This window comes from Schistocerca cancellata, unplaced genomic scaffold, assembly GCF_023864275.1.
Source record: "Schistocerca cancellata isolate TAMUIC-IGC-003103 unplaced genomic scaffold, iqSchCanc2.1 HiC_scaffold_1132, whole genome shotgun sequence".
In the NCBI taxonomy this organism is placed as follows: Eukaryota; Metazoa; Arthropoda; class Insecta; order Orthoptera; family Acrididae; genus Schistocerca; species Schistocerca cancellata.
In genome coordinates this window covers 87,710-231,888 of record NW_026047131.1, presented here as the reverse complement: position 1 = coordinate 231,888, position 144,179 = coordinate 87,710, and the positions used below count along the sequence as shown (strand labels likewise).

The window sequence follows — 144,179 nt, the reverse complement described above, 5'->3', positions numbered from 1 at the left end:
CAGCAGCTATACCTTTGGGCATGTAACCAGCAGGGACTGTATACCCTGAGATGACAAGTCATGGCATACCATCTAATATTGTGTCAGACCATCTTTTGCCTGGCATAGTGCAGCAACTTGACTTGGCATAGACTCAACCACTCATTGGAAGCCCCTGCAGAAATACTGAGTCATGCTGCCTCTACAGATTCCCATAATTGTGGAAGTGTTGTTGGTGCAGGATTTTGTACACGAACTGATGTCTTGATAGTGTCCCATAAATGTTTGGTGGGTGGCCAAATCATTTGCTTGAACTATCGAGAATGTTCTTCAAAACAATCGTGAACAATTGTACCCAGAAACATGGTGCATTGCTGTCCATAAAAATTCCCTTGTTTCCAGAATGAGATTTTCACTCCGCAGCGGAGTGTGCGCTGATATGAAACTTCCTGGCAGAATAAAACTGTGTGCCCGACCGAGACTCCAACTCAGGACCTTTGCCTTTCGCGGGCAAGTGCTCTACCAACTGAGCTACCGAAGCACGACTCACGCCCGGTACTCACAGCTTTACTGCTACCAGTACCTCGTCTCCTACCTTCCAAACTTTACAGAAGCTCTCCTGCGAACCTTGCAGAACTAGCACTCCTGAAAGAAAGGATATTGCGGAGACATGGCTTAGCCACAGCCTAGGGGATGTTTCCAGAATGAGATTTTCACTCTGCAGCGGAGTGTGTGCTGATATGAAACTTCCTGGCAGATTAAAACTGTGTGCCCGACCGAGACTCGAGCTCGGGACCTTTGCCTTTCGCGCGCAAGTGCTCTACCATCTGAGCTACCGAAGCACGACTCACGCCCAGTACTCACAGCTTTGGAAGGTAGGAGACGAGGTACTGGCAGAAGTAAAGCTGTGAGTACCGGGCTTGAGTCGTGCTTCGGTAGCTCAGATGGTAGAGCACTTGCGCGCGAAAGGCAAAGGTCCCGAGCTCGAGTCTCAGTCGGGCACACAGTTTTAATCTGCCAGGAAGTTTCGTATCAGCGCACACTCCGCTGCAGAGTGAAAATCTCATTCTGGATTTCATACTTTGCTTTACAACATCTGTAACATCAAACCAGTAGATATTTGCAGGCATGGAATGGAAAAACTACAGGCACTTTGGACTATTCTGCATGACAAAATATTCTGTTGGTGGTTAATTTCCATATTCTGTTCAATTAAGTAATGAAAAATGTTTTAAAACATGCACTGTTCGCATATAAATTAATCACAAATTATCATGACAAATTTACAACGAATTTTAATAAAACCAAGTTATTCTTAATAATAACCAAACTTAAACCAGTAAGATGTTACACTATTTTGGCTTTAATATGGTATCCAGATGAAATACTATGTCACTTTTGAGTAGCATTTGAGGACAATTCCTAGCATTGCCAGTAAAATGCTGTCACAATATTTTCACATTAAGTTTTTTTAGAAGATGACCAGTATGAAAATGGTTAATGTATAAAATAACTGTAAGAGAATGAATAAAACAAGAATAAACTACAGGGTAATCTAAACATTAAGGTAATCATGCTAACCAACAACAAGTTTTATACTAGCTACCCATATTCACTTGGTGTTGTACTTATATGTTGATATTTCAGAACCACACATATAAATACTCACATATCTTTGGAGTGTCAAAAGGATACAAATCTCTGGAGTTCTTTTGTGAAGGTTTATAGCCATATTTCTGTAAGTGGCTTTCTATCTCCTCTACTTGCTGGATCAGTGAATTCTTTGTTGCAGACAACCATTCATTGAATTTTTTCTGAGCTTCTAGGCTATTTTTTGTTTCTTCAATCACTTTTTTGAGGTTTTCCTTAAAAGAAAGGACTTGTAAATTAGTTATAACATCATCAGCTACTGAAAACTGGGAAAATTTTGAGGTACATCCAAGAATTAGAAATTATGCAAATCCATTCCAATTTTCACTAACTATACAGTACGTATCCTCACAGCTTTAAACAGAAGTACAGAGTTCCAAATAAAGACTATATCATGGTATATCAACAAGGAATGACAACTACCTTAATTGGACATCCTCGAACTTTCACATTGTAATGAACAAATACTAACACAGACAACAGAATGAAATTGACTAGCTCTGAGAGGTATACTGTTCAAAGATTATGGTTACAATAGATTATCATATAGACACAAAAGAAAATCATTTCAAGTCTTCTTGTACACCATTGTGAAATGTATGGCAGCGGATACTTAACATTGTGGGACATGTTAGAGTTCCTTATTGCTCCAGTTGTGTATGGCACACAGGAAAAATGACTGCTTAAATGCCTGTGTGTGCACTGTAATTGGTGTAAGCTTGCCTTTGAGGAACTGCTGTGTATGGGGCCGAAGAATATTTCTAGATTTTTCACTTACGGTAATACTGGTTCTCGAAACTTTGTAAGTATGGTTTTGCGTGATAACTAATGTACATCTTTAAACATCTGATAGTTCAGATTATTTATTATTTCTGTGATACTTTCCTATGAGTAAAACAAACCTGCCCTTTTTAATGGATGTTCAGTATCCCCTGGTAGTTCCATCTGTTATGGACCCCACACACTCCAGCAATATTCTGTAGGACACAGAAGTGTTTTGTTAAGCAGTCTCTTTTTGTGGACTGACTGAAGTTTCTTCATTACCTTACCCAAGAGCTGAGGCCTATCTCCTGCTTTACCTTTAGCAGTGAAGGCCAGGTTCTTATCCCCTACCTGTCTTAAGTACACTGAAGACTGAGAGGTAATTGTCAGATGCAGACATTTGAGCAAAGTTTGCCATGCCCCAAAGTATTGTGTGATAATAACATGATCAGAATGAACAGTGCACTGTGGTTGCTGGGTGAAAACTATAGATACAATGCAACAAGCTATGCTTCATTTCTGTCTGTCTTACTATTCAGCATAAGAGTATGAATGTACACAGTACACGAGATGCACATTCTTTGCTGTTGCCTCACTCGAGTTTGTTAGGCAAACAGGATTTAAATGAGGTAAGAGCTAACTTGAAAGTATGCACGGTGCACTGTTTACATTCATTCATATTATGACAAAGAGCATACCGATTCAGGATTCACAGGAACCGTCTCTTGTCACTGGTAGGAAAACATCCGAGACATAGCGTTGGCCATATTGACAAAAACTTAACACAGGCTTACCAATCGGCTTTTCATAGCACAATTTTCGTGAGGACTTCAAATGTATGAAAAGCAAAAGTTACAAAATAAGAATGAAAATTACTTAGAAATTAAAAGTGGAAATATAAAATAAAATTTTTTTTAGATTTATAATAAAAACTTTATGAAACGTTTAAAATATCAATTAGATAATTCTGAACCACTTTCACTCGAGTGCTTGCTGCTCAGTTCTTTGTAAAGAGCATAATACTCCATAACACCTAGTGCATTTGATATCGAACATTTTTTAAGCGACCGATTTGGAACACATTTCACGCATCACCACTCCGACGGCACACTTACAACAAAACCTGCACGTTTTATACATCCTGCTGGTGTCACTTGTATGTCATTTTTCAAAAGCCAGTCCGTGTGCATGCATTTAAGTTTGTCCTTAAATGGTTTTCTCAAATAGACATCAAGTTGTTGCAGAATTGACGTCATTCCGCCTGGAATTACTGCCAAGTCCATTTTGCTTTCTAATAATTTTTGTTTCACTGCGGGTACTCGCCGGACCAAAACACGGTCTCTGTGACTGATGCCTCACAGTAAGGCCTCGACACAGTCCCAGTGCACCCATATGCCAACAAGCCCTGAACAACCTGTTCCTTTCACCTCCAAATCTTTCACTCCAGCCCAGCGGCATTACTCTCAGATGGAAAAAGAGGCTCTTGCCGTGGTCTATGCTCCCCAGACATTTTATGTTTTTTGTATGGCTTCAAGTTTCACCTTACTGCATACCATAACCCCTTGGTTTTCTTGTTTAACCATCACACTTCCTTGCCTGACAAGGCAGCACACCATCTACAATTCTGGGCAATGTTCTTGTCTCAATTACTAAATCCATTTTCGACCGAGTCTAGACGTGCAAATGTGAATGCCTTATCCCACCTTCCTGTGGCTTCCGAACCTGACCATCTCGAGTAATTGCTTTGATTCCATCTCGATACTGAAACGTACGCTGCGGTCGAGGGTTTCCCAAATACAAGCTCGTGCATATCAATCGGTGTTACCGTCAACCCCATTCTCTGCCAGGTGGTTCGGTTTGTTCGACAGGGCTGAACTACCAGTCTTTGGACCCCCTGTGCAACTAGTTTTCCTTACAGTACTGCCTCTCTGTTTTTGGCAGTGTTTTGCTGTTGTCCATGGGAAACATCTCTCCCAGAGCAGTCATTCTGCCGCATTGTGATGAGAGGTTCTACCCCTTCTCCACCAGGGCCAGTGGGGAGTTTTGTGTACTAATCTGTTAGCTAGGAGGCATGTTTCTTGGTCAGGGATTGAAAGCAAAATTGTCTGTTTTGTTGTGGCTTGTGAGCAGTGTGCCTGACAAGACAACCCCAGGGCATCTCTGTCCCCCTGGCCCACATTGTGCCAGCTACAGGAGTGCATTCACGTACACTTTGCACATCCCTTCTTCAATTCCTATAGGCTCTCGGTTGTGGATGCATTTTCCCAGTTTCTTTACATTCTCTGGTGTGTGTCGACATTGGCTGAGGTCACAACCCGTATGCTTTTGAGGCCTTTTTCTACTGATGGGTTGCCTTGTATCTTAGTTTCCCAAAATGGGCCCCAATTCACTTCTCACACCTTTCAACTGTTTTGTTTCCTTCACGGTACTCATCATGTTATGGCTCCGCCATACCACCCCCAATCAATAGAGGAGGCAGAATGACTAGTGCATACATTCAAGTCCAAAATGAAAATGGTCGTTGTCAATTCTTCGCCAGACAATGCCATTCTCCGTTTTATGAGCATCTAGTATCTATCGCTTCCCACCACTGGAGCCATGGTGCGAGAGTGGGGGGGGGGGGGGGGGGGAGGGGGCACGACCCAGCAGAGTTGCTTCACGACTGGCAGCCTCAGACACTCCTCCACCTTCTGCGACCAGCACTGCAGCTGCCAAGGTCACGTTCGTCTGGCCATTTCGTGCTGCGATCGCCAGCCCAAGTTGATACCAGCCACAGCTGACTGCCACCAGGGATACTACCTTCGTTACATCCGCATGACCGACATGCTGGTGATGCACTGCTTTGACCAGTTGCGCCTCAGCTCGCCACCAGATGCTACTGATTCGCAGGTGGGGCACTCATCACCACAGCTAATTGTGCCACTCTCTGCCTCGAGCCCATCATTGCCTCTTGTGCAGGTACCCCTATCCTTCTCCACGTGCAGCACCGGGTGCTGGTCAATCACTGGTCTCGGGTCCATTGTCATAGCCTGCTGCTCCAGTCGGGCCGCCTCCACCAGCCCCCTCGTCATCATCACCTCAGCCATAATCACTGGTGAGTCCAGCCCCATCTTCTCTGCACTGGGACATGCCTCCTGATGACAATGCAAAGATGGCAATGGCACTCTCCAGCCCGGTGCTGTTGTCGTGTGACACACAGGCCTACCATCCTCAGACACGCTCGCGTCTCCGCATATTCCGACCCTGTGCACCGGGCCCCACCTGGCACGTCATCCCACTTCTGCCATCAGCTACTGCCGCTCTGCATTCGACGCACGTGTCTCTCGTCAAGTCGAGGGCATCTCCTCTGTCACCTAGGTGCCCACTTCACACGAGGGGGAGGTGTGCTTATCCTGCTACTATTGCACGTGATCACACGAGTGCGCCAACTGTAGTGTCGCTGCACACGTGTACTTAAATAAATTGGCAACTGTATCGGTGCAGGCTGGGCACTAGAGGCTACCTGTAGGAAGTGTGCACACGGCACGGTCTCTGCCACACCACCTACTGGCAACTCACATTTATATACATTCGGAACAATGCTGACTCACTCTCACTACGTTCTTTTAGTTTGTACCGTTTGCATCAGTCGTTCTGTGTATCACTCGTGTTGCACCTCTGTGTAATTCTTTTGTCTTGTTACATGTGAAGTCATGAGAGGCTTATTTCCATTGTTGTCCAGAGGTTTATGAATAAAAGCCATATTCTTATTTCTTGGATCAGTTTTGTGTGCTACTTGGTTACTACACATTACATGAGGTCTTTATGACATTCTGGATCATGTTGTTCTTATGAAAGGTGACTGTAATGGGGATTTCATCACAGTTTTTCACCACTGCAGCTACTACCCTGCAAGGAAACCATTGCTTGGTGTCCCTGCACCCTAAAGTAAACAAGCAGGCACATACTCCTTGGCTTACATGAGGAGTTTGTAGCTTGGGCACCAAAAATGCTTTCCCTTCATCATTATGGGGCTAAAACTGTACAGGTTCCTCACAGTTCCCCTACAGTGGAATGGTTACCATGCTAGGTTTTGGGCTACTAGCACATTAGCTGATAAAGTGTTGGGAAGTTTCTGTAAGTAGCATCAATCAGTATCCATGAGAAAACCCAGGTTGTCAGTTTGGAAGCCATCCTATGTATCAAGTCAAAGATGAAGGGCATTTTCTTTCCTTTCCTGCGTGCTCCCCACACACATACCCCCAAGAGTTGTAAGCTCCCAAGGAGAGGATAGCCAGTGCTAGACTCAAAAGTACATAAAAAAGATTTACCACACGGATTCGGGTTCCCATGTTCACGAATCACAGAAACTGCGGTGCTGCAGACAATATAGGAAATAATTTACTGTTTTTTCAACCCTTTCCTTGACATATAATTGTTGCAAATCTCATTACTAGCATACCAGTTCATTTCATTTATATGAGCCATACCGAGGCAAGTGTAAATACTGACTGTCACATTCATATTGTTGGATGTTTCATCACCAGGCCAAGCCAGGCCAGGGCCATAGCCTCGGGCATTAGGCTTTGCTACAGGCACCCAAAGGCCTAAGACTCTGTCGAGGTCACCAGCGGCCTTGTGGCAGCCGACATGTTACGTATACCACCAGCACTGATAGCAAACTGTGGTGATATGCCTACATAGTCTTGGAAAATTGTCAGCTGTAGTTGACTGTTTCTCTTTAATCTTCAGTACTTCTTAAGGGCATCCAAGTCTTGCTCATGTTTATGGTCACTCAAGAATAACAACCACATTCACAATGTGAGGAATAAAACAACTTCTAAAATGACTCATTACCTGACACATCACTAGCACTGAAACCTGGGTTGTATGTATCTGTCATGTATTATTTTCATCCCAGCCTCTTAAAACAAATATCCATGATTTCTATCAGCTTACTGTTCATTATTTTTAACTGCATACACAGTTGTGAAAGAATGACATAAGCAACACTATATTTGTAACTTTGTAACTGTTAAAATGATACCTTGATATCAATAACCTCCTCAATGCGCTGGTCTACAAATTCCTCTGATGCTGTAGCCTTCAGGGGATCTCCAAAGAGGTTAGGGCAAAGCAGCGCTCTCTCTAAGTGTACTATTTTTTTGTCTATATTCCGTGCACACTCCTTCAGAACCTTGAATGAATCACACTCCTTAGCACTCATACTGTAACAGATTGTAAACCAAGTTAACTGTTTTAATATACAGATACACAAAGGAAAAAATACAGTTTAATTATAATGCCATGAAATAATAAAAGTTATAATTGTTAGCAATAATGATGACAGCAGCCTCACAGAGAAAGTAACCAAGCAGAAAAGCACACTAACTGTCTCAAATTATAGACCGTTTTAACAGTAGTTCCAGAGGTTACAAGTGCAAGCATTAGAATCTTACATAAAAGTTTGTGAATTATGGTTTACCAAATTGCAAAGCCTATCATAAATCAGTATTGGAAACAACATGAGAATCCTGCTTTGTTGTTTTAAGTGAGCTCTTGATAAGGATAGTCAATGCAGTCTCCAAACTTATGTCAGGTGTTTGTGCATACCTTTGTGCATGCACATACAGTACTGCATGAAAACTATGCTCATTAATTGTGGAATTGTGGATTTTATTGTTTATTTTTAGACGGGTACAACTACTACATTGCTGATCTTTTATGCTGAGGATTTCTCATTCATTTGGATGTTGACTGTTTCCTGAAAGATGGTGTTATATCTCTATAAGACAGAGAAATGTTTACCAGCATGTGCCTTAATTTAAAAGCAACAGGATGATACAAGGAAGGATTTCAAGGCTGGTGTTTATGTCTTTGGTGAATTTTATTTTATGCACATTAGGCTGTGATTTAAAGCATACACCCGAGTAATGTTTCACCTCCTGAAGTTGGAGGCATATCAGAAGCAATAAAGGCTTGGACAGCTGTTTCAAACTTAAATAAGTTCTGTAAACCAAAATGTTTATATTTATCCATGTAACTGTCAGTTTGTGAAAAGTATTACCTGAGATTGTGAATTCATGCCGAGCTGGGTTGTGGAAATTGTAATGGGGAAGAGTTTAGCAGTAAGGAGTACAACTGGTCTAAATCCAATCTTCCTTATCTATTCGAGTTATTTTTGTGATTTAGAATTTTGATGGCCTCTGTAAATTCCTACGTAGTAATGACTGGGTCTTGACAAATCCACAATATTAGAGAAATGAATTTGGTGGTTGCCTCGCCCCAGTGAGTAATCTGGATCTGCTGATGTAGCCTTATTTCCCAGATGACAATCACTAGGGTTCCTCGTGCCAACTTTTCCCAACTAAAAGCTCCAAAACATACGTGGATTCACAATCTGAGGCAGCAGTCTGTTGATGTCTCAATCCAACCACTGCACAGATATGTATAAACAGTTGGGCTTGCTGATCTTGTTCTAGTTTTAAGCTGCCACCTGATTCTTTATAGCCTCTGTTGATGTTCACAGCAATGGAGATAAAATACTAGGCAAGTAAGCCATAGATCACAACTAACACACATAAAACAAAATTCACCAAAGCAACATGACTGTGGCCTACTGTGACTATTGTTTATCATCCAAAGATTTTGCTACTCATACTGCCTGGGATCCCATGACTCCTACAATTGCAATCAGTGGATTCTTGAGGACCATATTCACCAAGGAGCACCATACCAACAGTACCACATGACTAACATCCAAGAGGACACATACTGTTCATCAGACAGTATTTTATAACCACATCACATTCATTGCATTGAGAAATAGACTTAATCGCATGCTACCAGTTATTCTGTAAGTTGTTAACATTTTCTGCACAATTTTCTGACAACTGAACAAGCCTGCAATTTTGCTGACATGTATACTTACTGCCTGGATCCCAACCAGACTGAACTATTGTTGGTCTCATGCTGCTCTTTATAGACAAGTACGATTCCCAATATAAACTATGACGTGTGATGCCCTTGGTTTTCAGACACAACAGTTACATTCTGTAAAATAAATTCTCTGTGTTTCCCAGCTCTGGTGGATGTGATGGCCAGCAAGATCTTTAACCGAGTGTCAGACCCCAAGCCTTATTTCCCCCCTGCGGGTTCGGGGGTTAGAATAGGCCCGCGGTATTCCTGCCTGTCGTAAGAGGCGACTAAAAGGAGTCTCACATTTTTGGCCTTATGTGATGGTCCCCTCTCGGGTTTGACCTCCATCTTTCTAAATTATTCCGAAGAGCGAGCCAATTGGGGAAGGGCGCCTTACATGGTGCACTGTATCCGTCGTGCAATTAGACCTTTAGCCGGCTTTCACGTCGTTGCAATGGTGTCCCGCTCGTTTTCGATCTTTAGGGCGGGGATACGTCCCTGGGTGCGATTACCACGCTGCCCTCTGCAGTGTTTCTTTTAACTGCGACGACGACCTTGGACAGTTTTGCACCTAAGATCCAGCACGGTAGCCAGTCCGTTGTGGTGGGGCCGCCATGTACCCTCTTGGTTGTAGCCCCCTGACAACACAGGGATCGCTCTACTGATGCCTGCGCCGTTAACTCCCCACGTATGCCAAGGAGTAGACGCCTATCCTCTTGGGGTATCAGGACTCCCGGCAACGGCCATCCTGCCAGGTGGCCTTTGCTGTGGCTGGGTGGCGCCCGTGGGGAGGGCCCTTGGTCGGAGTAGGTGGCATCAGGGCGGATGACCCGCAATGAAGCGTGGTACATCATCTCTCGCTGGCGGCCAGCCGCCAGCAGTCTCTAAGCGTTCTCGGGCTCAATTTAATGCTCAGAAGTACGATCCGAAAACGTTCCCCTCCCTGGCCACGCCATGGGAAGAGCGTAAGTCCCAGGATGGAGGTAACAGTTATTCGCCCCGATTCTTAGTTTGCACGAGAGCTGATGGGGAGTCTTTTCTCTCCACAAAGCCTCAGTTCTTCGTCGAGCATTTAGAGGACAAGTTTGGGGAGGTGGAGGGCTTGTCTAAAATGCGCTCTGGCTCAGTACTGATACAAACGGCATCCTCCGCCCAGTCACGCAGGTTACTTGCTTGTGACAAGTTGGGGGATGTTAACGTTACTATTACTCCACATAAGAGTTTAAATATGGTCCAGGGTGTTATTTTCCATAGGGACCTCCTTTTGCAGTCTGATGACGAGCTGCGCGCCAACTTAGAACGTAGAGGTGTTCATTCCGTCCGGCGCGTTCATCGGGGTCCGAGGGACAATCAGGTTGCTACCGGTGCCTTCATCTTGGCCTTCGAGGGTGATACGTTACCGGAAAAGGTCAAGGTGATGGTCTACCGATGTGACGTCAAGCCCTATATCCCTCCCCCGATGCGGTGCTTCAAGTGCTGGAAGTTCGGCCATATGTCTTCCCGCTGCACTTCCAGCCTCACATGTCGAGATTGCGGACGCCCATCTCATCCCGATACTCCATGTGCCCCGCCTCCCATCTGCGTCAACTGCGGGGAGCACCATTCACCTTGCTCGCCAGACTGCAGAATATTCCAGAAAGAGCGCAAAATCATGGAATATAAGACCCTGGACCGACTGACTTATACTGAGGCCAAACGGAAATACGACCGATTACATCCAGTGCGAATGACAACTTCCTACGCCGCTGCTACAACACCTGTGCTAGCCCCATCAGTTTCGCGCCTTCCGGCCGGATCGACGAGTGGTACAACTCCTCCTGCACCCTTGCCAGTGGGGGGCTCTACCCACCGGGTTGCTCCTGTGCCACCTACCTCAGGAGCAACACCATCCCCCCCATCGGGGACGTCGGTCCCCGCTTCTAAGCCGGAGAAGTGTCCAACTTCTTCGGCTTCTCACGCTCGCAAGGGGTCCCTTGGGTCCCTCCCTTCCCAGGTTTCCACCGGCGGGAAGGCTGACGATCGACAGTGGCGTAAGTGCCCACAATCTGCAGGTCGAAGGGCTTCCCGATCCTCCTCAGTCCCGGAGACTGAATCGGTGAAGCCCTCCCAGCCAGTTAAACCCAAGGAGCAGCGTGAGAAATCAAAGAAGAGCAGCTCTAAGCCCAAGGAACGCGCGGTGGTAGCCACCCCATCGCTACCTTCTAGCTTTGCGTCTGAGGACGAGGTGGAGATTCTGGCGTCCGCTGAGGACCTCGATCTCGCCGGTCCCTCAGATGCCGTGAATAGCAATAGCACTAGCACGGGTGCTCAATCGGAGGCAGCAGGTGACCCAGCGGCGTAATCTGCCGTCCCAGTCCCGGCACGCCTTTCTCAGCCATGGACAAAACCATCCTCCAGTGGAACTGCAGCGGTTTCTTCCACCATCTAGCTGAGCTCCGCCAACTTATCAGCCTTCACCCTTTCCTCTGCATTGCTCTGCAGGAAACTTGGTTTCCAGCAATGCGCACCCCCGCCCTCCGTGGCTATCGGGGTTATTCTAAGAACCGAGCAGCTTATGAAAGGGTGTCTGGTGGCGTCTGCATCTATGTCCTTAACTCTCTTCACAGCGAGTCTGTCCCTCTACAAACAGCTTTAGAGGCTGTCGCTGTTAGGGTGTGGACGCCGCAGGCTCTTACCGTCTGCAGTCTTTACCTTCCACCGGAGGGTGATGTCGCGCAGCATGTCCTGGCTGCGCTGATAGCCCAATTGCCGCCACCTTTCTTATTACTGGGCGACTTTAACGCCCATAACCCTCTGTGGGGTGGGTCAGTGGCAACAGGTCGAGGCGCCACCGTTGAGCATTTATTGTCGCAGCTCGATCTCTCGATTTTGAATGATGGTGCCTCCACACACTTCAGTGTGGCGCATGGCACCTACTCCGCCATTGACCTTTCAATCTGTAGCCCTAGCCTCTTACCATCTGTCCACTGGAGTGTGCATGACGACCTGTGTGGTAGTGACCACTTTCCGATTTTTCTGTCACTACCACAGCGTCACTCTTCTGGGCGCCCTAGCAGATGGGCTATGAATAAGGCTGACTGGGACTTGTTCTCCTCCACTGCCGCTATTGAGCCTCTCTCAACTGATGCCATTGATGCGGTGGTTACATCGGTCACCGCCGGCATCGTCACTGCCGCCGAGTCTGCCATTCCCCGTTCTTCTGGGTCCCCTCGACGGAGGGCTGTGCCTTGGTGGTCGCCTGAGATCGCCGAAGCGATTAAAGATCGCCGGCGGGCGCTCCAGCGTCACAAGCGACATCCCTCCATGGACCACCTTATCGCCTTCAAACGGCTGCGTGCGCGGGCCCGCCTCCTAATCCGCCAAGGCAAGAAGGAGTGCTGGGAGCGATATGTGTCCACCATTGGACTCCATGTCACTCCATCGCAGGTCTGGGCCAAGATTCGACGGGTCTTCGGCTATTGGACCCCTGCCAGCGTCCCTGCGCTCTCACTGAATGGAGCAGTTTGTACTGACTCCGACGTCATTGCAAACCGCTTAGCAGAGCATTTTGCTATGAGTTCCGCTTCTGCGAATTACCCCCAGGCCTCCCGCTCCATTAAAGAGCGGATGGAACGTCGGAGCCTTTCTTTTCGCACCAACGCTTCTGAACCCTACAACGCTCCATTCAGTGAGTGGGAATTTCAGAGTGCCCTTGCCGCTTGCCCTGATACCGCTCCCGGGCCAGATCTCATCCACTGTCAGATGCTGAAACACCTTTCAGTGGACTGCAAGCGACGCCTCCTCGACCTTTACAACCGTCTCTGGGTCGAGGGTGAGTTTCCGTCGCAATGGCTGGAAAGTATTGTCATCCCCATTTTGAAACCTGGAAAGAACCCTCTGGAGGTGGACAGCTACCGTCCCATTAGTCTCACCAACGTTCTTTGCAAGTTGCTTGAACGGATGGTGAGCCGGCGTTTAAATTGGGTGCTGGAGTCTCGGGGCCTTCTGGCTCCGTCTCAGGGTGGGTTCCGTAAAGGCCGCTCCGCCACCGACAATCTGGTGAGCCTTGAGTCGGCCATCCGTACAGCCTTTGCCCGCCGTCAGCACCTGGTCGCTGTCTTTTTCGACATGCGGAAGGCGTACGATACGACATGGCGTCATCACATCCTTTCTACGCTTCATGGATGGGGTCTTCGGGGCCCTCTGCCGATCTTTATCAGAAATTTTCTGTCGTATCGTACCTTCCGCGTGCAAGTCGCGGCCTCGTATAGTTTCTCCCTCATCCAGGAGAACGGGGTACCCCAGGGCTCTGTCCTCAGTGTCTGCCTGTTTTTAATTGCAATAAACGGTCTCGCTGCGGCAGTAGGAAATTCTGTCTCCGCTTCCCTGTATGCTGACGACTTCTGTCTTTACTATAGTTCTATTAGCATTGCAGCAGCTGAACGTCAGCTACAGGGCGCAATCCGCAAGGCGCAGTCTTGGGCTGTAGCGCGTGGTTTTCAGTTTTCGGCTGCCAAGACCCGCGTTATGCATTTCTGCCGGCGCCGAACGGTCCATCCTGAGCCGCGGCTTTATCTTGCCGACGAACTTCTTGCTGTGGTGGAGACCCACAGGTTTTTGGGTGTCCTTTTTGATGCCCGGTTGACTTGGCTGCCTCATATCCGACAGCTTAAACAAGCGTGTTGGCGGCATCTCAACGCCCTGCGTTGTTTGAGCCACACCCACTGGGGCGCCGACCGATCTACCCTGTTGCGGCTCTACCAGGCGTTAATCCAGTCTCGCCTGGATTATGGGTGCCTAGCTTATGGCTCAGCCTCCCCATCTGCGTTGCGGGTGCTGGACCCAATTCTCCACAGCGGGATACGCCTTGCCACTGGTGCTTTCCGCACCAGCCCTGTGGACAGCGTCCTAGTGGAGGCAGGTGTACCTCCACTGCGGTTCCGACGCCAACGTTTGCTGGCCGCTTATGCTGCCCATGTTTTTAGCTTGCCGGGGCATCCAAATTATCGTGTCCTGTTCCCGCAGTCAGTCGTCCATCTGCCAGACCGTCGGCCCCGGTCGGGTTGTCCGATCGCCGTACGCATCAAGGAGCTTCTCTGCGGGCTTGGGTTTTTCCCAGTTCCACCTCCTTTCCGGGCGCCTCTGCGTACACCCCCGTGGTGTGTTCCTCGCCCTTGCCTTCGGCTCGACTTGGCACAGGGCTCGAAGGACTCGGTCCCTCCAGAGGCCTTCCGCCGCCGCTTTTATTCCATCCTGGCCACGTATCAGGGCTCTGGAATTGTTTACACCGACGGTTCGATGGTTGCTGGTCTTGTCGGGTATGCACTAACTCTAGGGGACCATTCCGAACAACGGTCCTTGGCGGCTGGCTGCAGCGTTTACACTGCTGAGCTAGTCGCCATCTTTCGTGCCCTAGAGTATATCCGCTCCTGCTCAGGTGAGTCCTTCATTATCTGTAGCGATTCCCTGAGCAGTTTACGAGCTCTCGACCAGTGTTTTCCTCGTTCTCGTCTGGTGATGGCTATCCATGAGTCCCTGCATACTCTTGCGCGTTGCGGCCGCTCTGTGGTCTTTGTGTGGACCCCCGGTCATGTCGGTATCCCGGGCAATGAACATGTTGACCGCCTGGCGAAAGAGGCCACGAGTAAACAGTCTCTGGACGTTGGCCTCCCAGAGACTGATTTGCGGGCAGTCCTCTGCCGAAAAGTTTTTGTGCTTTGGGACGCTGAATGGCGCAATCGGATCATGCCCAATAAACTCCGTGCCATCAAGGAGACGACGACTGTGTGGCGGTCATCCCTACGAGCCAACCGCAGGGACTCTGTCGTCCTTTGTCGGCTCCGCATTGGCCACTCCCACCTGACACACAGTTATTTACTGCGCCGGGAGGACCCTCCTGCATGTCACTGCGGGGCGGCTTTGACAGTGGCCCACATTTTGTTGGCCTGCCCCCTTTTAGCTGTGGTCAGGCAGACATTTGCGCTGCCTGATACGCTCCCTGCCCTCTTATGTGATGACCCTGGTATGGCTGATTTAGTTTTCCGTTTTATTCGGGCAGGGGGTTTTTATTATTTACTCTGAGTGTTTGTTCTGTTCTTTTGTGTTGATTCTGGCCATTGGCCTACGATTTTACGCTGAGTTTTTAATGTGTTCTCGGTGGTTGGCTTTTCCTTTTTATCTCTATGGTCGGCCAACCACTGTCACACTCTGTGTGATTTTAATTTGTTTCGTCTGATCTCTGTAGGAGTATTTCTTGTCCTGTGTCGTCTGACGTCTTTCCTGTTGTTCGTTTTTTATTCTCTTTGGGTGGTTTTACTTTTTTTGGAAAAAGGGACCGATGACCGTCGCAGTCCGGTCCCTTTAATCCCCTCCCAAACCAACCAACCAACCAAGCCTTATTTAACATGTTGACTACGTAGCAGGCTGAAACCTCCATCCCTATATATTAGGTTTCCTGATGCCATTTCAATAGACTCTTTAATTATGCAGTCTCAGAAACCCACCACAAGACTAGTCTTATAGCATTTCATTTCATGATTATATTCTTGGTGGTACAGTAGAATCTCGTTAATCTAATCTCGGATGGTCCAACTAACCACTTAGTCTGACTATCCCATTTCCAGTGTTTGTTCACCTACACAGGCCACTGCTACAGTCAGTACTGGACTTGGTGATGGCTAATTGTCTGCAATATGGATCTATAGACAGTTGACAGCTGCTATGTGCGATAGTTCCAACACTTTTAGTATGAATTAACTTTTTTCTAGCTAGTTACTGTCCACACATTTTTTTATAAATCAGTGATAATATACTTCTTTCATATTAAAGTGTGTAAAACTAAATTATGACACCAACTAAATGTAAACATGTGTTGCTATCTTAACAAGCAAACATTGGGCCCAGTGTCGTAAGTGACTATCAGTATAGCTGATGCTGACTGCGCAACAGAAGCAGAATTAACTGACTACCAACTCTGACACTGTAACTTGAACAACCAATGATAATGAGGAAGACAATGAACCTATGGCTTGGGTATCATTGCTACAAATGCATTTGATATGGCCCTTTAATACACCGAACAAAGTTCTAGGTCTACCACAACAGACATTTTGTGGATTAGGAAATGGTAGAATATAGCAGCAAAATCAAAGCTGTCGTCTCCTAAGCAAACGGACATTACAGGCTTTTTTGTCCTTCTTTAGACCGGAACAACTGTTTTTACAGTGTTTATTTGTTCACTGTCCTGTAACACATCTCACCAGCTAAAATGCAGCCCCACTTTGAGTGCTGCTCTCAAAGAATGAACTGGTTGACATTCATTAGCAGCTGGTAATGTCCATGATTACAGTCAAACAATTAACAGCTGCTGTGAGTCATTGTGCTGGAAGATCTCTTGAGAGTTGTGTATCTGTGGTACCAGTACCAAAGCTACCTGAAGTAATATCCACTTCTGTGGATCCTGTGTCCTCTGCAAGAAGTATTACTCACCCACTTGACTGCGAGTGGCATTTCAATGGTAGAGCTAGGCATCCTGTACAAGGTGGATGGTGAGGGAGGACTCAGGGTGTTGTATTGATCCCCCTAGCCGACAAGTCTGAGGTGCTGTCTTTTACTGAAAGTGAAACTGAGCATGAGCCAGTGGAACACGTTTCATCAGTTTTGTACAGTGCCAAAAGGAAGCAAATGCAAAAAGGTAGAGATATATTATCATCAGCAGTCCATACATAAGACGAATTGTGGTAACCCTTAGGGAAATGGCAACAGTAGGCAGGAAAGAACACCACATGCACTCATTCTGGTACATCTAAGGGCATCATTCAACATGTTGAAGAGGCTATTCTGGTAGCCATTAAGGAAACTAAGTGCAAACAATTGCAGAGTATGGTACACGTTCAAACAAATGATAGCTGTTATCTGGTGTCCGAGGTCATACTAAGGTCAATCGAGTGACTGGCAGAGAAAGTTGAGAAGACCAGCTATGCGCAAGGAATTTCAATAAAGCTCAAAATTTGCAGCATTGTCCCAAAAACTGATCGTGGCACTTTGGTTCTGAGCTGAATGGAAGGACTGAACCAGCAACTTCAAAGATACTGTGGCAAGCTAGGCTGCAACTCCCTGGACTTGTGCCTTAGAGAACTGCAGGGTCCCTCTAAACATGTCAGCAGGTCTAAGGTGTGCACTAGGCCTCCACATCAGATGCTGCTACTCTGGTAGCTGACTGTGTGGGGTGTACACAAGGTTTTTTTTAGATTAAGTGACTCTCCATCCAATCCAGATAACAATAGCTGTACAAGACTCAGAAGTATCAGTGTAAGGTTGAAAGAAAGGCCTCTCACAGATGAGAGCATTAAAATCCTAACGGTTAACTGCTGAAGCATTCACTAAAAAGTGGCAGAGTTCAAATTGCTTACGAAAATCAGTGAAGCTCTCGTAACACTACGTACAGAAATCTGCTCGAAACCTGAAATTGATAGTAGTGAGATTTTTGTGGAAAATCTAAGTGTATATCAAAAGGAAAGGCAAATGCAATTTGTTGCAGCAGACAAGAAACTCAAATCCACTGAGATAGAAATTGAAGCTGCATCTGACACTGTTTGGGCAAGACTCAGTATCAGGTGTGGGCATAAAATGATAATTTGAGCCTTCTATCATCCAACTGACTCATCTCCTGATGTAACTGAAAACTTTGGAGAGAACCTCAGTTCATTTGCACGTAAGTTCCTCGGCCATAATGTAATCGTTGGTGGAGACCTTAATAATCTGCTAATCAATTGGGAAAATTGCAGTTTTGTTAGTGATCTGTGTGATAAAACATCCTGTGAAACATTACTGAAACCTGCCTAGAACAGATAGTTCAGAACTCTACTCACGTTGTAAATATATTAGAAATATTGGTAACAAATAGACCTGACCTCTTCGAGGATGCCCACATGGAAACCAGTGTCGGTGACCGTGACACAGTTGTGGCAACAATGATTACGTAAGTACAAAGGACTACTAAAAAAAGGAAAGATATATGTGTGTTCAATAAAATAGATAAGAAATCAGTAGTATCATATCTTAGTGAGGAACTTGAAACTTTCAGCACAGGGCATGAGCATGGCTCAAGTTTAAAAAGAATAATTGACCATGGACTGGTTAGATATGTACCTAGTAGAACATTTCATAATGAGAGAGACTCTCCTTGGTACTCAAAAGGGAACCTCCCAATTGCACCCCCCTCAGATTTAGTTATAAGTTGGCACAGTGGATAGGCCTTGAAAAACTGAACACAGATCAATCGAGAAAACAGAAGTAGTTGTGTGGAACTATGAAAAAAAATAAGCAAAATATACAAACTGAGTAGCCGTGCGCAAGATAGGCAACATTAAGGATAGTGTGAGTTCAGGAGCGCTGTGGTCCCGTGGTTAGCACGAGCAGCTGCGGATAGAGAGGTCCTCGGTTCAAGTCTTCCATCGAATGAAAAGTTTAATTTTTTATTTTCAGTTTATGTGTTTTCATCACTTTTTTTTGGGAGTGATTATCACATCCACAAAAAAACCTAAATTGGGCAAGGTAGAAGAATCTTTTTACCCATTCGCCAAGTGTACAAGTTAGGTGGGTCGATAACATATTCCTGTCATGTGACGCACATGCCGTCACAAGTGTCGTATAGAAAATATCGGGTTCCCATTGGAGACGCACGTCCTTCCGTCTATTAATCACATGGTTTTGCAGTGTGAACTTATTACAGTGAACAGAGATGTCAATGAATGAACGGACAGATCATAACTTTGCGAAAATGGTTTTGCGGTGCGGTCGCAAAACACAGACACTAAACTTATTACAGTGAACATAGACGTCAATGAATGAACGGACAGATCGTAACTTTGCGAAAATATAGAAAGTAAACTTTTCACTCGAGGGAAGACTTGAACCGAGGACCTCTCTATCCGCAGCTGCTCACGTTAACCACAGGACCACGGGACTCCTGAGCTCACACTATCCTTGATGTTGCCTATCTTGGACATGGACTACTCAGTTTGTATATTTTGCTTATTTTTTCATAGTTCCATACAACTTCTTCCTGTTTCCTCGATTGATCTGTGTTCAGTTTTTCAAAGCCTATCCACTGTGCCAACTTATAACTAAATCTGAGGGGGCGTGCGATGGGGAGGTTCCCTTGTCAGTCATTCTAAAGAAACAGAGATAACTGAATAATAGCTGTAAAAACAAAGCATAGGTTTATACAGTGCTTTTTTTCTAAAAAAAAAAAGTTTGAGGGTACTCCGACATTGGATATAATGCAGCAAAAATTACTTGTAACTGAAGCATGGGATACCACTCGTCTGCTTTTAGCCGTGACGTCATCAACATGTCGAACTACAAAAAAATGGTATCAGACTTGTTCCAAAGTCCAACACTCTGGACGATCATTTAATTTTCTATCATGCACTAGTTCGTTCACTGCATTTTCCACGTAGGTTCAATGCTCAGGTTTACAGTTTCACTTTCGTCATCCACTGATGAACTTCCTAGCTTTTCACTCGCACACGAATTATTGACAGTTTTTGGTTTTTTAGACGCAGAACAAGTAAAATAGTTTGTTAGTTTTCTGATTGAAACAGTCAATGGCATCGCTTTTCCCACCAAAAACTGCACTGGTATCATTCCTATTGCAATTACCAACACGAAAAATGAAATAAAAAATTTACACCTGTGAAATAAATCTTTGGCACTCTTCCAAGTTCTCAATATCGTAAAAAAATTACTTTGTTGACGAAAAAGTTTAGGGTTAGGCATCGCCCAGCGTTCCCCCACAAAAACAGCATTGGGTTTATAGATACAGAGCTGCTGAATGAAGCAGGTTTGGCTGTCAAGAGGACAATGGTTTAAGTCTTCAATGACTACCATAGCTGAACTGTGTCAAACAATTGTTCATAAAACCCAAAGAAATTACGGTCCTATGTAAAGGCTGTTAGTGGCCCCAAAGTTAGTGTCCAAACCCTAATGAATGAAACAGGAACTGAAATTCAGAGTAGCAAAGCAAAAGCTGAAATGCCTAACTCTATTTTCAAATGTTCCTTTACCAAGGAAAACCCAGGAGAATTGCCCTGTTTTTAATCCTCTTACCATTGGAAAGATGTGTCAGTGGTGTTGAGAAAGGGAAGAAATCCTTAAAATTGAACAAAACTGTAGGACCCGATGGAATCTCTGTCAGGTTCTATACTGAATTTGTGGCCAACATAGCCCCTCTTTCAACTATACTCTCTTGTAGACCCTTCAAACAAAAAACCTTGCCCAGTTCAGGGAGAAAAGCACAGGTCAAACCCATCTACAATGAGGCTAGAAGAAGTGATCCACAAAACTACCGTCCAATATCCTCGACATCAATTTGTTGTAGAATCTTAGAACTTATTCTGAGCTCCAACATAACGAGGTATCTTGAACAGAATAACCTCCTCAATGCCAACCAGTATGGAGTCCAAAGAGTCAATCATGTGAAGCCCAACTTGCACTTTTCTCACATAACATACTGAAAGATTTGGATCAGACTGTCAGGTAGATGCATTATTTCTTGATTTCTGGTAAGTGTTTAACTCAGTACCATACCTACACTTACTGTCAAAAGTACGATCATACGAGGTATTAAGTGAAATTTGTGGCTGGACTGGAACTTTTAGGCAGGGAAGACACAGCATGCTATCTTGCACAGAGAGTCATTATCAGATGTAGAAACAACATCAGGCATGCCCCAGGGAAGTTGCTGGGACTCTTGCTGTTCATGATGTCTATCAATGAACTTTCACACAATATTAAGACTTTTTATAGATGACACAATTATCTGTGCTGAATGAAGCTGCATAGATATTCAGTCGAATCTTCATGAGATTTCAAAGTGGTGCAAAGATTGGCAACTTGCTCTCAATGTTCAGAAACAAAAAATTGTGCACTTTACAAGAAGAAAAAACAAACATAGTATCCTACAACTGTAGTATCAATGAGTCACTGTTGGAATCAGCCAACTCATACAAATACTTGGATGTAACACTTTGTGGTGATATGAAATGGAATGCTCACAAGGTCTCAGTTGAGGGTAAAACAGATTTCGGTTTGTTGGTAGAATACTGGGGAAGTGCAATCAGTCTATAAAGGATATTGTTTACAAATGACTCGTGTGACCAGTTCTGGAGTATTGCACAAGTGTGTAGGACCTGTACTAAAGAGGACTAACAGGGGATATTGAACACATACAGAGTAAGGCAGCAAGAATGAGCACCAGTGTGGGAGAGTGCTACAGTGTTGCTGAAGAAATTGAACTAGCAGATTGCTGAAGATAAATGTGAACTATCCTGAGAAAATCTACTAACAAAGTTTCAAGAACCAGCTTTAATTATTACTCTAGGAATAAACTTCAATTCGCTATGTATCACACACATATGGATTGTGAGGGTGAGATTAAAAAAATTACAGTGTGCAAAGAGGCATTCAAACAATCATTCCTTCCACACACCATACGTGAATGAAATGGGAAGAAATCCTAATAAGCACTTCATGATGGTTTGCAGAGTACAGGTATAGGTGTAGATGTAATTGTAGATTTCTCGTATTTTGAAGAGTTAAGTGTAAATCAATTGCATGTTAATGCAGTACTGTAAAAAGGTATGAACCGATGTTCAGCTGCCATTCACAGAGACAATATATTACTGTACGATACAGACATATTTTACAACACACGCACCACTAAACATTACAATTTTTTGTAAGATTTTTGATTGTGTGAATGTTTTCATTTTGTTGCTGTTTTAATATGGAACAATATTTCATATAGTATTTCCAGTTGAACATTGAAGTTGTGCTGTACTTTATTATGATGATGTGGGTCAATAAAAGTGTTGTTCTGATAATCCAGCCTTTTTGTGGTCTGACCATGCTTCTGGTCCTGTAGGATGTGGATAGTGGGGTTCTGCTATACTTGGCAACATCAATTCGCTTGGTTGTGTTGGTCTAGTATATCACTGATGTTACTCACATCTCTCTTTGATTGTTATGATAGTCAGCCTTGTAGTACACAACAGACTTACAGAGGCCTAAATCATCTTTAATATTACAAAAGTGCTTTCTATCTTAGTTGAAAGGAGTGAAATACAACAGATACCATGTTCTCACTGGACTCCACCAATCTTTCCAGATATTTGGTCAGCGTAAGCCAGACAAGCAATTCTTAGTTCCTGTTCTTCTTTCTCAGTCTCAACCTCTATCTCACATATTCTTTATTTTGATTTCATATGATAATGAGTACCCATTCCTTCAGAACATTATTCGTAAGTGTTTTAAATTTTTCAGCAAGGGTCTTCTTGTCTGAAAGTGTTTGAGCTCCAAGTGTAACAAAGCGAGATGGGATATTTTTAATTCCCCTCTTATTTTGCCATCTGTCTACTTAAATTTGTTTTTTTTTTCATTTTTGAACTAATTACCAGTAACATACATGAGTATAATCTGTATTTTCATAATACAGAAAGGTTGGCCCTCAGTTTTAAAGAATATAACACCAGATCTAATTTTGTGCTTAGTTTTATATGTGTAATTGACTTTCTAATTTATTTTGACTATTATTAGTTAGTATCTTTCATTATAGGGTGAAATCAGTAATTGTTTCTTAACTTAAATTCTACTGTTGACATATAAACAAATATAAATTCTGTAATAATTGTAAAGATTTGGAAGACAAAATACTAGTAATCTTAAAGTATCTATTTGGCTCTATTCAAAAACATGTTAGCAAAGCCAGCCTTTAATTAATTTCAAAGTAATTAACAGTTTTGTCCAAAGTATTGTTTGTGTACTTATATTTGTTAATTTCATGATTTAAACAAATAATTCGGCCTACATCTCGTAGTAGAAGAAACTGTTAAAAAGAACCAATTTTTTGATGTATTCAGTTAATTTAATGAGTTAAGTTTTAATTGTAATTTCTGTAGATTAAACATTGAACAATGTGTAGTTTCAGGGCCTACTATTCTGATGATATACAACGGCCCACTTTTTGGTCATGAGTCAGTCAGTCAGTCCACGTCCGAATTTCAGATGAGAAATCTGTGTTGGTTAGAACAACAACAATACTTCAACTTAACTGTGGAATAAGTGTTAAACAATTAGGCCACGTGTCAAACCAATGACAGTGTCTGCTCCATATGTACCTTGCTATTCTTCAAGAACTGTGAACTTTGTGGTTAGGTTTTTACTGCTCGTAGATGTTCAACAGTAAACTATTGTAGCAGTATTTGAAGCTCTGCCTGCAAACTATTAAAAAGACTGTGCACTGGGCAAATAACTGTGTATTATTAGCGGGTTGTGAACAGTGAAATTAAAGTACTGTGAAGCGCAACTGTGCACCTGTCGGCTACATTATTTACAGTAGTCAGTGTTGGAATCCACAACTCATTTTTCAGCCAGTGTAGCAATGCAGTACGTCATCACCGAGGACAACAAATGAAGAAACAAAGCAGACGGAACCACTACACATGGACCATTCTTTAGCATCAAATTCCTTTGTGATGGATGGCAATGGCTTTATTCTTGGAGATATATGTCAGTATACGTAGACTTTCTACATACACTGTGACCTAGGGTTGGTTGGTTGGTTTAGGGGAAGAGACCAAACAGCAAGGTCATCGGTCTCATCGGATTAGGGAAGGACGGAGAAGGAAGTCGGCCGTGCCCTTTCAATGGAACCATCCCGGCATTTGCCTGGAGTGATTTAGGGAAATCACAGAAAACCTAAATCAGGATGGCCGGACGCGGGATTGAACTGTCGTCCTCCCGAATGCGAGTCCAGTGTGCTAGCCACTGCGCCACCTCGCTTGGTGTGACCTAGAGATCCATTGTGATTCTTCTCATAACTAACACATCAATGAAAGGTAGCTTGATCTCTCTCTCAGTTCCATCACAAATTTTGTATTATGATGGACAGAGTTTAAAGGTTCCAGTAACTCTTCAGCTCTTCTGTTCCAAGTGCTAACACCCCATAAATGTATCATATACCAACAGAAACAAATTAGCGAAATTAGGGTCTTTGCATAGGCTGATACTGAATAATGGACTACCCACTACCACATCATTAGTTTGTTCATAATAGTTACCAAAGAACAGGAGATAAACTTATGTCACAATGTGCATAAAAACGTCTGTGAAACAACTGTCTGGCTTCAGCGTATTCCGAGAGCCTTCATCATGTTGCATGACGAGCCTTGAGTCATTGAGAAGGGTCAGACTTCCTTTTGATTTTACTTGTAGGGTCGACATTTATTTGTCTGTATGCTACATAATTGAAAAGGTGAAAAATCTTATTTTAGTCCTTGTGACATTAGGATTGTAGGATCGCCTTATTGGCAGGTAGGACTATAATTTCCTTGTCCCCTTGCAGATTTCTCAGTGTTGCTTGCTCTTCCTTGGAGATGCTGGATCTTAGTATAGGCACTGTGATAAGTGCTCTAAAGGTTTTACAACAAACCACCTCTTCTGCTTCCGGTGGTAGAGAAGCTGCAACATATTCCATGGAGCTGATGTAATCTACTACTGGTATAATTTTTGGAGCGTGTATGAAATCGAGCGCTTTAGCAAGGATCTTCACTGTATTCTCATCTACATGATTGTCGGTGAGATTAATGACAGTATGTTTCCCTGTACCTTGTCTTGGCTTTTTGTGCTAATGATTGAATTTTGTTTTCTGGTGCGAAGTAATTTTCAACTGCACTGATTCTGTTTGTGACAAGGCCGTATTGTCACCCCATTCCCAAGAATTCCAGAGTGTGTAGCTGACATGTAAAGATGGAGATGAAGAATTTTTTTAAGTGATCTCTGGCATTCTTCGGATTTCATGAATTCTCTCTCTTACTAGGGCCAAGTTTGCAAGGCTGGTGTGTTAATGTGATGTTCGATGTATGCAGATGTAGGTACGGCTTTTTCATCCTGACACCTTGTCGAATAGATCTGTGTACTGAGAAGTCTACCTTTCACCTGGCACAGCTTCTCCAACTGATATGCATTGTGAAATGTTTACTCCCTGTTGAATGAAGTGAGGTGATTTCTCAGGCTTTCCAAGTGTGGTTGGTTAATGGTGTGTTGTGCTGAGTCCTCCCCCCCCCCCCCCCCCCCCCAAGCCAACTGCGGAAGCGGAATATTGATATTATGGTCAGTTTCAGTGGTATTGCCCTCTTACCTGGTTCCACTTTGACACCTTGGAACTAATCATGGAAAACATTGAAGATTGTATCACAGAAAGTTTTGTGTGTTTTCTGAAGTTTTCAAAGGAAAATATGATGACCAAACCCCTGATGGCAAACCTATTCATGGAACCCAATTAAACAAAGGTACTAAAATCCTCCAAGCTGAAACATGTTTCTATTGGCACATGGACGGCACTTGTCTTTTGGTCACATCAAGCAGAAAAACTTGAGCTTCTGGAACACGTAAACTCTTTGTAACATAAAACCCATGATGCAACTTTGAAAAGAGAACTAGCTACCTTTCCTTGACATGATATGAGAACACGTTGACACCTTTGTCACAATGCATAAGGCAAACCTATATGCACTGACCTATCTCCATGCCTCAAGTCATCATCAGCTAACAAAAATTTGTTGCTACAAAATCTGGTCGATACTTCCAGACAAGGAGAGCATCATTGAAGAATTACAAGCAATGCTCCAAAGGAGTGGGTACTCAGATTGTCAAAATCAAGAATGAATGAGAAAAAGATTAAGTCTGAGAAGGAAGAAGAGAAGCAAACAACTGCTTACATATCTAATGCTGGCCAAATATTCAAAAAGATCAGTAGACTCCTATAGAAATATGGCACACAGTGCATTTCACTCCTTTCAACTAAGATAAAAAGTAGTCTTTACAGTGTTAAAGACAATATGTCACCTTGAGGTTGAAGCTCTTCTGTCCACCTTTGCTTACAAATAGATTTGATTTTGGAGAGGGTCCACCTCGAGCAAAACACAATTTTATTTTTTCCTCTATCTTCCAGACATGTTTCACTGAAGTTCCAACATCATCAGTGGGGCTTTATTTTTGTCCTTGTTACAAAATGCTATCGTTTTCCCATGTTTTTGTATTTCTTATTATAATTGTTTTTTTCACAGTTTGTCATTTTTTGTGGTTTCACCACTATCTCCGCTGTGAAGACCTGCACTATGTAACATTCACTATAACTGTTTACAAATTATGTCTCCAAAAGTCTGGCGTATATCAAATGCCATTAGAACATAGCACGTCTTACGTGGGGGCAGACTATTGGGACATTCGAGGAGAGGTGAAAGCACACCAGTGACACATCCGACTGTAACAACCAGGCAAACCAGCTATCGCTAAGTACTGCCTCGAATATAATTATGAAATGAAATATAATGTGAACAGCCTTGTAGTGGAAATATCAGGTTTCTGGGACAGCATAATTAAGGAGCCAACTGCAATAAGTATGTTAGAAAACCTAACAAACAAGGACAAAGGCTTGATTTTCAATGAGGCTTGAGGCCCTGCACTCATTTTGTTCTCTCTGGCCATTATATTCACCAGAGCTGGGACACAGAATTTGCATTTCATGGAATTTCAGCTTGAGCTCTGAAAAACAAGCACATCAAAGGGCAAAGTAGGTGTCTGGAATCCAACTCAGCTAGAAATAGCAGCATGACACCAATAATAACAGTCAAGTCTTTCGGAGTGCATGCATCGAGTACACACAGCAGCAAACTTTGCAGCACTTTAGGAAGACAGTTGGGCTAGTAATCAACATGTTGTGCATAAAATGGAAACAACTCAGCAAAATAACTGGAAGAACACAATCTGTCACACCGATAAAACCTGAGAGATGGCAAGAAACTGGCTACTTTGCAGTAACACGAGTATCCACATGGTCAGTGGGACGAAGTCTGGAGCACTATCTACTGTCAGTATGTTTGTCACTGTGGTGACATCCACTAATACAGTGGCAGTGAGAAGAACACCGGTGGAAAGAGGCACAACCACAGCGGTGTGCGCAACAAAAACATTGTATTTAATACTGACGAGACAAATTCTGTTTAGATGAGTCCCAGCTCTGCATACACTATTGTGATGGATGTAATCATGTGCGGTAGCTCTGAGTATAAACATTGTCATATGAGCCCAGCACCTAGTGTGATGATATGGGGGCACTACCAAGTTCACAAGTTCTAAGGTAACATATCACTTTAACAAGCAGAGGTGTTGCACAACATTTACCAAACCAACGAATGATGATTGCAACAACAAAAATTTAAGTAATGAGTTAGTATAGCATGCTGTTTGGAAATTTGTTTTCTTTCTGTGTGTTTAAGTTGAATGGACACAGCATATCTGCTAGTCAGGATGACAACAGGAATCTTACTAAGCTTCATAGTACCTGTTGGTTTTGCATTGTCTGCTCCTACCTTGGAGATATGGTACAATCCACAGGAGGAGGACGTCTGTGACAGTCGTGATGATGTCCCCAATATCTGGAGAGTCTTTGAGATCGTTCAGTTAGCTGTCATCCAAGAGAGAGTAAAGGTCAATTACTGTCATATGTAATTGTATTGAGCAAATCTAATGATACTGCTCCTTGGTCATAAAGGAATGTATGACATGTTTGACTGTTGTAATTAATAGATCAATGTATTCATATTAACAAAGAACGTTTCTACATTATTTATTGGAAATTTGAGATTTGTAAGAGATCTGTTCAACTTCCAGCACAGAAGTTGCAGAAGGAAATAAAGTCCACAGTAACGAAGACTGCACAGCTAGTCCGATCTAGGTATGAATAATTCTATAATGGCAAACAGAAATTTATACACGGGTATATTACATTACATAAAACATGATACAACACCTCAACACAATCACTTCTGGTTCCAACAGATATTAATACAGACAGCATAATTTGCATTTCTGGCAAGTGGCTTAGCCGAGATGAGTCTCCGAAGTCACTGTGACAATCTGTGAACGAGGCAACTTAATATCACATGTCACCATTGCTGTCCTGACCTACCCACCTAGATACAGTGATTGTTCTGCTACTGCTCTGGCCAATATGTTTTCCAGAACTTCGACCAACTGAAAACACCTGGCCATTTGCTGAGAGACTGGCACGCCAACAACCAACAGCTGCTATGACTGATGAACTCTGCCATAAGGCTGAAGCAGAATAGAATGCCAGAATGAAATTTTCGCTTTGTGGTGGAGTGTGGACTGATATGAAACTACCTGACATACTAAATGTGTGTGCTGGATCAAAAGTTGAAGTGTGGACCTTTGCCTTCTTCGGGCCCATACTCTACCGGCTGAGGTCGCCAAGCACGACTCGTGAACAGCCCTCAAAGTCTTACTTCCATAATTATCTGGTCTTCTACCTTCCAAACTTCACAGAGGCGTATTTTTGGGTAGCTCAGTCAGTAGAGCACTTGCCACGGAAAAATCAAAGGTCCTCAGTTCACGTCTTGATCTGGTACACGGTTTTAGAATAGAACGAATTACCCATACCTAAAGTCAAATCTCAGTTCAACCCAATGCTCAGCCTGGTCGGAGCCATTGTTGCGGCTACAGTTGGCAGCTTTGTGTACGTTTCACATCCTGTATACTCCACAACCACATACAAACAAAATTGTGTATTCTTCTTACTATACAGCACAGTGAGGTGACAGAAGTCTTGGGATACCTCCTACTATCATGTTGGACTTTCTTCTGCTTGGCGTAGTGCAGAAACTCGATGTGGCACGGACTCAATGGATGTCCCGTGCAGAAATATTGAGCCATGGTGTCTCTATAGCCATCCATAACTGCAAATAGTGTTACTGGTGCAGGATTTTGTGCACAAACTAACCTCTCATTTATGTCCTATAAATGTTTGATGGGATTTATGTCGGGGAATCTGGTGGCCCAATAATTCGTGCAAATTGTCCAGAATGTTCTTCAAACCAACAGCAAAGAACTGTGACCTTCCACAATTGTTTGGGAAGTTGAAATCCATGAATGGCTGCAAATGGTCTTCAAGCTGCTGAACATAACCATTTCCTGTCAATGATTGGTACGGTTGGACCACAGAACCTGGTCCATTTCATGTAAACAAAGCCCACATTATCTGAAATCTAAACTCATCTGAACAGGCCATAGTTTCCAAGTCATCTAGTGTCCATGCAATATGGTCACAAGCCAGGAGAATTACTGCAGATGATGTTATGCTGTTAGCAGAGGCACTTGCAACAGTTATCTGCTGCCATAGCTCATTAACACAAATTTCGTTGGACTGTCCTAATGGATACGTTCATCATATGTTCCACATCGAATTCTATGGTCATTGCATGCACTGTTGCTTGTCTGTTAACACTGACAACTCTACACAAATGCCACCTCTCTGTCATCAAGTGAAGGTCACTGGCCACCACTTCACTCATGGTGAGAAGTAATGCCTGAAATTTGCTATTTTCGGCACACTTTTGACACTGAAGATCACGGAATATTGAATTCCCTAATGATTTCTTAAATGGAATGTCACATTAGTCTAGCTTCAACTACCACTCCACATTCAGAGACTTAATTCCCACTGTGCAGCCACAACCATGCTGGAAACTTTTTCACATGACTCACCTGAGTACAAATTACAGCCCCGCCAATGCACTGCCCTCTCATACCTTGTGTACACAATACTACCACCATCTATATATGTGCACATTGTTATCCCATGACTTGTCACTTCATTGTACATGCACAATAAGTAAGATTCCATTATTTGCTTTTTTTCTGTGTGTTGATGTCAAGCACTGCCTTAATCAAACAGACTTTCCATAGGTGGAGTACCGATACTGAAAATGTGTGGAATAAAAAGAAATATTTTTTTTTGTTTTTAGTTTGAGAAATCTTGGTGTTTTTTGGTACAAAGTGGATGCCTTGGAAGGTGTGTGTGTGTGTGTGTGTGTGTGTGTGTGTGTGTGTGTGTGTGTGTGTGTGTGTGTGTGTGTGTAGAATAGTGAAGGACTGGCCCTGCTGGGAGGGGAGAGACATACAGGACAATAAGGGGGCAGGAAATAACGGGACATTAGGAAAGCATATGGAAATAGTCTTTTGGTGACACAGGAAGAAATAATGCAAGTTCAGTACAGAACAACAACAATATGAAAAATGATAGATTGCTACTCATCGAATAGGAGGAGGCATTGAGTTGCAGACAGACACAATGAAAAGACTGCTTATCTTTTAGCAAAAATTTCATTGTAGTTTTACTGAAAGCTTAGCTGTTTTCCATTTTGTGTGTGTGTGTATGTGTGTGTGTGTGTGTGTGTGTGTGTGTGTGTGTGTGTGTGTGTGTGTGTGTGAAAGAGAGAGAGAGAGAGAGAGAGAGAGAGAGAGAGAGAGACTGACTCAATGTCTCCTACATGTGGTGGGCAGCCTTCTCTCTTCTTCATATTACTGAGAGACTGAATATGTTTCTTAACTATTTGGGCAGATTACTTCCAGTCTCATTGTTTTGGCAGGATTATAGACATATTGCACTACCCCACCTTGCAATACAGCCAGTCATAACCTATAATTAAAACACGGCACACCTGAATTTTCAGACTGTGGTTTCTATATATGCATTCTCATTGCTCTAACAAAAAACTGTGGGCTAAGCATGACCAAGTCTGAGATGAAGGTAATAATCATTTACAATTGTTACAAAAACATTAGTCTGATGAGAAATGAACATCAAACTTAAGATGAACAGTGAAATTTAAAACCACAGTACTAAAATTGAAAATGTTACAGTTTCAGAATGTAGTTTTATATTCTTGTGCAAAAGTAACAGGCTGCCAGTAAAAACCAGAGAGGAGATTTGAAATCTCTAGCTTTTCAAAAATTAAATACAAGAGCATCTTATCGCTTACTGAGTATTAAGATTCAACAGTCTAAGTTTCAGTACATGCCTAACAAGATTTCAACTTTTCAGTATACAGACAGCCAGTATCGCTATCTGAAATCAATAGAGACACCCTGATGTGAGAAATAATGAAAGGTAAAGTGTCTTCTAAGACACAGCAATTAGCTGACTTGGCGGCTCTCTGGCTACAAATCCAAAGGTCTGGGGTTCAGCACTACAGTGGCCCTAATACTTTTCTGTAAATTACCAAGTGATCATCAGTTCATGTGAAAAATTACAAGCTGTGTAATGATTCTGAGTCAACATTAAAACGTATGTCTCTCCTATAATTGGTTGGTAAATCAGTTCTAAGCTCAAACAAAGAACCCTGCTACTGAACTACTGTAGTGTCCAAACCAACCTTCAGTTCGAGGACAACTTTACATACATAATACCATTATTTATAACACATTACAAAATAATCTAGAAGCAATTCCCATAACTAACAATGTGACAGTTGTAATTTGTGGTTAGTATATTTCACAGAAGTTGCCTGCAATGACTCTTTTGCTCGCTAATACACAACTTGACTCACTCCATATCCCTAAATACTCATTTGCAGGATGCAATTTATTGAACACGATGTGTAACTGAATATGGTGTTACAAATGCTGGATAAAATAAAGATTGCACTTTTATTTTTCAACCATTATGAAGCTGACACACAAACAGAAAGACAGAGTGAAGTATGTGCACTTTCATAGTACATTTTACAGGACTGTGGGTTTTGGAAATTATCTACAGAGTCAAGGAGAATAATTCTGAAAAATACAAACAGTTGATATGCCAATGCTTCCACTATATGTTTGTTTCATTAGCATTTCAAAGATTTTATATAAATTATGAAAAGAATAGATTGCTACTCGCCACTTGGAGGAGACATTGAGTCACAGACAGACACAACATAAAGACTGCTAGACACACAAGCTTTACGCAAAATGGCCTTCTCCTGAGATACAAAACACTCACACTCACACACAATACTTATACTACTTCTATATATTGTATTCCACGAGAAACAAAGTAAAGAAATAATTTGTCAAGTAATTTTTAAAAAATAATTTTCTCATTAATAAGTTTATAATCAAACATTGCATTTATGCATGAAATTACAAAGGAGAACAGTGCTTAAAATGTAATATTGGAAGGTCATTAACATACAACATGAACAGAAAGGGTCTTGACACACTTGCCTGGGGCACACCTTAAGTTACTTCCACATCTGACAATGACTCCATCCAAGATAAACTACTGTGTCCTTACTATCAACAAGTCTTCAATCCAGTCACAAATTTCACTCAATAACACATATGATCGAACTTTTGATGATAAGCAAAGGTATTGTACCGAGTCAAATGCTTTCCGGAAATCAAGAAATAATGCATCCACCTGACTGCCTTGATATATAGCTTCCCGTATGTCATGTGAGAAAAGTGCTAGTTGGGTTTCACATTATCATGTTTTCAGAATCCATGCTTCCAACCTAATATTTTGGGCAGGAAAAATATATGGTGTATGTGATGGGGTTGCAATCCTAAGAGTAGAATCCTATCACATCAAAGCATTGACCCATCAAACCTTCCAATGCTTAAAACACATCAAAGAAATTTCTTCTATTATGATCTAGTGCTATCAATCATCATATTGCACTTTGTCTACTCTCCTTTCAAAATGGGTTTTTTCAAAGGCATCTTCATTTAAAAAACAGCAATAAGTCACAATACATGATGTCTGGAGAGGAAGACTGGCAAACAACTGAAATTTAATTTTCGGACAAACGGTTCAGTTGTGATCAGATGGGCATCATAGCGATGCAACTTGTCTTCCACTGACCTGGGCTCTTGCCCTGAAATACCTCACAAAAACTGTACAGAATTACTTGACTACTAGCTTGTTACTTCTTAACCTTTTAGTGCCTTTTCATTTAGTAGCTGTTATAGGTAACACCCACTGACTTACAGTTAGTTCCTCCAATGCTCAGTACCAAATAAGGCAGCAAGAATCCTCCAGTGAACCATCAGCTGCCAGGTTTTCAGCTTCCTCCCAGGTCATGTCCATGCACTGATGATCCTTTGCAGAAGTTTATTTCTTTGTGCTACAAGATCTTGCTGTATCCATCTGTTTATTTCAACAGAAATGTTGATTTGGGGTTGTTCCATCTTTCATGCAGAGAACATGCCCCACAAGCTTCAGCCTTCTTTCAGCAATGACTGTGCAGGCTGGATAGACCTCTTCTCAGCACTTCTTCATTTGAAATGTGGTGGTGATAACTGACCTTCAGAACTTTCCTGAAGAATTGTTGGTATAAAACATTGAGCTTGTGTATCAATTTTACTGATATTTTCCACATCTAACATGCATATATGGCCATCGGAAGGATGATAATAGTACGACCAAAGCTTTGTGGACACACCCTTTGAATATATGTTGGAAGATTGTAGAAGCTCTCCCAATTCTGCTGCTGTTGTCCACATCTATGTCCCCATTATTACAGATAAGGTTGTTGGGGTCAACAGAACCGTCCGATCCCACGCGTCGGTTTTGACCCGTGACATAAGGGTGTTATGGTGTGTGATGTCATGACGGCACGGAGTTTGGTGTGGCGTGTTTGTAGATGTCATCGTGTTGTGGTTTGTTGTGCCCTCTGGTGGTATGTTCAGGGTTTTCATTTGTTTGGCGTTTTGGGCTCAGTTAGCTGTTGCTCAGTGTCAAGTATTGTTCGAGTGTGTTTGAAGTGGAATTCGTTTCAGTGGTTAATGATTTTGTGGTTTTGTGTGAAGGTTAATATAGTGGTGATCGCTGTACGTCGTGTGGTATTTTTATTAAATTTAATCGGTTGTTGTTTTTTGATCAGGAATGGATATGACAGATAAGATTAATAGTTCCCGTTTGAGGGCTATGATGGGGAACACCCCTTTAGAGCTCATTAAGTTTCTGCAGCTTTTTGGCTTAATTGCCAAGGTGGTCAAATGCAGTGTTTGCCGTGAAGAAATGAAGTTGGCTAAAGTTCCGGCCTCTCAGACCAGGGTCGGTTATATGTGGCGCTGTAGGAAAGACGACATTTGGCGTTCCATACGGCGCGGTACCTGGTTCGAGAAGTCTAGGTTGGGCATGTGCGAGATAGTACTGGTTACTTATTACTTTTGTTATAGATCCCCACACAGTTTTTGCATGCATGAGACTGGTGAGAGTGAGAGGAGTGTGCTTGATTGGTTTTCTTTTTGTTGTGAAGTGTGTTCAGAGTTTACTAAGTACAGGGGTAAGCTGGGGGGGGGGGGGGGAGAGGGGGGGGGGGCATGGGGTTGTTGTGGAGGTGGACGAGTCGCAGTTTAGGAAAAGGAAGTATGGGAGGGGTAAGTCTGTGGCTGGTCTCTGGGTGTGGGGGGCTGTTGTTCCAGGGGGTGGGTGTTCCGAATGTGTTTTTAGGGTTGTGGAAGGGAGGTCTAAGGCTGAATTAGTAGGGTTAATTGAGGAATATATAGAGCCAGGGTCCACAGTAGTTTCTGATGCTTTTTCTTCATATAGGGGGTTGGGTGAGAGGGGATTTCATCATTTAGTAGTGAATCATAGCTTAGAGTTCAAGAATTATGAGATGGGGGCTTCTACCAATACAATAGAGGGGATGTGGGGGGTGGTTAAGGCAGTTCTTGGGAGGGGGAAGAGGCGCTGTTCTAACCTTCAGTCTCATTTAGATGAGTACTGTTGGCAGAAGAGTATCCCTGAGGGCTATTGTGTTGTTCGGGTTTTCTTAAGGGCTGTGAGTAAAATGTATAGGCCGAAAGTAGTTGGTTAGGGTGGTCTGGGTAGGTAGGTGGGTGGGTGGGTGACTGGCTGGCTGCAGCTCAGGGTGGGGTGGGTGGTTTATTTTGTGTTAGAGTGTTTGCGAGGGTGGGGGGGGGGGGGGGGGGAAGAGTGTTTGTTCGTGTTTTAGTTGTGGAGGATCTATTTTGCTGAAGTTTTTGTTGAGTTGTAGTGTGTGATTGAGATTTTTTTATGTTGCATTTGGTTTTGTTTGTGAGATTTTTATTTGGGGTTGAGGGGGGAGGTTGGGTTGGTTGGAGGGGGTTGAGGTGTGGGTGGGTCGGGTTTTTCTTTTGGTTGAGTATTTTTTCGTTGGTGTGTGTGTGTGTGTGTGTGTGTGTGTGTGTGTGTGTGTGTGAGAGAGAGAGAGAGAGAGAGAGAGAGAGAGAGAGAGAGAGAGAGAGAGAGAGAGAGAGAGAGAGAGAGAGAGGAACCATGGACCTTGCCTTTGGTGGGGAGGCTTCCGTGCCTCAGCGATACAGATGGCCGTACCGTAGATGCAAGCACAATGGAGGGGTATCTGTTGAGAGGCCAGACAAACGTGTGGTTCCTGAAGAGGGGCAGCAGCCTTTTCAGTAGTTGCAGGGGCAACACTCTGGATGATTGACTGACCTGGCCTTGCAACATGAACCAAAACGGCCTTGCTGTGCTGGGGCTGCGACCGGCTGAAAGCAAGGGGAAACTACGGTCATAATTTTTCCCGAGGGCATGCAGCTTTACTGTATGGATAAATGATGATGGCGTCCTCTTGGGTAAAATATTCCACAGGTAAAATAGTCCCCCATTCGGATCTCCGGGCGGAGACTACTCAGGAGGATGTCGTTATCAGGAAAAAGAAAACTGGAGTTCTACGGATCAGAGCATGGAATGTCAGATCCCTTAACCGGGCAGGTAGATTAGAAAATTTAAAAAGGGAAATGGATAGGTTAAAGTTAGATATAGTGGGATTTAGTGAAGTTCGGTGGCAGGAGGAACAAGAGTTTTGGTCAGGTGAATACAGGGTTGTAAACACAAAATCAAATAGGGGTAGTGCAGGAGTAGGTTTAATAATGAATAAAAAAAAATAGGAGTGCGGGTAAGCTACTACAAACAGCACAGTGAACACATTATTGTGGCCAAGATAGATACGAAGCCCATGCATACTACGGTAGTACAAGTTTATAAGCCAACTAGCTCTACAGATGATGAAGAAATTGAAGAAATGTATGATGAAATAAAAGAAATTATTCAGGTAGTGAAGGGAGACGAAAATTTAATAGTCATGGGTGACTGGAATTCGAGAGTAGGAAAATGGAGAGAAGGAAACATAGTAGGTGAATACGGATTGGGGATAAGAAATGAAAGAGGAAGCCGCCTGGTAGAGTTTTGCACAGAGCATAACTTAATTATAGCTAACACTTGGTTCAAGAACCATGAAAGAAGGTTGCATACATGGAAGAATCCTGGAGATACTAGAAGGTATCAGATAGATTATATAATGGTAAGACAGCGATTTAGGACCCAGGTTTTAAATTGTAAGACATTTCCAGGGGCAGATGTGGACTCTGAACGCAATCTATTGGTAATGAACTGGAGATTAAAATTGAAGAATCTGCAAAAAGGTGGGAATTTAAGGAGATGGGACCTGGATAAACTGAAAGAACCAGAGGTTGTCCAGAGTTTCAGGGAGAGCATAAGGGAACAATTGACAGGAATGGGGGAAAGAAATACAGTAGAAGAAGAATGGGTAGCTCTGAGGGATGAAGTAGTGAAGGCAGCAGAAGATCAAGTAGGTAAAAAGACGAGGGCTAGTAGAACTCCTTGGGTAACAGAAGAAATATTGAACTTAATTGATGAAAGGAGAAAACATAAAAATGCAGTAAATGAAGCAGGCAAAAAGGAATACAGACGTCTCAAAATGGCTAAGCACGGACGGCTAGAGGACAAATGTGAGGATGTACAGGCTTATCTCACTAGGGGTAAGATAGATACTGCCTACAGGAAAATTAAAGAGACCTTTGGAGAAAAGAGAGCCACTTGTATGAATATCAAGAGCTCAGATGGAAATCCAGTTCTAAGCAAAGAAGGGAAAGCAGAAAGGTGGAAGGAGTATATAGAGGGTCTATACAAGGGCGATGTACTTGGGGACAGTGTTATGGAAGAGGATGTAGATGAAGATGAAATGGGAGATACAATACTGCGTGAAGAGTCTGACAGAGCACTGAAAGACCTGAGTCAAAACAAGGCCTCGGGAGTAGACAACATTCCATTAGAACTACTGATGGCCTTGGGAGAGGCAGTCCTGACAAAACTCTACCATCTGGTGAGCAAGATGTATGAGACAGGTGAAATACCCTCGGACTTAAAGAAGAATATAATAACTCCAATCCCGAAGAAAGCAGGTGTTGACAGATGTGAAAATTACCGAACTAACAGTTTAGTAAGTCACAGCTGCAAAATACTAACGCGAATTCTTTACAGACGAATGGAAAAACTGGTAGAAGTCGACCTTGGGGAAGATCAGTTTGGATTCCGCAGAAATATTGGAAACGTGAGGCAATACTGACCTTACGACTTATCTTAGAAGAAAGATTAAGGAAAGGTAAACCTACGTTTCAAGCATTTGTAGACTTAGAGAAAGCTTTTGACAATGTTGACTGGAATACTCTCTTTCAAATTCTAAAGGTGGCTGGGGTAAAATACAGGGAGCAAAAGGCTTTTACAATTTGTGCAGAAACCAGATGGCAGTTATAAGAGTCGAGGGGCATGAAAGGGAAGCAGTGGTTGGGAAGGGAGTGAGACAGGGTTGTAGCCTCTCCCCGATGCTATTCAATCTGTATATTGAGCAAGCAGTAAAGGAAACAAAAGAAAAGTTCGGAGTAGGTATTAAAATCCATGGAGAAGAAATAAAAACTTTGAGGTTCGCCGATGACATTGTAATTCTATCAGAAACAGCAAAGGATTTGGAAGAGCAGTTGAACGGAATGCACAGTGTCTTGAAAGGAGGGTATAAGATGAACATCAACAAAAGCGAAACGAGAATAATGGAATGTAGTCTAATTAAGTCGGGTGATGCTGAGGGAATTAGATTAGGAAATGAGACAATTAAAGTAGTTTTCCTATTTGGGGAGCAAAATAACTGATGATGGTCGAAGTAGAGAAGATATAAAATGTAGGCTGGCAACGGCAAGGAAAGCGTTTCTGAAGAAGAGAAATTTGTTAACATCGAGTATAGATTTAAGTGTCAGGAAGTCGCTTCTGAAAGTATTTGTATGGAATGTAGCCTTGTATGTAAGTGAAACATGGATGATGAATAGTTTGGACAAGAAGAGAATAGAAGCTTTCGAAATGTGGTGCTACAGAAGAATGCTGAAGATTAGATGGGTAGATCACATAACTAATGAGGAGGTATTGAATAGAATTGGGGAGAAGAGGAGTATGTGGCACAACTTGACAGAAAGAAGAGACCGGTTAGTAGGACATGTTCTGAGGCATCAAGGGATCACCAATTTAGCATTGGAGGGCAGCGTGGAGGGTAAAAATCATAGAGGGAGACCAAGAGATGAATACACTAAGCAGATTAACAAGGATGTGGGTTGCAGTAAGTACTGGGAGATGAAGAAGCTTGCACAGGATAGGGTAGCAAGGAGAGCTGCATCAAACCAGTCTCAGGACTGAAGACCACAACAACAACAAGGTAAAGAGAAGTGTTCGATCCTAACTTATGGGGTTGGGAGCTGCTTTTGAGCTACATACGTCGAGGGAAGTATCCGATTCCAGATGGTATTGTGTTTATTGGTATTTGGGGAGTTTTGTGACGTCGATTTTTTTCGTCGTTTTGCGTGGTTTTGTATGGGAGTGAGTGTCTAAATTTGTTTATATTTAGTTTGACCCCACCCAAAAACCCCCAATTTCCCGCATTTGTACCATTAGTGTCATTAGGCTTCTTGTGGAACATGTGTGTGTATGTGTTTCGATGTATTTTCATCTTCATAATGTGTATGTAACGACTTTATATGCACCATATTGGAATTGTCGTTTATGGTCGTTTCCGCCAGATTTGTGACGTCATCAGTCAAAGCAGACAGGTGGGATCGGACGCTTCCGTATTTCCGGTTGTTGAGACATAGAAATTGGTCACCATCTTGTAGTCCTTTTTGTTCCACTATAATCTGGGTAGACACATTTACACTTTACACATTGTGTTTCTCTCGTCACCATTTATTTTTAGCACTACAGAACTGACCTGACACAATATCATTATAATTTTCTATTTCACATGGCATACGTGTTTTCAGTAATTGGGAAGAATGCTTCCAACACATTGTCCATGCTGTTTTCACATTGTATCCACACACCTATTACCCATCTCTGGCTGCAATGTTGTTGAATCAGAATCCCTCTTGAAGGTTTTAGTATTTGCAGCAGGCATGACAACGCCGCTACTCCACACGGTCATTACAGGTACTACAAACACCAATGATGACTTTGTAACAACTGGGTAACAGAATCCCGTGAGTGGAACAAATTACTCATGCGAATTGAACTATAGGAAGCACAACTTTTGAACCCACGTAGATAAGCACCTGACAATGTATTCGAGCACACAGTTGGTTTGCACAGCCAATAACTGAGCACATGACAACTCTTGGCACGAGGGCAAAGCTATGACTAAGACTAAACTCAGTGGCCAGAGACAGTGGTCACTTGTGTGTTAGTTGCACTTGCACGAATGCACGTATGTTCGCTAGATTAAATGGAGGCCTTTTGGCTGCAAGTTCACATGTGCAGCAGTCTTTTTGTCGCACGTCTGCCATTCGACATCTCTTTTATATGGTGAGTAGCAATCTATCCTTCCCATAGTATTGTCGAATTTTTGAGGAGTTTGAAAGGGACTAAACATTGAGGTCATCACCTCCCATTAATTTCTTTAATAATCTACGCCAAAAACTTTCTGGAAGAAGGAAAGTAGAGACTGCCAATTTACTCTTTTCTTTGTGGCGTCACCTGAGACAGGGAGCGAGGTGAAAAACAGGAGGAGGAAAATAAACATCAAAAAGTAAGGAACTGCAATGAAATAGGAGATGTAGGCGATCTGAAGCAGCCAGAGTCACAACTGCTCCACCTCCCCTGCTCCTCTCACGCACCTAGTTTTTACCTGAATGTCAACTTCCTCATCTGATAACAGCTCTTTATTCATTGCAGAATAGTGGCAGAATGCTCGCATCACAGAATGGGGAAAAATAAGATGAGACCATGGTGACACACTTTAAATGAATACAAAAACTCTCTCTAAAGTTTAAAAACCATGTCCACAGCTTGGACATCACCTACCGAGACCAGAATTGTGAAGCACCAGTGTTCATCACAGGGCAGTGAAGTTGGGGGCACTAGCATAATGTGGGGCACCAACAAGGGGCTTCACAATGGCAATACGATGGGTCCCCTTGCCTGATAATATGACAATGAGCCAACTAGACATAGCTATAATGTAATCAACATAGAATAGTAGATATCCTGTGAGAAGTGTGAAGGGAAGATGATCATGTGATCGTCAACCTCCAAAATGGTTTCCTTTTATGTTGTTCATTCTGGAACAGCCAGCCATAAGATGGACAATGCATTATTTTATGCCAACTGATTTGGTAATGACTACATCTACACAGTATACCTTACCATGGATGAATGCCTCTTCAATGAAAGAGGAATCTATCATCAAAGAGCCTCCATATCAGCATGATTCAATAAATACTTGGTGCCTATCTATTCCCCTTACACGTAAGAACAACTATCATCTTAATATTCCCGTATTGTTGGGGCCAAACAGATAACTAGCCTAGATCTGTCAGTTTCAAAACATCATTTGCTAAGGCACTTCAAGTTCAGTGGCTTTGGGCTTCTAACTGGACTCCTTAAGACTTGACAATCAAGAGGGAGTTTATAAAATTTAGAACTTTTTTCCTTCATTCAATTCCCTGTGTGAAATGCCTTCGAGTCCTGTTGGAAAACAAGTTAAACTGGAGACAACATATTGATAAACAAATCTAAATGATCAGTTCTGCATGTTTTGCTAGGAGCATCTCTCATTGTGGTGGTTTGTTTCACATGTTTTCACTCCTCATTGCCTTCTGGAATTATCTTCTGGAGTGTGTACCTAAAGAAATGACCAGAAGAAGTGACCAGTAAGAATAGCATGTTAAGTAGAAAACTGCTCATCTTGCAGACGCCTTTTTAAAAACCTAAATTCTTGCATTTACTTCCCAATATATTTACAATGTTGCTGACAAAAATAAATTGAAGCTGAACTGTTTTTTCTCCCCTTCCCCCCCCCCCCCCCCCCATGCAATGTATTCTACCTGGTGCAAAAGTATTCTACTTCCCATCAGACAAAGCAAAAAATGGGTAATCACAACCAGTTCAGAAGAAAACTTAAAAACTATCTCATTAGTCATTCTTTCTACAAATTAACTGAATATCTAGACTCAAAGATTTAAAAGGTATGTTAGCTATATGGCAAGTAGCAGCGTGTTGTGAGGCTTCGTGACAACTGCAACCATGGCTGAATATTTACACATGTAGGAAACCATTGTCTCTTAAAAAAGAAACCAGTCTAATTGTTTGTCTGTCTACAACTCAACACCAGCAATCCATCCTTTTCATGATACTCTAATTTTTCCATCCTAGATTTTCCATTGTTGAAATATTATGTTGTGTGTAAAAGCTGTTTGATAAAAAGTTTTTCAAAGTAGCAGCTTTATTCCTTACTTGGTTCGATTTAGCTGCTACTTACAACCATACTCTGCAAACCACTGAACAGCATGGTAGGGAATGTCCCACTGCACCCATCATTTTATTAGGGCTCCTTCCCATTCCACTTACATATAGAGATGCAGAAAAAAATTCTGTTGAAATGTGTCTGTGCAGACTGTAATTACTCTAATCTTACCCTCACAATCCCTACAGGAGATGCTGTATATTCCTAGACCCATCATTTAGAGCTGGTTCTTGAAATTTTGTAGTAAGTTTTCTAGGGACAATCTACATATATCTTCAAGTGTCTGCCAGTTCAGTTTCTTCGGTATCTCTGTGACACACTGAGAAGTCGAACAAACCTCTGACCATTCATGCTGTCCTCTTCTGAATATGTTCAATGTCCCCCATTAGTCCTATTTTGCATGCATCGCACTAACTTGAGCAATAGTCTCGCATAGGTCAGATGAGTGATTTTTAAGGAATCGCTCTTGTAGACTGACCACATCTCCCTAATATTCTATCAGCGAACCACAGTCTGCCACCAGCTTTGCCTACAGCTGAACCAAAGTGATCCATTACACATTCCTACAAAGAGTTGGCCTGCAGCCAAGTAAATGTCAAGTTGACAGATTCCAACTGAGACCGTTTGATACCATGGTTCTTTCATTTTGTGAAAGTGGACAATTTTACTTTTCTGAAGACTTCAAGCAAGTTGCTAATCTGCATCACTTTGAAACCTTATCAAGATATGACTGAATATTTGTATTTAATTATTTTCAGACAGTACTTCATTATAGGTAACAGCATCATCTGAAAAGATTCTGAGGTTGCTATTAATATTGTCTGCAAGATCATTAATACACAAGATCAACAGCAAAGATCCCCACACACTTCCCTGGCGCTCATCTGAAATTACTTCTGCATCAAGGACTCTCCATCCGAGGTAAAGAAATCCACTACCCATTCACAAATTTCTCTCAATATTCCACACAATCATAGTTCTGACAATACACACAGGTGTTTTATTCAGTGAAATACTTTCTGTAAATCAAAAAATACTGCATCTCCCTGACTGCCTCGATCTATGGCTTTCAGGACATCATGTAAGGAAAGTGAGAGCTGGGTTTCACAAGTTTGATGTTTTTGGAGTTCATGCTGGTTGGCATGGAGTGTGTCATTCTGTTTGAGATCTCTCATTACATTTGAGCTCACGATATGTTCCAAGATTCTGCAACAAAAGGATGTCAAGGCTACTGAACAGTAGTTTGGTGGATCATTCTGCTACCCTGAGTGATCGGTGCTTTTCTCAGCTACTGGGCACAGTTTTCCATTCAGTAGTTAAGTGTGAGTGGCACTAATTTATTGTAACAGTATTGTGAAAAGGTTAGTTACAATTCACCATATAGCGGAGATGTTGAGTTACAGATAGGCACAACAAAAAGGCTGTCCCAAAATGAGCTTCTGGCCAACAAGGACTTTGTCTCTGACAGCTGAAGCCAGACTACTTGGCTTCAGCTGTGAGGGACTGTGGTTGTGTTCATGTGTCTTTTTTTGACAAAGGCTTTGTTGGCCAAAAGCTTGTTTTCTTTTTGTTGTGCCTATCTGTGACTTGGAACCTCTGCTGTATAGTGATTAAGAACTATCCTTTTCACAATATCGTTACATTTCAACCTGGATTTTTCACTGTTTGCACTAATTTATTGTTAATATGTCATACAGATTTTTCTATTATTTGCTTATCTTCAGTTAATGTACACAATGTCTCACTCCAGCATCCACAAAGTTGGTTCTAGATGGGATCTACACAATGTAGTAAATAACTGAACGAATACTTAATTCGTTTTTGTAGCTGCACTGCCCCAAAGGATAACTGTTTAGGGTAAAAGTGGCTGAAACTATGAAAATAAGCCAGCACTCTGTCTTCAAGTGAACAGTCAGAAATTAGGTAGGTACAAAAACAGTGATCTGAGCTTTGTTATTTAATCTGTTTTGACTAATTTTGCTATCTAGCTAAATGCCAAGGAATTTCACACACAGGGTTTAACTTACTGTATGATCCTAAGGTATGTTTATGGTACCAGCAAGTCATTTTAAGGTTCTTGGGATGTGATTCGTCTAATGCAACTAAATAAAAGACTTTTTATTGTACTATAAGTGGTTTACGTATTATTTGTGAAGCGTCTTCTGTGGAATTTTGAGTTGTTATTTGTGTGTATATGCCACCGGGAGATGTTATTGGGCAGTTTGCATATCAAGGATATCTGAATTTCGGCATTTAATAAACTCATTTCGACTTAGCAACTCGTTTTCGTTCTACATCGTGTTTTGCTCGTAAGTTTGGCAGAAATGCAAAATTAAACTGGCTAGAATTGCACGTTAATTGCGTACATAGCACTGTACAAAAACGGCAAGTGAACTGACGTTTAGCTGTGGTGCATTTCAACAGACAGTTCGCATATTTTGCTGAGATTTCCGACTGGAGCAAATAGAATCCAAGGTATTAAGTGACACCTAACAAGTCGCTACAGTCTACACACACAAAACAATTTTTCCACGCAAAATTAAAATTTTTGATAAAATAAGTGAATTTTATTGACAGTTGAAACAAATCGGATGGAACATTTTCAAGCTGAAGATCACTGAAATCAGAAACGAAGGGCTGAAGCTGTAATGTGATTAATATCATTGTCCCCCACGTCCTTGAATATGTAAAATTTTAGATCAAATATGATCACCAAAACATTACCAGTATAAAACGAATTTAGAATAATCTACCAGTGTTGTGCATAATTATAATACTCAAATAATGCAGTGGAGTTACTAAAAGCATTTTACTTTCTGTGGGGTTTTAAAATTGCAATTTTATTTTTGTCACCATGTTTCATTTGAGTATCTGTCATTCCACACGTGAACACCGCAGGTTCTCGTTTAGTATCGTTTATTTGCATTCAAATATGCACCGTATGCACAAATTCTAAAGTTTTCAAGGAATCCTAATAAAACTGGTTTAATTTACACATGAGACTGCAAAGAATGTGTCGTGACACAGTCTTTAATATAGGGCGCTTTCCGCAGTTATATTTACATTCTAGCAAATATCCGTATATTCATACTGCGGTCCAATACGTAGTTTTTGGTTCGAATGCGTTAATAGGCATACATATCCAAAAACCCCTAATCCTTCACTTGTTCCCAAACTAAAAACCGGAGCTATTTACCCAACAATACACTTAAAAGGCGTTAGCTCATTCCCTCTTGACTACAATTACGTATCACGAGCTTCTCTTTCAAAACACGTACAACCCAACAAAATACACAATCACAAACCAACGCTATGCAATTATCTTTCAAACTTACGAAGCAGCTGTAATATCCAAATTCGCGCGGACTGAAAACATATTACTTCCGATCAGTCATTCGAAATGGGAAGCCTAACAGACACAATCAGCATTCATATGGTGACAGAGGTCCCGCGAAAATCATACGAAGCGTTCATAGATCTACCTACAAGCAGCTACGTCTCATTGGCTCTTACCGCCAACCAATGAGATATCGGTGCCAGTTGAAATAGCTACGTATAATTCCTCGTGGATTTACAGCCCAAGACAATAAAGGAAAAAACTGCGATGAATTCAAGGTAAACGAGTCTAAAACCTCAGTTAACTTTAATCGCGATTAATTCCTCATTTAACTTAAAACGAGGGTGGTGTATTACAATTTTTGAAAGGCCTATTTTTTCGGCTAACTTTTAATCGACCTTGATGTAATCGACAACAAGTGTCGATAATCGAATTGTACACTGTTGATGTTTAAAAGAGTGCGCGACTGCGCGAGTTGAAAGAGGCACCAGATGATGAAACATTGCGAAGGTTTGAGCTATTCAATTAAATCCGCTTTCCCTGACAGCCACCTGTAACCATAGTGCTATTTTCTCGCTGGATTACTGCTGAATACTTAATTTCATTATTGTAACGAAAACCTACTGTAATATAATAATTATCACGTTTGGGACCTACTTGACCATGCCATGTACAACTAGGGCCATTTTATGGTTTAGTTTTACCTTTTCTTATTGTTTGTATTACGTTGTCTTACAGAATAGCTCCTTTTTGTGCCAGGAAGAGTACCCTGAAGCGCAATTTCTGCCCGTTCAATTTCTATGTACAGTATTTTCATTCGTAAATGCGATTTCAAACTGAAAATGTTATTTTCGTTTTTCACATTGGATTTCTTCAGTGCCTTCAGTCCCATATAGATAGACTTGTTTTGTGGCTGTATTGTCGTGCCTCAGTTTTGTGTATTTTGATATGCATTTTTTTTGTCACGGATGTCACTTGTTAGCCAGAAAGCTGTCTCTGAATAGTTTAACATATATATTTGGGTTGAGAATCACTCTTGAATTTGATTGGTTCATCAATTTTAAACTGTAATTTCAGTTTTCGCCACTTTCGGATTACTTTTTCTCATAAGCTTTCTTAAAATCTATAAAGATACTTTCGTATTATAAATGTTTTGATGTGAGAATTAGTTTCATAGCTAAAATTTGTTTCAGGCAAGATCCGTTTGGTCTGGAATTTTCCTGATGTTCACCGAATTTGAATTCAGAAATGCTTATTTTTAACCTCTTGTTCAGCAATTTCACCTTCATTTGATGCTTGTGAATCTGAATTGGTTTTTAGAATTTCTGATAGAAATCTTTCTTTGGGTTTAGGGCAGTTTGGAAGTTTTTTAAATTTTCTATTTCTTGGTTATGTGCCAAGTGGGCACTTTCTTTCATGAAACAGTTTTTGGGGCTGGTATCCATTTAGATTTGTTTTAAGTGTTTCATATAAGAACCCTTGTTTTTTATAAGCCTGAAGATGACGTCTCATAATGTCGTTTTGTTCAATTTTCAAGCTGCTTGGAATTGCTTGGCACTTTTTTTTTCAATTTATTATTTGATGATTTGAATGCTCTTTGTCAAGATTTTACTGCTTGCGCAGTCTGTTCCACCATGGATGTCTCTTTCAATCTTTGTAGAGGAATTTGAGTTTATGTAGTTTCGATAAGTTTCTATTGAGATTTCTTTGGAGTTTTGTGCTTGTGTTTTGAGTTCATTTGCTAATAGCATTGCTTGGAGTTAATCAGTATCATGTTCGGTATTACCTGTATCTGTTTGCTGAACTTTTGAGGCTTTAAATTTAGTTTCACTGTGGTTAGGTAGTGATCTGTAAATATCTGGACATTTGTGTACTTCTACATATTTAAAATCCCCTTGTGATGTGGCTATGAGATTGTGATATGATCAGTACGGATTTCGCCTAAATTCTTGTCAGGTGTTTTTTGTTTTGTTTGAAATGTGTTGACAGTTTTGTGGTTACAATTTCTACACAGTTAGACAAGTATCCATTTTGCTTGTTCCATTTGTGCGCAAGGAAGTCACAAATTATTTCCTTGCATTTTCTCTTGCACTAACTGATCATTAAAATACTGTCAAAATTTTCCCATGATTTTGTGGAATTTTAGAGATTAATTTTTCTATCACCCCCCATCGCATGTTTACTTTTCTGTTCCCCCTCCCCTTGGCTGATTAACATTAATTACTGTTTAAATTTTATTTGCACATTCAAAGTAAATTGTCATTAATTTTGTTCTTCACTTTGATTATGGATCTCTGAATGTCTTATGAAACTGTTCATACAATCTACCACATGGGGTATATTTATTGGTGTTATTTTGCCTTTTTTGCTTTTTGAATAGTCTGTAATTTCCAAAATCTGTGCTACGTGGTGGCATTCTCACTTTGCAATCTTGTTTCTAGCATGGTTAAAATTTTTTCTTAACTATTTCTCCTAATTTGTAGAGCTTTCTTGGATTTAGGAGTGAAGTAATGTTGACTGTACCAAACAAAGTTTTGAATTTGGCCTGAGCAGACCCGAGAATTCAGATGTCTTCTGAATTGGGAACCTGATGGTTGACTATTCTAGACTACTGTATATTTATCCACGTGTAGACAATGTAAGTTGTATGTATGTCACAAATATGTGCCCAAGTACACACAGTTACATAAATAGGTCTGAAATATTTGCTCTGTTACATGTTTGTACAGCATTTTTCACTATTAAATTGAATGTATTGCAAAAGCCCCTCAGTCATAGTAGTTACAATAGTACAGTTGTCTATATAATTTACATATTTCAGGTAATCCAGAGGTTTCAAAACTGCTATTTAATGAATAATTTTGAGTGTATATTTCATGTTTGTCTTAAATCACTTAATTGCATAACTCTATTTTGTTATACAGCACAAGATTTTATTTTCTTTCCTGCTGAGGTGTAACTGGTGGCTGCATCTGTTTCCATGTTCATGTAAAGACTTATTTCTTTGGTGCTTGTCCATCTCTTTATGTAGGACATTGTTTGCAAACTATTCACTTGGAACAGTAAAGATTCCTTCGTGTATAAACAATTCAGTACAGTGAGTCCTCTTTCCACTTTGTTGTAATGTCTATAGCCTCTTACTGCAGCTTAGATGTTACTATATTCAGTACATTTGTTTCCTGGAATATTTTCCATATATAAAGACAGAATTGATAATCCAATATCTGTTTTAATGTGTAAGCTACTGCTCACTTGAATTATTATTACTGAAACTGCATAGCATACTGATGTTAGTTGCTTCAGAGGACTGTAAATTGATCCCACACGTCGGCTTTGACCCATGACGTAAGGGTGTTGTGGTGAGTCACGTCATGACGGTGTGGAGTTTGGTTTGCGAGTGTGGTGTGTTTGTAGATGTCGTCGTGTTGTGGTTTGTTGTGCCCTCTGGTGGTATGTTCTGGGCTTTCGTTTGTGTGATGTAATGGGCTCAGTTTGCTCTTGCTCATTATACAGAATTGTTAGTGTTGGCTGTGTTTGTAGTGGAATTCGTTTCAGTGAGTTAACGATTTAGTGATTTTGTGTGAAGGTTAATTTAGTGTTGTTCACTGTAGGTCTTGTGGTAATTTGAGTAAATTAATTGGTTGTTGTTTTTGTTCAGGAATAGATATGACGGATAAAATTAATAGTGCGCATCTGAGGGAAATGATGGGAAACACTGCTTTGGAACTGATAGTTTTTGCAGCTGTTTGGTTTAATTGCCAGGGTTGTCAAGTGCTCTATTTGTAGCGAAGAAATGAAGTTGGCTAAAGTTCTGGTATCTCGGACCAGGGATGGTTAAATGTGGCGCTGTCGAAAGGATGACATTTGGCGTTCCATACGGCGTGGTTCCTGGTTCGAGAACTGTAGGTTGGGCAATCGCGAGGTTGTACTGGTGACTTATTATTTTTGTTATAGATCCTCACACAGTTTTTGCGCGCATGAGACTTTTGTGAGTGAGAGGAGTGTGCTTGATTGGTTTTCTTTTTGCCGTGAAGTGTGTTCAGAGTTTATTAAGTACAGGGGTTAGCTTGGGGGAGAGGGGCGGCATGGGGTTGATGTGGAGGTGGACGAGTTGCAGTTTAGGAAAAGGAAGTATGGGAGGGGTAAGTCTGTGGCTGGTCTCTGGGTGTGGGGGGCTGTTGTTCCAGGGGGTGAGTGTTCCGAATGTGTTTTTAGGGTTGTGGAAGGGAGGTCTAAGGTGGAATTAGTGGGGTTAATTGAGGGGTACATAGAACTGGGGTCCACAGTAGTTTCAGATGCATTTTCTTCATACAGTGGGTTGGGTGAGAGGGGATTCAATTAAGTCAGTTCTTGTGGGGGGGGGGGGGGGGAGAAGAGGTGCTCTTCCAACCTTCAGTCTCATTTAGATGAGTACTGTTGGCAAAAGTGTCCCTGAGGGCTATTGTGTTTTTTGGGTTTTTTAAAGGGCTGTTAGTAAAATGTATAGGCCTAAAGTGGTTGGTTAGGGTGGTTTGGGTAGGTAGGTAGGTGGGTGGGTGGGTGGCTGCGGCTCAGTGTGGGGTGGATGGTGTTAGTGTTTGTGAGGGGGGAGGGGAGGGGAATTGTGTTGGTTTGTGTTTTAGTTGTGGTCGCATCCGTGTGTGACGACATCGTGGTGAACGCACATTTGTCATTGCCATACTGGCATATCACCCGGCGTGATTGTATGGGGTGCCATTGGTTACACGTCTCGGTCACCTCTTGTGCGCATTGACGGCACTTTGAACAGTGGAAGTTACATTTCAGATGTGTTAAGACCTGTGGCTCTACCCTTCATTCGATCCCTGTGAAACCTTACATTTCAGCAGGGTAATGCATGACCACATGTTGCAGGTCCTGTACGGACCTTTCTGGATACAGAAAATGTTCAACTGCTGCCCTGGCCAGCACATTCTCCAGATCTCTCGCCAACTGAAAATGTGTGGTCAATGGTGGCCGAGCAACTGGCTCTTCACAATACGCCAGTCACTGCTCGTGATGAACTATGGTATCATGTTGAAGCTGCATGGGCAGCTGTACCAGTACACCCCTTTCAAGCTCTGTTTGACTCAGTGCCCAGGTGTATCAAGGCTGTTATTGTGGCCTGAGGTGGTTGTTCTGGGTACTGATTTCTCAGAATCTATGCACCCAAACTGCTTGAAAATGTAATCACATGTCAGTTGTAGTATAATATATCTGTCCAATGAATACCTGTTTATCATCTGCATTTCGTCTTGGTGTAACAATTTTAATGGCCAGTAGTGTAAAAATTTGTAACATCTAATATATCATCCTTGTAGCATGATATTTTATGACGTGCTGTCTATCTGGCTTTTGTTTTTGGTTCTTCAGCTGATTTAGGATTCATAATTTTTCTGATGTTTTACCAGTAAAAGTGGCTGGCATTGTCAAAGCTTCATCCTCCATTGCTGGTGGCGGAGTGTAGTGGAGTTGAGCTAGCAGCCGTAGATTTTATGTACCTTGTGTGCTGATGTCCAAGGGCCTCTTTCCATAGTCAATTCCGGTGTGGTTCTTAGCTTGCTATGTGCAGCAGTCGTTCTGCAGCATGGGAATTCAGGATCCATTCACCTTGAGGTGTTTCTCATTCTTGTTAGTGCCGTGTTTGTGTATTTCTGTAGCTGCTCTGATGAAGCAGGTGTGATAGCTTTTGTCTACAGCAGTAACTTCCATTTTGATGAATTTTACTGTGCTCAGTCACACACAATGCGTACTATGTGGAAAAGTTTGTATTGGAATGACAGGATGATCAATGAACACCAGGACCACGTAAAATAAGCGGCATTGCAGGTTGGGGCAGGTGTAGAAATTTGTCTGGCAGAGCATGAGACCAGCCACATAGTAAAATTTGCTGACACAGAAGTTACTTGTGTAGAGATGAGCTATCACACCACCTTGTTCAGAGACGCCATAGAAATACGCAACATGACACTAGCTTCAACAAGAAAGAAGAAAGCTTAAAGGTGAACAGACCCTGGATTCCCTTGCAGCAGTGAATGACTGTTGCAGATAGTAACGAGAGAACTGCACCGGAAATAACTACACCAAACCCAGCAGTCTGTGTGCCGGCAGTAGTCTGTTTGTGTGCCGGCAGTAGTCTGTTTGTGTGTCAGCAGTCTGTCACGAAACCTTCAACTACTTTCTACCATTTTCTGTAATGGACATGCAATTCTGTTCTTTTAATTTGAGTTAGTTTTTATGATGGAATTAGCTGAAATAGCATTATAAATAAATATATTAAGTGATGCTGACGTTTTTATTTGTGGAATATTCACAATGATCATGGACTTGTACAGGAAATTTATTTCCTGTATTGTCACTTCCAAATTGTTTCATGAGAATCTCTATCTTGAAGCTTTAACATGACAATACATGTAATCATTTGTCATTGCAATAGTAAGATGGCATGTCTGCTTAATGATGGGACATATGTGGTGCACTTGTGGTCTAGGGGTAGTACCTGTGAGTACTACTCAAACTGTCCATGGTCCCAGGTTCGAAACATGCCACCACTTAAATTTGATTAATAATCGTGATTGTCAGCCAAAGACTTCCGGCATAACAAGCCACCCTCATTCTTTCAATGGTCGGCCTTCTCAAAAGGATGAGGAGTGGACAGGGGTTCAGAGCAACTGGGGTGGGTAACTGCCCTTAAAGGCAGAAAAATCAGCAATGATAAACAGCATGAGGATGCAGAAGGCAAAGGAAACCACTGCATTAGAGGCACATAACTTGTATCCTCAGGACATGTGACCTGTAAGTGAGAGTGTCATGATGACCTATCCATTGGCAAAAGATTCTGGACTAGTCCCCTGTTCAGATCTCTGGGAGGGGATTGCCGTAGGGGAAGGTGACCGTGAGAAAAAGATTCAATAATCAATGAAAGGATAACATTCTAAGAGTTTGGCCATTGAATTTCAGAAGTTCAAATGTGGCATGGAAGCTAGAAAATACTGAAAAGGGAAATGCAGAGGCTCAATCTAAATATAGTAGTAGTAGTGGTGAGTGAAGGGAAATGAAAAAGACAAAGATTTTTGGTCAGATGAGTATATGGTAATACCAACAACAGCAGAAAATGGTATAACATAAGAATAATTTATTATGAATAGTGTGTGCCCCCTTGTAGGTCCGGGGGCTAGAATAGGTCAAAGGTATTACTGCCTGTCATAAGAGGCAACTAAAAGGAGTCCCATGCTTTTTGGCATTTGTGATGGTCCTCTGTAGGGTTTGACCTCCATTTTTCAAAATTTTCCTGACGAGCAAGCCAGTTGGGTAAGGGCACCTTACATGGTGCTTCGTGTCCATCGTGCATCGAGATATATAGCCAACTTCCTTGTTCTGGCATTGCAGTCCCACTCATCGTCCATCTCTTGGGTGAGGACACCTTTGTGATTGTTTTCCTCCACCCACTATGCAGTGTAGTTTTCTGCACCGATGATGACCATGGAATTCTTTGCATCTCATATCCAGCACTGTAGCATGTCCGTTGTGGTGGGGCTGCCATGTACCCTGTCAGTTGATGCCTCCACCGTTAACTCCCCACGTGTGCCAAGGAGTAGATGCCACTCACCCTGGGGCATCAGGACTCCCGGCAATGGCCATCATGCCAGGTGGCCTTTGCTGCGGCCGGGAGGTGCCCGTGCTCCCACACCACCTACTTCGGGTGCAACAACCCCCCCCGCCCTCCCTCCCCAACCATCAGGGATTTCAGTCTCCACTTCTGATCCAGAGAAGCGTAAGGCCTCTTCGGCTCCTCTCACCAGGAAGGGGTCCCTTTGGTCACTTTCTTCCAGGTTTCTGCTAGTGGGAAAGGTGACACCTGCCAGTGGCTGAAGAGCCCAAAAGCAGCTGGTTGTAGGGCTTCACACTCATCCTCAGTCCCAGAGACTAAATCAGTGAAGTCCTCCCAGCCAGGGAAACCCTAGGAACAGTGCGAGAAATCAGAAAAGAAGACCCCCAAGAACAAGGAACTTGTGGTGCCCACACCACTGCTTCCTAAAAGCTCTGCTGGACCCTCACACACAATGGATATAGACTGCTCAGGCAAAAAGTCGGTGGCAGCAGGTGACCCTGAGGCATAAACTGCCTCATTGAACGTTCCAAGCCTTCCCAGTCGCACGCTGATGTCATCCTCCAGTGGAATTGCGGCAGTTTTTTGCACCGCCTGGCTGAGCTATGGCAACTGTTAAGCTTTACACCTGCTTTCTGCATTGCCCTCCAGGAAACCTGGTTCCCGGCAATGCAGACCCCTGCCCTCTGCAACTATAAGGGATATTACATGAACCGTAGCTATTATAATAGTATCGGGTGGAGTTCACATTTATGTCGTAAACTCGGTCTGTAGTGAAAATGTGTGCCTTCAAACCCCTCTTGAAGCTGTGGCTGTCAGAATATGGATGACACTGGAAATAACTGTCTGCAACGTATATCTCCCTCCAGATGGTGCAGTACCCCTGAATGTATTAGATGCACTGATTTATCAACTCCCTAAACCTTTCCTACTTTTGGGAGATTTTAATGCCCATAACCCCTTGTGGGGTGGCACCGTGGTTACTGGCCGAGGCAGAGCTGTTGAAACTTTACTGACGCAATTCGATCTCTGCCTCCTAAATAGTGGGCCCACCACATATTTGAGTGTGGTTAGTTACTTGCGAATTGATTTATCAATTCGCAGCCCAGGACGTTTCCCATCTATCCACTGGAGATCACGTGACGACCTTTGTGGTAGTGACCACTTCCCCATCTTCCTGTCACTGCCCCTGCGTCAGGCCCACAGATGCCTGCCCAGATGGGCTTTAAACAAGGTGGATTGGGAAACTTTAACTTAAACTCTCCCTGACATGGTAACATCGATGTGACGGTTGAACAGGTGATCCCTCGCTCTTTAGGGGGCCCCCCCACCCCCTCCCCCTCCCCCCGCCGAGAAACAGTCCCTTGGTGGTCGCCGGAAATTACTGAGGCAACTAGTTGGCAAGCTCTACAGTGACATGAGCGGCACTCTTTACAGTATCTGATAGCCTTTAAGCGGCTCCGTACCCGTGTATGCCAGCTTGTAAAACGACGGAAACAGGAGTGTTGGTAGAGGTAGGTGTCGACCATTGGGTGCCATGTCACCTTCCCATGTCTGGACAAAGATCAGGTGTCTTTTTGGGTACCAGACCCCAACAGGTGTTCCTGGTGTTACCGTCAATGGCGTGCTCTGTACCGACGCAAACGCGAATGCCGAGCACTATGTTTGAAGCTCTGCGTTGGAGAACTACACCCCAGCCTTTTGCACCCTGAAACGGTGAGTGGAAAGGAAAGTCCTCTCATTCACTACACGCCACAGTGAACCCTTTAACGCTCCATTTATGGAGTGGGAGCTCCTCAGCGCACTTGCACATTGACCCGGCACAGCTCGTGGGCCGGATTGGATCCACATTCAGATGATCTCTCTTCTGACTAAAAGTGCCATTTCCTCATCATCTTCAACTAGATCTGGTGTGATGGCCTCTTTTCATCGCAAGGCGGGAGAACACTGTCGTTCCGCTGCTCAAACCCAGTAAAAACCCCCTTGATGCGGATAGTAATCGGCCCATCGGCCCTACCGACGTTCTTTATAAGCTGCTGGAACATATTGTGTGTTGGTTGTTGGGTTGGGAGATGGAGTCACATGGCCTACTAGCTCCATGTCAGGGCGGTTTCTGCCAGGGTCGCTCTACCACTGATAATCTTGTGTCCCTCAAGTCTGCCATCCAAACAGCCTTTTTCAGACACCAACATCTGGTTGCTGTCTTTTTTGACATACGTAAAGCATTTGACACGACCTGGTGACATCATATCCTTGCCACATTGTATAAGTGGGGTCTCCACTTATCCAAAACTTCCTCTAGCTCCGTACTCTGTGTCCAGGTTGGTCCCTCCCATAATCCACCCCCCCCCCCCCCCCTCCCTCATATTCAGGAGAATGACATTCCTCGGGGCTCCGTATTGTGTGTATCTCAATTTTGTAGTGCCAATCAACGGCTTAGCAGCAGCTGTAGGGCTGTCGGTCTCCCCTTGTCTGTATGCAGATGGCTTCTACATTTTGTACTGCTCCTCCAGTACTGGTGTTGCTGAGCAGCACCTGCAGGATGCCATTCACAAGGCACAGTCATGGGCGCTAGCCCACAGCTTCCAGTTTTTTGCCGCAAAGTTGTGTGTCGTGCACTTCTGTCAGCGTCGTACCATTCGTCCGGAACCTGAACTTTATCTTATTGATGATCCACTCACTGTAGTGGGGATATAGTGATTCTTAGGACATCCAGAAGCTCAATTGACTTAGTCAGCGTAAGCAGAAGTGCTGGCAGCATCTCAGTGCCCTCCGCTCCCTGAGCAACACCAACTAGGGTGCAGATCGCTCTGCGCTGCTGCAGCTCTAAAGAGCCCTTGTTCAATCCTGCCTTCACTATGGGAGTCCAGTTTACGGCTCGGTGGTGCCCTCAGCATTGCATTTAGTCAACCCAGTGCACCACTGTGGCATTTGCCTAGCGACAGGAGCTTTTAGAAAGAGTCGTTTGACCAGTGTCCTGGTGGAGGCCGGAGTCCCTCGATTGTGGATCTGATGTGCACAACTGCTTGACAGTTTTGTTGCACACATTCGTAGCTCCTCTGAGCATCTGAATTACTGTCTTCTTTTCCCGCATGCAGCAGTTTACCTCCCGCATCAGCGGCCAACATTAGGGCTCACGATTTCGGTTCGCGTGTGATCCCTTCTCTCTGAACTGGAGTCCTTCTCTTTACCATCTCTGCTTGAGGTCCATTCACATACAACTCCACGGTGTATACCTCGGCCGAAACGTTGTCTGGACCTTTTGCACGGCCCTAAGGACCATTTTAACACCGACGCTCTCCGCTGTCGCTTCCTCTCAATTCTTGACGTGTACTGGGACTCTGAAGTTGTTTACTCGATGGCTGATGGTAATGTTAGCTTCGCCTATGTTCAGAGACCATATTGAACAGCATTCCTTGCCTGCCAGCTGCAGTGTATTTACTGCAGAGCTGGTGGCCATATCTCATCCACTTTAGTACATTCGTTCCTGTTCTGGTAAGCAGTTTCCTCTGTTCTGACTCCCTGAGCAGCTTACGAGCTACCGACCAGTGCTACCCTCACCATCCTTTAGTAGCAAACATGCAGGAGGCCACGTCTGCCTGGGAACGGTCCACTTGTTCAGTGGTGTTTGTGTGGACCCCAGGACATGTTGAAATCCCAGGTAACGAACTTGTTGACAGGCTATGCGGAAACCTCCCCTGGAGATGGATATCTCTAATGAAACTGCCCTGCGTTCTGTCTTATGTCGCAAGGTTTTTCAGCTTTGGGAGACGGAGTGACATAACAGTATGCACAACAAACTGTGTGTCATTAAGGAGACTGCGAATATGTGGAAGTCTTCCCTGCGAGCCTCTTGCATAGAATCAGTTGTTTGTCGACTCAGTATCGGCCGTACGTGGCTCACACCTAGTTACCTCCTCCGTCATGAGGACCCACCTCAATATCGGTGTGGCTTCCAAATTACACTTGTCCACCTCTTGCTGGACTGCCCACTTTTTGCTGCTCTGTGGCGGACTTTTAAATTTCCCAGCACCCTACCTTCGGTGTTAGGCGACAATGCTCCAACAGTAGCTCTAGTTCTATGTTCTATTTGTGAGGGTGTGTTTTATCATTTGATATGAGTTTTAGGGTATGTCCTTTGTCCCTCTGTGTCCTCCACTGTACGGCTTTTAGGGTGGTGGTTTTAATGTAATACAGAGTGGTTTGCTTCTCCTTTCTATTCTCATGATCAGCCAGCCATGGTAATCTGCATTCTAGTTTCTAATTTATTTTTTCTACTTCAGTAATTATCGTAAACCTCTTTCGGTCTCACTTTGACTCGGACACACAAACAAGTGATCATTACTTAGTTTCTGGAATATGACAGTTTTGTCTCCTGTTAGGATTTTGTATCGACATCTTGCTTCCCGTTGATAGAATTTTTTAAGCATTTCCTTACAGTAATTGACACTAAAGTTTTGTGGCATTTGTTGGGAACAGATCTTTTTCATAGCTAGATGTTAATGCAAAATCAAATACATTGCAGTCTCATCGTGCCTTGGGATGTATCACAATAAGTCGTGTGCCAGTCCTTTCGGATCTCATCTTAACATAATTTACTTCTCACAGAATCATGTTTGTGATGAATTGTAAACAGCCATCTGTGAAGGTGATTATCAAAAGTTGAACAATAGGATTTGAGGCACGGTTGTTGATTTTGGCCATTACAAAAATTGTAAAGTCGTATAACAAATCTCTCACACACAATTTCCATTTTTCGCAAGTTTCCTTAAATGCAAGCTGAAAAACCTTAGCCAGTTTCTGGTGAGCTGCTAGAATGAGTACGATACAACTGGTGTCGTGCTGAAGTGGGGTTGATTGGTTGTGATGACACAGTTCTGTAGCAGTAGCCTGAAGTCTAGTTTAGGGTGAAAGGTGATAACTTGGTCGAGTTGATGAAAGCAATGAAAGTGAATGCTAAGTAAAGGTTGTTGTAAGACTGGCATCTAGTATAGTCTAGGTTCATATTTGTTTGTATTTAAACAGTTCACTACAGCCGAACACTGGTTGTGCTGTTGTCATTCTAGTTGTTCGTCTGTTTCTGAGCTGTTTTTTCTAACAGTAACAAATGAAAAACTTTAAAACAGTGGTAACTGTGCATTTCACTAGGTGACACTACTGTGCTGTGTAATTTGCTAAATATTTGTAAATACCCTGATATTTTCTGATGTCTTGTAACTTTTGTATTTATATTATTTCTTTGACTATTAACTTTTATTTTTAACACGGCAAACCAATCGTAACAGCATGTTGTACTATCCAGTGTGTGTAATCCACAAATACGACCAATCATAGAAGAGATGATGATGCGCATCCGTCCAGAAGAGGAGGTGAAGATGATACGGAGACGTGTGGCTATGAGTGAAATGAAAAAGAAGTCTGAATCTGATGAAAAAAATGTAAGTTTGCACTATTTTAAAAAAGTCTCTGTGGTGATTATTTGCTGTTATATATTGTTAGAGGTCTAGTCGTAACAGATCTTCCTATCCATTCTTTTTGCATTAGCGTTACCATTACTGATACAGCTGTGATTTTCATCTGTACTTTATCATTCATAGACTACTTGAGCAGATAGCATCAGACCAGATCTATCTTATTCTCTTTTATGTATGTGCTTATTTAACCCAGAAATTGTCATGATGGTGTAAGATGTCTCACCATAACACTATGAATACAAGTAGCTCCAGTACACATGCACACAGAATGTTTTATGAGGCTAGGACAGTTGGTTAGCTGTGGTCTTGTTGAAGGCACATATCTGGTATTTGCCTGAAGTGATTTAGGAAAATGACAAAAAGCCAAAATCTGGGCGACAGGACAGAGCAAACTATTCCCGAAGATGAAGTCGGTGTCTGTACAACTGCAATGCTTCATTCAGTTGGTTCCAGTTGTTCATTGTTCTTATGTTAATTACATAACCTGCATGTACTCCCTCGATGGTAATATAGGTGAGCCATAATGGTGTGGTTAAAATTTGGGAAATCCAAGAATCTTGGGTTGTTGCCAGATTGTAATCAGTCACTTTCTGCTGCAAGCCTCGGTTCCACTTCAGTGTTCGGTGTGGCAGTGAAATGTTACATGTCTCAGTGATTGGGTATTTTTCATAAGTCTGTATGCCATGTTCTGAGTGAGCAGACTATTATTTCAATAGCTCTGTCTGCAACAAATTTCAGCTGGTAATAGCGAATATACTGTTAATGATTTATTAGAGGAGGAGATGCACTTGGATCGTAAGAAGAGATTCCAAAATCGGATATTGGGTTTTAAGGCATACCCAGATGCAGATACTCGGATCACGATTGAGTATTGAAGAGTAGAGAGAAGTGTAAGATAATCTTCTGGAAGAATCAAAGTGGAAGGAGTTGGATACTGAAGCACTGAGGATGGGCGAGATGTGTTTGAGGTTATCTAAGGCTGTAGATGCTGTGACAAAAAATTCACAGTAGGCAGTTCAGTTGAAGAGGAATGAACTTTCGAAAAAAGGGCAGTCACTTAAGTTGGACAGACATAAAGGCAACGAAAGTGACTGTAAAGAAATGTTGGGTTACAGAAGAAATACAGGGTGAGCGCAAAGTCTTGCCCTGATCATAAAAAATTATAACAGAATAACCATTTGTCATAATAAGTTACATTTGATGCTGTTACATAGGCTAGTGTTACTAGTTGTTGCGACCAGTAGATGGTGCTAGTGCTCCACAACACCAATGCGGTCTGTTAGGTCACGTTAATTGCTGGAGAAATGGCATCAGAGCAGGTGAAAGAGCAATGTGTGCTTTCTTTTCACAAAACGAAATCACCAGTCGGTGTTCGGCGTAAATTTCGGGCTTCCTATGGACGCAGCCCTCCTGACTTTAAATCGGTAAAGCGAGGTATGCAAAGTTTAACGAAACGGGCAGTGTTGAAGATCGTCCTCGAAGTGGCAGGCCTTGTGTAAGTGATGCAACTGTTGATAGTGTTAGACAATCATTTTGACAGAGTCCGTCTAAATCGACTCGTCGAGCTTCTTGTGAACTTCAAATATCGCAAGCAAGTGTGGTGAAGATTCTTCATGAAAGGCTTAGGTTGTGTGCTTACAAAGTGCAAATCTTGCAGGCCTTGCAACCGAATGATTTGCTGACACATGCTGAATTTGCAGCTGAGATTCTAAACAGGATTGATGGTGCTAATGATTACTTAAATCGCATATTCTTTACTGATGTATCCACCTTTCGTGTCAGTGGAATGGTAAAGAGGCATAATGTCCATACAAGGGGTTCAGAGTCTCTACATGCTACTGTACAGTTACTGTGAAACAGTGAAAAAATGAATGTTTGGTGTGGCCTCATGCATAACAAGGTTTTTGGTCTGTTTTTCATCACGGAAAAATCCATTACCGCTAACATTTACTTCCATGTTTGGCAACAGTTCATTGCCACACAGTTAGAAGAATATAGACCGTGGATACTTTTCCAGCAAGATGGAGCACCCCCCATTGGGCTTTGATAGTGCGTGATTTCCTGGATGAAACATTTCCGGATCGGTGGCTTGCAAAGAACGGTCCAACACCCTGGCCACCCTGCTCTCCAGATATTACGCCCCTTCACCTTTTTTTCTGGGGCTATATCGAGGACAGTCTTCGTCACACCAGTTGCTGACATTGATGAACTGAAGGCTAGGATACAAGTTGCTGTGGATACCGTGACAGAATACATGTTACGAAACACCTGGTGGGAACGTGAATACCACCTCAACATTCTCCAAGCTACCGAGGGAGCACACATTGAGGTTTACTAACATAAGTGGTCTAAAAAACACTAGTAACTACGTAACTGCATCAAATGTAAATTATGATGTACTTTCAACATAGCAGCACAGTCAGCAATTGTGATAATCTAATATATAAGACACTATCAGCCTCGATTGTGGTAATGAAACAAACCTTTACCTAGGTTTCAGCCCAAATAATTGAGCCTTCTTCAGAAGATATACCTGAATCTATAATTTGTCTACGAGGGCATGGTCTAGAAATAAGACATGCCCTCTTAGACAAATTATAGATTCAGGTATATATTCTGAAGACGGGTCAATTATTTGGGCTGAAACCTAGGTAAAGATTGGTTTCATTACCGCAATCAAGGCTGATAGTTTCTTATATATTAGTAAATTATTATGTCAAATGGTTATTCTGTAATAAATTGTTTTAATCATAGCTGCACTAGTTGGAACACTCTCCCATAACCTCCAGGCCTCGATCTTCCCTAATTGCTGTCCTCCATCTGCCTCTGCCCACTTCTCTTCTCCCCCTCTGTAGCACTGCACACCAGTGTGCATGGGTCAGTGAAGTGGTGAAATGCACCTATTCGAAACTCGCCAAATTACTTGTGCTCGAGCTACAGAAAGTGGTAGTAGTTGGGGTAATTCACTGACAACTTCAGGGAATTGCTTCCGATGTATGAACACATAGGCTAAGAAGTGCACTGTCCAGTGAAGGAGGTTATGTAGAGTAACATAGTGCTTTTTAATTTCATTTATCTTCAGTAAAATTTGTAAGCAAATGTGGTGCCATATTATGTCTGAATTACCTTCATTCAAATATTTCTTGGAATAGTCTTTCGCCAGCCGGAGTGGCCGTGCGGTTCTAGGCGCTACAGTCTGGAGTCGAGCGACCGCTACAGTCGCAGGTTCGAATCCTGTCTCAGGCATGGATGTGTAGGATGTCCTTAGGTTAGTTAGGTTCAATTAGTTCTAAGTTCTAGGTGACTGATGGCCTCAGAAGGTAAGTCACATAGTGCTTAGAGCCTTTTGAATCAATAGTCTTTCATTGTGACATTCTCAACCATTTTGTTTCAAATACTACTTCCAAATCAGTTTAAAGCTGATGTGACATTCTTTTGGTTTTGGCTGACACTATTTTTGAATACTGAGGCGAGTATTTTTTGTACTGTAGAACAATAAAAATTCATTAGTAAATTTGTTGTGTGCTACTTTACCTTTCCTTCATACTGTGTTCTAATAACTTTTCTCAGTATGAATAAAATATATAGTAAATTATTACATATTCCTGTTGTTACAGAGTATTAATATTGAACATGCTATTCATATTGAACATTATACTGGGTGTACATAAAGTCCAGGAACACTTTAAATTATTTATTGCACACGAACTAAATATTGTACAGATGTCATGCATATTGCATTTTGAAGAGAAACTCTGAAAGGTGCGTTTTTTTTGCAAGCATTCAGTATGCAAACCGTGAGTGACTCGGCAGATGTCAATATGGTAATAGAATTCTTGCCATGCCCGTACCAGTGTGGCAGTCACTTCTTGTATTCTCCCGGAGCTCTTCTACGTTGAGTGGTAGAAGCAGTACGTACACCAGATCATTAATTTGTCCCCATAGAAAAAAAAGGCTCTCACAGTGCGATTTGGCGATTGGGGTAGCCATTTCATGAAGCAGCTGTCCCCTTCTGTAACACGGCCGTGTTTTGGCTAGCACTGACTATTGGCAAATTGCCAAACTACGCTATGGCTGTATATATGTGGGGGGGGGGGGGGGGGGGAGATACTTGAAGAGTTTCTCTTCAAAATGACATATGTATGATATCTGTACAGTGTTTGGTTCTTGTGCAGTAAATAATTGAAAGTGTTCCCGGTCTTGATGCACACCCTGTATTCATATTTCTTAGCAAACTTGTTTACAATGCTAGCTCAATGTGTAATAACCACCATTAAATCAAGTGGCAACTAAAAGTGTTTAATTAGCAGCCATGGAAGTTAGATAAATAAAACTTGCTCTCACATACAACAAAAAATTACTTCTGGAAAATTTGGAATTTCAACCTGGAAATCTCAGAAATTGTATGATGAGTCATCACCTTGAGCTTTTTTGCATGTTGATTGTTTTCCATATTTCTCAGCACTGACAGACAGTTTACTAAATTTATTGAAAATATTTATATAGTATGTCTGTCTTCCATAAACAGCTATCTGATGACTGACACTGGTCTATCAGTCCAGTTGTCATTACATTCAAGCCAAACCCACAAAAATAACAACTAATTATTAATAATGCTGCATTTTATTTCTTGCAGTCAAAGGAAGAAGAAAGGTTAGCATTGCTAAGAGAATACAGAGCATTAAAAATGGAAGTCCAGGAAAAGAAAGCAAAGGAATTAGCACAAAAGGAGAGGATAGAATCTCTTAAAAGAGAGATCAAAGAAAAACGTACGTCTTTTCCAATGTTGGTTAGTTAATGCCTTGTAATATGCAATAGTTGATTTTAATTATTGTTAATATTACTATTACTCGTAGTGTTTCAATATTTATACCACCATACTGCTGAAATTCAGTCCCAGTAGTGATCATTCAAATGGTGTCATAAACTGTTTTTGAGAGTGTGCTACAGAAAGTGCTAAAGTTGGAGAAAAATGTATGAGAATTCAGGCAAAGGAATTGCTAAAAGTATATAGACATGGGCACCATTAAAAGGATAGACTGCTTAAATACTACTTTGATGGTTGCTAGAAAGTTTTTCCTTTACTGCAGTGTAATTGATGTGCTGCTACTCTGTCAGAAGATTATAGGCATCTCTGCAATCATCCAATATCTTTCTTAGAAGCAGAGCCACATGACATCATCTGAAAATCTTTTTGGAAGGTTTCACATCGACATATATGCATTATTCCATCCAGGAATTTCCAGTGTTATGCATTCCCACATGTTGCATGATGTTGAAGAAAGAGCGGGGAGGAGGGGGGGGGGGGGGGTTGAGAGAGAGAGAGAGAGAGAGAGAGAGAGAGAGAGAGAGAGAGAGAGAGAGAGAGAGACTGAAGGTCATCAGTAAAGAACATGTAACTAACATTTCACAATTTGTTGTGATCAACCATAAAGGAACTAGTAGTACATTGGTAATAAAAAAATACATGCATAATAAATATACTCATTTCAAAGATGTTTCCTTTTCAGTGTATTATACTTGAACTATTTTCTCTACCGTGATCAATTCGATGAGATGATAGGAGTTATACAGTTGCTCTCAGATCCGCAGCACTGTAGCAGATGTGATTTCATGTCAACATCTAGATAGTTCTTTGCTCCAGGAATGCATCATTGTTTCACTTTTTGTCTTCATTTTACAACTCCTTTTAGACACATTCATTGTGATCAACCATTCTTCAGAGACCTTTAATGTGTGACAAAATTAGTGTTGCTTGCAAATGTCAAATTTTTGAATTGTTCTCCTTGCATTTTGATTCCTTTGTCAAATTTTTCTGTTGTCCTCCACTGCTTGTTCAGTCTACCTATTGAATAGCATTGGGGATAGGCTACAAACCTGATTCACTCCATTCTTGATCACTGCTTCCCTTTCGTGTCCTCAAACTCACAGCTGCATTCTGGTTTTTATAAAAGTTGTAAATAGTCTTTTGCTCCCTTTTTTAATTATACAACTTTCAGTATTTCAAATAGTGTATTCCAGTCAAATTTGTCAAAAGAATTTATGTAAATCTACAAATGCTATAAACACTGATTTGCCTTTCTTTAACCAATCTTCTAAGATAAATGGCAGGATCAGTATTGCCTCATATGGTCCTACATTTCTCCAGGGAGATGTGATTATTCAGAAGTAATGACAAGGATGGGCTTTCTGTAAGTTCTGGTAGAAGTCTTGTCTGTATGTAGCCACTTTGTCAGTGACATTGTTGTCAAGGTTATGCAGTGCACACAGCCAAAGAAAGTGTCAGGACTGTTTGACTGGTGAAATGAAAGCTTTGAAAAAACTTGACTAATGCCAAATGAAAAGGCAGAGTAACAGGCGGAATATAATGCCCAATTAAGTCCCACCTCCAAGGTGTCATTGAGGCAAACAGTATCACTTTTGTGAGGAGTGCCAAAGACAATCACACAGTTGGCTATGGTGCTGAGTCTTCTCCCCACCCCACCCCCCACCCCCTCCCCTTTTCCCCACAGCATGACACAGCAGGTAATGTCTGTTTGCCATGGGAATTAAAGGTGACAATGTCAGCTTGTCCTCAGGAAATGTAATCTGTCATTTTTGTATTGGCCTTGTCTGCAATTTCGTAGACACAGCCTTTGATCCCATAAAAGCATTATAACTGCCATATTTTGAAGGTAAAAACAGTCATACTCGGCAATCTACACATTGTGATTTCACTATTTCTTGGTTGACATTGCGTGATGGGCTAACAGCTTGAAAGTAAGGAAATTATTCAGTATTATGTGAATGAAAAGGTGTATACAGGGTTGTCCATTGATCGTGACTAGGCCAAATATCTCATGAAATGAGCGTCAAACGAAAAAACTACAAAGAACGAAACTTGTTTAGCTTGAATGGGGAAACCAGACGGCACTATGGTTGGCTCGCTAGATGGCGCTGCCATAGGTCAAACAGATATCAACTGTGTTTTTTTAAATAGGAACCCCCATTTTTATTACATATTCGTGTAGTATGTACAGAAATATGAATGTTTTAGTTGGACCACTTTTTTCGCTTTGTAATAGATGGCGCTGTAATAGTCACAAACGTATAAGTATGTGGTATCACGTAACTTTCCGCCAGTGCGAATGGTATTTGCTTCGGGATGCATTACCTGTGTTAAAAGGGACTGTTCACAAATTGCGGAAAAGGTTGATATCGTGTTGACGTATGGCTATTGTGATCAAAATGCCCAATGGGCGTGTGCTATGTATGCTGCTCAGTATCCTGTACGACATCATCCAAGTGTCCAGACCGTTCGCCAGATAGTTACCTTATTTAAGGAAACAGTTAGTGTTCAGCCACATGTGAAACGTCAACCACGACCTGCAACAAATGATGATGCCCAAGTAGGTGTTTTAGCTGCTGTTGTGGTTAATCTGCACATCAGTAGCAGACAAATTGAGCGAGAATCGGGTAGCAGACAAATTGAGCGAGAATTGGGAATCTCAAAAACATCTGTGTTGAGAATGCTACAACAACATCAGTTGCACCCGTACCATATTTCTGTGCACCAGGAATTACATGGCAACGACTTTGAACGTCGTATACAGCTCTGCCACTGGGCACAAGAGAAATTACGGGATGATGACAGATTTTTGCACGCGTTCTATTTTACGACGAAGCGTCATTCACCAACAGCGGTAACGTAAACCGGCATAATGTGCACTATTGGGCAACGGAAAATCCACAGAGGCTCTGAAAAGTGGTACATCAGCGACCTTGGTGGGTTAATGTATGGTGTGGCATTATGGGAGCAAGGATAATTGGCCCCCATTTTATCGATGGCAATCTGAATGGCGCAATGTATGCTGATTTCCTACGTAATGTTCTACCGATGTTACTACAAGATGTTTCACTGCATGACAGAATGGCAATGTACTTCCAACATGATGGATGTCCAGCACATAGCTGGCGTGCGGTTGAAGCGGTATTGAATAGCATATTTCATGACAGGTGGATTGGTCGTCGAAGCACCATACCGTGGCCCGCACGTTCACCAGATCTGACGTCTCCGGATTTATGTCTGTGGGGGAAGTTGTAGGATATTTGCTATCGTGATCCACCGACAACGCCTGACAACATGCGTCAGCGCATTGTCAATGCATGTGCGAACATTACGGAAGGCGAACTACTTGCTGTTGAGAGGAATGTTGTTACAGGTATTGCCAAATGCATTGAGGTTGACTGACATCATTTTGAGCATTTATTGCATTAATGTGGTATTTACAGGTAATCATGCTGTAACAGCATGCATTCTCAGAAATAAGTTCACAAAGGTACATGTATCACATTGGAGCAACTGAAATAAAATGTTCAAATGTACCTACGTTCTGTATTTTAATATAAAAAACCTACCGGTTACCAACTGTTCGTCTAAAATTGAGCCATGTGTTTGTGACTATTACAGCACCATCTATCACAAAGTGGTCCAACTAAAACATTCATATTTCTTTACGTACTGCACAAATATGTAATAAAAAGTGGGGGTTCCTATTTAAAAAAATGCAGTTGATATCTATTTGACCTATGGTAGTGCCGTCTAGCGGGCCAACCATAGCGCCATCTGCTTTCCCCCTTCAAGCTAGACAAGTTTCGTTCTTTGTAGTTCTTTTGTTTGATGCTTATTTCGAGAGATATTTGGCCCAGTCATGATCAATGGACCTCCCTGTATAGTTGAAGCTTACATTTGTACTGGCTCATAAAATTGTTCAAACAGTGCCTAAATATTTAGCACTCTATGAAAGATTAATATTCAGAAGTTGGTAACAAAATGGTGATGCAGCGGTGTCTTATTCTGATTGTAACTGTAAGTCTTCTGTTAGCAATATGGAGCTGGTTGTTTAATAGGACCGTACCAAGACATTAGTTTTCAGGACAATGAAAAACATGAAACACTGCATAAAAATTGTCAACATATAATTTGAAGATTGGTTTGCTGTAGCACCAACTGATATTTGTTTTTTATATTCTGTCATATTTGCTGGGCATCTACTTTCCACTAACTTCTAGTGATAAACCAGCAGAATCACAGAGGACAATAGTAACATTTCAAAACAATGTCAACGACATATAAAGAAACACAATTAGTTATTTCAGGCAGTTCCATAACGGAGATGATGATGACTTTTGATTTCATTTCCGTGAAACAGATGCATTGTAAGAGTTATTAGCACATGCCGACTTCATCACTCATAGCTTTCTTCATAACCAGTTTGTGGTTCATACTCTCCCAAGTTCCAAAAGCTTGTCACTTGACAGTAACATTAGATAGATGTTAGTCAGACAAATGTCCCAGTGCTCAAAACTATGAATTCCTCTAGTGAGACAGTCTAGTGTTTGGTTATGTTGGAAAAAAGGTGAGAAGAGATTAGAGAGACATCACCAAGAACTGCAGTTGGAGAGAACAGAATATGTGGATGAAGAAAGGTGAGTACTCAAGGAATGTGAACTTTAAAATTTTCCTGGCGAATTGACTGTTCAATCAAATCTCGGGCTTGCAGCTGGTCATCATTCAATACTTCGCACGATATTTCAACTGGGCACCTGCCGGTCATCTTCAGGTGAGCCGTCGCAAACTGGTGAAAATGTCCTCCGTTCCGCAATATATATAGCGTACTGTAACTATTCTGCGCATACGTCGAAAACTTGATAGATGAACCACACTGGCCCGCCGGCAGCGCCCTCCCTGGTGGAATAGTGGAACTCAGTCGCCGTCTGCATTGCTGTTTGCCACGGCCGTTGACGCACTCTGTCTTCGATTTGAGCAAATCGTGGAGATGATGGGATACTGTGCACTGTCCAGCTGGTAGCCGCTGTCACGGTTTAACAGATTTTCCACCAGTTGTATTTCTACGGATTCTTTAATAATGGAGTCCCAGAAAGATTTTGCTGTGGACAAAATCATTGTTTTCTCATACTCCATTGAATGTCCAATAGAAATACAATGTTCAGCAATAGCGAACTTGCTTGGCTGCAAAAGGCGGGTGTAACGTTGATGTTCAGTGCAGCATTCTTTCACGGTGCGTGTGGTTTCACCTATGTAAGCCATACCACATTGGCACGGTATCTTGTAAATTCCGGCCTTTCGTAGTAACAGACTGTCCTTAACTGATCCCCCAAGGTCCGCAATCTTCGATGGTGGTCGGAAAACCACTTTTACCTGAAATTTTCGGAGGATTCTTTATTGTTAGTGCCCTGTTACCTTGTGGTGTTTAGAAGGCTAGAGGTATGGTCTGCTAAGTGACTCTACCTATAGGAGGATTGATTACGATCCTACAGGACGTGTGCAATGGAAAACTTCAGCACTATTAAATTCCTCCTCCTTACCGCAAGAGACCATCAAGAGGTTAAGACCACATGGTTGTGTACCTCCGAGACTGTATGGCCTTCCAAAGATTCATAAAGAGGGTCTTCCACTGTGTCCAATAGTGAGCAACATTGGAGCTCCTACATATGATTTAGCTAAACATCTCACTTCCTTACTGAGACCTTTCGTAGGCAAGTGCTCACGTCACATATTTTATCAGTAGACTGGGGGCTCTTCGTCTTAGCAGTGTAGACCTTCTAGTAAGTTTTTATGTGGTCTCACTTTTTACAAAAGTTCCTCTTGCAGATTCTTTGACACTGATTGGTAACATGTTTCCTGTTGATATCACTGCTTTGTTCAGGCACGCTCTTTCTGCAAATTATTTTATGTTTAATCAAGATTATTTTGAACAGACTGATGGTGTCGCCATGGGTAGCCTCCTGTCTCTTTCGTGGCCAACCTTTTTATGGAGGATTTTGAAGAGAGCCCTTGAATCAGCTACTCTGAAACCAACAGTATTTTGGTGGTATGTGGATGACACTTTCATAGTGTGGCCTCATGGAGAAGATAAATTAATAGAGTTTCTACATCACCTCAACTCCATTTATAGCAACAACCGGTTCACCATGGAAATAGAGAAATATTGTTGTTTGCCTTTCTTGGATGCCCTGGTTCGAAGGAAGAATGATGGTTCTCTAGGGCATTCAGTTTACCGGAATCCCACTCGTACTGATTTGTACCTGCAAGCATCGAGTTGCCATCACCCATTGCAAACCATGAGTTTGCTTAAAACACTTGTTCATAGAGCTCATACTGTCTCAGATCTAGATAGCTTACCTCAAGAACTCACCCATCTAAAGACAGTATTCAGTGAAAATGGATATCCCATCCAGCAGATTAACAGGGCACTAACAGTTAAAACTAAGAAGCAGGAAGTGAATAAAGAAGAGAACAAGCCGGAACAATCTTTAGCTTTTCTTCCTTTCGTTGGCAACACTTCGTTTAAAATAGAAAGAATCCTCCGAAAATTTCAGGTAAAAGTGGTTTTCCGCCCACCATCAAAGATTGCGGACCTTGTGGGATCAGTTAAGGACAGTCTGTTACTACGAAAGGCCGGAATTTACAAGATACCGTGCCAATGTGGAATGGCTTACATAGGTCAAACCACACACACCGTGAAAGAACGCTGCACTGAACATCAACGTTACACCTGCCTTTTGCAGCCAAGCAAGTCCGCTATTGCTCAACGTTGTATTTCTATTGGACATTCAATGGAGTATGAGAAAACAATGATTTTGTTCACAGCATCGTCTTTCTGGGACTCCATTATTAAAGAATCCATAGAAATACAACTGGCGGAAAATCTGTTAAACTGTGACAGTGGCTACCAGTTGGACAGCGCACGGAATCCCATCATCTCCACGATTTGCTCAAATCGAAGAAGACAGTGCGACAACGGCCGTGGCAAACGGCAATGCAGAGGGCGACTGAGTTCCACTATTCCACCAGGGAGGGCGCTGCCGGCGGGCAGTGTGGTTCATCTATCAAGTTTTCGGCGCATGCGCAGAATAGTTACAGTACGCTATATATTGCGGAACGGAGGACGTTTTCGCCAGTTTGCGACGGCTCACCTGAAGATGACTGGCAGGTGTCTAGCTGAAATATCGTGCGAGGTATTGGACGACGAGCAGCTGCAAGCCCGAAATTTGTTTGAACACTCAAGGAATGTTTGAGGTCTTCTAAAAGAACATGACAACCCAGTTCTTATTGTGTAGATTAACATCCATTATTTTCACCCAGGTCATGTTTGAAATGTTCTGTTATCATTATCTTTCTATGCTAGTATTATTAAATAACCTCATACAATACTGATGCTGTTTGTTATAAACTTAGTTATTCCCTCTTTCCTGCAATTATCAACTTACCCTGCCAAGAATGTTTCCCTTAGTCTCCATTTGACAGTAACATTGTCATGTGTAAAAGAAATTTTGCTTCCTCCTGCAATTGTTCAGCAACTAAGTTAAAGAGCATTTCTCTCTATTCCTTCAACAGCATATTTCATTCACAACACGAGTGATGCATGATTGATGCATGTAGAGTGTAGAGTCTTCGCGTAGATGATCCTGGTCTAGGAGGAAGTGTGGTCGTTGTAGGACTTGTAGTATTACAGCTTTCAGTTACTCGTATTAGACACCCGTTTTATTTCAGATCAAAAAGCTTCAAGTTTGCTACATGAAATTCGTGAGCTGAACAACCTAACTTTGACTGTGAAAGCAGCATCTCAGCAGCTTGAGAATGGCATGAAGCTAATGTGTGACAGTAATTGCATCACATCGTACGGCAAGAATGCTAAGCAGGTAAGTGAAGAGGTCTACTATAGCATTTATTTTGTTGTTAATGTAACTGTATGTATTTGGTTGTTGAGGGTGTTACCTTGCTGCATTCATTAAGTTATTTGCCCGTTCAGTGTGCCAGCAAAGGTACTTTCATAAAAGAAATCTGTCCCCCCCCCCCCCCCCCCCCCCCCCGCCCCTCTCATATCTTCTAGATTCATAGAGCAATTTCATTATGATACTATTCCTAAAAACAGGAAAAATCCTCCTCACAAAGTTGGCATAGTGTTTCCCTCTCAAGCTGTGTGCGAAAACCACTTTAGTGGTGTTGCAGAGGAAGCCACTTCTCATCTCGACTTAGAAAGTATCATTCTCCATTTTTTTATATAACCTGATCCTACTGTAGGCAGCATTGCAGAGAGCTTTCATATACTGGTAGAACCTTACATAGCTATTCTTTGACATCGGTCCATTAACAGACAAGTATTACGCAAATGTTCTGTGAACTCAGATTGCAATACCTGGAGGCAAGGAGGCATTCTTTCAGGAAATCACAACTGAGAAAAATTATAGAACTGGAATTTGTGAGAAATGGGAGAATGACCCTACTGCCCACCAATATACATCTTGTGTAAGGGCCACTAAGAGGAGATTAATCAGGGCTTGTACGGAAACAGTTTTTTGCCCCTACCTCCATTTGAGAGCACAAGAGGAGAGGAACTGCAGCTATCCACAGAGGTCCAGTGTAGGCTGTGATCATCATATGACAGTGAAACTTTGTAGACATGTTCAGGTGGAATGATTTATGCGTTGGAAAAATTACTTCAAATTTTGGCCACCAGACGCAAATGTGGTGGTGTTAATTAGAGATGGGCAAAACTGTTCTTTTCAGAGATTCGATCAGAACTGTTCACTCCCTGAAATGAATTAGCTCTTTTTCATGACTCACCACTCATTTACAATAGAAAATAAATGGAAGGCACATTGCCCTTTAAACTTGGTTTATTCCAGTACTATACCTGTATTTTGATCTTATTTGATCCTATTTTGAAGTAACACAGATAATGAGTAAGAATTTTGTATTGTTTATTGAAATTTCCACGATATGACAAAGTTTTTGATTATTGATTTATTTTGCACTATCGTGGTTCTTTGGGTGATCGGAAAATGTTGTAACTTGAGATTTACATTAACAATATATTTGGCTATAATGTATTAAAATTTCATTAACCTCATACAAATACATCGCAAGCCATATATTTTTAAAGTGAACGTTTCCTTTCGAAGACGCCTAAAATCGCAGAATCCGTACCAGAATAAGAAAAAAATATGTAAATTTGACTGTAAAACGAAAGTGCTGCATATAGCCTTACGCAGAATAAAACAAGGAAAATATTGGTGTATCACATTTTGCGATACGTTTATCGGTTCGCTCGTAATTAAAGCGTAAATTCGAGTGTCCATAATAAAAATCCTATAGTAAGAGGAGTCATCAGGAACCTAATCTAATCAGTTTAAACAAATAAAAATAAAATAAAAACAATTGATGTATACATAACATAATAATGTAATATACATAGCGGTATTACTACGAAGAACAATATCCAGTGGGGACGAACTCCGATGCAGAGGCGCTGAGTCGAGCAGGTCGAGCCGCGAGCTGTATTACTGCGTGAGCTGAGACCGCAGAGACCGGAGTGACACCTGAGTCGCTTTGCTCGATGCTCTGGCTAGAGTCGAGATGGTGGGGTGAGCGTCGAGCGGGCGAGTTCCGTGGGTGGGGGGGAGCGGTGAACTCACCCGCTCAGAGACAAATCGTCCGTTCCCTTACGAGCAGGTTTTTGCAAGTAGTTCCTATGTTATCCGCTAGGTGGCTCTCTGTCCTGTTGCTCGCATCAACTGCCCAGAGGGCAGGACGTGCGACTGCAACGATCGCCGACAGAGTGCGATGCGAAGTTAAGCTGCGCCAGACACTGCACAGTGCACACGGCAGACGACGCACAGAGACGGCACGGCATATGTGAAACACAGAATCCAATGGGGCACTGCACAATGCAGGCAGCCAAGGTAGAAGCAGGGCAGAGGCCGGCACTGGCTGTGTTGTGTGGCATGCAGTGTGCTGTGACCAGCAGAGGCGCTGCTGATATGCTCCGTCTCTCTCTCTCTCTCTCTCTCTCTCTCTCTCTCTGCCGTGGGAAACGTTTGGAGCTACCGTTCTTTTTTCTGAATCACTGATTGTTCACTCCTTTGAAAGATTGAACTCTATGAATTAGTTCAAGAGCGGATCCCCCATCTCTAGTGTTAATGTTAGAAAGATGTATAGAAATGTATCCATATGTAATGGATTAGGAATGGGACATGGGCAGAAAAGGTCAAACAAGCAAGAAAGTCATAGCGTTGTTTTTATTTTTAATCTGTTACACAATTCATTCAATACGAGCACCAGAGACATCGAGATGCTGTGTCTGTGAAATGATGCGATCGACAGTTGGCCGCAGCAGTTCTGGTAAAATCTGAGCAACATATTTCTGTTTACTGGCCTTCAGAGCACATAGAGACCAAATGTGTCCCAGGTAAACACATTATTTTAGATCTTCCCAGAACCAAGTCATGTGGTTTCATATCTCGAAGGCCATGCATCTAGAAAATCTCTAGACATAAAACGATCACGGAAGGTTGCATTAAGCAGATCTTTCATCGGGCGAGCGACACGAGATGTTGCTCCATCTTGCATGAAAACAGTGGCTTCCACAGAGTTGTCTTCCAAAGCAGGAATCGTGCTGTAAGAGGACATCTCGATAATATGAATTCGTCACTGTATAGGTACTCACGAATGCACATTACACTATTTCATACAGAAAGGACAATGGCTCTTGAGTGTAACACAAGGTTTAGCAGTACCCCAAATTCGGCTGTGCTGTGCATTCACTGCACCCTGTAGTGTAAAATGTGCCTCATTGCTTCAAATGATGTCAGGCCACATGTCATAAAATTTGATCTGTGCCAGAAACCGAAGAGCAAATTCAGAATGTTGCTGCTGATTCAGAGATTCCAGTCACTGCACTGTCTGGCTGTTGTGCAGATACTAGTGTAAAATAAAACTCAAAACTTTCCGTACTGTTGACCATGGGATAGAAAATTTTTGTGACACAGCCCAAGCACTAGCACCATCTGGGGAATGTACTGCACAGTCAGTTACAAAAAAAAGCACCTCGTCAATACAGCACGGATGCCATACTGTCGTACAAGGTACAGTGCCAGATTTACACCTGGTGGCCAAAACTGAACCAAGTTTTTTCCAGGTGTTGACAGATGTGAAAATTACCGAACTATCAGTTTAATAAGTCACAGCTGCAAAATACTAACGTGAATTCTTTACAGATGAATGAAAAAACTAGTAGAAGCCGACCTCGGGGAAGATCAGTTTGGTTTCCGTAGAAATATCGGAACACGTGAGGCGATACTGACGCTATGACTTATCTTAGAACCTAGATTAAGGAAAGGCAAACCTACGTTTCCAGCATTGTAGACTTAGAGAAAGCTTTTGACAATGTTGACTGGAATACTCTTTCAAATTCTGAAGGCGGCAGGGGTGAAATACAGGGGGTGAAAGGCTATTTACAATTTGTACAGAAATCAGATGGCAGTTATAAGAGTCGAGGGACATGAAAGGGAAGCAGTGGTTGGGAAGGGGGTGAGACAGGGTTGTAGCCTCTCCCTGATGCTATTCAATCTGTATATTGAGCAAGCTGTAAAGGAAACAAAAGAAAAAATCGGAGTAGGTATTTAAATCCATGGAGAAGAATTAAAAAGTTTGAGGTTCGCCGATGACATTGTAATTGTCAGAGACAGCAAGAGCAGTTGAACGGAATGGGCGGTGTCTTGAAGGGAGGATATAAGATGAACATCAATAAAAGCAAAACGAGGATTATGGAATGTAGTCGAATTAAATCAGTTGATGCTGAGGGTATTAGATTAGGAAGTAAGACACACAAAGTAGTAAAGGAATTTTGCTATTTGGGGAGCAAAATAACCGATGATGGTCGAAGTAGAGGGGATATAACATGTAGACTGGGAATGGGAAGGAAAGCGTTTCTGAAGAAGAGAAATTTGTTAACATCAAGTATAGATTTAAATGTCAGGAAGTCGTTTCTGAAAGTATTTGTATGGAGTGTAGCTGTGTATGGAAGTGAAACGTGGATGATAAATAGTTTGGACAAGAAGAGAATAGAAGCTTTCGAAATGTGGTGCTACAGAAGAATGCTGATAATTAGACGGGTAGATCACACAACTAATGAGGAGATACTGAATAGAATTGCGGAGAAGAGGAGTTTGTGGCACAACTTGACAAGGAGGGGGGACCGGTTGGTAGGACATGTTCTGAGGCATCAGGGGACCATAAATTTAGCTTTGGAGGGCAGCGTGAAGGGTAAAAATCTTAGAGGGAGACCAAGAGATGAATACACTTAGCAGATTCATAGGGATGTAGGTTGCAGTACGTACTGGGAGACGAAGCTGCTTGCACAGGATAGAGTAGCATGGAGAGCTGCATCAAACCAGTATCAGGACTGAAGACAACAACCAACAACAACAACAACAACTACTACCACTACTACTACTACTACTACTACTACTACTATAAATAATTCACTCTGTGCTGTCTAGACTAAGAACAGATAAACAATATAAGGCAGTGAGAAAGTCGAGGATAGGCTGCAGCAGGTGGAGCATGCAGTCATTCGAGCAAGCCAGTGGATGTGGAGCAAGAGCTAGTGCATTCTGTACTGGTATTTTGAGTTCTGTCACGGGGAGAATTTTCTCAGAGAATGCTATTTAAGTTGTAAGAGAGAAATGCTTGTTTAGACACACAAGTGGTGTGGCTCTGTGGGTAAGTTCCTTGCTTCACATGCAAAGATATGGGACAGATCCCCATTTAGTCTTGATGTTTCCTTCATTTCACGTACTGTCTCTTTCTCCTCTGGACAACTGTCTCTTAATGTGGAAAAATACCAGTTGTGCAGTGGTATGGTGTGCGTCGAAGTTTAACACACCTCGACTCGCTAGGAAGAAAACGGCATCCCACCTCAAACAGGACCGCGTCTAGTAAACCACTACGGTGTTGAAGACAATCTGTAGGATAAGGACAACTGTAATTTTTTGTGTTAAAATAATCAGTTGTGTAGCAGTTGTCTTAAAAAGCAGTGCCCCAAAATGTTGTTTCCTCCCCATGCATAGACAGGACTATTTATGAGTCAATGCAGGTTGTCAGTAAAATAGTTCAGTGTAACTGGACAAAGCTAATGATGTTTTTCTTATTATAACATATCACTTCATAAAAGTGATAACTTACTACCTGTACCAGATGCAGAAGTATGAAACAGGAATTCCCCTATAGATAGTGTTAGTCATCAGTGTAGGGCCTGTGAGACCGCGTCTGCAGCTCCATCTGCTTCCTGAAACGGCTGATGACGAATGTCAGTGCACACGAATCCAAGTTCCGTACATCGGTATCTGTTTCAAACCTGTAAACTTGTCAAGTTTTTTGCTTACAAACTAAGAGTTACGGACAAGATTCATTTTTTTGATGTGAGAAAAGAGCGTGGGAAACCACCAAAAAAGTTAGAAGACAACCAATTGCAGGTTTTGAAGATAATGGGGAGTGGGTGAGGATGATGGGCAGTGATACTCAAACTCAACAGGAACCCCCAGAACAATTGAATGGAACTCAAAAAGCCATTTCTTTTTGGTTGAAAGCTATGCGAAAGATGCAGAAAGTGGGAAAATTGGTTCAGCATGAACTGAATAAAATACGGAAAGCAGATCAAAAGACCACTTGGGAAATACTACTCACCAGATAAAAAGAAAGTCGTTTCTCCATCAAATAGCGACAGGTGATGAAAAATGGATAATTTTGAGAATACTAAGTGTTGTAAATCAAATGTGAATCCAGGCAAACCATAGACATCCAGTGTAAGACCAAATTGCTTTGGAAAAAGACGATACTCTGTTTGGTAGGACCAGAAGAATGTCATCTATTATGAGCTGCTAAAATCTGGTGAAGCCAATCACACTGATCACTGCCAACAATAAATGATCTATTTAATTCGAGAATTAAGTAAAAAATGACCAAAATAGGGAAAAAGAAAAGTCGTATTGCTCCGTGATAACACCCCATCTCACAGAAAAATGGGTCAGGGAAATGACCCAGGCATTCAGTTGAGAAATACTAGGGCATGCTGCTTAGTTTTCAGACTTGGCTTCGTCCTATTATCATCTATTTGCATCACTGGGACACGCTTTTACTGAACAACGCTTAAATTCATATGAAAATGTATGAAAATGTCTCACTGACTGGTTCTTTTCGAAAGAACTACTGTTGTTGTTGTTGTTGTTGGTTTTTTTTTTGCATGCAATTCATAGCCTGCTGGAGAGGTGGGAGAAATGTATAAACAGCAATAGAAATTATTTTGAATGAAATATTGTCAGTCAGTTTCAAACAGATGTGTAATTATTGCAGCCAAATTCCAGTGACATACAGTACTTATACAACTGCTATGTTTCCAGTGAGTGATCGTCATCAGCACATAGGAATTTTGCTAAGTGAGTAATAAGTGAGAAGTAGAGAATTTGTTTAAATGTGCATGAAATCGGGAGGACGGACATCTTGTTTCCACAAGCAACTGGTTACCACAATACAGCACTCTGTGGAGATTCACCACTTCTCAGAGACAGCACTGCCCCAGAGAACCCTGAAGCTCGTAACAAAAAAGGAAAGCATAAGATACATTGTGTCTAGCCCATAAATTGGAAAGACTGGTCATTTAATGTGAACAATGTTAATGTTTATGGACAGAAATGTAGTAAAAGAAGTGTTTCCTGCTGCAATATTCAATGAATATTACAATGTTTTGTGAACAAGGTAAGCTAACCTTAGCAAAGCAAAAGGGGATCTCAGGTAATTGTATTATGGTTCTTATACTCTTTCAACTCATTCCTAATTTAACTACAAATTAACTGAGGCAGAACACAGGTAACATTTCATTTATGGCATTCACATCAGAACTATCAATATTACTGAAATTTCAACTGCTATAGCAGTAATGTGTGACAAGCTGGGAGTTTTGGTCGGACAGGAAGTGTGTTAAGATAGCCGAAGTTATGGCGACCGCTCGTGTAAAAGGGCCCTCGTAGTTCTGTTGGTACATTGTTATATATAAGTGAACCGAGCAATTGGTAACATAAGAAGAAAATTCTCTCTTGTCGTACTAATAATCCTGTGAAATTACCGTATTTACTCTAATCTAAGCCGCACTTTTTTTCCGGTTTTTGTAATCCTAAAAACCGCCTGCGGCTTAGAATCGAGTGCAAAGCAAGTGGAAGTTATGAAAAATGTTGGTACGTGCCGCCACAACTAACTTCTGCCGTCGAATATATGTAGCGCTTTGCAGGCATGCTTTGTAGGCACAAAGATAAATACTGGCGCCAAAACCTCTGCGTCAGTAAATAAATAAAAAAAAATAGTGGAAGACGAGCTTTTTTTCTCCGCCGCGAGTTTCGACCACTGCATTTTCATACATTATCCAACGAAGTAAATACAAATTCCGTATTGTTCATCTTCGAATGTAGCACAATTTCAGTATACTACGAAAATCTGACTGGCAAGACTGTTTGGGATGTTTGTCAATATGGCCAACTCTACGTTCTGAATTTTTTCCTATCTGTGAGAAGAGATGGTTGCTAATAGGAACCTGATGAAATTTGAATCACATACAGTATTCTCTTCACCATAAGAATAGTACGAATATAAACATTTTGCCATGTATTCTTTCGTGTTTGCTGCTATCTCATTTAAGTCCTGTCTGCCTAAAACTACGAAACTAGAGTGAGACAACAGCAAATGCGGAAGAACATACGTATCGTGTCATGTTTATATTCGTATTATTCTTATATCTAATAGTGATAGTCAGAAATGAAGCACGGCAAGTGACTAGATTTTTAAATCTAAGATGACTCTAATTTCTGTGCAGAATTTGATGTAATAAAGAAGCGGCCGCAAAGATTTTCAAACAGAGAAAAATTTTCGCCTAACTCTCGTTCAGAACATATTCTATCATACGCAGTCTATTATTTGATTCTTGTTGAACATTATCAAAGAAAGCAGCAGTGTAAGTTTTTTTTTTAGAATGCGACAAACAATGCATGACACAGTGCAGTAATGCATTTTCATCTTAAGAGTGACGCAAACACCTATAACAAAGAAAACGCAAAATAAGCAAAATAAGCAATCGATTCAAACCAGACGAAGCACGTGAAAAAGGAAGGGTATCCGTATAAATACAGACGGAGCACCTGACTCATAGCAATGGCTACGTGGTAAAGCTTAACTGCTAAGCTTACGACTCGAACCAAACTACTGTAGCTGTATCATCATTCGTTTGACCTAAATTGTCTCATATTACAATGGACCAACTTTGTTTCGATTTGGAGGTGCGGCCTAAAACTTTTCTCTCCCCTTGAATTTCGAGTCTCAAATTTCATGTGAGACTTAGATTCGGGAATTTTTTTTTCCTTTATTTAGTCTCATTTTTCAGGTGCGGCTTAGATTCGAGTAAATACGGTACAATAATACTACACTCTCTGTTACTAGGAGCAGCAGTCTTCACCATCAGAAACTCCTTCCATGGTCGAAAAATTTATAGCAGAACAGGAGGTGGTGATCGCAAAACTCGCGGAGTCTCGCATCTCGGCACCACCTGAACCGACGCAAGATGTAGGATTGTATGCTGAACTGATTGAGGCAGAAGTTCACAACGTAGCCCTGAAAAAGCAGTTGAAAGAGAATGAATCTAATATTGAACTGGCCACTGAAAGTCTGGTGCAGAATACTATGGTAAGTACTACGAGACTTCCCAGATTCATTACTTTTTGTGAATAGTACCCAAAGAAATGTGGACAGTTGTCATGTTAACAGAGCATGTTATCACCCTGTCACTGAAAATCTGAAAAAATTACTTAAATGTTTGTGCTGTTGTGGTTGTGGTCTCTAATCAAAAGATAAGTTTGATGCAGCTCTCCACAGCTGCCTATCACATGAAAGCATCTTCATTTCTAAATAACTGATGCGGACTCCATCCGTTTGAACCTGCTTATTGTAGTCATCCCTTGTTCTCTCCTACAGTTTTTACCCCTCGCACTTCCCTCCGTTAGAAAATTGACAATCCCTTCGTGCCTCAGGATGTGTTCTACCAACTGATCTGGTATTTTAGCCAAGTTGTGCCATAAATTTCTTGTTTCTCCAATTTAGTTCATTAGTTATTTGATCTGCCCATATAATCTTCCTTCTCGTCCAAACCATATTACATGTCTGCACAATGCTACACACCATATGAATATCTGCAGGAAAGAAGGAAAGACTTCCCAACCCTTAAATTTATCTTAAATCTTAGGAAACTGCTTTTTTTCCCCAAAATTTAATACTTTCTCCCAGACAAGAAACAAATTGTTTATAAACAGAAGAAATGTGTTTAGAGTCTTGAAATGAATACTTCAGTATATACAACACATTATTCCATTCATCCCACTACAGATGCAGTTCTTTGAAATAGGAAATGTATTGTCAATCTCATAGGAAAAGAGCATACTTCAACAACATGTTCTATCAGTATGAATGTGATACTCCTGCATCTGTTTTATGACTTGACTTCATTGCATGTAAGTGAACTAGATTGTGGCCCCCCCTGCGGGTTCGGGGGTTAGAATAGGCCCGCGGTATTCCTGCCTGTCGTAAGAGGCGACTAAAAGGAGTCTCACATGTTTTGGCCTTATGTGATGGTCCCCTCTCGGGTTTGACCTCCATCTTTCTAAATTATTCCGAAGAGCGAGCCAATTGGGGAAGGGCGCCTTACATGGTGCACTGTATCCGTCGTGCAATTAGACCTTTAGCCGTCTTTCTCGTCGTTGCAATGGTGTCCCGCTCGTTTTCGATCTCTTGGGCGATTACCACACTGCACTCTGCAGTGTTTCTTTTAACTGCGACGACGACCTTGGCCATTTTTGCACCTAAGATCCAGCACGGTAGCCAGTCCGTTGTGGTGGGGCCGCCATGTACCCTCTTGGTTGTAGCCCCCTGACAACACAGGGATCGCTCTACTGATGCCTGCGCCGTTAACTCCTCACGTATGCCAAGGAGTAGATGCCTATCCTCCTGGGGTATCAGGACTCCCGGCAACGGCCATCCTGCCAGGTGGCCTTTGCTGTGGCTGGGTGGCGCCCGTGGGGAGGGCCCTTGGTCGGAGTAGGTGGCATCAGGGCGGATGACCCGCAATGAAGCGTGGTACATCATCTCTCGCTGGTGGGCCACCACCAGCAGTCTCTAAGCGATCGAGGTCTAACCTCAACGGCAGGAAATACGATCCACGATCATTTCCCTCCCTGGCCACTCCATGGGAGGAACGTATGGCAAAAGAAGGCAGTGGAGACTATTCACCCCGGTTCCTTGTGTGTACGCGAGTTGATGGGGAATCGTTTATGTCAACCAAGCCCCAGTTTTTTGTGGAGCATTTAGAGGACAAGTTCGGGGAGGTGGAGGGCTTGTCCAAGATGCGCTCTGGTTCTGTGCTCATCAAAACGGCATCCTCTGCCCAGTCACGGAGGTTGCTCAATTGTGACAAGTTGGGGGATGTTTCAGTTAACATCACGCCGCATAAGAGTCTGAACATGGTCCAGGGTATTATATTCCACAGGGATCTTCTTCTGCAGTCCGACGATGAATTACGCGCCAACCTCGAACGACGAGGTGTTCACTTCGTCCGGCGCGTCCATCGGGGTCCGAGGGATAATCAGGTAGCCACTGGTGCCTTCATCTTGGCCTTTGAGGGTGATGTCTTACCCGAAAAGGTTAAGGTGATGGTTTACCGTTGTGATGTGAAGCCATATATCCCTCCTCCGATGCGGTGTTTTAAATGCTGGAAGTTCGGGCACATGTCATCTCGCTGTACTTCCAGCATCACGTGTCGGGATTGTGGACGTCCTTCGCATCCTGATACTCCATGTGCCCCGCCTCCTATCTGTGTTAACTGCGGAGAACACCATTCCCCCTGCTCGCCGGACTGTAGGATCTTCCAGAAAGAAAGGAAGATAATGTAATATAAGACCCTGGACCGCCTGTCCTACACCGAGGCAAGGCGGAAATTTGAGCGGCTACATCCTGTGCCAATGCCAACTAGTTATGCCGCTGCTGCAACACCAGTTCGATCTCAGCTCGGTCAGCATTCACCGGCCCCCTTGGTTGTGGGGGGCACTTCACTCCCTGTTGCTCCTGCTCCATCTTCTTCAGGAGCAACACCACCCCAACCACCGGGGACATCTGTTCCCCCTTCACAGCCGGAGAAGCGTGAGCCTTCTTCGGCTCCTCTCGCTCAGAAGGGGTCCCTTGGGGCCCTCCCATCCCAGGCTTTGCCCAGTGCCAAAGCGGACACCCGCAAGGTTGTCAAACAACCACCGGTCGCTGGTCGTAGGGCGTCACGGTCGTCTTCAGTCCCAGAGACTGACCCAGTGAGGCCCTCCCAGCCAGAACCACCTAAGGCTCAGCGCGCAAAGCAGTCGAAGAAAAAGGCTCCCAAGCATCCTGAAATTGCGGTGGCACCTGTCCCACCGCAACCTTCTCCCTCTGCGTCCGAAGATGAGGTGGAGATCCTGGCGTCCGCTGAGGACATGGATCTCGCCAGTCCCTCGGATGCAATAGACAGCTGTTGTCCAGGTGGTGACTCAGTAGCAGCAGGGGCCCCGGAGGCGTAATCTGCCTCCCCAGTCCCTTCACGCCTTTCCCATCCATGGCTAATACCATCCTCCAGTGGAACTGCAGCGGTTTTTTCCACCATCTAGCTGAGCTCCGCCAACTTCTCAGCCGTCATCCTTTCCTTTGCATTGCTCTGCAGGAAACTTGGTTTCCAGCACTGCGAACCCCCGCCCTCCGTGGGTATCGGGGTTATTTTAAGAACCGAGCAGCTTATGAAAGGGTGTCTGGTGGCGTCTGCATCTATGTCCTTAACTCTCTTCACAGCGAGTTTGTACCTCTACAAACAGCTTTAGAGGCTGTCGCTGTTCGGGTGTGGACGCCACAGGCTATCACCGTCTGCAGTATTTACCTTCCACCTGATGGTGTTGTCGCACAGCATGTCCTGGCTGCTCTGATAGCCGAACTGCCGCCACCTTTTTTGCTGCTGGGTGATTTCAATGCCCACAACCCTCTATGGGGTGGGACTGTCTCCGATGTTCGCGGTCGGGCCGTGGAGCATGTGTTGGCTCAGCTCGACCTTAGCCTCTTGAACACCGGTGCTCCCACGCATTTCAGTGTGGCCCATGGCTCGTTCTCGGCCATCGATCTCTCTATTTGCAGCCCTGGCCTTCTCCCATCCCTCCACTGGAGAGTGCACCCTGACCTGTGTGGTAGTGACCATTTTCCCATCTATTTGTCACTGCCCCAGTGTCATTCTTCTGGGCGCTTGCCCCGCTGGGCTCTCCACAGGGCTGACTGGCCAGCTTTTACTTCCGCTGCAACCATTGAGTCTCCCCCACAGGGTGACACTGACGAGGTGGTTCGTGTTTTAACCACGTCCATCATTTCAGCGGCCGAGGCTTCCATCCCCCGTTCTTCTGGCCTCCCTCGGAGGAAGGCTGTCCCCTGGTGGTCGCCGGAGATTGCTGAGACTATTCGCGACCGTAGGCGGGCTCTCCAGCGTCATAGGCGGCACCCGTCTCTGGAGACCCTCATCGCCTTTAAGAGGCTCCGTGCCTTCGCCCGCCGTCTTATTGCACGGCGTAAGCAGGAGTGCTGGGAGCGGTATGTTTCCTCCTTGGGCTCCCGTGTTTCCCCCTCGCTCGTGTGGTCCCGGATACGGCGGATTTATGGACACCAGACCCCTACGGGTGTCCCTGGGATCTCTTTGGACGGTGCTGTGTGCACGGACGCTGCCGCCATTGCTGAACACCTTGCTGCGCACTTCGCTACGAGCTCTGCGACTGCAGCTTATCCCCCCGCCTCTCGCTCTCTCAAGGAGCGGGCCGAGCAGACGCCATTATCGTTCCACACGCGTCGTTCTGAAACTTACAATGCTCCTTTCAGCGAGAGGGAATTCCTCGCTGCCCTCGCCGATTGCCCTGATACAGCACCAGGACCGGACTGCATCCACGCACAGATGCTGAAGCATCTCTCCAGGGACTGCCAGAGACACATTCTCGCGATATTTAATCGCATTTGGAGTGAAGACGTGTTCCCGTCGCAATGGCGAGAGGGTGTTATTGTCCCCATCTTGAAGCCCGGTGCGGACCCACTGGCGGTGGACAGCTATCGTCCCATTACCCTCACCAACGTTTTGTGCAAATTGCTCGAACGTATGGTGGGGCGGCGTTTGTGTTGGGTCCTTGAGTCGCGCGGTCTCCTCGCTCCATCCCAGGGTGGCTTCCGTCGGGGCCGGTCTGCAGTGGACAATTTGGTGCGGCTGGAATCTGCTGTCCGTATGGCCTTTGCCCGACGTCAGCATCTCGTTGCTGTGTTTTTCGATCTGCGGAAGGCGTATGACACCACATGGAGGCATCACATCCTCGCCACATTGCATGAGTGGGGTCTTCGTGGTCGGCTCCCGGCTTTTATTCAAAGCTTTTTATTGCGCCGCTCTTTCCGGGTGCAAGTCGGTGCCACCTCTAGTTCCTCTTACATACAGGAAAATGGGGTCCCGCAGGGCTCGGTGTTGAGCGTCTCCTTATTTTTAGTGGCTATTAATGGTCTGGCTGCAGCAGTGGGGTCGTCGGTGTCTCCTTTGTATGCCGACGACTTCTGCATCTCATTTAGCTCCACGACTACGGGAGTCGCCGAACGCAGGCTGCAAGTCGCCGTTCGCAAGGCAGTATCATGGGCTCTGACTCACGGTTTTCAGTTCTCTGCACCCAAGACTCGAGTTATGCACTTCTGCAGGCGTCGGACGGTCCACCCTCATCCTGAACTTTACCTCGACGGCCACCTGCTTGAAGTGGTGGACACTTGCCGCTTCTTGGGACTCGTGTTTGATGCCCGGCTCACATGGGTTCCTCATGTTACTCAGCTGAAGCAAAATTGCTGGCGGCACCTCAACGCCCTCCGCTGCCTTAGCCACACGTCTTGGGGTGCAGATCGCTGCACGCTGCTGCGGTTGTACCGAGCCCTTGTGCAGTCCCGGCTTGATTATGGGATCCTGGCCTATGGGTCTGCGTCCCCCTCAGTGTTGAAGTTGTTAGACCCCATACACCACTGTGGGGTTAGGCTTGCCACTGGCGCTTTTCGCACCAGCCCCGTGGATAGTCTACTGGTGGAGGCCGGGGTTCCCCCGCTGCGGATTCGCCGCCATCGTCTGCTCGTCGACTATGCTGTCCACGTTCATTGCTCGCCAGATCATCCCAATCGTCGCCTGCTTTTCCCTGCTATGGTCCTCCATCTGCCCGAACGGCGACCTAGGTCTGGGCTTTCCGTCGCTGTCCGCGTTCAGTCCCTGCTGTCGGAATTGGGTTCATTCCCTCTTCTGCCTCCCTTCCGGGTCCGTGCACCTACGCCTCCCTGGTGTTTGTCCCGGCCGTCCGTCCGTCTGGACTTGGCACAGGGACCCAAGGACTCGGTTCCGCCTGTGGCCCTCCGTCGCCGTTTTCTTGCTCTCCTCGCCTCATTTTCGGACTGTGAGACTGTCTACACTGATGGTTCCCTGGTTGATGGTCGCACTGCCTACTCTTTTGCTCATGCTGCTCATGTTGAGCAACGCTCCTTGCCGGCTGGCTGCAGTATATTTACTGCAGAGCTGGTGGCCATATTGCGCGCTCTTGAGCATATGCGTTTCTGCTCAGGTAGGTCCGTCGTCATCTGCAGTGACTCCCTGAGCAGCCTTCAGGCCATCGACCGCTGCTATCCCTCCTCTCCTCTGGTGTCCTCCATTCAGGAGACTGTTTCCGCCATTGCCCGTTCTGGTCGTTCGGTGGTCCTGGTTTGGACGCCCGGTCATGTTGGCATCCCATGGAACGAACGTGTCGACAGGCTGGCCAAAGGGGCGATCGACGCCCCGGCTTTGGAGGTCGGCCTTACGGCTCGCGACCAGCAGATGGTGTTGCGCCGTAAGCTGATTGGGATGTGGGCTGCTGAGTGGCGTGGCATGACATCCCCGAATAAACTGCGGGCTGTCAAGGGGACGACCGATGTGTGGCGTTCCTCCCTGCGGGCTTCTCGCAGGGACTCGGTAATCCTGTGTCGGCTGCGCATCGGCCATACATACCTGACGCACGGCCATCTGTTGCGTCAGGAGGATCCCCCCCTGTGTCGGTGTGGGTCCCGGCTGACGGTCGGCCACATTTTGCTGGAGTGTCCTCGACTGCGCACACTCCGGCAATCTTTTAATCTCCCGGGCACTTTGGCTTTGGTTTTATCTGACGATGCCTCCATGGCTGATGCCGTTTTAAATTTTATCCGTGGTAGTCCGTTTTATGGTTCGATTTAGGGAGGTCCTGCACCTTTCCTTTTCTGTGTCTTTTGTCCTTGTGTCTGTTGCTGTTCTGCTGTGTCGTGAGATGGTTGGCTCTTTCCCTTTTTTGTTCTCGTGGTCAGTCAACCAGTCTCCGGCCGTCTTCCTTTCTTCTGCTTCTTTCTGTCTGGTGTTCCTCTGTCCTGTTCTTGTCTGTAATGTTTGTTGCTCCATTTGTGTTCTTTTAGCGCCTGGGGGGTCGTCTCCTCCCCCTTTGGTTTTTACCTGCTCCGTAGATTTTCGGCTCGCCTGATTTTGGAATGGGGGACTGATGACCTTCGCTGTTTAGTCCCCCTTAAACATCCCAACAACCACCACCTAGATTGTGGCAATTTTTTGTGGAGATTATAATACCAGACCTGATCGTATCCCCAGCAAATAAAACAAATTGCATTTATACACCAAGGCAATTACTGATCGCAAACTTTCACTTGGCTGCCGGTTGTAGAATGCTGGGAGTAGAGGCTCGCATACGGCTCGTAGCACATTGGCTGTTGCGACAAGCTCCACCTCCTTCTCATAGGACAGCCAGCTTACAGCTGCAGCTTATAAAAGAAATGGAATAAGCATCACCTTAATGTTTGAGTAATTGAAAACAGTTATTACTACAATATAAGTATTACTTCCAAAAACAATGAGGAATGTGTAGGTAGAACTAAAATCTTACAAAACTAGTTGCTTCCACTGCAGTTGTCCATGGTTGTGTCCATGCTAGTGGACAGATTCGGTGGTGCTGGATGGACACGTGTTAATGACAGTGTTGTCAACGGCAATTTTCATCACACTGATGCGCCTCCAGTAATCTTCCTCCAGCTCTCACATTTTCAACAGTAAAGTTCCCACCCTCACTGGTGATAGACTGATAGGCAGCATTGGCGAGATTTGACATGTTTCCGGCAGAGATATCCGAGGTAGCATAGTGGTTTGCAATGTGGACTCGCATTTGGCAGGACGACAGTTCAATCCTGTGTCCAGCCATCCTGATTTAGGTTTTCCAAGATTTCCCTAAATCGCTTCAGGCAAATGCCGAGGTGGTTTCTTTGAAAGGGCATGGCCGACTTCATTCCCCATCCTTTCCTAATCCGATGAGACTGATGACCTCGCTATTTGGTGCCTTCCCCCAAATCAACCCCCCCCCTCTCCCCCTTCTCAGCAGAGATATCCCTCATAACATTTTGTTCTCTGAATTGTCGTTTCAGTTTGGCCTGTGCAAACTCGGTTGCATTCAGATTGCAGTTGTATGGTGGCAACTAAATAAAATTTAATGAAAACAAAATATGATCCCTTTCCACAAAACAAATAATTAACAAACTTTATACTCAACACCCCTTCTGGCTGCGTTTCTGCCATTCACAAAATCAAGCTGACTCGGACATAAGTTGCAAATTCCCGTATTGCACAAACTTTCTCGTGTATACATTTGCATAGTTCTAATGAAATATCACATTCTCAGCTTATGTATGCCATTCTCGCTCCATCCCTCGATCCCTCGATCCCTCGATCCCTCGATCCCCCCTCGGCTGTAGTTTCAGTTCATACAAAAGATGAATACTTTACGGTCCGTAATTCAGTTTCACAATGCCAGCGCCGTTACTGTTTGTTTTAAATAAAAGTTTGTATCTCCAGAAGTATGGAGGTTATTGATTTGAAAATTTAACACTATGGTTGTGTTATCAATAGAATTTGGTATACAAAGTATGAAATAGATTAATATTTAATAGTACTACTTAGATTCGTAGAGGGTATGAGGAATGTATTGCATGCAGCTTTAGTCAAGGACATGGCTCGCACGGCCCAGTAGCCAGAGTGTGTGAGAAACAAAATCTGCTCTCCTCATGGCTCCATGCCAAGCTACGCTTTCAATGCAAGATGACAACTCATAATACAAGGGAGGATTGAAAAGTTTCGGAATCACCACAAGAGTTCAGCACTATTACAACACATATCACATATATTCATTGGACTGTTGCCTGTAAACACGTGCCACATCAGTACTCTTGGGGAAAAAACTGTTGTGGTAATGTGGCTCTGTTGTTGTTCCTGCAAAGTAATTTGCGAAGAGTAAAAAATTGAGATTCGAGCAGTTATTAAGTACTTTGTACAGAAAGGTATGAAAGCAAAGGCATTGATGCCGATTTCCAGAATACACTGGAGGACTCTGCTCCTTCATATACAACAGTTGCCAAGTGGACAGATGAATTTACATTCGGTCAGGAGTGCTTAGATGATCCGCGCAATGGTCAGCCGAGATGTCATTACTCCAGAAGTAATTGCAAAAGCGTGTGAAATTGCTCACGCTTGCCAGATGTCATCTGAAAGGGCATATCGTATTTTAACTGAAGAATTAGAAATGAAAGAATTATCTGCAAGATGGGTGCCGTGACTCTTGACGCTGGATCAAAAACGCACGAGAATGGACATATCAGAACAATGTTTGGCCTGTTTTAAGAGAAACGAACAGGATTTTTTCACCGGTTTGTGACCGCAGATGAAACTTGGGTGCACTACTATACCCCAGGAAGAAAGCAAAGGCAACTCCTTCAGGTCATGGCATTAGTGTTCTGGGAAGCAAAAGGGATCCTGTTTGTACTTGTAGATTATCTCCCCACTGGGCAAAAAGTTACTGAAGAATACTATGCTATTATCCTGGACAAATTGCAACAAAAAGACCAAGGAGGAAAGTTAGCAAGGAAGAAAGTGATCTTCCCTCAAGACAATGCGCATCCGCACACATGTACCATCACCATGGCAAAATTACACAAACTAAGGCATTAATTGTTGCCACACCTGCCTTATTCACCTGATGTAGCTCCACTGGACTTCCATATCTTACAAAAACTGAAACTTTTTCTTGGTGGATGAAGCTTCACTTTAAATGAAGAATTGATGGCCGGAATTGGCAACTGTTTTGCAGGCCTGTAGGAAACTCATTTTTGAGATGGGATCAACGCAATGGAACATCGTTGGACCCAGTGCATTAACCTACAAGGAGACTACACTGAAAAATAACAAACATTTCAGTGATGTAAGTACTTTTTTTTTCTATTTCGTTCTGAGAACTTCTCAAACTGCCCTCGTAACTTGCTGTGGTACAATCAGATGGCAATTTCTCGTCGTGCCTACTGATCTGCTGTACAGTGCTGTTCACGACACAGTCCATCAACCACAGGTATTGTTGATGAGCAGCGGACATGTTGAGCATTTACAGTAATGCTGCAGGCTAAAGCAATGAACTAAAATTTGTACTGTACTGAAATTGGAATCCTGGGTTTCCTGCTCACTACACAGACATGCTGATGTTATGCCAAAGTTGCCGCTGCTACCAGAGCTGCAGTGAATACTCTTGTAATCTCCCTCCCATATACAAATTCCAGTTCACACCTCAGCCCATTGCTATTCCACTTCTAAACTCGCGTCAGTATTGCAGAGGCTCTCCAATATTGGAATAGTGCCTTGGCAGTGAGTGAAATGGGATTAATCCTGCCTGTACATCGTGTAAGTTGATGTTTCTGCCTCAGCCTATATCATTACTGTAGATATAGGTGAGGAACATAAACTGTATGTGATTAATCTTGAGTGCTTGTTATAAAGATAATCTTTACTGAAAATTGATTGTTGTGCTAAGTATTGCTTTTATAACAATGAAAACAATTTTTGATAATGGAATGTAATTGAATAGATAAGATTTACTCGTCAACCGGTGGCAGAACACAGATGGAACACGGCATCTTTCCTTTCCATCCCGTCCGTCAAGTCTTCCCTGACACGCAGTTCTGGGTGATTTTCCCCAAATCTGTGCCTTTTCCTGGACCTCTCCAGTCCTTTTCCTTCACCTCTCTTCCTTCCCCTTCAGCTCTTCTGCCTATAGGAGCAGCCTCTGCCTCTGAAAGCTTGCCTAGCAACCTAATTATTGCTTTTGTATCGTACAAAGTGCTATCTGTTGGTTATTTTGCACACTTTTTGGTTTCAATAAAACCCTATGTCATTTCAAGCATGTGTAAATTTTTACATCACTACCTATGTTATTTTGCGAAGTATTGAATTTTCAAGTGTTAAGACTTTTGGCTAACCCTGTATTATTAATAATTAATGTGTACTGTTCTTCTGAGTCGGCACCAATTCACGAGAGAAATCGTATATAAAATAATAAAAACATGTCACTGAACAATTATTACTGTCAGTCGTGACTAATGCGTGTGGCCAGTGGTTGAAAATACTGCTACAGTTGTAAGAGTCTTTTATTTAACACACGACCAGTTTTGAGCTATTAATATGCCCATCTTCAGTTGTCGTACTGGAAACAGTAAGAGACTGGAAATAATTTTTACACTCGGAAAACGCACAAAGAAAACAAAAAATCCATAAATTTAAAAACTGGCGGTCGGGCTAGGTGCCGCGAAACGTAAATCGGTGCCAAAGTGACGTCGGGCAGCACTACGGAAGACTGCCCGGGTAAAGAAATGTGTAAATAATACCGGAACACTTACGCTCGGTACTGTGACCCCGAGGGCCGTGTCGGACGAGTAGAAGACGTGGTGTGCTTCCGATGGGCGCAGGTAATACGTTACATAAATTTTATGTCACAGCTTCCACTCAGTTTTACTACAGTTCTGTGCTGCCTCGGTCGACATCTTTCTTTACCGTGCGTAATGCACTGTTAACATTTTTTGTGTAATGTTTTTTAATGTAAATCACCAATTCAGATTGGGAATGGCCGGGCTAGTGGTCTCGCGTTCTTCTTCCCGCCAATAGATGGCAGTACTTTTGCCACTCTGGTTTACCAGTTTGCTTCCTCCTTCGTGCCTGCTCTACTCCGAGCTGTGCACTCGTTGGTAGCACACGGCATCTTGTACTCGCCACTGTGGCTCTCGGAGTCACTGCACCGAGTGTAAGTGTTCTGGTATTCTGTGCATATTTCTTTACCCGGACAGTCTTCCGTAGTACTGTCTTGTGTTACTTTGGCATTGACTTAGGTTTCACAGCACCTGGCCCAACCAACAATTTATAAATGTTTTCAAATTTATGGATTTTTATGTTTGCTGCTTGTAAAAATTATCTCCTATAACTTCCTATTTTCAGTACGACACCTGAAAAAGTGGTCGTGTGTTAAATAAAATGACCTTGCAACTGTTGCAGTATTTTCAGCCTCTGGTATAATTCTCAGTTGTGGATGTTCCTCCGACAGGATTGATTGTAGTGCGTGTGGATTAAGTTTTGAGAACAAGAAACGGTAATATTTAGTATCGATATATTTTAGGTCGGCACCGTAACTGGCGAGCTTTTAAAATTACCGTAGTTTCACAGGATTGTGCTACCTGACCACGAAATTGTTCCACTTGACCTCCTGTAGGCATTACCGGAAACGTGCAGTGGTGTTACAGTAAACAACTAGAGTTGTGATTAAGGAAAGTGCATCACACTGTGAATTGCTTTAAGACAGTTGTGCATATACTGTCAAGTGGTTCAGCATGTCCTCACAAAATATCACGGTGAGATCTCGTGATAAGCTGACTACAGTGCCGTCACCCTCAGGTGCAATAATATTGTTTGACTAATACTACTGATAACGTTGTCGATTGACTTTTGTGGGCAGTGACAGCTGTCCTTATACCAGGGATGTTGCAGCTGTGTCAGATATTTAGCACGGTAGCTGGAAAGAAAGCAAATCAATTTGTAATTATATACTTGAATTTTTTGCAATGTAAATGTTCTGTCCATTTTCAGCACGCATTATCAGATTCAGCAGACATAGAAGTTGTAAGAGAATGGGCAAAGCTTCAAGTTACGAGACAGACTAGTGATATAGTCTGCCGTTCACTGAAGGAAATAATTTCGGCTGGTAGCTCACTTCGTTGCGACAGAGACTTTCTCCGTGTTGTTCTACTTGATGCTGAAAAGAAACTTAATGCACTTGATGAAAGATATGTAAGTATTAGCTTTTGTCCTACATACACATTACATATGTAAGCTGAAATAATATACCATTGGACATATGCAGTGCATAGTTCTAGTAAGTAACTACTAAAGCACTGAGTGGTCTGTATTTCCAAATACTTACTTCTATTCTTTCAAAGTGTTGTTGTTGTTGTTGTTGTTGTTGTTGCCGCAGTCTTCAGTCCAGAGACTGGTTTGATGCAGCTCTCCATACTGCTCTATCCTACGCAACCGTCGTCATCTCTGAGTAACTACTGCAACCTACATCCTTCTGCGATTTTTACCCTCCATGCTTCCCTCCAATACTAAATTAGTGATCCTGTGATACCTCAGGAGGTGTCCTACCAACTGATCCCTTCTTCTAGTCAGGTTGTGCCACAAATTTCTCTTCTCCCCAATTCTATTCAGTACCTCCTCATTAGTTACGTGATATACCCACCTAATCTTGAGCATTCTTCTGTAGCACCACATTTCGTAGGCTTCTATTCTCTTTTTGTCTAAACTATTTATTGTCCATGTTTCACCTCCGTACATGGCTACACTCCATACGAATATTTTCAGGAAAAAAGACTTCCTGACACTTAAATCTGTACCGATGTTAACAAATTTCTCTTCTTCAGAAACACTTCCCTTGCCATTGCCAGTCTACATTTTATATCCTCTCTATTTTGACCATTGTCAGTTATTTTGCTCTGCAAACAGCAAAACTCATCTACCACTTAGTGTCAAGTTTCCTAGTCTAATTCCCTCAGCATCACCTGATTTTATTCGACTAAACTCCATTATCCTTGTTTTGCTTTTGTTGACGTTAATCTTAAATCATCCTTTCAAGACACTGTCCATTCCGTTCAGCTGCTCTTCCAGGTCCTTTGCTGTCTCTGACAGAATTACAATGTCATCTGTGAACCTTAAAGTTTTTATATCTTCTCCATGGATTTTAATACCTACTCCGAATTTTTCTTTTGTTTCCTTTACTGCTTGCTCAATATACAGATTGAATAACATTGGGGATAGGTTACAACCCTGTCTCACTCCCTTCCCAACCACTACTCCCCTTTCATGCCCTTAGACTCTTATAACTGCCATCTGGTTTCTGCACAAATTGTAAAAGCCTTTTGCTCCCTGTATTTTACCACGGCCACCTTCAGGATTTGAATGAGTATTCCAGTCAACATTGTCAAAAGCTTTCTCTAAGTGTAAAAATGCTAGAAATGTAGGTTTGCCTTTCCTTAACTTATCTTCCGAGATAAGTCGTAGGGTCAGTATTGCCCCCCCCCCCTCTCTCTCTCTCTCTCTCTCTCTCTCTCTCTCTCTCTCTCTCTCTCTCTCTCTCTCTCTCTCTCTTTCATCCACTGTGCTGCTACCTCTGGTTGTTACGGGAGGTGGAGGGTAAAGTGTTGTCGCTCCGTCAACAGTGTTGCCATTCTTATTACTCCAGTTACACTGCTTATGAAATCTAGAAGAAATCAAAGGTGAGAGTCTAGTTGCACCAGTGCCGATACTTTTGAATTTATTCACCATTCCTGCTGAATAGACGGCAAATGTTAGATTTGGGATGATGTCGTGCACTTGAGTAATCCAGTGCCTGTAAATATTGAAATATTCAACTTTTTAGCTTCTTGTGATTCCTTGTAAGGTCTACTGTATCATTACTCCTTTCAATACTTATTCCCATGTTAGCCATAATGGGGGGAATTGAGTATGGTTTGTAATAGACAGCATTTAACTAACTCACAAACACCTGTATATTTTATACTGTGTATTTTTCATGTAGATTTTACAAAATACTGCTCCATTTTCTCAAACAAACAGAGATTTGTACCTCTCACAACTGTTTGTCCCAACCAGAGAAGGGACTGTCTAAAAAAGTAACAGAAAAATCATGGAAATTTGCTTTTTATTTTGCAGTACTGATTCTGACATATCAATGATTATACTGGTTGTTACATAAAACTGCAGTTGTTCTGTAATAAGTACATGCTGATTCTTAGAAGTCTTTGGAATGACCTTTTTCACAAAATTCCTATCATGTACTAAGCAACATCACATGTTTAAATAGTGATCAGATATTAAAATACATTTACAGCAGTCTTCAAAAGTTACAGAAATCAGATAAGCTACACACAGTCCCCACAGTCTCAATGTGATCAGAGAATGGAAACGTGGTCCAAGTAGTCTGTGTTCTTATCATCTTTGAAACTGACTAAGTTCAACCGTGGGTGATTTTAAAGCACCTGTAATACATTAAAAAATGGTGACGTTGGTTTATCTGTCAATTCTCTACAAGCTCTTGCAAATACATATACTTCCTAATCCAAGATACTTACCTGCTATAAACTTCCAGCTTCATTTCACATTCTGATATATCACTGGTACATGTGGACAGGTAGGCATCATATTTCTGTGTGTTTGTGGCACAGACAATACAATAGTGTACGTGATTAGGTCCCTTAGCTGACAAAACTGGGAAGCTGCCACATCATAGTATAGGCACAACTGTTGTGGCATGACCAAAGATGTTGAGTCTGATCTGTGGGTGACCAATGATATCAGGTAAGCTATTGGTGCAATATTCACTGACATATATTTGTTATTCTCACTTGTGCTATCTTATTAAAAGTAGAGGATCGAAACTCTTACATCATAAGACATGCTGCATGTAATATTAGAAACTACAGTACAAAGTCCATCTACAGAAAATTATGTTGGGCTTCTTAATGAGGTGTGCCAGTCAGTGTAGAAAATGAAATAATACTGATGTAGTAACAAATGGTATGACCCGCCAGGTTAGCAGAGAGTGCTAATGCGCTGCTTCCTGGGCTCAGGTAGACGCACCAGCCCCAGATCGAATCTGCCCAACGGATTAACGATGAGGGCTGGTGTGCCAGCGAGCCTGGATGTGGTTTTTAGGAGGTTTTCCACATCCCTCTAGGTGTAAACCAGACTGGTCCCCACGACCCACCTCAGTTAAGACACGCAGACATTTGAAACGTGTTTGCACTCATTCATGATTTACACTAGATGCAGACAGCTGGGGTACACTGATTGTGTCCTGGGAGGGGGGGGGGGGGGGGGGGGGGGGGGGTTACGGGGTGGCGGCAGGAAGAGCCTCCGGCCAAATCAGATAGTCAGCACTCCAACTCTGTGAAAGGTGCGGGACAAGGTGCAAGCAATACTAAGTAACAAATGGTACATTAGAACCAGTTACAAATTTTATATACCATAGCCAGTACAGTTATTTCAACAATATATGACAGTACCGATGTTGGATTCTACAGGTGTTGTCTGAGGGAGGGGGACCTACTTTAGATTGCCTGTATGAGGAATCTAAATTACTGTAAGTCAATGCAGAAAGAAAGTATTAGCTACTGTTTTGTGGAAGATAGCCTCATTTACAGCTTATATTTGAAAGTCTTGTAGTACCAGCTGATTCATAGCTCTTACATGATGTCATGTTACATGTACAAATGTAACATTCATTGTCTAAAAATATGCCGGGCATAGACGTGGGGCATATTAGTCACACTAAAAGCTAAAATCTCCATTGGTAAATTATTAACAGGAGGATCATATTTTCCTCAAAACTGTAGCTACTACTTCCATTTCGCATAAAGTTGTTGTTATAAGCTTTAATCGCCAATAATTGCGTGGATATTCAAACACACTCACTTGGAAACAATAGCTGGTTACATGACAACAACTCAGTATCTCTCATTCGACTGCCGTGCCGTGCCGTGACACGCGGCCAGCGCCGTTCGTAGCTAGGTGGCGCTCCCACGCTCAGCCGAGTTGCGGAGCGCCTCTATCACCATTTGCGCGTGCTGTCATGGCGGCACTGTTAAATGTCGTGGCACTCACAACACTTTTCTCCCCTTGAAAAAAAAAACACTCACTTCCTTGGAGACATGGACAGTGAGGAGACATCCGTGGCCTCTTGTGAGGCCCCAAGAACATCCCACGGAGAGACACGAGAGTATGGTCGAAAATGTCCAGGACGGAAGCTCGTCCGTGGAACGTGCCTCCTGGACGAGATGATGGGTGAAAACTCCGGAGCAGCATCCGTAGGTGTCGTGGACCTGGGGGTGTGCTCCAGCGAGATGGGTCCCGGAGAAGGCGGCGTATTCGGAAGCGGTAGAGACGTCGGCTGCATAAACACGTACGGTAGATCGGCAGCAGCTACAGGACTGGCTTCTCGGGCTGGTGGAGGCGAAGGAAGGGGCGGTGGAACCGGCGTGGCCACCACTCGTGGGCGCATCTGGTCGTAATGGCGAACAACCGTGCCGTCGTCCGTACATATTTCACAAAGCCAGTGGCCGCGAAGAGCCTTGACCACCCCTGGAATCCATTTAGGGCGAGATCCGTACCCTCGTGCCCACACGTCGGCACCCACCGAGTATTTTCCCGCACTAGGGGACACAGCACAAGGCCTGACAGGGTGAAGCAGGTGCAGTAGAGTGCGCGGTTGGCGGCCGTGCAAGAGTTCAGCAGAGGCGTGAAGCGATAAGAACTCAGAAATTGCAGCAGAGCGTCATCTGTGGAAAAATCACTAAGGAATTTTTTCATCTGGCTTTTGAAAGTGCGGACAAGGCGCTCGACCTCCCCATTCGATTGCGGATGGAAGGGCGGTGCTGTAACATGACGAATCCCTTGTCCAGTACAAAAATCACGGAAGGTCTGCGAAGAGAACTGAGGGCCATTGTCCGTGACGATCGTGGATGGAAGACCTTCTAGCGCAAAGATTTTGGTCAAAGCCAGCGTTGTCGCCGCAGTGGTGGGTGACGGATACCGAACAACAAATGGAAACTTCGAGACGGCGTCGATCAACAGTAGCCAATAAGTACCGAGGAAGGGGCTGGCAAAGCCAGCGTGCACCCGTTCCCATGGCTGCGCCGGATCAGGCCACGGAGAGGGCATTGTACGAGGTGCAGCCAGTCGTTGAGCACACTGACCACACGCAGCAATCGTGTGGGCGATGTCCAAATCAATACCGGGCCAATAAACGTGCCTGCGGGCCAGGGACTTAGTCCGAGAAATCCCCCAATGGCCTTCATGCAATAGTTTGAGAACATCTTTGCGAAGAGAGGCTAGCACCATGACCCGTGGAGATGCGCCATCTGTGGCCAGAACAACACCACCATCACGAACAGACACGAAGGTGCAAGGCATGGTAGTTGCGAAGGGGATCCGATGCCCGGCCTTTGGTCCTGTCCGGCCAACCCCGTTGAACAAAACCGATCACCTGACGCAGGACCGGGTCCTGCGCAGTACCTGACGTGACCTGCGAACCTGTAAGTGGAAAACCCTCGACCGCACGACGTTCTTCCTCATCAATGTGGAAACAGAGTAGTTCATCACGATCGAAAACCGGGTCGGGGCCCATCGGCAATCACGACAATGCATCAGCGTTGGTGTGCTGGGCCGTGGGGCGATAGTGAATCTCATAGTGAAAACGAGAAAAGTATAAGGCCCAACGTTGCAGGCGGTGAGCTGCCTTATCCGGAAGCGTTGCCGATGGGCTGAACAGAGAGAGACTAGCGGCTTGTGGTCGGTGATGAGGTGAATCTTAGAACCATAAAAAAAAAAAGTGCTGAACTTTTATAGAGCATAATGATAGCGAGCGCCTCCTTTTCGATTTGAGAGTAACGCCGTTGTGCATCGTTGAGGGTCTTGGAAGCATAGGTGATGGGTCGTTCCGACCCATCCTCATACCGATGGGCGAGAACAGCCCGTAGGCCATACTGTGATGCGTCAGTCGCCAGAACCAAGTGCTGACACGGACAGAATGTGGCAAGACAAGGCGCCGACTGCAAATGAGCCTTCAGGCGGACAAAAGCCTGCTCACACTCGTTGGACCAACAGAAAGGGACGTTTTTGCGTAACAGCTGATCAGAGGATGAGCTACCGCCGCTGCGGATGGATTGAATTTGTGATAATAAGCAATCTTGCCTAGAAACGCCTGAAGTTCTTTGACCGTAGACGGCCGGAGTAGAGGGTTAATGGCCGCAACGTGCTGACGTAGAAGACGTATACCCTCACGGGACAAGTGGAAACCAAGATATACAATGGAGGGTTGGACGAACTGTGACTTGTCCAGATTGCACTTCAACCCAGCCGAATGCAAAACCCGAAACAGTGAACGCAAATTGCGAAGGTTCTCCTCAGTGGAGGCCCCCGTAACAACAATGTCATCCAGATAGTTGATGCAGCCGGGAACGGAAGCCGTGAGCTGTTCCAAAAACCGCTGAAAAATGGCCGGCACGCTAACGACGCCAAATGGTAATCGCTGGTACTGATACAACCCACAAGGAGTGTTGATGACGAGAAATTCCTTGGAAGAAGCATCCAACGGCAACTGATGGTACGCCTCCGATAAGTCAAGTTTGGAAAAGAGCTGGCCCCCAGTGAGCTTGGTAAATAACTCCTCAGGACGGGGAAGAGGATAAGTGTCAGTGAGGCTCTGAGCGTTGACAGTGGCTTTAAAATCGTCACACAATCGCAGACTCCCGTTGGGTTTAGAAACCACCACGATTGGCGATGCCCATTCGCTGGAGGTAACAGGAAGGAGAATCCCTGAAGCTGTTAACCTGTCTATCCCAACCTCGACAGGTGCACGCAACGCCACCGGAATAGGGTGTGCCCGGATAAAATTAGGGCGAGCTGTAGGTTTAAGAGTAATGTGGGCTTTAAAATCCTTGGCACGACCCAGACCAGCAGAGAACACGGACGGAAATTCAGAACACAATCCATCCAGCTGTTGATACGGAATATCCTCAGAGATGAGGTGCTCATCATCATCAACGGAGAACCCGAACAACTGGAAAGAATCATAACCGAACAGGTTTTCAGTGCCCGCATGATCCACCACATAAAACGTGAGGGGCCTAACAACAGACTTGTAGGCAGTGGAAGCATCGAACTGGCCAACGATAGGAATTTTCTGTTTATTATAAGTTCTCAGATTTCGCGTAACTGGAGACAAGGGAGGGGAGCCCAACTCCAAATACGTGTGAGAATTAATGAGAGTTACTGCAGAGCCAGTGTCCACTTGCATGCGAATGTCTTTATCCAGAACACGAACAGTAACAAACAACTTATTTGTTTGAGAAAGCACACAGTTAACATCCGTGTCCGATGCCTCGTCCTCGTCGACAGGAACTTTAGGGGACCGACATACAGAAGCAATGTGGCCTTTTTTCCTACACGAATTACATGTGGCCCAACGTTTCGGACACGTGGCCCCGTCATGCTGTGCGAAACAACGTGGACGAGAAGGAAGTGCGGAACGAACCTGTTTCTGCGGTTGCTGTTTTCGCTGCGAGCGTCGCGGCCCAACGCGACGTTGTTTACGTGAGTGAACCGCCGCCACATCTTCGTTCCCCTGTGAAACAGGCAAATTGTCCGTGTCGAAAGTTGACTGTACAGACGTTCAATCCCGTCTCCAGCCATCCTGATTTAGGTTTTCCGTGATTTCCCTAAATCGTTTCAGGCAAATGCTGGGATGGTTCCTTTGAAAGGGCACGGCCGATTTCCTTCCCAATCCTTCCCTAACCCGAGCTTGCGCTCCGTCTCTAATGACCCCGTTGTCGACGGGACGTTAAACACTACCCACCACCACCTTTACTGTACAGCGCCTCCGTCACACCACACGTCTATTTGCGCGCCAGCAGTGTGATCCACTTCAAAGGATTGAGCGATGCTTAGAACTTCAGACAATGACGGGTTTGGCAGTTGTAGGGCACGTTGTCTAACTTCTTTATCAGGAGCAAGCCCTAGAATAACATCCCTAACCATTGAATCAGCATAAGACTCGTGTTGAGTGTCCGTGACAAACTGACTCAGACCGTGTAGTTCCGCCACCCGAGCCCGGTAAGATTGATTGGGCTGTTTACGACACCGGTAGAACGCCACGCGGGCGGCAACGATGTGGGTGTTTCTGCGGTAATAGTTAGACAATAAGTCACACATTTCTTGGAGGGACAGAGGCAGGTTCCCGCAGAGGGGCTAACTGAGATAGCAGCTGATAGATCCGTGGGGAAATCCAAGATAGAAATAACAAATTAAACATAGGAGTGTCGACAACGCCGAAAGCCGAGAAGTGTTGCCGCAAACGCTTCTCATAATCCACCCAGTCTTCAGCGGCCTCGTCGTAAGGAGGGAACGGAGGCGGAGAAGAGGAAGACAGACGATGAGTAAGCGACGACGACAACACCTGAACAGCAGCAGTCAACTGTGTTTGCTGTTCAATGAGTGCTTGCATAAGCTGTTCCGTGTCTGCCCCGTCACGAACACACAAATCCACAACGCAGTGAAAATATCCGACCTCGTCGCCAAAAAGTGTTATAACCTCTAATCACCAATAATTGTGTGGATATTCAAACACACTCACTTAGAAACAATAGCTAGTTACACGATAACAACTCAGTATCTCTCATTCGACTGCCGTGCTGTGACATGCGGCCGGCGCCGTTCGTAGCTAGGTGGCGCTCCCGCGTTCAGCCGAGTTGCGGAGCGCCTCTATCGCCGTTTGCGTGTGCTGTCGTGGTGGCACTGTTAAATGTCGCGGCACTGTCACAACAGTTGTAGTGTGGTTTAGGTGGTCCGTACAGGCAATCCAAAGTAGGTCCCTTCTTCACATAACACTTGCAGGTTCCAATATCTGTACTGTAATATATTGTTGAAATGACTAATGACATGGTGCAACCAACTATGGTTTTCCTGTTTCATTATAACACTGCATGGTGAAAAAAGATTCACCTACTGTGTGTGTGTGTGTGTGTGTGTGTGTGTGTGTGTGTGTGTTTGAGGGAGCGAGAGATATTTATTTTAATACATCAGTATTATTTTATTTCCTAAACTTACTGGCACACCTCATTAAAAGGCTTCTGTGGTTGGACTGTACCACAATTTCTAATATTACACGTGACATAATATCTGATGTAAGAGTTTCAATCCTTTACTTCCAACAAGATAGCATGTGAGAGAATAACAAGCTTATGCCAGTGAATATTCCACCAGTACCTTACTTAATGTTATTGACCATCCACAGATAAGATCGTAAACATCTTCAGTCATACCATAACAGTTGTACCTATACTATGACATAGGAAGTTTGTTTTTGTCAGCTAAAGGACGTTATCACATACATTGTTGTATTGCCTTTGTGCCACATACGCACCAAAATAAGAAGCATACCTGTTCACATGTATCGACAATGTATTGGAGTGTGAAAAGAAGCTGGAAGCATAAGATATGTAAATAACTTGGGTTATAAAGTGTATGTATGTGCAAGATCTTGTCAACAATTGACATATAAACCAATGTCACCATTTCTGAACGTGTTATGGGTGCTTGAACATGACCCAAGGATAATAAAAAGAATACAGTCTACTTGGACCATGTTTTCATGCTCAAAACACTGGACTGAGTTTACCCTCTTCAAAACAACAAACTGTGGAGCTCTGATTGTGTGCCTCTTCCTGTTGGCGTGGCCAGCAATGCAACATAACCAAAAAAAGGTTCATGCAGACATAAGACCAGCTGTGCAAGATGTCTTTAGTGCTTTTGAAAGTGAAACCTGCATTGCCAGTTTGTCAAAGGATAAGTTTTGGTCCTGTGTGAAATCCACCAATGGATCAAATTTATCATTTGTAGATAGCAACTGCACAAAAATGGAAGATGGAAAAATTCTAGAGTTAGAAACAGTTACTCAGATCACATGTTCTCCACATTCACTTCCGTGCACACATTGACATATATGCATGTGACATGTGTAAGCAGGAGCGTTTGTGGAATGGAAAACTAAGAGTCAGGAGGAGGGGGCGAGGGTCCAGTGGACATTATGAAACAACTATTAGATAATACCTGTAGCCTCTCTTAAAGTAGTTAATGACAGACCTGTGGAACAATGAAAAACCTGTGATTACACACACACACACACACACACACACACACACACACACAAGCACACACAAAATAAATATACATAATCTCCTGAATATTTATATCACTAACCTCAGTTTGTTGATTAATTATGGATCATGTTTCCCACGTATGACTTTCTGGAAATGAATATGTTGTCAGTGACTGTACATCCTCTAACACACAGTAAACAACTGTTTTTCGATATCTGAAGGAGCATGAGAAAATTATCATTTCCATAATTTTAGGGGGCTCCGGACAGGTTGATATCTTAATTTCCATCCCCCCCCCCCCTCTAGTCATGGTCTACAGAATTTACCATTCCCAATAATAAATAAAACACGTATTATCTCCTTAGTTCTGGTTTATTCATTTGTTTCAACAAAACATTGTGCGAGTAACCATGTATACGAGGGGCATTTGAAAAGTCTGTGCATAAATAAAAGCTACTTATGTGTTTGGCGTAAACCTTTGTTTTTCGAAATAGTCTCCTTTTAGACTTATGCACTTCATCCAATGTGATTCTAATTTGTTGATCCCTTCCGAATAATAGGAATTATCCGTATGCAAAACAGCTATTAGTTCCTGCAATCACCTCCTCGTTTCAATAAAATCATTGTCCTGCCAGCTATTTCTTCAAATTGGGGAACAAATAGTAGTCTGGAGAATAGGGGGGATGTGAAATGAGTTGGAATCCTATTTCCATACTGCTGAGGTGTGTGAAGGTGTATTGTCGTGATAAAAAAGGACTTTTTTGTGGTCCAATTGCCAGCGTTTTTCTTGCAGCTCGGTTTTCAAACAGTCCAATAATGATGAATAATATGCACCTGTAATAGTTTTACCTTTTCCAGATAGTCGAATCCCAAAAGACAGTCGCCATAACCTTTCCGGCCGAAGGAATGGTCTTTGCCTTTTTTGGTGCACATTCTCCCTTGGTAACCCATTGTTTAGATTGTTGTTTGAGCTCAGGAGTATAGTAATGTATCCATGTTTCATCCACAGTGATGAAACGACAGTTAGTCCTGTGGATTCTTCCTGAACGGCTGCAAATCATCCTTGCAATGCTTCGCACAATTCAGTTTTTGGTCAAGCGCGAGCAATCGCTGAACCCATCTTGTGGATAGCTTTCTCATGTCCAAATATTTATGCAAAATAATATGTACCCATTCATTTGAGATGCCCACAGCACTAGCAATCTCACGCACCTTATCTCTTCTGTCATCCATCACCATATCATGGATTTTATCAATGATTTCTGGAATTGTAACCTCCACAGGGCATCCAGAATGTTCAGCATCACTTGTGGCCATATGGCCACTCCGAAAATTTTGAAACCACTTATAAACTGTTCTAATCAAAGGTGCAGAGTCACAGCAGTGTTTATCAAGCTTCTCTTCAGTCTCCTGAGGTGTTTTGCCTTTCATAAAGTAATGTTTAATCACCACAAGAAATTTTTTTGTCCATTTGTTTGACAATGACTCCACTTCCTTGATTCACGCGAATGTCAAACACAAAGAAATAGACCAATATGGCTGAAAAGATACTACTAACTGAACATGACCTCGATACGGGCCAGTGGTGCCATCTCTTGGACTTTGCACGGACTTCTCAGATGCCCCTCGTATGTAATAGTTCTCAGATTGAAATTTGATTTTTGAATCCCCCACCTCTGAGAGCAATTATTTAGGAGGTAGTGATTCAGTAGCTTTCAAAACACTTGAGGAAGAGAAGCTACGTGGAGAAAACGTAACGATCACCAAGCAGGAGTGCAAAAAAGCAAATGGGTATGAGGCTATGAGGACTGAAAACTGCATATAAGGGAAAGAAATTGGAAGATGGCTGACGATTAGATGGTAAGAATAGACATGAAAAAATCTGTCAAGGAAAGAATTCAAAACTATTATGGCATAGCAGTAGCATAGAAGATATTAGAAAAGCTGTGTGGGCAGTTTTGTTTCACCTCTTCAAGAGACAATAAACCCAGTCATAGGCCTTCCAGAAAGTGATTTTATTTACAAACCAGCTATTTCTTTTGCAAGTAGAAATCTTGAAAGAAACTTCCAAGGATTTGTCAGATGTAAATCCACTGACGAAAATCACTCCCAAAATCCTAACGAGTCCACGAACAGTGTAATCTGGGAGAGAATTCCCGAGAGTTTTGGTGGCAATCGGTATACTGCATTTTGGTGTCTTGGATGCAGTGACAACATTCAGTGAAGGAAATGTTGCAAGATATGAAGTACTGAAAAGGCTGCTTGAAACCTTTGGTCATTTTGCAGTAAAACAAATGTTAAATTTAGATAAAGAAAGGCTTTTTGTGTCTGAGAACTGTTTGAGACTTTGAAACAATGGCAAGACAGGGAGGAAAAAGGATATTGCAAGATGAAATGGAAGAGGATGCAGACAACCCAATGTATGGAGCTGGGAGGCATTGTCAACTTTAATGGCTGTTTTCTGTAAGTTGTATTTTTCAAGAAAAAGTGTACTTTCTTAGTTTCTATTAACCAGAATTTGTTCAAAATTATGGGGTATACTCATTGGAGTATTGTGCATATTTTAACACGGGGATTTTTGTATTTTGTAAATCTCAAAGAAGTTAGCCTTATGTACATCGAACGGTGTAGAAAGTTTGTCTACTTTTCACAAATATAATTATCTTAAAAATAATCAATACTTTCAGAAATACCTTTGTTAGTGGCTAGAAATGTGCAACCCAAGGCATATTTTCTTCAAATTTTTATTCCCAATAATTGCTGAAAAAGGTACCTTTTATATGAATAAATATTACATTGTTTAAGATAGGGATTTTTCCAATCTGCCCAGAACTCTTTAAATGAAGTAAAATCATATCAGCCATATTATGTCTTATGTAACTGTGTAAAGTTTGTGATTGCTATTTGTCCTGTGGTTAATGCTTTCTCACAAAGGCGACACTGTGTGTGCAGTAGAATCAACATTCATTGGTGCTGAAGAAATGTAATACTTGCCAAGAAATAACTCCTGTTCCTCTATACCTGCAACAGCTGAAATGAATATTGTTTTAATGTATGACCCTTTTTTTCCAGAAAAGTGCTCAGAAGGAATTAATGAATTTAGCTAGCGATTTGTCTCATAGCTGGCACAATATTGAGAAAGCAGCGGAAAAAGCTAGAAGGAAACGTTCACAGGTAGACATAGAAGCCAAGGAAGCACCAAATCATCTCACAGAACTAATGAACCAATTGAGAAGAGCTTCAGCAGAGGAACTTAAAGCTGTAAGTTACTCCTTCTCTTCCATGCAGATAAGCGGGTCTTGTATAGCTTTCATGTTGCATGATGCATATGTAGTTACACCATCATTTCTGTATATTTGATGTGGGAGAAAAGTAATGAGACTGATTTTTTATGTACCGTAGTTTTTATTTTTTCAGTCAATAATATTGCCCAAGGGAACTCCCTTGGGCAACTATACACTGGCAGTCATTGTTCCCACTCTGGGTTGCAGTGCTCTCGGTCACATTCTTCTGAATGTTCCTGAATCCCAAAATGTCATTTTAAGACATTTTTCAATTTTGGGGAAAAAATCAAAAGGACTCAGTTCAGGTGAATAGTGGGCCACAGAACAATATGAAAGCCTTTTTAAGTAAAAAATTCCACGATGGAAGTGGCCGCATGGCATGGGGTGATCTCACGAAGCAGCATCCACTTGTGTGCAATGTCCAGTCTCAGTTAATAATTCTCTCTTTCCTGAGCCTTTCAACTTTAGCTTTGTAAAACATTTGGTTGAAAGTTTGTCCTGGAGGAACAAATTCTTTATGCACGATAGCCCTACTGTCAAAAAAGCAAATTTGCTTTGTTTTGATCTTTGATTTGCTTATTTGAGCTGTTTTTGGTCAAGTAGATGTGTGTGTGCCACTCCTTACTTTTCCACTTTTTCTCAGGATCCCACTCATAAATCCACGTGATGACTCGACTAAACCATTAGTGTGCCAAAGATTGATGTACAGTGAAAGTGTTTAACAGGTCACCCATCATCCTTATTGTTAAACTTCAGTCTGATCTCACAAGAGCACGCACACTGAAGTGTTTTTCTTGGTGTTTTAGGGTTTCGTGTAGCTGCTGGCTCGCACCTTGTACTTGAAACTGAGTCAGAACACTTAACAAGATCTGTTACCCGACGTAACATCTGAAGTATTTACCTTTTCCTTTTAATCGAGTGCTACAGTTGATTTTCTTGAAGTCGGGGTCCTGCTAATCAGTGCCTCAGAAATCCTGTGTGTTGCTGAGGAAAGGCTCGACTTCTTAACATTCTGATGTTACTGGAGCAAAAGAAGAAAACTTAGACTCATATCATAAAAAGCACGTCCTCTAGTTTCAGACATATATTTCCTTGAGTAGTTGTACGGCTCATTAGTGTGATTCACGAATTAGAGAAGAACACAACTTTCATAAGACATATGCCTTGAAGGCTCAATATGACAGTCCAGATTGCAGTATATTTCAACTGTCGCAAAACCATCCTGTCTCTCGTGTTAATTTTTGGAGAGTGTGGTTGCTCTTTGACAGTCAAGCCACTGCCAAGCCACCACCACAAGAATAGAATATCAGCTTTCGAAATGTGGTGCTACAGAAGAATACTGAAGATTAGATGGGTTGATCACATAACTAATGAGGAGGTATTGAATAGGATTGGGGAGAAGAGGAGTTTGTGGCACAACTTGACTAGAAGAAGGGATCGCTTGGTAGGACATGTTCTTAGGCATCAAGGGAGGACCAATTTAGCATTGAAGGGCAGCGTGGATGATAAAAATAGTAGAGGGAGACCAAGAGATGACTACACTAAGCAGATTCAGAAGGATGTAGGTTGCAGTAGGTACTGGGAGATGAAGCAGCTTGCACAGGATAGAGTAGCATGGAGAGCTGCATCAAACCAGTCTCAGGACTGAAGACAACAAGAAGATAATTGCATGCAGTGGGGAAGGGTAAAAAAAAATTAGATATTTGGGTAGCACATGGCCCAAGCCAAAATCACAAAATTGAGTGGGTGGCCATATATGCATCTCCGCTTGTGTCATCAATTAGCTCATGAACAACACCGACCATTTGTATGTTGTTGTTGTTGAGAAATGATGTCTTTATGCTAACTTAAGGAAAACGCAGCAGCTACTCACTGTACAAGACGTGCATGCATCCACAAAAGATAATGTTATGCATCTGGTAGAACAATGACGGTATGGTGTACTACAAATTGCTTCGCTAAGGCGTAACCATTACTGCTGACATTTACTGACAACAACTGAAATGTCTGGCAAATGCAATCCAAGAACAATGACCGGGAAGATAGCGTGATGTGATGCTACTCCACAGTAATGTCCTCCTGCATTCTGCAGGACTGAAAAGTAATACTGGAGCTGGGTTGGAAAGTCACTCCGCACCCACCTTATTCACCTGATTTTGCGACCTCAGATTTCCACGTTCTCTGCTCTCTATCAAACAGCTTTCAAGGTACTCCCTTTCCAGATGGAAACACCCTCTGAGCATGGCTCGACTAGTTCTTCACCTGATAGCCACATGATTCCTACAGTTTAATTGGAAAGTTACCCTGGCATTGGCAGACTGTTGTAAACATTGAAGAAGAATATGTCAGTGATGACTAAATCCTTGTTACGTGTATCTGTTGTGTTTAATAAGCTTAGGTACAAATGCTATGAACTTACGCAGCAACCTAATAGTATGGAGGTTAGTGCTTAATGAAGAAGAGATTGTAGAAAGTCAAACAATGGAAAATTCAGGTTGGAATGCAACAGTGTTATGAAAGAGATAGTTGCTTCTCACCATATACCGGAGATGCTGAGTTGCAGATAGGCACAAACATAGGTTGTATTTGTGTGTGGAGAAGAGGGAGGGGGAGCATATTTTTGATAAATATCTTGTTGGCTGAAAGCTGATTTTCTGACAGTTTTTTTTTCTTGTGCCATTCTGCAACTCGGCACCTGTGCTATATGAGTAGCAGCTGTCCTTTCCATAATATTGTTAGATTTTAGAAAGTGTTGCAGGTGTCACTAAGTGGAAGGAACACCTTGGCATTTTATAAGAAGCTGGAAATTTAATTAAGATATGAGGATGGTTTGAAAAGTTCTCAGAATGGAATAGAAAAAAAGTACTTACATCACTGAAACATTTTTTCATTTTTCAATGTAGTCTCCTTGTAGACTAATGCACTTGGTCCAACAATGTTCCAGTGCCTTGATCCCATCTCGAAAATGAGTTTCCTCCAGACTTGCAAAAGAATTGTTAATTCCAGCTATCAATTCCTCATTTGAAGTGAATCTGCGTCCACCAAGAAAAATTTTTAGTTTTGGGAAGAGATGGAAGTCTGTCAGAGCCATATCAGGTGAATAAAGTAGGTGTGACAAGAATTTATACCTTAGTTCGCGTAATTTTGCCATGCCGCTGGCACGTGTGGGGGCACATGTCAAGAGTCGCAGCACCCATCTTGCAGATAATATTTTCATTTCTAATTCTTCAGTTTAAATGCGATATACCTTTTCAGATGATATCTGGCAAGTGTAAGCAATTTCACGCACTTTCAATGGGCGATCCTCCACACCTATTTTGTGCACTTATGCAATGATTTCTGGAGTAGTGACACGTCTTGGCCGGCCACTGTGCGAATCATCTAAGATCTCTCGAACAAATGTAAATTCGTTCACCCACTTGGCAACAGTTGTATATGAAGATGCATTGTCCCCTAGTGTATTCTGGAAATCGGCATGAATGTCCTTTGCTTTCATACATTTCTTTACAAAGTTCTTAATCTCTGCTCGAATCTTGAATTTTCTTTTTTTTTTTTTTTTTTTTTTTTTTTTTTTTTCTTCTTTCTTCCCCCCATCTTTGCAAATCACTACGTGGGAGCAACAGAGCCAAGTCGCAGCCACAGCTCTCTTTCGAGAGCATGACACCTGTTTACAGACAACAGTCCAATGAATATCACGTGAAACACTCGTTGTGCTGGTGCTGACCTCTTGTGGTGATTCCGAGAACTTTTCAAACCACCCTCGTACACCAAAGAAAGGAAGGAGTGCCTTACTTGTTGTTGGTAGACTAAGCTACATGAAGACATGTGAAAATTTGTTCAATAAAAATATTAGAATGGAGGAGGGATCATGCGCTTCCGTTATGATACAATGGTTAAATTGTGTTGAAATTATTTCAGTAATGTATGAGATCATGGAAGTAAGTGCAGTCAGCTGGTTATCACCATTCCCTACATCTACATCTATACTCCACAAAGCAAAGTCAGGTGAGGGTGGATGGTACGTTATGTATCAATGTCGCACCCCCACACTCTTCCCCATTCCATTCACAAATGACTCGTGGGAAGAAAGATTGCTGATAAGCTTTCATGTGAGGTCTGGGGTATCTCTAATTTTCCCTCCACGGTCTTGTCGCGAAATAGTGTGTACATAAAGTTCAAGAATACTTTAAATTATCGTCGACTGCGGCAGTCGCTTCCCGTATTCTCTCCCAGAGCTCTGCTACATCACATGCTAGGGCGGTACATACACCAGATCTATAATGTGTCCCCACATTAAAAAGTCACACGGAATGAGATCTGGTGATCGGGAAGGCCCTTTCATGAAACAGCTGTCCCCTTTTGTAGCAAGGACGATCTATCGATGCGGCAGCTCCGTGTTCAGGTACCGATGAACTTCGCAATGAAAACGGGGTGGAGCCCCATCCTGCTGAAAGATGAACGGAGAGTCTGATTGCATTTGAGGCATCAGCCATTGCCCCAACATGTCCAAGTAGGAATATCCAGTGACAGTACTCTCGGCAAAGAACAATGTGGCCTGTACAGTTTTTGACGCGACACAGCACAAAGAACATTTACCTTTGGGGAATCGTGCTCAAATTCAATGCATTCATGTGGATGCTTTGAACCCCATATTCAACAATTATGCCTGTTCACTTTCCCATTAGTGTGAAAAGTGGCTTCATCGCTAAAAATTAAGCGATCAACAATGCTATCCCCATCCTCATTCAATTGTTGCAACTGCAAACAAAACTCAAAACACTTGTCTTTGTCGTCATTGAGCTTCTGCACTAGCTCCAATTTGAATGGTTTCATGGACAGCTTCTGTCACAGGACTTTCCACACTGTCATTGGAGCAGATTCCTTTGGAGTCTTTACAAATGTCTCTCGTACGTGCTCCACATTCACTTCACTTGCACTGGGACATCTGCCTCTCTCTGTCGGGCACAAGAAACCCGTCGTAACAAATTTGTTGTGCCAGTGGTAAATGGCCTTCCATGTTGGTGGCTTCTTGCCATACTTGGTTCTAAACAATCATTGAACAGCTGTAGCACACTTGTTTTTCTCGAATTCCAACACACAGAAAGCTTGCTCTGCACCTGAACGCGCTACATTTGCAACTAGCACTGATTATCAGCAACTTACCAAACTACGCTGTGGTGGTATACATAAAAAAAAAACTTTCAGGGTTTCTCTTCAAAATGACATGTATAATATCTGTCCAATGTTTGGTTCTTGTGCAATAAATAGTGTGTTCCCGGACTATATGTACACCCTGTACATGTTGTAGGAAGCAATATACTAGTAACTCTTCTAGGAATGATAATTAATTGAAACCCTCAGCTCCCGACAGGTGTTGTTGATATACGTCGATGGGGACAGCTGAAAATGTGTTCCCCGACCGGGACTTGAACCCAGGATCTCCTGCTTACATGGCAGACGCTCTATCCGTCTGAGCCACCGAGGGTACAGACGAATAGTGCGACTGCAGGGACTTATCCCTTGCACGCTTCCCGTGAGACCCACATTCCCAACTGTCCACCGTCTATATACGTAATGTACCTAATAGATATTTGCCCTTCCACTCATTACTCGCGCACACCAAGTTGTCTATTCCCATAAGAGTTCAGGCAACCTGTGCGCATTTGCACAGACGAACGTCAATGGCTGGATAGCCTTTAACTATATATATGAAGATAGTAATTGTTCTCGAAAGAACAGATACCATTGATCACCGTGCAGCTTCTCTAGAATAAATGATAATTAATTAAAACCCTTATCTGCTGACAGGTGTTGTTGATATACCTTGGTGGGGATAGCTGAAAATGTGTGTCTGCCATGTAAGCAGGAGATCCCGGGTTCGAGTCCCGGTCGGGGCACACATTTTCAGCTGTCCCCATCGAGGTATATCATCACCTGTAGGCAGCTGAAGGTTTCAATTATCATTCATTCTAGAGAAGCTGCACAGTCATCAATGGTATCTGTTCTCTCAAGTACAATTACTATCTCCATATATATATTCTAGGAATGTACGTTCTTGGAAGTTTTGACAGTAAAGAGCACAGTGGTGCAGAATGCTTCTCTTGCAGCGTCGCTCTGGGATTAGCTGAGCATCATCTTCACTCTCTTACTAAATGAACCTTTAACGAAATGTGCTGCTCTTCTTTGAATGCCCTTGTTCTTGTGTCTTTCCTGTCTGATACAGAAACCAGCCTGATGAGGTTCATAAAGTATTGGTTGAACAAGGGTTTTGTAAGCTGCCTGCGTTGTGGGTTGCCTCCATCTCCACAGGATCTTCCAATGAGTCTGTTTGGTGTCAGCCGCAGCAATAAGTTTCATGTGTTCATTCCACTTTAAACTGCTCCATACGTACATTCCTAGATGTTTTATGGGAGTGATTGCATCCAGTGAGTGTTCTGCAGTTGTTCAGCCATATAGCAGTGGGTCTTCCTGCCTATTTATTTGCAATTCATTAAATTTGTTTTACGTTGAGGGTCACCTGCCAATCCCTGCACCAAGCATTGATCATTTGCAGATTGTGTTGGATTTCGATTCAGTTTCCTAGTGTTGCAACATCTCTGTACACAACAGTATTTTCCATGAATATCTTCATGGTACTTTCAACATTAGGACATTTATGTATTGTACATCTGAAGGTTTCTCTCTATTGAAAATGACATGTTGTTTTCTGTTACCTAGAAAATCTTCAGTCCAATCACTCAGCTTGTCCAATATTCCATATGCTCCTGTTTTGTTGTCAAAGGTATGAAATTGTGCCGAACACATTCCGGAAGCTGAGAAAATGTTTTTTCCCCTTTAAAATTCATTTTTGTAAGTTAGTTTCTGTAGTTGTAAATTATTTTATTGAGGTTGGATTCCTCTGGAAACCATGTTCTCAACTACCACAGTATTAGTGCTGTAAAGAAGAAAAATGGCAGCCTCAGTTGTAAGAGATTTGAAATAATTTATTACAGCAAATTGATTTGTCACCGCATGGCCATTTTCAGTACAAAAATAAGTATTGAAGACTCGTGTAATAAAAGCACATACTAACAACTTCAACATGGCCGTCCGCAGCTTGTGGTCTAATGGCTAGCGTTGCTGCCTCTGGATCACAGAGTCCCGGGTTCGATTCCCGGCTGGTTAGGGCATTTTATCTGCCCAGGCACTGGGTGTTTGTGTTGCGCCATCATTTCAACATCATCATTATTTGTGAACATGGCTAAAATTTGACTGTGTAAAGATTGGGACACTGTACAGGCACTGATGACCGTGCGGTTAATCAGCCCACAAACCAATCAACATACTCCTCATCCAACGTTTATTGTGTGTTGAGGTCATGTTGAAGTTATAATATGTGCTTTTATTGCACAAATTTTAAAACTAATATTTGCACTGAAGAGGGTCCTGTAGTGAATGAAATAGATTTTCTGTAATAAATGATTTCATCTCTCTTAGAATCGAGGCTGCCATTTTTTAATTTTTTTTTTTTGATACAGGAGCTATTATTATTATTGACTTTTTTTTTCTCAGACTTAAGTCTGGTTAAAAATGGAACGTGACGCGGACCTCGGTCAAGCGTGACTTCCTTGTAACTGTATGGTATATGTTATATTGCATTTAGGAACTTTCGGGTAATTGAACATGTATCAATAATTACAGATTTTTGTAGTTGTATATATATGTTTGGATGTAGCTGTATTGCATTGATGTACTGGTGAATATTGTGAGGTATGACTCCTGTAGTTGATAGTATAATTGGTATAATGTCAACTTTATCCTGATGCCACATGTCCTTGACTTCCTCAGCCAGTTGGATGTATTTTCCAATTTTTTCTCCTGTTTTCTTCTGTATATTTGTTGTGTTGGGTATGGATATTTCAATTAGTTGTGTTAATTTCTTCTTTTTATTGGCGAGTATGATGTCAGGTTTGTTATGTGGTGTTGTTTTATCTGTTATAATCGTTCTGTTCCAGTATAATTTGTATTCATCATTCTCCAGTACATTTTGTGGTGTGTACTTGTATGTGGGAACGTGTTGTTTTATTAGTTTATGTTTTATGGCAAGTTGTTGATGTATTATTTTTGCTACATTGTCATGTCTTCTGGGGTATTCTGTATTTGCTAGTATTGTACATCCGCTTGTGATGTGATCTACTGTTTCTATTTGTTGTTTGCAAAGTCTGCATTTATCTGTTGTGGTATTGGGATCTTTAATAATATGCTTGCTGTAATATCTGGTGTTTATTGTTTGATCCTGTATTGCGATCATGAATCCTTCCGTCTCACTGTATATATTGCTGTTTCTTAGCCATGTGTTGGATGCGTCTTGATCTATGTGTGGCTGTGTTAGATGATACGGGTGCTTGCCGTGTAGTGTTTTCTTTTTCCAATTTACTTTCTTTGTATCTGTTGATGTTATGTGATCTAAAGGGTTGTAGAAGTGGTTATGAAATTGCAGTGGTGTAGCCGATGTATTTATATGAGTGATTGCTTTGTGTATTTTGCTAGTTTCTGCTCGTTCTAGAAAGAATTTTCTTAAATTGTCTACCTGTCCATAATGTAGGTTTTTTATATCTATAAATCCCCTTCCACCTTCCTTTCTGCTTAATGTGAATCTTTCTGTTGCTGAATGTATGTGATGTATTCTATATTTGTGGCATTGTGATCGTGTAAGTGTATTGAGTGCTTCTAGGTCTGTGTCACTCCATTTCACTACTCCAAATCAGTAGGTCAATACTGGTATAGCATAAGTATTTATAGCTTTTGTCTTGTTTCTTGCTGTCAATTCTGTTTTCAGTATTTTTGTTAGTCTTTGTTAATATTTTTCTTTTAGTTCTTCTTTAATATTTGTATTATCTATTCCTATTTTTTGTCTGTATCCTAGGTATTTATAGGCATCTGTTTTTTCCATCGCTTCTATGCAGTCGCTGTGGTTATCCAATATGTAATCTTCTTGTTTAGTGTTTGCCCTTGACTATGCTATTTTTCTTACATTTGTCTGTTCCAAAAGCCATATTTATATCATTGCTGAATACTTCTGTTATCTTTAGTAATTGGTTGAGTTGTTGATTTGTTGCTGCCAGTAGTTTTAGATCATCCATGTATAGCAAATGTGTGATTTTGTGTGGGTATGTTCCAGTAATATTGTATCCATAATTTGTATTATTTAGCATGTTGGATAGTGGGTTCAGAGCAAGACAGAACCAGAAAGGACTTAATGAGTCTCCTTGGTATATTCCACGCTTAATCTGTATTGGCTGTGATGTGATGTTATCTGAATTTGTTTGGATATTAAGTGTGGTTTTCCAATTTTTCATTACTGTGTTTAGAAACTGTATCAATTTAGGATCTACTTTGTATATTTCCAAAATCTGTAGTAACCATGAGTGGGGTACACTATCAAAGGCTTTTTGGTAATCAATGTATGCGTAGTGTAGGGACCTTTGTTTAGTTTTAGCTTGATATGTCACCTCTGTATCTATTATCAGTTGCTCTTTACATCCTCGTGCTCCTTTGCAGCAGCCTTTTTGTTCTTCATTTATAATTTGGTTCTGTGTTGTATGTGTCATTAATTTCTGTGTGATGACTGAAGTTAATATTTTGTATATTGTTGGTAGGCATGTTATGGGGCGATATTTAGCTGGGTTTGCTGTGTCTGCTTGATCTTTAGGTTTCAGATAGGTTATTCCATGTGCAAGTGTATCAGGGAATGTGTATGGGTCTGCAATGTAACTGTTAAATAATTTAGTTAGATGTGAATGTGTTGAGGTGAACTTCTTTAGCCAGTAATTTGCTATTTTATCATTTCCAGGGGCTTTCCAATTGTGTGTAGAATTAATTGCTTGGGTGACTTCATGTTGCAAAATTATCACTTCAGGCATTTGTGGTATCATCTTGTATGTGTCTGATTCTGCTTGTATCCACCGTGCATGCCTGTTATGTTGTACCGGGTTTGACCATATGTTGCTCCAGAAGTGTTCCATGTCTGTTATGTTTGGTGGATTGTCTATTTTAATGTGTGTGTTATCTATTGTCTGGTAAAATTTCTTTTGGTTTGTGTTGAATGTTTGGTTTTGTTTCCTTCTATTTTCACATTTTTTGTATCTTCTAAGTCGTTTGGCCAATGCTTGTAATTTCTGCTTCTTTTCATCTAATTGATCTATCGCTTCTTGTTGTGAGATTTTACCTAAGCTTTTTCGTTTTTTTCTGACATTTCATTTTTTATAAATTGTGTTAGCTGTCCAATGTCTTTTCTCAGTTTTTCTATTCTGATCTGTAGCCTGTGTTGCCATGCTGGTTTTGTGGGTTTCTTCTGTGTGTTGGTTGGTTCTGATCTCTGCCTAGTGTGTATATTTAGTGTCGTGAGTGCTCCTATATAAACCAGTAGTTGTAACTCTTCCATAGTTGTTTTCATTTATTTTGTTGTGTAAGATTGCGTTGGTAGTTTTTATTGTTGTTTCGACTTGTGGGTTAGTTGGCGGTCTATGCAAGAATGGTCTAATGTCTGTATTTGTGTCTTTGTATTCTATATATGTCAGCTGAAATTTATCTTCTATATCTAACATGTGTGTCACTTCGTGTTCTATTTGTGCTTGTTCTGGTGGCTGTCTGAAGATTTTGTTTTCCTCTGATTGTTTAAAATTGATGCGTGTTGTCCTTTGTTTGCTCTGGGATGTTTGAGTCCATTACTGTATTTTCTTCTTCTTCTTCTTCTGATTGCACATTATTTTGTTCCAGTATTTGTTGTACTTGTTGTTTGATGTTTTCTAATTCTGACTGGGGTGTACTGTTATTTTTTTATTATTACACGGATCTGATCAGCTAGTCGTTGTTCTGTTAAAAATTTTAATTCTGGGTATCTGGTAATAAATGTTGTGTATACTTGTGATCTGTATCCAGTTGTGTTGGTTCCTAGGTTTGTTGCTTCGTAATAACAGAACATGAGGTGTTGGTTAACTTCATCTGACCATCTCATCCTCTGTCTTTGATTTCCTTCTAGGGTGGTTGCAGGAAGCATATCCTGCAAAACACCTCTATTTGGATTTAAATAATTTTCCAGTTGGCTAGCAGTGTCGTTACCATTGTGGGCGGGCATAGGGTTCAAGCGTCGTCCCCGACCATGACGGCGCTTGTCCGAGGCTTCTTTAGTTCTGTCCTGAACCAACTAATCACACTAAAAGGGGGGTTAGCCCTATTAGTGGTTTGTTCTTTTCGTCGCCTTTTACAACTGGCAGAACATACCGGAGGCCTATTCTTTTCCCGGGCCTCCACGGGATATTATTATTATTATTATTATTATTATTATTATTATTATTATTATTATTATTTGAGGTGTTAATGACAGAACTGCAATATCCAAATTGTGTCCCCAATCTTTCTTTGATTGCAGTTGCATGAAACCATGGTATCACTGATGAACAGAGATTCTACTTTACAAGAGACATTGGACTTTGGTACAGCATATAATGACTTGTTCTATATACTGGATCTTGTGGCGCAAAAGAGGATGGCAAGACATGTGACACTAAGTTTACCTGAAATGTCTATCCTCGCAGGTAAGAAATGGTAACTTGGAAAAACATTGCAAATAATGATTGGTCTTTAGATTTATGTGCCAGAACTTTGTAAGAACTGTGTTCACGATGGTCTGGCTGAATTAATTTCTGCAAAATGCTGCATTTTTAATAAAATAGAACAAAGTGACACCTGTAAAATCATTAGGATGATGAAACTTTGATATGGCTTATGAAACAAAAATAATTTTCAGACGATCCTCGTTTAGAGCATGTCATTGGCATGCACTCAGATGAAACACGTGAATCTGAAAGTTCCAACAAATTCTCAAATACCTGTGAGTGGAATCAACATATGGATGCTTTACTGTCTAATAATGATCAACTGGTTCAATCATTAAGAGACCTCATTGCTGTATGGTGAGTTCCAGCAAATGTATGTTTCTATATTTCAATTGATGTCCAGTGTATAATCTTGATTTAAATAATTGAAAGAACAAAATTCATATCTTCGTGGACTGACTGACTACTATGTTACAGGATATAAAAACTGTAACATACATATTTAGAAGTATTTATTGCAGTGTCATGGTGTAATGTCAATTTGAAACAGCAAGGTGTGAGGAAGGGACCTCCAGGAGTATGTACATCCTATTTGTTCTACACAAGTATCACACATTATTACTCTTGCATTTTGTTTTGGAAGTTTTGATTCGAATTCCTTTGTTCACCAGTTCGTTGTTTTCATTTCTATGAGAGGTATATGTGGCATCTTGAGTGCTCTCACTGTTCATCTCATTTACTTGTGATTGGAGTATATTCTTACAACATGACTCGTATTCTATAACCAATGTATAGTATGACAGTTTCCAAGACTACAGGAAGAGAACACACACATAATCATTAAACCGTCCAGTAGAGCTCAGATGCTGCTTACGGTTGCCACACCAGGGAAGGTTTGGGACGTTTACCATTTGTAATTTTGGTTCCAGGGTTCCCTAAATGAGTTAGACTGTGTCTGCTTTCCTAACTACTGATACAAAGACCTAACTGCAAGATGAGATCTATAGGTAGCACATTTCTCAACACTTTATTGCAGTAGACTGTGCGGAAAATGTTTCAAAGAGATCTTTTGCAGTGTATGTTAACTCTGCTGCAATCTTAAAGGTTTTGCAGTTTTTGATCCTGAATTACACATTTAATGCTCATTGCATGTATTCAATCTATATGTGTGATAAAATAGTGGTGTTACTTTTAATCACATGTCGTGTGCTGTGTTTGACTGACAGAAGCAACTAAGTGCCGAATTTGAATTGAAATGTATGCGAAGATAATGTGCTTTTTTTTTTTTTTACTCGTGCTTTTGTATAATGAAATGTGCAGATTGGTATCCCACATTAAAGATCTGTCCTAAACACATTATTTCCAGTATCGTTTGTTAAAATAGTCTCAGGAAAAGTGGCATAGGTAGCAAGCTATTACCATTACAGGTATATTGTTCTGTTGGAATTATGTGTACCCTTACCTGGATCTGCACAGTTTATAGTTCTCAGTTGTTATTCAGGTATGGTCTGGATGCACAACTTACCTCACTTTCACCCTGAACCCATATTCCAAATATTTGTCTGATACACAGCACATTCTACTCATATTTTGCTATTCTGACTCAAAATATGTACACTTATTTGTAAGAAAATAAAATTCTCAAGAACTCTGGTACAATACACTCAGAAGAAGAAACTTGCTAATAATGCATTTGAATCTCCCAAATGCTGTCAGTGAGTGAGGAAATTCTCAGCAAGTAGCAACTAAAGGTAACAGGACATGTTTCACATGCATCTTTTATGAAGCTCTGGTTAGATGGTCCTACTTGTGTGAACATGTGCTAGTGCTTTCCGAGACATTTACAAACTTTGCATTCCTTCTCTACAGCAGATAGAATTCCCAATTGATATTGTCATTCTACTAAATTTATTCCAAACCATTGTGGCATGGTTGTGCAGCAGCCTTATAATGTGATTAATATTAAAAAACAGTCCCGGCCCACATGTTTGTTCTCAGTGGTTTTTAAACCATCTTCTATGGTTTGCTTCCTGTTAGGTTACCATTTAACCTAATAATTCCATAACTCTCTCTCTCTCTCTCTCTCTCTCTCTCTCTCTCTCTCTCTCTCTCTCTTTTTCTTTCTTTCCAGCTCCACACTGGTGACATCTTCTACATGGTTGAGAAAAACCTGGGTATTTAGGAAAAACTCGGTGGATAAATTATTTATTTTTTTGCCATTTTTTTCATATTGGTAATAAAGCATCTAAATTTAAAGTCCCATGATTAAGTTATTCACAAGTCTAACCCATTCTAACTTCTGCAGAAAAGATAATTTACATGTAAAAGTTAGTTTTATTGATTACCAGCTTAGCATCTGCCGCTTCACTCACTCAGACTGTGTGCTCTGCACAGATTTTTTAAAACTGAATTTTTATGTTGTTCACAAATTGCACTAACTTCTAAACTTTTCATGCTAATTAATGCCATAGAAGCATGGTCTTTCCCAAATGTACTTCTTACCAAAAAGTGATTCTTTTAGCTGGAGTCAAAGATGGGCATTAATCATGCCTTTTGCATTCTTGTGGAGACATTTCCATAGCAATGTTCATCCCTAAAACACATTTTTTATATGTAACTGATAAGTGAAATACCAATTTTCAGATTTTTAACGTTAAAATGTTTTTTAATACAAGAAAATATTTTCTTACACACTTTTATCTCTCGTTTCATCCCCTAAGGAGTTGAATTTCCAGCAACAGTGTAACAGCTATTTTTTTTATTTCTAACTGAGAAGCCAAATTGCAGTTTTGAGATTTAGCTTTAAAATATCTTCATAATGAAATATTTGCATAAACAATCTCATTCTCTGTTTCACCACATTAGCATTGTAATTTCCAAAAACACTGTAACGCAGATTTTTTTTTTTTAAAATGTCTATAACCAAGAAAACAAATACCAATTTTCATAGCTGTAGCTTCAAAGAAACTTCAGGAGTTCTTTAGAGCTATCTTCAAAATCGACTTAATAGCTAATATTTTCAAAAAGCTTTCCTTCTATTATGCGTGGGATTTCAAAAATCCCTTCCTAAACAATGCCTTCAGTACAATATCGACAGTCTCTCCAGATTTAAAGATCCTGTCTTTGGCAGTTTGGTTTGGGTGTGATGAGTCATTCACAACATTGCGTTTTATATGTATGATGGATAGATTGTAATTTAGAGAGAAACATTCAAATCATTTGGATAAAGATGTATAAGTAATAGCTAGATTCCTTACAGTTTGATGCAGGATACAAATTCATCTGTGCAAAATAGCTCAGTCAGAGCAAATTTTCAAAGGATAGAAAACCCAGGATGGAACATGGACAATATGAAAGGAGATAGTGCTGCTCACCACACACAACAGGCATTGAGTGGCTGGCAACAGATGATTGCTGGGAGGACTGTTGCCAGCTTTCCATGGGAACTACTGGTGGAAACTACAGTAGGATTGAAATTATGTGTTAGTTGACACTTCTGGCTTTGTACCTGCTTTCCTGAAATCGGAGTGCTCAATGTCACACACATTCACTGTTGCCAAACTGCCACAGCAATTGGTTCATTTCCAAGTGCTTGTCTCGCTTTCTTTCTTGACGATGTTTTCAGATCCCGAAACCTGAGTCTGGCCCTCTTATTTTGTATTTCAGTATACCTGATACACGAGGCGCAATTCAGCGTTACGTATACAGTTTTTATAATCCTAGAGACGAGCTTATGTTAGACGAGCTTCGCATGACATTGCATGAAGCAGAATTTTCATCTATTTGCACTTGTTTTTCTTCCTATCATTCCCTTTTCATTGAAATCTGCTTGTGCTGTCTATAGCTGCAACTGAGTGCCAAACAGGACTGCTCAATGGTTGGTAATACGGCAGCTGGTGTAGGCAGTAAGAGGATGGTTTCAGATAATCAGTGAGAGAGAGAACTTACAATTTGCTTTTAGCACTGAAACTGAAGTTTTTCGGTCTGAGAGTTTGCTTGTAGAGGTTAACTCTAATAGCCGTGAAAAAAGTGATTGTGATTTTTGCTTCTGCTGTAGATTGTTGACTGCCACTTTGTTGGCTACATTGCAAATCATTAGGTTTTGTTTAGTTTAGGACACAAGTTTAAATTCAGGGCTGTACAATGATCCTTCTGGCGCAATTAAGTCGTGTGTCACTTAAAATCGGCTGTGGACAGATCATCTCCTATTGCTGTCTTATCTCGTGCCAACCGCTTCAGACATTGCTCTACATTACACAATAACAGCATTCGAGAAGCGAGCCCGCCGTGTTTCTGTGCCGCCTGTAACAGAGCGGTAGCCGGCAACGGATGTGGCAAAACTGTAGCAGCAAGTGACAGACGTCAACTATTGAGTAATTGTGATCGGAGCATAGTCGTCTGTAGAGCACTGACAACATGGAGGTACTGTGTACGTGCGGAAAGCAGGTGCACCAAGTCAGTTGCAACTGTCAGTGATCTCCTCTCGCGACTCCACTGTAGTTGATTACTGTGAAATTTGGTCGATTTTCCTCACCGAACATGAATATGTATCCATCTTAAGTACTTATGTATTTGTACTTGTTATTCGTTATAGGAATTAGATAGTGTTTAGACTTAATGGACATGTTAATCTACTGACAGTCTGTTTGAAACAGTAGATGAATGTTATCAGTTTATTTAATATGTTATTCCCTTTCTAGTGAACTGACTATCCAATAAAAAATTCATGTACATGTGAGTTAATGCCTGATCTTATTTGTCCTTATTGTTACATGTGTAGCTGGATATCAGTGTCATAAGTCTCTTTCTGCCAGTGATGTCCTGTGAATCTGTGCTTGTAGTTCTTTGCTGATTGTATCACTTACATCCACTGTTTGTTGCTGTGGGTAATCAACACAAAAAGCACTTTATTTCTATATTTTAGGTGGCAACAACCGTTTGAGACAGGTGTTCCAGAAGATATGGTTGTAAATGGAAAGAACATATTGCAGCATACAGCTCACTGGGATCGTGTAACAGCTTTCGTGGAAAGAAAGCAAATGAAGGAATAAGTTGTGGGGAAATCATATTTGAAAATTAGGATTTACAAATTTTTATAGATAACATCATATTGTTTTAATACTTAACAAAAGCTATGTTGCTCTGTTAACTTGCAAGAACCTGGTTGAGTTATAGCTTTTTATACGTTTATCTGTGCAATATGTAAATTAAAATAAACTACTTTCTTCATTATACTACTACATAGTAATGGTCTTTGCAATGCACCGATGCACAACTGTGATTTCATATATGTAAGTATCTGAGTATGTGGCATTGCCTGTGTATGCACCCCCCCCCCCCCTCCCCGACCCATTATGCTCCCACCCCTCTCCGTCCATCTGTCGCCTCCACCTCGTCCATGTCTGCCCCCTCCCTTCCCTCTATGGTACATTCAGCAGCAAATGTGAATACTGTCTGCTAAATGTGTTGGTAATAGAGTTAGCAGCAAAGTAGTAATAAATTTAAACATCATCCCTGATGTGACATTTTAACTGCATGAACTGCAAAATGTACTATGTGATAACTTTTTTCGTCTCGTAATTTTGTGAGGGCTGCAAGTCAGAAAAAAATTGAGTAACGGTTTGAAATTTAGTATAAAGTTGGTTGCAAGTCACTAAGTACTCCCGTTGGCAAATACTGGATAGCAATCATAGTAGCTACATGCTATGCAACAAATAGTTTGGAAGTATGGATTAAACACATCGAAGATTGTATAAGCACTGTATTCGTTTCTTTCAATTTTATCAAGTAGCACAAATTGATTAACACAAGCATTTTCTCAAAAATGATAAAGTTCTAAAGTGAAAGAGTAAATACTTCCCCTAATTCACGTAAGGTTCTTAAAGTCGGTAAGTATCTTGTACTGTAAACTTTGTAAATAAGGCTTGTCCTTCCTCAGGATTTGAGCTATCTTGTTATCAAGTTTTATGAAATCTGTTCAGCTATTTAGTTATAATAAATTTAAACGTCATGCATGATGTGACCATTTTTCCATCTCAATGTGTATGGCATTTTACTCCTGAACTGTAATAGGTAGGTGGTTCTTACCCACACAGCAATTGTTGCCTGACAGTAAGGGACGTGTGTACCAAATTTGGTTGAAACTGATCCAGTGGTTTAGGAGATGTGGAATATACATATGTGTATACATAAGTTTTTGTAATATGGATGGATTATCTAAAGTTTAAAACTTTAGAGGTTGTAACTTTTCCCCGTCAAATAAATTGATAGGCTCAGCAGAACAAAACTTTGAAACTCTCTGTAAGTGTTTCACTAAAATTTTGGATGGTGTAAGAGCTGAAGTGCTAAACCACTTGATTTCCCCAACTGTATTAAAGAGAATTTCAAATGACCATTGTTGTTTTTCTGACTACTGTGTAATATGAAAAAAATTAGTATCCTGATAAATTTTTAATTGTAATGTGAAAATAATTGGTTCAAAATTGTTCAAATGGCTCTGAGCACTATGGGACTTAACAAAATAATTGAGAGACTTTCTAATGTAATGAAACAACTGTTTATCCTAAACATGAATACAACAGTAGCGCTGGTCGATTTTGCCAATGTGGCCTCTCCGTCTGTAACAAGTAAGTATACTCACCATTTTTCAGAATTTGTAATATTAATATGGAAGTTACAAAATTCCTCAGTTTGAAAATAACAGTTAAAATAAAATTTTTTGTGTCGTCTCATTCTCACGGTAGGCACATACCGTGGGAAGCAAGGAGGGGATATTGTTTGGTGGCCGGTATCCTCTTCTATAATACAAACTGTGTGCAAGTATTAGTTGGGTTCTTTACTCAAAAGAATAGAAAATTACTCAACTCAAGATAGTCCAGGTGTTGTGGTACAAGCTCTCCATAGTAGTCCACATTAGCCTCGCTGCTGGTGACGTGAAAGTACGCTATATACACTGCTCTGGTCACTAGGTAGAGGCTGAGCTAAGTCAGTTTCTTTTCCAGAAAGGCATTTTCAGTAGAAAACACTATATATACTTTCACTAACGAAATATTAAATGCTCTGAATAACTGGAAGTCACCCGTTGGGATTTTTTGTGATCTCTCAAAGGCTTTTGATTGTGTAAATCATGGAATACTTCCAGATAAGCTCAAGTACTGTGGTATGAATGGGACAGCGCTCAAATAGTTTAAATCATACCTAACTGGAAGAGTGCAGAAAGTTGAAATAAGCAGTTCACGTAATATGCAGAAAAACTGGTGGTTCCTCAAACTGGGGAACAATCAAGAATGGGGCGCCGCAAGGTTCGGTCTTGGGTCCTCTGCTGTTCTTAATATATTTAATGACTTTCCATTCTATATTCATGAAGATGCGGAGCTGATACTTTTTGCCGATGATACAAGTATAGCTATCGCACGCAACAGACAAGAATTAAGTGGTGAAATTGTAAACGATGTTTTTCAGAAAATCATGGTTCTCTGCAAATGGGGTCTCATTAAACTTTGGCAAAACATAGTACATACAGTTCCACACAGTAAATGGAATGACACCATTAATAAATATAGACTTTGATCGGAAATCTGTAGCTAAGGTAGAATATTTAAAATTTCTAGGTGTATTCATTGATGAGGGGTTGAACTAGAAAACACACACACACTGAAGATCTGCTGAAACGTTTGAGTTCAGCTACTTACGCTATTAGGGTCATTGCAAATTTTGGGGATATACATCTTACCACGCCTATTTTCATTCTTTGCTTTTGTATGGCATCATATTCTGGGGTAACTCATAATTGAGTAAAAGAGTGTTCATTGCACAAAAGCGTGTAATCAGAATAATTGTTGGAGCTCATCCAAGATCATCCTGCAGACACTTACTTAAAGAACTAGAGATCTTCACCGTAGGCTTACAATATATAGTGTGTGTGTGTGTGTGTGTGTGTGTGTGTGTGTGTGTGTGTGTGTGTGTGTGTGTGTGTGTGTGTGTGCGCGCGCCAGAGAGAGTGTATACCTGTCCTTTCTTCCCTCTAAGGTAAGTCTTTCCGCTCCCGGGATTGGAATGACTCCTTACCCTCTCCCTTAAAACCCACATCCTTTCGTCTTTCCCTCTCCTTCCCTCTTTCCAGATGAAGCAACCGTTTGTTGTGAAAGCTTGAATTTTGTGCGTATGTTTGTGTTTGTTTGTATGTCTATCGACGTTGGGACCTTGCTTGTACAATCAATAAGAAAAATTAGTTTTTGTTGACACTGAGAAGACCAGAAAAGTTAAAATGAAGAGTTGGAACATATTTTCCATTGACTAGAGAAATTAAGTCATTATTTTTGTTAGATATTTCTGTTGATATTTTGGAGGCTTGCACAGCTTTCCAGTAACAAATGATTTTCTATTTTCTAGCAGATTATATTTTTGTATTTCATGAATATCTCCTCAGTTTACTCTGCCTTTCATGGTTTGACTCAATTTTCTTTCTGTCGACTTCTCTTTGGAATATTTTTGCGGCTTGATAATCTTCACTAAAAAAATTTTACAATTACTTGAAGTGGTCTTCATGAATCATGAACTGTTTTAAATTTTCAACAGGATTTTTTTTAAGATCTCTGTTCATCATGAAATGCTTCTCTAGTTTACTCAAAAGGTTTTTAAAATCAGTGAAATCGTATGATGATGCAAAGACATCATGAAATTGTGGATTTGTCTTCATGCTTGTAATCTACTGAACAGTGATGTGAAACAGACATTGCTTCCTCACTTCATGTCCATTTCATTTGGCAAATATACTCATCTCCATTTCTTGTATGCTCTTTCATGAAGTATTTAGTTTTTTAAAGGAGAGAATTGGCTGAGTAAAATATAAAGTCTGCAGAATCTCCTACATGTGAATTGACCATCTTTACAATAAATTTGTACATGGTGTTGAAATTTCCCTTCACTTCCATCTTCCACGTGCCACATACAGAAAGTTCCTTGTTTCACTTTATAGTCAATTATTGTGATATTGTAAGTTCTGCAAACTCGCTTGAATCTGTGTTGGCCACAAAGATTTATTGAATTTAATTTTGAATACTTTTTTAAATGTAGAGAGATTAGCATTGTCTCCATAGATAACTGCTATAGTTCTTCCTCCTATAAACTTGTGCGACTTCTGTGTTGGTAGATAACGATTCTCAATGCATGGGACTGATTTAATAGGTGTGTGCATGTAATTTTTAGCATTGCCGCCAACTGAGAAAGGATTATCTTGTTTGTCCTGAAGATCTACTGCAGATTCACCTTTAATTTTTTCAAAGTTGAATTGTCAGTTAATATCACAGCATGCATGTAATACAAACTTTGACACTCAGTTGTTGTCCGTTATTTCAAAAATATAAACAAGGGTTATCCTTTGTCTTTCTTAGGATACTTCTACTGATGTTTTATTTCAACAGTAGGGCCTACGATATATTCATGTTTGCTTGGACAAATCCTCGGTCTTCCAGTAATTAGAAACCATCAATATTCTGCCCTCTTCTGTAAACAATTTTGAATACAGTTTTACGTGGTTGGCTTAATACTTTTTATATACAAGAACTCTTGGTCTGAAATATTTAATGAACTTTATATATGCTTATGTTTGGAAGGATGGTTTTCTTCTTTCCCTTAGTGTTTACATAATATTTGGCGGCCCAGTTTTTGTCATCATTGATACTAGTTGGAACGAAAAGTTGATCACAATCCATGTGACAGTTCTCTTTCAATAGTTGATGCTCAGAAGTAAAAAAAAACTTCATGCATTCTGTACTTTTCAGTGGAATCTTGATAGGAGCTCAGTGATTTTAGTCTGCTGTGCATCCTTTTATTGTCACTGTGGTCTCCAAATGAATTGTATTCTTCTTCTGCTGTTGATATATTGGTACACTGAAAGTCGAAATCAGGATCTCCTATTTTGTAATCAGTATTAAAGACTTCTTGGATACTGTTTGGTTGGAAGTGTGTTACTTCATTTCAGTATTTGTCAGTGATATGGCAGAAATTGTTTTCTCAAAAGAATAGAGTTCTGCTCAGTTACGAATTGCAAGTACTGAGCATATTCATAATTGAATAGAAGACAAAATTCCACCCTATCAACCTGCTTAATAAAATTAAAGCAAGCATGCTTAACAAAACTTTCAATGTTTTCATCTTTTTCTTTCATCTTAAGCAGTCAATCTGGTTCTTGATGGTCCTCAGTGTTTTGTCCTTGGAAATTAAAACCATTTTTTCAGCCTCTTTTGTAAGGCGTGGGATTGTTGATATGCGTTACGTCTAAAAATGTGAAGAAAGAAAAATAAAAGGAACGTTTCTGTGCGGCAAGTAACATACTTTTGCCTTCCAATTGTAGACACAAAGTTCAAATGGTGTCTCAGCAAGATTATTTGTAGTATCTAACAGTTCTGGGAACATAGTAGTTCACCGTGATGACAAAGGAGGTTGAAACATAATATGTATGAGTGTAGTTTGGTGCAAATTGCATTATTATCTGAGCTTTGGATCACGAAATTTAAATTTCTGTTAAGCACAGGAATCAAAATTTCCTGTAGCACGCAATGTCTAAAGGCATCCAGTAGAGTCGAACAAATGGGTCCAAAGAAACAACTAAGGAGATGGTCTTTCGTGGTTCACTTCTGTCACGTCTGGTCTCATTCCGTGGAACATTGTTCACAGTTCACTTCAGCTAGTCTCGTTCTCTTGCCTCGATCTCACTTGACTGGTTTTGCTCTTTTTTTGTATAGTCACTCATTCGATTTCAATTTTTTTAAATTATGTACTTTATACAAAAATTAACTTGTGTGTAATACATATATATTTTTCTGGTAACATGAAGAGAATTCTACATATCTCTCATTTTGATGGACTGCAGAACAACAATTATCAGAGGAAAGTTGTTTTATGTTGACCAATTAAGCGAGCAGCCATTGCTTTTTATTTCATGTTCTTTCATGTGTTTGATTTGGCAACTAGTTTTTAAAATAACTTTAATAATTTTTTTAACTGTAGTGTAAAAATGTTTACATTAAACTTCCAATTTTCACATTATTTCTAAAAATGAAACATGACACTTAATGAGGCTCTTATTTTTCAAGCTGAGCCAGGTAATTTACTACTTTTAATTCAGTAACTAGGTGTAGAATGTTAGCAACTTGACACTGTGAAGAATCTGCCTGAAGCAAGATCAACACATTTCCTCTATCAACCTAGATTGGCAGCCAGGGTATTACACATCAAGGATGATGCTGTAGAAAGTATGTATTGGTCTGCCAAAGTAATTATGCCTGAGGTGGCCTTTGAAGCGCTGGTAAGGGGGGGGGGGATGGGAAAGGAAGAATCAATGGTGGAATATAGGAGAGAAATTGGTGAAAATGAAAAAGGAGGCCTATAATAAATAGCTCAGCACTTGGCTTGATGAAGTCCATAAAACATACGAAGCTAAATAGAAAGAAGCACAAAGGGCCATTACTAAAGCATAAAATGAGGTGTGCTGAAAGTCAGAGAGGATATAAACAAAAACTTAGATGGTAGTAGCGCAAGCAGAGTGTGAAAGGTGGTGGTGGTTCGAAAAGTGCTGAGATTCCTCCGATTAGCTTAGGAGTGGGTCAAGTATTACCAAGCGCTGCTCACAGAGAAAAGAAACCAATTTATACAAGACATGTTAAACTTGATGGAAGAAGATAAATATCCATGTCCACGACAGATAACCTCGCAAGAAATTTGTAAAGCTGTGAAGCCTGTGAAAAATGGGAAAGCACTGGGGCCAATTGGAATAAAGTTATAAATAATAAAGGCAGCTCCTATGGTTGTGTGTGATATCTTTGCAGAGTTGAATTATTGGCATGATAAATGGACCTGACACTTGATAGCCAAAGTTCCAGGCCTTCCTCCACAAATCCTCTTACAGATGTTTTAAAACTTAGAAAAAAATACTTAAGTCTGACATTCTGCCAGGAAGTACAAATTTTCGATGCACAATTTCATGTACATAAAAAGTACTACGACCATCGTCTGCACATTCGACCAGAACTGTCGCTTGCTGGGTTTTCGTGTCATATCCGTAACACCAACTCTCATCACCTGTAATGTCGTTGTTCAAAAAGTTTTAATTACTTTCTCTGTTTTCAAGTCCTGACACACATTCATGCGCTTTTTTATTTATTTATTTTTTTTTTTCGTGTGGGAATGCGCGACAAATTTAGTGGCAACATGTCGCGTGTGCAAATCCTCACTCAAAATACGCTGGTTACCCTAGGTAAGTGTTGGAGTGGGAACTTTTCAAAATATGGTATCTCGTAAATGACTCGCACTAGAATCCTTCAACAAACACCACTGAAACTCCAATTTACTCTACTTTTAGTTTGTTGGTGTCAATGTTCGTTGTTCCATTCAAAAAAAGTGTGTGTTTGTACGAAAAATACACTACCAAGAATTATTACAGACACTCTACGAGCTAACAATACAAGCCTCTGACTAGCAATCCGTTCTGTGGATATCGCACATCAATAGCACTTTCCATTTCTGCAATGTTTGCGGTCCAAGTTTCATATAATTCACTCTGTGTAAATTAAATTTTCTGTGTGCTTCGTATGTTATAACGGTTGAAAAATATCTTGTAAGGGGGCCGGTTGTACAACGCCCGGTTAAGGTTAGCTAACCACGGTATAACTTTGACAGCGCGTTGTACGCATGGAGGTGGAATAAGGGGAGATGCCGCTACAGACTTCCGCTGTACGTTGTTTCGAAGCCAGTGGGTGGGGCCTGCCGCCATCTTGGATCCCCCAAAACAAAAGCAGACGAGTGTTTACAATTGCTTCTTGTTCGCTATTTCTGTCATGTGCACGCGATATTTATTTTATATAGTAAATGTTACACCTGTTTCAGTGAACAACACAGCATAAGGAGCGCAACTTTAAACGTTTTTCTGGTCTTAAATGCGTATTCGATACAGTAATACGACACGAAAATATGACGCTTCTGTCCTCAGTACTGTAATTCCTTTTTGTTTATACACTTAGAATAACTATGGAAAGCGTGATTTCGTAATCCATTTGAATTCACTTTCATTGTGTTTGTGTCGATGATTGATAAAGCCAGAACTCCAAAAGCAATGATGATAGTTCAGAAGCACCGATTTGTAATCGTTGCATTTTCAAGTCAAATGCAAATTTTAAATGTCCAAATTTGCAAGAAACTTATCTTATTTCCTTTGAAGTCCCATAGATGTATGCAGGGAAGATATAAACAAGCCAGCTGTCACGTCAACAAAGTGAAAGATTCGTTAAATTACGATGGAAAAGAACGGAATTTAAGATTGTCAGGCCCATTGTAGTTTACACATCTGCATGGTTTTTAAATTGTACCTACCAAGTGACATTCGGTGTGGCAAATAACAGCAATTTACAGGATAACACGACAACACTGTGATTAATGTCATTATCTAAATTGCCTGGACTTAGATAGGGAGCTTTGCTTTAACAAGTATGTAACCCTTTAAGTACTTATAATTTAACCACTGTAACAGGTGTTCCACACATTTTACCGAAGATTTAATTAACTACATGTAGTTACATTACATTTATATTAAATTATCGCATTTTAAAACTTTAGTCCCCATTTCCAGGATATTTCTTGCCAGGACTTTTCAGTTACTTGGGAATAACCAAATAATGAAAACCAAGCTCACCTCCAGAGAGCTCTTTGCGTAGGATTGATAGGAAATCTAAAGTCAAATCATAGAAATAAAACCATACTGTACAAATTTACAGTGCATCAGAATTTCAAGTACTACATATAAGAAAATAACGCTTAAATATGTCCACTTACGAATGAAATGTGTTTTTTTTAAACTTTAGATTGCAATTAGAACGATTATTACACCCGTAAGCGATGTAGCCGTCATTTTTTTTATCAAAACACTTCACGACTACACGGAATCAAACCACCAGAAGCGAATGCTTTGGGGTAGCTAACATGGCGGATCTTCACTTGGGTTGGCTTCAAGTTTGCGACGTCATGACAACTCCTCTTGCCGGCCGTGTGGTTCTAGGCGCTCCAGTCCGGAGCTGCTCTTCTGCTACGGTCGCAGGTTCAAATCCTGCCTCGGGCATGGATGTGTGTGATGTCCTTAGGTTAGTTAGGTTTAAGTAGTTCTAAGTTCTAGGGGACTGATGATGACCACAGCAGTTGAGTCCCGTAGTGCTCAGAGCCATTTGAACAACTCCTCTTATTTTTACCTCCATGGTTGTACGATGCCTTTTTATTCTCTGGTTTGTTAACCCTGGAATAGCGATCTCGTTCAGTTAAGTTGGTAACAGTGGGAGAACACTCAGGGTATTTTCGCGCGTTTTTGAAGTTTATTTACGTCTAGTCATCTGCAAAAAGAGCTCGATTAAAATGAGTGAAAAATGATAGAGCGCCCAAAACTATTCCCTGGAAGATATATTAAAGCTTGTCGATATCGTTCACGATTTCAGAAGCATAATAGAGAACAAGAAAACGCATGCAGTATCATGTAGTGAAAAGGTCAGTCAAAACATTTAACTAAGCTTGTGATGTGTGTATAATGAAATATCTCTTGAAACTGGTTAAATGATTGAGTATTCATTGTTTGACTAATAAGATATCTTTCCAAATTTCAGAACAAAGCATGGGAGAAAGTATGCGATCTCTATAATTAACGATCATCATCATCATGCAGAACCAGTGATCAGCTGCGACAGAAATATGACACGCTAAAGAAAGAGACCAGAAAATATTGTGCTGCATTAAGGCAGCATAGGCTCCAGATTGGCGGTGGACCTTTTGTCGAACATAAATTTGTAATTGTGTATACAAAAAAACACAATTTAATTAAACTTTCTTCAGATGGCCGCACTAGTCATTTTGATTCTGACGCAACGTTTCTATGTAAGAATATTCCGTCCAATATGGTAGATGATGAATTTTTCGTAGGCAGATAATGTAGTAACTATTTTGAAAGGCAAGCAGCTTTTTGAAATAATGAACGTCATGTCATCTTTTCAGAGACCACCAACAACACAGGCGTCATGGAGTTTAATTTAGAAATTAACATCTGGAAAGGAATTTTTTAAATACATTGTGTAATTACTGTGTTATAAAATCTGCAGTGTTTGTTAATCTTGATGATCAGCTGTTTGACCACTGCAGATTTTATAATGATAACACAGTAATTACACAACGTATTTTTCAACCATCCGTGTGTATTACTTTTCTTCCTTCATGATGGTTGAAAAAACCGAATGTACTAGAGAATAAAGTTACAATGTACAGCTGATGGCAAGAAAATGCATTGTTTCAAATACATAACAGCTGTTGACAGCTACCTTATCTCCATCCATCTGGAAGTCATATAAAGTATATACAGATAAACTGAAGGAGAGGTCGAGATGTTTTCAGATGGGCTGGTGTGGATAATACTAATGTTGAGGAACACAACAGCTATGTTCCATAGTTTCCTGATAATATTACTGTGTTCAACGTGGCTTGAGTAAGCGCAAATACACTCCTGGAAATGGAAAAAAGAACACATTGACACCGGTGTGTCAGACCCACCATACTTGCTCCGGACACTGCGAGAGGGCTGTACAAGCAATGATCACATGCACGGCACAGCAGACACACCAGGAACCGCGGTGTTGGCCGTCGAATAGCGCTAGCTGCGCAGCATTTGTGCACCGCCGCCGTCAGTGTCAGCCAGTTTGCCGTGGCATACGGAGCTCCATCGCAGTCTTTAACACTGGTAGCATGCCGCGACAGTGTGGACGTGAACCGTATGTGCAGTTGACGGACTTTGAGCGAGGGCATATAGTGGGCATGCGGGAGGCCGGGTGGACGTACCGACGAATTGCTCAACACGTGGGGCGTGAGGTCTCCACAGTACATCGATGTTGTCGCCAGTGGTCGGCGGAAGGTGCACGTGTCCGTCGACCTGGGACCGGACCGCAGCGATGCACGGATGCACGCCAAGACCGTAGGATCCTACGCAGTGCCGTAGGGGACTGCACCGCCACTTCCCAGAAAATTAGGGACACTGTTGCTCCTGGGGTATCGGCGAGGACCATTCGCAACCGTCTCCATGAAGCTGGGCTACGGTCCTGCACACCGTTAGGCCGTCTTCCGCTCATGCCCCAACATCGTGCAGCCCGCCTCCAGTGGTGTCGCGACAGGCGTGAATGGAGGGACGAATGGAGACGTGTCGTCTTCAGCGATGAGTCGCTTCTGCCTTGGTGCCAATGATGGTCGTATGCGTGTTTGGCGCCGTGCAGGTGAGCGCCACAATCAGGACTGCATACGACCGAGGCACACAGGGCCAACACCCGGCATCATGGTGTGGGGAGCGATCTCCTACACTGGCCGTACACCACTGGTGATCGTCGAGGGGACACTGAATAGTGCACGGTACATCCAAACCGTCATCGAACCCATCGTTCTACCATTCCTAGACCGGCAAGGGAACTTGCTGTTCCAACAGGACAACGCACGTCCGCATGTATCCCGTGCCACCCAACGTGCTCTAGAAGGTGTAAGTCAACTACCCAGCAAGATCTCTGGATCTGTCCCCCATTGAGCATGTTTGGGACTGGATGAAGCGTCGTCTCACGCGGTCTGCACGTCCAGCACGAACGCTGGTCCAACTGAGGCGCCAGGTGGAAATGGCATGGCAAGCCGTTCCACAGGACTACATCCAGCATCTCTACGATCGTCTCCATGGGAGAATAGCAGCCTGCATTGCTGCGAAAGGTGGATATACACTGTACTAGTGCCGACATTGTGCATGCTCTGTTGCCTGTGTCTATGTGCCTGTGGTTCTGTCAGTGTGATCATGTGACGTATCTGACCCCAGGAATGTGTCAATAAAGTTTCCCCTTCCTGGGACAATGAATTCACGGTGTTCTTATTTCAATTTCCAGGAGTGTAGTTCAGACATCAGTGAAGAATGGTGGGATTCAATGTTTTTGCTCTGAAGCAAAAATGGGCCTCTCATCCAAATATATTCACTAAAGGCTGAATTTTTTCTTATTAACTTATAAATAAATAAATAAATAAAAAGTTCTGCGACTGCTGTGGTGTTTACAAAAAGGATCATTTCCAATAGAAAACAGTGTATCAATATTGACGTCATGTCTGAAATTGGGACACTAGCGTTTTATCAAAGCGTTTTGCAACATGAGAATTTACCGTTTTGTTAAAACTGCCATACAAATAGTACCCATAAGTGGTGTGGATTTTCGATTTCGTTAAGTCTATTATGGGACTGTCTTCTAAATAAAACGAGTCAATCCTTTCTACTGCTGCAACAACTGTAACACACGCCAGATAGGCAAGACTATTTTGGCACGAATAGTCGTTTTAATGTGCCTAATTTAGAGAAATAACACAATGGAATTCATGAAGTACGGAAAGGAAATACATTTTACACAATTTAACAATATTATCTTAGAAAACAGAGAGATAGTTTCACCTGTCCACCCTATGTTTCCAGTTTCTGATGTACAAGATTGAAAAGACGAAGCACGGCTTCCTTTGACAAGCGAAATCTGCATATAAATTCTGAGTCGTCGAATTCATCAAAATAATTCGGGCGGTGTCTCACTTTCTGCTCCTTCCTCATTGTTATGAACACTTCAGCCAAAAAATCGTCACCGCTGTCTGAATCTATGGGTGTTCCTGCACTCTTTAAAACTTATTCCGTGGTTAAGCTCGCTAACCGGCCAGAAATCACCGCCTAAGCCATCCCCGAGTTTATTCTCAGGTTAGGCGTTAGCCCGGGTTCGTACAAGGCGTTTCTCGCCCTATTCCGGGGTTAGAGCTTAACCGGCTGCTAACTGGGCGTTGTACAACCGCCCCAAGGTGCGCAGTTACTGCGAAAAACAGTTTAGGAAAGCGAAAACTGGGTAATATCATGTGATCATATTCTGTCATCAATGAGTGATGCTGTACTGCAACTTAGCGGGACCACGAAATGTGATGAAGCGATACTAGTTTCATGTATTTAGCTGTTTTCGTATTATAATGCCATTTTAAGGCAACTCTTAGTACGATTTGTTTTACTCACATGTCAGTTAATAACATAGCGATAGTAAAAACCTCCAGGACAACGTAAGGTGAAAGAAAATATCGTGTGTTCATCACAAAGCAATGAATAGGCTAAGAGCTGTGGGCCGATGGTAGTTTCACGTCCTGCTAATACCTGTTTTCCGTCTTCACATTTGTAATAGATTCTGGGACTTTGTTGATATTGTAGTATGAATATGTTCTGAAATATTAGATTTGTGCTCTCTTAGGAATGAACTAATAAACGTGAAACTGCAAAGGCTTTTAAGAATATTTGGTTGTTGCGAGTTATGAAGGTGCAGTTAAGCCAGAAGCTAAGAGGACAGTTAACAGTTTACATGCCAGTGGACCTCTTTTCACCTAACTCAACAGGTGGCACAGAGCACACCTAACTGCCTTTCTTTCTTACTTTCCTTTCTTTCTTACTTTCCTTTCTTTCTTACTTTCCTTTCTTTCTTACTTTCCTTTCTTTCTTACTTTCCTTTCCCTTCCTTCCTTCCTTCCTTCCTTCCTTCCTTCCTTCCTTCCTTCCTTCCTTCGCTTTCCTTCCCTTTCTTCTGATTTCAAAAATGTTAGCCAATGAGCAACGAATTATGACATCTGCGAGATGCAGATGCAGATGGCATTTATAAAAGAAATAATTCTCATAGATTTAAATGCTGTCTGCAGTGACAACATAACAGCTGACATGTAAATATAATTTGCAGACACGCAAATTTTCCAGGATTTTACACTCTATTTATTCGTTGATATAGGTATTTTGAGTAACTAAATTTTGGTTTAACAGCTGCGACATGACACACTACAGCTTTTTCCTCCATATAATTCACAATTTACCCAATGTCTGGCTTTACAAATTACGAAGTTTTTGTGACTCGCTTTTCTGGCTACATGTTCTCTCTCTCTCTCTCTCTCTCTCTCTCTCTCTCTCTCTCTCTCTCTAAAAAATGTATCACTCAAATATTGGTTTATACTTTCCATTTTTTACAGAAACAAAATAAAACACGCGAAAATCGAATGGAGTAAAATAGCAATTACTACACGATAACTGCGACAGAATGCTCGTGTTTCGAAACACTGCCACCAGGGCGCAGTGGTAGTAGGAAAGTGGCGCAACAAAGTATATCCAAGCTGAACTTCTTGTGGCGTGACAAAAGTTGTGTGGCTGAAGTTGCGCCACTAAAAACTGGGAGCTCCAACTGGCAACTGCAATGGTTTTCTTGGGCGTATAAATGCGGCTACATGCTGTACATTACTTTAATGGGGGAAACCACATCAGGAGGCAGTTGGACACTGATTTTTTGGGTGGGAAGAATTAATTAGAATTTAATCAAATTTTGACATTTAATTTATACAGTATTTCGAACAGTTTTTGTGATTTTTTTTTAAATAATTTCAGCTAAAAATAAGTTATGCTGTGCTGTCTACTGAAGGTTGTGAGTGTAGTTCTCCAATTGTGTGCAGTGTACCCATTCCAATTTTCATCTGAAATCGAAAAGGTTTTGATTTTACATTAATAACTTATTTTCTATGAATACGAACCTCCACACAGGTGAACATAATGAAAATTAAAAATTTTGCTGTAGTTGGAACAATTTACTTCGATTTTCACCTCTAATTATGCAAAGAAAAGTACCCTTAAATCGTATCATCTGACAAGTTGATTTATATAATACGTAATTTTATAAAGAATCATACTATAAATTTTCATAATGATCGCTTCTATACTTTGAGTTAGACTGCACGCAAATGTGATGTCATTTCGAGAAAAACGCATTCGAAAAATACATTCTAGCAAACTGGAAATTCAAGGAAATTAACAATAACATAAAATTCTTACCGATTAATCTGAGATTCCAGCTCCATATAGTAATCCTTCTTCTTCATAGCCGGCCGAAGTAGCCGAGCAGTTCTAGGCACTGCAGTCTGGAACCGCAAGACCGCTATGGTCGCAGGTTCGAATCCTGCCTCGGGCATGGATATGTGTGATGTCCTTAGGTTAGTTAGGTTTAACTAGTTCTAAGTTCTAGGGGACTAATGACCTCAGAAGTTGAGTCCCATAGTGCTCAGAGCCATGAGGCTGGTGCAATGGGGAGGTTCCCTTGTAAGTATTGTTGTGTACGTGCTAAATGTTTTGACTAGAAAATTTAATAGTGCTATTGTGAATAATAAAAATCCAGAAAGAAATTTTAAGACTTTTTCTAGTCTTAAATCCATATTTGATCCTGCACTAAGACACATATCGCTTTGTTAATGTAACTTTCTTTTCATTATAAGTGTCGAATAACAAGGAAGAGAAGTATGTGATACGATAAGTTTACTTCCACAATCCAGCATTTTCCTTAATATGGTTTACCAAAGCTGATGCTCAGTTTATGCCCTCTTGCCAAAAGTGGTGAGATCTTATTTCGCTTTATTTGGCCAGTTTCCAATCTTCCCTTCTCACAGAGTTCATCCAGGGAGCTTTTCGAGATGAACTGATTTTAAGTCTAAAGCCAAGTGACAAAAACAAAACTGCTACATTAAAACGACACAGCGCAGCCAAATTTCATGTATATAAAAGAAAATAACGCTTGGAAAAAGTCCACTCACTATTGAAATGTAATTAATTTGCACTTTAGACTATAACGAGCATTATTAGTACACCAGTAAATGCTGCAAGCAGGCATTTTCAATCAACACATTTCCACAAAGAGCTAATGTTTGGGTGACTACCATGGTGGATGTCAGCTTAAACTTTTTGACATATCTACAATATTCCTTATTATATCTTCATGGATCTCTAATATCCAGGCCACTGAACAAGACTGTTCCTGCAACAAAACACAGGAAGTGACATAATACACAATCGTTAGCACATCAAGTTGAAGGTATTGTGGGTATTTAGGTATTATCTTCGAAAATGAAATTTTTGGCGGTTATCAAGGTCTGTGTTCGTTACTGTTTTCATCAAGATTCCTACATGTTGCACCAAACTGTTGTACCAACTCAGCAAAAGGCATCAAGCTATACAGAATTTTAAATGAGGAAAACAGGAACGCGAAATGGTTGCAAAATTGTTCTAAAGAGAAATGGAATTGCGCTGTACAAGTAAAGCTATGAGAGATACGTTGTTCAAATAAATGACTGCAACTAGAATATCGTACTTCTCTATAGAATACAAATACATAAGATTTAATTAAGCTACATTCTCAACTCGAAATTAAGAGAGATTATGGGTCTTTCCAGCTTTTTCGCAGTCTTGCTTTCGAACAAATGGTGTTAAATTTGCTGAAAATAAAATTTTAACTTCCATGAAGTTAAATTATATAACTACAGGAACTTAACAGTAAATGTGTTGTCATGTAGAGCATAGTACAAAATTTCACTGCTGTATCTTCAAAAGTGTGGATAAGCTGCACCTTTTAAATAATATGTGTTTTCAATGAGTGTCCTCACTTAAGAGAACTCTTTGAAATGTCACATACTTTTTTTCATCATGGTGTTGTGTAATCTGTTCGAAATGCTCACTCCAAAGTCATTTCTACTCTATGGAATCGACCATGGAGGTATAATCTGAGTTGTTGTGTCACAAACCTGAAGGTGACATCTGCCATGCCAGTTGTTTTGAACATTAGATTCTGGTGGAAGTGTTTTGATCAAAAATGCCGGACTGCGTCGTTTATGAATGAACTAATTGTTCTAATTATAGTCTAAACTGTGAAGGTCTCACATTTCTTTCTTAAGAGAGGACATTCATAAAACTGACCGAAAATATAATGGACTAGAAGAACTCAAAATTTCAGTAATTAAATCGCATCTGAAGTACCTGAAAAACAACTGTGTGATGCGACTTTCATGCCACACTCGCTTTTTGAAGCAACACTTTAATACTAGCTCAGTGAACAATAATTCCAAGGACTACCTTCAAGCATTCTATGGCTATCTAGTTGCTGTGATAATATCCTTTGGTTCTATAAATGGTGCATTACTCTTTCCTTCATCTTAGGAATAATAACAAACCAGCTGCTTTGTTTATGAAGAAGAAATTCCTGTTTTGGCTTACGCTACTGATGGATTTCATCCAGAATTGCAACTTATGATGGAGCTCTTGTTTTTAATAGGGGGAATGTAGGGAAGCTGAAGGTATTAGTTCTTGAAGTTATTTTTGTTCTGCCATTGTAACCACAAAAATGCGTGATCTTTTTTTACCTCAATAAAGCAAAACGTTTCTGGTGAAAAAAATCACGCATTTTTGTAGTTGCAATGACAGAAAAAAAATACCATGAAGAATTTTAAACAACTATGGCCACACAAATAAAGAATTTGAAGGTATTAGAGAGAATGTGCTTTAAGATAGGAAATTTCACTCAAGACATATTGAAAAAAACATTTACAGCGCCACTCTGTAGCTAAAACGTAGATGAGATCTGGTAAGGCAAAGAAAACAGAAAATAAGAAATCAAAACAGAGGTCTTGAAGGGAAAGAGGATCCTGAGTACAAATTGGCGTCCGTCTGAAGAGCTGACCTAAGAAAAAACTACATATTGCATTTCCAGAAAATTAACTTTTTAGTGTTTACATACCTTTTCCTCCTAATATATGGTTACAATTATGAAATTTTGTACACTTATTTCTACAAATCCACTAAATGTTGTTTACAATTGACTCCATCCGAACAGACCTCGGAAGGCCAGATGGCACCAACTGGCCGCTGTGTCATCCAAGAGTGCTCGACAGACCTGGCCAGACAGCCATTCAAATTCTAGCCAAATCTGATATTGCTTAACCTCTGTGATCTGATGGGAACCACCATTACTGATGCCACAAGACCATTGGCTGTTATATTATACTCACTAATTATTAAAATTCTCCTGTTTGATACATTAAAAAAACCTCAATGAGATTAAGCTGCTAAAATTTTGTAGAAATCTATTGAATGGTGTGAGGAAAAGGTACTTATATTATTTACTGAAAATAAAATTTTTAAATCCTATAAAAAAGATAATTATATATAATCCAAACAACATAACAGTAAATATATTAATTTCATGTGAAGCATGGTACAAAATTTAAGTACCATATCTTGAAAATTGTGGATTTGATGCATATTAACATAGTTTGTGTTTTTCATGAACATCCTCCCTTAAGTGGACTCATTTAAGCATCACACACTTCTCTTATTGGTTATCCGAAATATATAACAAAAACGACGCGAAATACATCTTATTACTGAATCAAATATGGAATCGACCATACAGTAGAAATATTTCTGGAGTGAGCATTCAGAGTCACAGGCCAATATTGTGTTGTCAACATACGTTGGTACCATGTTTATGTGGTTTTGGAATAGTGTTGGTTTGCCTGTAAAGTTTCCAGTACATTTAGAATATCATTACATCACTAGTACAGACTGATTCCCTTCGTAAGTGATGATATTTGGTACAGGCATGTTTTAGACACCATAAAAATTTGTATTCGATACCCAGAAAAACTAGCTTCTTCACTTTGAATATAAAAAATCAGACCCATTTTTTTGTTTTTCAGACAAGTTTCATAGCTCAATTTACCTGTTTTTTTTTTTATTTGCGTTACAGTCAGCGCTAATTTTCAGATTGATATGGCATCATTTTCCTGTTGCCGAAGCTGTCCTAATAATCTATAGCTTTGTAGGCGTTGTAAAACGAGTAGATGGTAGCACACTGCCTTTGAAAGTGTCCTGGAAAACATAGTTTGGCAAATTTTAGTGACTATACCATCCATTACATTATATTTGTGTATTTACTTTTCTCTTTTTTTATGGTCTCGCATAAGCTGACTGGTAACTGTTCGACACTTTTTAGCGCAATTTTTGTATAAGCTGCCATTAAATTATGGAATAAGTAATGTATACCATTATACACACCTCAAAAAAAAAAAATCTTCCATCACCTCGGTCCCGAGAGTTGCGGAACATGAACCGAAAATTGGAATAGAGATCATCATAAACATTTTCGCCCTTTTTATTGCTCATGAAAACCACACATTGCATGTTGTACCACCATACAGCGAGACCTTCGGAGGTGATGGTCCAGATTGCTGTACACACTGGTACCTCTAATATCCTGTAGCGCGTCCTCTTGCATTGATGCATCCTGTATTCGTCGTGTCATACTATCCACAAGTTCATCAAGGCACTGTTGATTCAGATTGTCCCGCTCGCTAATGGCGATTCGATGTAGAACCTTCAGAGTGGCTGGTGGGTCATGTCATCCATAAACAGCCCTTTTCAATCTATAGCAGGCATGTTCGATAGGATTCATTATCCTGAAGGAAGTCATTCACAAGATGTGCTTGAGGGGGCCTGAATTGTCGTCCATGAAGACGAATGCCTCGCCAATAAGCTGCCGATAGGGTCGCACTATCGGTCGGAGGAGAGCATTCACGTATCGTACAGTCATTACGGCAGCCACCAGCAGCGTACGTTGGTCCCACATAATGCCACCCGAAAACAGCAGGGAACCTCCACCTTGCTGCACTTGCTGGACAGTGTGTCTAAGGTATTCAGCCTGACCGGGTTGCCTCCAAACACATCTCCGAAGATTGTCTTGTTGAAGGCACATGTGACACTCATCAGTGGAGAGAACGTGATGCCAATACTGAGCTGTCCATTCGGCATGTTGTTGGACCCTTCTCTACCGCACTGCATGGTGTCGTGGTTGCAAAGATGGACCTCGCCATGGACATCGGGAGTGAAGTAGGGCATAATGCAGCCTATTGTGCACAGTTTGAGTCGTAACACGATGTTCTGTGGCTTCACAAAACGCATTATTCAACAATGTGGCGTTGCTGTCAGGGATTATCCGAGCCATAATCTGTAGGTATCTACATCCACATCCATACCCCGCAAGCCACCTGACGGTGTGTGGCGGAGGGTACCTTCAGTACCTCTATCGGTTCTCCCTTCTATTCCAGTCTCGTATTGTTCGTGGAAAGAAGGATTGTCGGTATGCCTCTGTGTGGGCTCTAATCTCTCTGATTTTAACCTCATGGTCTCTTCGCGAGATATACGTAGGAGGGAGCAATATACTGCTTGACTCTTCGGTGAAGGTATGTTCTCGAAACTTTGACAAAAGCCCGTACCGAGCTACTGAGGGTCTCTCCTGCAGAGTCTTCCACTGGAGTTTATCTATCATCTCCGTAACGCTTTCGCGATTACCAAATGATCCTGTAACGAAGCGCGCTGCTCTCCGTTGGATCTTCTCTATGTCTTGTATCAACCCTATCTGGTACGGATCCCACACTGCTGAGCAGTATTCAAGCAGTGGGCGAACAAGCGTACTGTAACCTACTTCCTTTGTTTTCGGATTGCATTTCCTTAGGATTCTTCCAATGAATCTCATTCTGGCATCTGCTTTACCAACAATCAACATTATATGATCATTCCATTTTAAATCACTCCTAATGCGTACTCCCAGATAATTTATGGTATTAACTGCTTCCAGTTGCTGACCTGCTATTTTGTAGCTAAATGATAAAGGATCTATCTTTCTTTGTATTCGCAGCACATTACACTTGTCTACATTGAGATTCAGTTGCCATTCCCTGCACCATGCGTCAATTCGCTGCAGATCCTCCTGCATTTCAGTACAATTTTCCATTGTTACAACCTCTCGATACACCACAGCATCATCTGCAAAAAGCCTCAGTGAACCTCCGATGTCATCGACCAGGTCATTTATGTATATTGCGAACAGCAACGGTCCTATGACACTCCCCTGCGGCACACCTGAAATTACTCTTACTTCGGAAGACTTCTCTCCATTGAGAATAACATGCTGCGTCCTGTTATCTAGGAACTCCTCAATCCAATCACACAATTGGTCTGATAGTCCATATGCTCTTACTTTGTTCAATAAACGACTGTGGGGAACTGTATCGAACGCCTTGCGGAAGTCAAGAAACACGGCATCTACCTGGGAACCCGTGTCTATGGCCCTCTGAGTCTCGTGGACGAATAGCGCGAGCTGGGTTTCACATGACCGTCTTTTTCGAAACCCATGCTGATTCCTACAGAGTAGATTTCTAGTCTCCAGAAAAGTCATTATACTCGAACACAATACGTGTTCCAAAATTCTACAACTGATCGACGTTAGAGATATAGGTCTATAGTTCTGCACATCTGTTCGACGTCCCTTCTTGAAAACGGGGATGACCTGTGCCCTTTTCCAATCCTTTGGAACGCTACGCTCTTCTAGAGACCTACGGTACACCGCTGCAAGAAGGGGGGCAAGTTCCTTCGCGTACTCTGTGTAAAATTGAACTGGTATCCCATCAGGTCCAGAGGCCTTTCCTCTTTTGAGCGATTTTAATTGTTTCTCTATCCCTCTGTCGTCTATTTCGATATCTACCATTTTGTCATCTGTGCGACAATCTAGAGAAGGAACTACAGTGCAATCTTCCTCTGTGAAACAACTTTGGAAAAAGACATTTAGTATCTCGGCCTTTAGTCTGTCATCCTCTGTTTCAGTACCATTTTGGTCACAGAGTGTCTGGACATTTTGTTTTGATCCACCTACCGCTTTTGACATAAGACCAAAATTTCTTAGGTTTTTCTGCCAAGTCAGTACATAGAATTTTACTTTCGAATTCATTGAACGCCTCTCGCATAGCTCTCTTCACACTACATTTTGCTTCGCGTAATTTTTGTTTGTCTGCAAGGCTTTGGCTATGTTTATGTTTGCTGTGAAGTTCCCTTTGCTTCCGCAGCAGTTTTCTAACTCGGTTGTTGAACCACGGTGGCTCTTTTCCATCTCTTACGATCTTGCTTGGCACATACTCATCTAACGCATATTGTACGATGGTTTTGAACTTTGTCCACTGATCCTCAACACTATCAGTACTTGAGACAAAACTTTTGTGTTGAGCCAACAGGTACTCTGAAATCTGCTTTTTGTCACTTTTTCTAAACAGAAAAATCTCCCTACCCTTTTTAATATTCCTATTTACGGCTGAAATCATCGA

General features: G+C 41.9%; 1 protein-coding gene across 3 annotated transcripts; it reads left to right on the top strand.

The window, feature by feature from the left end:
- The first annotated feature begins 45,477 nt into the window (after positions 1-45,477).
- LOC126159398 (disks large homolog 5-like) lies at positions 45,478-122,310 on the top strand. Of its 3 annotated transcripts, none has more exons than XM_049916514.1 (10): positions 45,478-45,606; positions 58,005-58,140; positions 62,813-62,945; positions 70,733-70,881; positions 79,505-79,747; positions 92,118-92,318; positions 105,311-105,499; positions 116,933-117,098; positions 117,311-117,476; positions 122,044-122,310. In XM_049916514.1, exons 2-10 carry the CDS (start codon positions 58,042-58,044, stop codon positions 122,168-122,170), a joined length of 1,473 nt encoding a protein of 490 aa, XP_049772471.1. In that variant the 5' UTR covers positions 45,478-45,606; positions 58,005-58,041; the 3' UTR covers positions 122,171-122,310. The 3 variants fall into 3 exon arrangements, with proteins under 3 accessions (XP_049772471.1, XP_049772472.1, XP_049772470.1); XM_049916515.1 differs by having other exon boundaries at positions 45,547-45,606; positions 57,988-58,140; XM_049916513.1 differs by lacking the exon at positions 45,478-45,606 and adding an exon at positions 47,600-47,734.
- Positions 122,311-144,179: the final 21,869 nt, after the last annotated feature.

What these genes read in the sequence shown, in the direction of transcription:
- LOC126159398 (XM_049916514.1), top strand. Translation starts at nt 58,042, where the DNA reads ATGATGATGCGCATCCGTCCAGAAGAGGAGGTGAAGATGATACGGAGA. An exon ending in ATGCACTTGATGAAAGATAT is followed by an intron (nt 92,319 to 105,310) that starts GTAAGTATTAGC and finishes CTTTTTTTCCAG; the next exon opens with AAAAGTGCTCAGAAGGAATT. An exon ending in AGAGACCTCATTGCTGTATG is followed by an intron (nt 117,477 to 122,043) that starts GTGAGTTCCAGC and finishes TCTATATTTTAG; the next exon opens with GTGGCAACAACCGTTTGAGA.